Here is a 144,179-nt window from a genome sequence, read left to right on the forward strand (position 1 = left end):
AAAGGTAAAGGGGCTTCTGACCATTAGGTCCGTCCCTATTTTCATCGGAGAAACGCTGGAGGGCACGTGCGTTTAGGACTGCAGCCTCAGCCTACGGGGTTGGAAAGGGGACTCGGTCGTAGCTGAGGCTGGCAAAACCGCGCCTTGCTGCGCGTCACTAAGGAGAAATACGACTACCTCTGCCACGCGGAAGGCCGACTTGGCGTTTGACAGCGACGCGCTGTCGGGCCTCTGAGGGGACATCGGTTGAGGGGCGGGGCTAAGGAGGGGCGGCGTCTTCCGCGCGTGCGCGGGACGGCATTGATGGTTGTCTGCTGCCGGTGGTAGCCGTGGCCGGAGTCGGTAGCAGCCGGTGAGTGACTGTTCGCCGCGCGGCTTCGTGGCGAAGGAAGGCCTGGTCCCTCGAAGGCTCCGGCGGGGCGTGCCTGCCGTCAGCGCCTGCTTTTGTGAAGGGCCGGTGGCCCTCCCTGGAGCTGGGCTGCGGTTCCTCTGGGCGAAGCGGAGGGGAAGAAGAGCAGCAGGGTCAGGCTCGGGAGGCTGCGGCCCCTGCTTTAACGAATCCCCGTTGAACTCCTTGTTGAAATCCGGGCATTAACGCGCGCAGCTTTGGCTTTAACACCTTAGTCTTTCGCCCTGGCTTGAATTGCGTGTAAAAGGAACTTATCGTAGGATTGCGGAGCTGAAAAGGGACCCTGAGGATCATCTAGTCCAACCTCCCCCCCCCCCCACCCCGCGAGACAGGAATATGCAGTTACCCCATACGGGGATCGAACCTGCGACCTTCGTGTTTTCAGCACTAGGGCTCTAACCGACTGAGCTTTGAATGGGCAAGCAGCAGGTATCAGATAAAGCAGTGAGGGGTTGCTCCCAGGTGTCAGAAAAGGTTATTTATGTATGTTACTACTGCAGCCCGTCTTTTGTTAGCCCAAAAATGGAAAGCCAGCGAGGTCCCAACTAAAGAAGAATGGCAACTTAAGCTGACAGAATATGCACAGCTTGCAGATTTAACATGGAATAAGAGAACAAGAAGAACATAAAGTTTAAAGAAGATTGGAAAACGCTTATTGAATATATGGGAAATAACTGTGTCCAGCTGAAAATGCTGGCAGCATTAAGATAAATTCAACAGTGTAAATAAGTTTTGATGGATGCAATAATGGAATACTGAATGGTATAGTTTTTGTAAAATACACAGGGATTTATGATATGTAAAATGAACCATGGAAAGAGAATCAGGGAAGTCATTGATGTCTTAAGGATATAAAATGAGTACAGTATTTTAAATTGTAAAACAGAAAGTTTAATAAAAAATTATATGCGGGTGGGGGTGGGGAAACAGTGAGGGGTTGCAGGTCAGAACGGTGTGTGGGGTTGTAGCCTGCCCCACACCCCAAGCTAGCCTCTTCCCCCAAGTTAAGTAGAGGATGCTGTCCTATGGTCAGTGTTGAAGGTAAGATCCAGTCAGCTTCTGTATGTGGAATGGAAGCGTATCTCTTCACTATAGCCAGCAAAATGTTTTGGTTTGGCCCTGAAGAGTTAGAATCACCATTGTCTATAATTATAAACCTGGATGATATTGCTCATTTTTGTCCTGTAGGAAGAGGTCCATTTAGTGGCAGGACTAAAACAAAACAAAACCCTGCATCATAGGTTTGTGGCATAAATTATCACTTATTTTGTCAAGAAGCAAAAATACCATGAAAAAGACGGGATTAAAATAAGACTCTCTTGAAAATTCTCCATATGGCCTGGTATAATTGCTGAAATTTTCTTCCGTTACCTTGCCAGTAGTCATGTCCAACAAGGAAGTGAAAGCAGCATTGAAAAGTGCCAGAGATGCTATAAGGAATAAGGAGTACAAAGAAGCACTGAAACACTGCAAGGTAACTAGCACTCAAATGTACAATTAAGCTTTCGGCATGCGAAATTGTATGTTCTATTCATAGTACTCCTCTATGATATTTTAAAGTATTTCTTCATCGTCTTGGTGTTCCTTTCTGTATTTGTTTATCTGCTGCCAAACTAAAAGCTAAAGATGGGCTGCACAGCAGTGGTGTCATTTTCTGTTTCTGCCCTGTTGGTGGTGGTTTGGATGTTTTGTCAACCAGGCCATTGGTTCATTTCAGTCAGTACTGTCTTCTTTTGTTGGCAGAGGCAGTGTCTTAAACAGGTTTTTTGCTTTAGCTTTGCTGTTGAGAACTTTTGAGCTAGAAATGTTTGGGATTGAGCTTGGGACTTTGTACAGTGGTGCCTCGCAAGATGAAATTAATTCGTTCCGCGAGTTTTGTCGTCTTGCGATTTTTTTCGTCTTGCGAAGCACGGTGTCGGAAAAGTTTTGGAAAAGCTTCAAAAATCACCAAAGTCTTCAAAAACCTCAAAAAAGGCTACCACACCGCGTGCTATGAGTTGCTCCTCGAAGTCAAGTCACAACTGTATTAACGGTGTTAAGAAAAAGGAAACAAACTTGCAAGACGTTTCCGTCTTGCGAAGCAAGCCCATAGGGAAAATCGTCTTGCGAAGCAGCTCAAAAAACAAAAAACCCTTTCGTCTTGCGAGTTTTCCGTCTTGCGAGGCATTCGTCTTGCGAGGTACCACTGTACATGCAAAGCACTTAACTTTTGGCTCCTTCTGCAGCTTTAGAATCTTTTGATGATAACATCTGAGCATGCACCAGTTCTGCTTTCTTCTTCAGCTTTGAAATGATTTATTAATATTGCTTATTGTAAGTGTTTCAGTGTTTTTTCACTTGTTCTTGCAGGCAGTATTGAAACAGGAGAAGAATAACTACAATGCCTGGGTATTCATTGGTCTGGCAGCTGCGGAGCTAGAACAACCCGATCAAGCCCAAGGTGCCTACAGAAAAGCTGCTGAACTTGAACCAGGGCAGTTGCTAGCATGGCAAGTACGTAGAATAATAGAATTGTAGAATTGGAAGGGACCACAAGGTCATCTAGACCAACCCCCTGCAATGCAGGAATCTTTTGCCCAATGTGGGGCTTGAACCCACGACCCTGAGATTAAAAGCCTCATGCTCTACAGACTGAGCTATCCCAGTTGATGTTGTAATATGACTGGTTCCATTTCCCTATTCCATATGAGTAAAATGCAAATAGTATGCAAATAGTATGCAACATTAGATTCAAATTTAGGAGACTGTACATTGGCCTATCTTCTAGGCATCTTCCTGACTACATGTAACAAGTCTAGTATTTCTTGCTTAGAAGTTATAAATGATGTGGAGAATGTAGACAAATTACTCACTGCCTCTGCAGTGTTATCTTCACACAGTCAGTTTGATGAACCTTGAAATGCTATGCTTCAAAAACTATTAAACAGTAACATGGTTATATCTCAGGAATGGATATGAATATGGAGATGATAGTTGTGACCCAACAAGGATTTGCTTCAAAAGTTATATGCTTCACTTTCCCCTAGGGCTTAGCAAATTTATATGAAAAAACAAACCATGCAGATGTTGGAGAAGATTTGGTTAATGTGTATCAGAAACTCCTGGAACTCTATGAAAGGTAGGAAATCAACTATTTTACAGCATTTTGAAAAAATAAGCTAAACATTTACTTGAGGTGAATATTATGATACTAATTATTGAGGAAATGTTTATCACAATAGTATTCACAACATTCCCATGTCAAATTTATCTTATGTCTTCCAGCAGAATGTAAAATGCTTCCATCATTCTGAAAATAAATCATTGTTCCATGATATTTTTTTTACATTTAATCAACATGATAGAAAAGTTGTCCATGCAAAATGGTAAAATTCATTATAGTGTGAAATTTAGTTCAACTATTTGTTTTATGTTATTACTTTACCCATAAAACGTTTTGTGTGTTAGCATGCACCTATATTTTCCTGAACTTGGAGAGATCCTTCTCTTTTTGCTAGGAAATGCAATAAGGAAAAAAAAAAAAGGCTGTCTTAAATAGATAGGCTTCAGTGCCACGGTGATAGCTTCTGCTAGTAGATCAAGCTTTTGTCTACTCCAAAAACTTAATTAGAAACACATTTCTCACTGTGTAGGACTGAAGGGAAGGAGATGGAGAAGGCAGAAGACAAATAGAAGTGGGGTAGCCCTAAAGCAGGAAGCAGGTAGCCCTAAAATGAAGTGGTGGGGAAGCAGGGGCCAGAGAATGAGAGCCTGTGCCAAGACCACCAGGCGTTGGCAGGAAGAGCAAAGGGGAAGGTCCCCAGTACCTAAGGGAAAGGGGAAAGGAGACTGCAAGATGGCATAAGAAGAGGGGAGAGAGGACTGCAGGAAGCAAGATTCACAGGTTGAAGATGGAGTGGAAAAAGCCACAACTGAAAAAGAAAGAAGTACGAAAGAGCAGATTGTTAAACAAATATTTTAAATTGAAAAAGTATGTTAACTGAGGATTTCCTTAACAGGCAGAGACATATAAGAAGGGTGGGGAGGAAAAATACGTGGCAGTAGAACTGTCAAGTTTTGAGCCCTATGCGGTTCACCCCAGCCAGGGTTTAAAAGGGGGAAAGTCTGGAGGGGAAAGTAGTAGGCAGCTCCAGGGCTGGCAGATTCATCCAACCCCATCACATTCCTTCCCCCCTCCTATTGCCCTCAGAGGACTGATATAGAAAGAGGGACAGCCAGTGCAACAAAGGGTGGATTTCCTGCTCCAGCTGCAGGTCTACAAAATCTTATGTCTCCTGACACTGCCTTTCCAGGTACAATAGGATTGCACCCTTATATTGTAGACATTTTGTCTCCCCCCCACAGCACTGATAAACAGAAATGGTGTGAAGTATGTAGAAAGCTTGTGGAGCTGTATCAGCGAGAGAGAAAATACCTTCAGGTTAGTCACTGTCATGTTCGTTGTAACTTATTGTTATCAGTGTTAGTAGTCAATGTTTGTTTTGCCAAAAAAAAAAAAAAAAAACCAACAACCCCACACCAAATTTTCCTTTGCAGAAATATTTACTAGCTTTATGACTTCACCAGTCTTGGCTGTGCTTGCACCCTGTTGCTTTCAGATGAAATACCTTTTTTTTGTCCATTACATTGCCTCAGAGTCAACTTCTGTTTCCACACGCCTGCAGGAGGACTTTAATTACTTTTTTCTTCTCTCTCTCCCATTTTAAAATAATGGAATAGCAATATTTTGCTCTCTCTCTCTCTCTTTTTAAAAAAGAACAACCACGAGAGGAAGCCAGTGACTAAAGCTTCCCTTTTTGTGAAGTCAAACACTTCATTGCCCCAAATCTAAAGTTTGTTTGAGGGGCAGCTAGTAGGCTAATTCATCACTTTTCCACCACACACTATAAAATGAAAGCAAGGTGCAGTCAAATATGCTTATGTCTATGTTTAAATGAGAAAAGGAAGTGAGGAGCCCATAAAAGCCTCAATAGTGCTTTGCTGTTCATACTAGGTAAGGCTGGTGCTGTGATTGCATTTCATTACAATCTGTCAATCAATCAATCAATCAATCAATCAAGGCACACGATGTGGAAAACATTAGTGTGAAAGCAACTTGTATCAAGGTATTTGAAATGTCATGAGAGATACTGCCCACACCATACCACTAAAAGAATCTGTATAGCTGTGTGACTTGGTTGGCAGCAGTAAGCAGGAGGACTGCAAAATCATCTCATAACACTGACACCTTATTGCTTCTGACATCTCATTTACGTTAAAAGGCATACGCCTTGATCTCTGGAATTGGGAAATGTCTTCCAGTGCTCCAGTAGTCAGAGGCGATAAGTGTCTCAGATTTGAGAAGACATTGAGGCTTGACTGGTTTTCCTTTGACAGGTGGCTAGGACGTGGCAGAAGCTAATAAAAATACGACAGGAAGAAGGTGCAGAAAAAGCTGAGCTTCATCAGTTATGGAAGAGGTTGGTCCAGTTACTGGAAGAAGGCACACATCTCCAGGATAATGAGACACAGCAATTGGTAAGGGTTTGTCCCCTGATTCAGCTATATTTATTGTTTTTCAAACAATAAATCTATATAAAATTCAGCATAACAACTGTAGCTGATTCTTAGAACAGCTTGGAAGGAATAATTCCGAATTTCCATCTTACAGATGGGAAGTGATACAGTGATTTTCTGAGGACTGCCTGCTTGAGGCTATGACTAAATGGCATATGTCCAGCTCTTGGTTTATACAAACTGGAGGCTGTAAATCACAAAACCTATTAGGGTAGAAATCATATATGGCAGTGCAAAAGTATAAGCAGTAGTCCTGCTTATAACACATAACTACATTAGGGCATTGGGGTAATTTTTCTCAATCCATGCTTTATGTGCTTTGGTTTACCTGCTCGAGCTGAATTATTTCACTACATTGGTCCTTCCTGCATCTTCCCCTTAACGTGGTACATTATTTGCTTCTGTTCTGTTCTGTTCTTGAATCAGACTATCTAGATGAAGCGGTTTGTATAGAGTCATAGTTCTGAAAAAAAACCACCATTCTGTAAATCGACAGACAATCTTGCTGTGGATAGTGCCAATTGACCAATACTTGTGATGTCATGGAGACTTTCTAGCTTACACCCCAAGAGCAATTTTACAATTGTTTTTAAAATCTTGAAAATATGTATGACACGTAGGATGAACATAGAGAGAACAAACGTTTCTATCCCGTTTCTCCCACTAGTCTTGAATGTCACCAGCTCCACCTTGTGGTTGAAGGCAGGAAATGTTTTGGCTACCTTCACCCAAAGTCAAACAGGATCATAGTGAGATCCTTTTTATTTGCCTGTCCGTCTTTTATTCATTCTGGTGATTAAAATGAACTTCGGGCATGCTCCTGGCACTGGAAATTGTAGTATGGGAAAATAAGCTATGCTGCATGTTGGACAGAAATGGGCAAAATAGCAATTTTGGTAGCAATACACAGTATTCACAATTTTACCATATTAGTTTGGTAATCTTAGGACCAAACCATTGTGCCTACTGTGTGTAACTGTATGAACTGTGTGACAGTTGTTTATTTTTATTTTTTTAAAAAGGAAAATAAAAGTTGAGATCAGAGCACCAGTGTGAGCAGACTGTCTTGAAGGGAAGAGGGAATGCCCAGCACTTATGATGCTATTTATTCACTCTGTGTTCCCATTCATGGACATGGAGAAAAGATGAACTCTTATCTATTTTCCCCTTCCACTGCGGGTGGGAAAGCACTTTGTGGAAGGTGTGGGTCAATTTTGACAAATGGCTAACAAGTTCCTCCCTCTGACCCCCAATGGATACTCTTCGTTAAAAAAATCACCAGAAAGAACCACACAATTATGTGTAATGATAGCTTGGCTCTGATTTTGTGTAGAAAAGAAGTATTTGCTGGCATAGTAGTAGAACTGAATCTTTTCAAACTTCAGGTGCATTAATTATCCAGAGATCGCACCATCACTTGTTAAAAGCTTGCTGAATTTTGGGCTTTGTTGTTCCATATTGCAGTGCCTATACTATTTGTTTTTCAGCTCCTCAATGCATTTGAAGAGGCTGTGAATTCCTCAGACCCAATTCCAAGTGAAGAGCATCAAAAGACTTGCAGAGAGTTCATTCACTGTTTGTCAAAAGTAAGGATTATTTATTTTGCTGTAAGGTAAAACATCCTGCTTTGAAATTGACAGCTATCTACAGACAACTGCTTTGAAGGGAAGAGGGAATGTCCAGCTCTTATGATGCTATTTATTCACTCTGTGTTCCCATTCATGGACATGGAGAAAAGATGAACTCTTATCTATTTCCCCCTCCCACTGCGGGTGGGAAAGCACTTTGTGGAAGGTGTGGATCAATTTTGACAAATGGCTAACAAGTTCCTCCTTCTGACCCCCAATGGATATTGGCAATTACTAATTGCGGGGGCCCAATTAGTGCCATTGCCTTCCGTTAAGAGTTTGGGTGTAATCCTTGACGCCTCCCTTTCCATGGAGGTGCAAGTTACAGCAACAGCCAAGGAGACATTTTTCCACCTTCGCCGCATCAAGCAGTTGGTCCCTTACCTTTCCTGCCCCGACCTGGCCACAGTGATCCATGCGACGGTCATCTCCAGGCTTGACTACTGTAATTCGCTCTACGCGGGGCTGCCCTTGAAGCTGTCGCAGAAACTCCAGCGGGTGCAGACTGCTGCAGCGAGACTCCTCACGGGGTCTCTGCTATGGGAGCATATTCACCCAGTGCTTTTCAAGCTGCACTGGCTCCCGGTGGAGTACAGGATCAGATTTAAGGTGCTGCTTTTGACCTTTAAAGCCCTTCACGGCCTAGGACCCTCGTACCTACGGGACCACCTCCATGCCCCATGGAGAGCCTCAAGGTCCATAAATAGCAACACCCTTGTGGTCCCGGGCCCTAAGGGAGTTAGATTGGCTTCAACCAGAGCCAGGGCCTTTTCAACTCTGGCTTCGGTCTGGTGGAACGCTCTGCCTCACGAGACCAGGGCCCTGCAGGATCTGATTTCTTTCCGCAGGGCCTGTAAGACAGAGTTGTTCTGCCTGGCCTTTGGCTTGGAGCAAATTTGATTCCCTCCCTCCCTCTCTTTCTTTTTTCTTTTCCTTCTCCTTCTGCGATGAGGCTACATTTTAATATTTTAATGTTTCAATATTTTAATGTTGTATTTTTTAATTTTGTTTTTAAGTTGTAATCATTTAACTTGTTTTTATTATTGCTTGTAAGCCGCTCTGAGCCCGGCCTTGGCTGGAGAGGGCGGGGTATAAATAAAAATTATTATTATTATTATTATTATTATTATTATTATTATTACATTGCTAATTGCTTTTCTCCTCCTGAAATAAGTTTCCTCATGAGGATTTCAGGCTGAAGAAGGCCTGTGAAGATATGATGATTTTGTATCCGGCTGTGAGTTATCCTCTGGAAGTTCTTTGCTTGCGATTCATTCAATCAGGTAATTTCTGGTTTATTTGTTTTCTTTTTTTCTTTACTACAGTACTTTCTTTTATTTGACCACTGTATCTGCTGCCTTTCTGTACTTTTTTCATACATCTGAGTTGCTCTGAGATTATCTGGGAGATTTGAGTTTGTCACAGAAGAGGTTCTAAAAGGGAGGGGGAGCTAAAATAAAAAACTAAAATTTGTTGGTGGAATTCAGCGACTCATTAAGACAAATGTTGCATCTGCCCCTCCCCGTCTCTTGCACTTTGTTCACCTGCATTTTTGTATGCTGTTCCAAGAGCTTTAGCTGAAGAACAGCTAATAAGTATTTGAAATAAATGAAAACAATTCTGGTGGGCATAGAAATAAAGCTGCCTTAGTGGTCTTGAAATAATCTCCTTTTCCTGTATTGCTCCGATTACCATTAATGGCAGCATTCTTGACCTCAAAAGCTTTCAAATCCTTTGGCCTCTATGTGTGTGCCATATATGCTATTGCTTCCTTTCTTTTCCATTATGTACCATCACGTGTCACAAAATTGGTTGAAAGTGCGGTACTGAAAGCAGCTGGTTTTTATTTATATCCAGATTTAAATTCTGCCCCATTCTTAAAGCTCTGGGCAAGTAACAAATTAACAAGCAATGTAGCAAACATAGAACAAAAGGCTTGCCTAAACCTTATTAAAACAGAAAGAACTGCTAATGTAAGCATTTTTAACTTAAAGCAGCTTGCTTTTACTATCAATGACCACTAGCCATGATGGCTATTCTCAACCATTGCTGTTTGGAGGCTGCAATGCTTCTGAATGCCATAAGGGATTCAGTATTTGTTTTGGACAACTCAGAAAATAGTATGCGACACCAGAAAAATAATATAGCGATTATATAGAGAGATTTTCGTATTCTTCTCACCATCTAAACTGTGGCCAAATGGAAATTCCTCCATGTATTCTAGGCAGTTTCACTGATGAGGCCCTGAATTGTTGTCGGAAGCTGTTGGATATTGACTCAAGAAGTGGCCCAGCCCTTATTGGATTAGGGATTCAATCTCTCCAAGAAAGAAAATATGATGAAGGTGAAAAAAAGCTAACAGAAGGTGAGCGATATGGGAAGAGAACAATGGGTGTACATAATATATATTATAGGAATAATATGATTGACTTGGAGTGAAATGCTATTCTTGATTTTTAGGGAGGCATTATTGAGTCTGGCCAAACTATCTTTTTTTCTCCCAGTTTGGGCTCTGATATATTCTTGTATGCAATCAGTTTTCAGAGTTTATGCTGTCTTTAGGACTCTACACTAGACTGTAAATTATTATTAGACACTTTTTGAGGGAAGGAGTTCAAAGTTAGTTCTGAGTGACAATTTATGTCCAGTCTATATGAAATCTAATTTGTGTATTGTTGTAGGTTTGAGGTTGTTCATGTATATCCGATACTAAGATCAAATATACATAAGGCAAAACATAAACAGGTTACTTTTGGGGTGGGTTATTGTCTGGTATTCATGAATTGAAAAGTTAAATAGCATTAAGATTCTAGTAATTGCAAGTACCATCTGAACTCATGTGTTTAAATCATGTTAAACATGCAAAATCTTTCCTGTCAGGTTTGCAGCAGACCAGCCAGTGTCCGGAAGCATGGTGTTACTTAGGAAAGGCACAAGTGAAAATGCATAAATACAAAGAAGCTGTTCTTTCTTGCAATCAAGGTAATTGCAGAGCTAAAATACAACTTCTTCAGAAAAAAGGTAGTTCAACTTTTGATAAAATATCCCAAAGGCAGGCAACAACAATATAATAATAAAAAGTGAATAAAGCAATCAAATATAGAGGCAGTAGAACAGCAATTTCAAGCAGTAGTGGTAAGCTGGAATTGCAGCACTCCACTAACATGCTCAACAGTCAAAGGCTAATCTAATAAAGGTTTTCAAGGTCTGTTTAAAAAGAATGGGCTCTTGCATCTGGTGGATTTCTTGTGGAAGATTGGTTCCACAATCTTGATACTAATAACAGGGAAAAAGCCTTCTCTGCCACTGTAATTTTATAGTAGCAGGCACATGCAAGAAATTGGTACTACACCTCAGTGTTTAGTATATTTAATATTTTTTCATCAACGTTATTTCAGATTTCTATGACCCCCAATATAGTAACACAGTAACTGGGCATGCTGTATTGCTGGTTTTGTATTGTAACTCACCCTGGGATCATTTCAGTGAAAGGTGGGCTTATAAATTGGGGGTGGGGGGTGGAATACATGTTTTATATAGTGCTAATAAAATATAGGTTACAAACTGGTAGATCTTAATAGCCTTTTCTTGAAATTGCTTCATAGGATACAGATAATATGTTGAGATGTCAACCACTTCTCAAGCTAGTGGTTTATTTTACAATCCATAATTGATGGGTGGTGTATCGAAAGAGCAACGTTAAACTGTACGGGCAAATACAATGTCTTTTAAACCAAGTTTAAGTCAAACATAGAATTACAATTCTTTCTTTGGCAGCTTTAAAGATATTGGGACAGCTTAATGAATCCAGTTCCAATCTGCAGCAGAAAAACCTTGCCCATCGTTTCAAAGCCATGGCCTTGATTAAAATCCCAGGTGTCGACTCTGCAAAAGAAGCTATAAGTTCCCTTGAACAGGTATGTGAATAGCTTCTCCCTCCCCTCTTTAAACAACTTTGGTAAATGAAATCTGCCTTAGGCTTTCCAGTTTAAGATGCTGAGGGGTCCTTTGTGCCTTTATAGTTGTAAGGAGGGAGAATTTCATTGAGTCTAGGTTTCCCCTTCATAGTGTTGCGGTGATTGGGGAAAGCTGGTCTCTTTACTGAATACTCTGAAACTAATGTCTGTTTCTGGGCAGACAGACAGAGGAATCATTGTGTTCACAGAGTGGCAATATTATTCTACTATTTAGACTTCAATAAAGTTTGGTTTAATAAGTATTTCTCTCACAAGGTAGCTTCAGTTTTCTGAAGATTGACATTTCAAACATGCGTTTGGTTCCTAGGTTTTGGATAGAAACAATGATCCCACGCTTATAGCTCTTAAAGGAGAGGCTTGTCTCAATAAAGGGCTTGTTGATGAAGCTTTGAAGGTTAGTATGTGTGTCCCCACCCCCAATAATACAGCCTGTTGTTAAAAATATGACATTGCTCCATATGAAACTGTAGAATTTAACACTTTTTATACTATAGATTGCACAGGAGCTTAAACAGACCCACCCAGACTTAGCAGAAGCTGACTACCTTGAAGGTTTGATTCATTATCAGCAAAAGAACTATCACCAGGCAGAAACAAGGTAAACCATGCTCTTTTGGGGGAGAAAATTTGAAATAAACAAATATATATATATAAATATTCTTTTTTTAGTTTCCAGAGAGCTATTGAAAAAGAAGCTGAGATAGCTGACTTCCATTTCTGCCTGGGCCTCACTTATTGGTTTATGAGTGAAGAGACAAGAAAAAATAAATCCAAAGCTCTTACTCAGTTTCTGAAGGTAAACCATGAGGACAGAAATGGGTTACAGCTGAACATATTTCATAATGATTGTCCCTCTTCCAGACAGTGGTCAGCAACTTGATTACTAGCCTGTGGGAAAATCAAGGGCAGAGTGGAGGAACCAAGGAGCCAAATCTTTCTCCTTACGTGTTCCTCCCAGTTCTGGAATGTTCCAGATGAACACACAGTGGTTATCATGAGAAGGAAAGGGAATTGTGAGAGATGCAACCTATGTGTTTCAGGTTGTTCCTGCCACACCCATTAGAAGCTAGTGGTGCGGAAGTTAGCTGCTTCGAAAAGGTTCCTGTAAGACCCCTTGACGTGATAAATGAGGGGAACGAATACGAATCTCCATGCTGCTTATTAAGCCTCAGAAAAAATTCTTGACATTGTGCCAGTGGTATGCCCACTGTGTTATAAAACAACATCAAAAACAGGCCCCTGCCCCAAGGAGCTTACCATTTACTTTATTGGCCTGAAAGAAGCCTCACCTTTTCCCCAAATTCCAACTGTGAAAAGTTAAAGTGCGGCTTATATTTGCAACCTTATGGTATGCAGCCAGGAGCATGGGGCAAACAGTGCCAGGAGTGCGGCGAAGCGGCACCCGCCCTGTGCGTAGTCTCCCATCCTCTCCCCCAATGCCGGGAAGGGAGAGAGAGGGAGGAAGGGGAAAGTGACACCCCCCCCGCATGCAGCCAGGAGCAGAGAGGGAGTGGCTTATTTTCTGTATTCCAATATGTATAGGAAAAGGAGAGTACCCCTAAACATTTTTTAGAAAAAAAAGCACTGTTTGGGCCAATAAAGGTAAATATTGTGATGTGGACAAGAGAACCAAAAGTAGCAAAAGAGGAGTGGGGGGGAGGAGGAAAATATGGTTATTAGTTATATTATATTATAAAATATAGTTTATGTTTTGGATTAGAAATGAGGACAGAGTGTTGAGTTAATGGCTCCACAGAAAACACGAATTCTTAGTGATTTTAAGAGAGAGATTGAAATTTCATTATTTCCTTGCTTTTCTTCCTTCCTTCCTTCCCTTCATTAATGTATTTTAATTAAAAGATTATGAGTTTGCCACTCCAAGGGAGCCTCCAACTTTAGAAACATTAACAACAATAATAAAACATACCAGTAAAACAGTGGTGTACAAAGCTAGTAGGTTAGTAAAAAAAAACACCAACCCATTAAATCACAGCAGCATAATAAAACCTAGATGCTCAACCACATTTTAAAAAGGTCTGGTAAATAAAAAAAAAGACTTCATCTGCAGCTGAAGGTTGCTAGAAGGGAGGAGGACATTGCAGGTCTGGAATCCACAACAGAGATAGCCCTTTTCCCATTCACCACCCATCTTGCTCTTGATAGTGAGGGTACCCAGAGTAAGGTGCCAAATATTATTTTAAAGTGTGGACAGGATATTATGAGAGAAGGTGCTCTTTTGGTGTCCTTTTTGTTAGTTTTTTGTTTCCTCAGCTGAAAAGCCATGTGCCTGCATATGAAAATGATGGATTGAAATGTACCGTGTTGTTATTTTTCTTCACAGGCAGCAAAACTGGACAATTACCTGGGAAGTGCTTTCCACTACTTAGGTCAATACTACAGGGATATAGCTGGAGATAAAAACAGAGCACTTGGCTGCTATAAAAAGGCTTTTGAAAAAGATAAAACAGATGGAGAAGCTGGAGCAGCGGTAGTGGACTTAAGCACTGAGCTTGGAGACTTGGTACTGTAATAAGTTGGAGCATTTTAATGTACTGCACTGATCAGAATAGCTGTAAAATGCAAACATTTCATAAACATTTTCTCTTGAATGTTTTATCACCTATCACTGATGTTGCAAAGGGTCGCTTTACCTTATTTTGCATACATTCTCGCTCTAATTAAATTGTCACTGTTTGAATGTCTTCCATTTCATTCTGACCTCACTGCTTACAGCCCCTACATGTGAATAAATACCTACAGCTGACAGTTACACTTTATGCGGCTTAAGCTTATCTTTAAGATGCCCCAACTCAACGCCATAGCAAAGAGAACAAACACTGCTACCCCTCTGGATATAGTTCAGAAAAACTTCTTTGTGTTTGCTTGTTTCTGTTATAGTAGTAGGAATGTCTGTTCTTTGTAATTCCATATGCACACATAATAAACTATTCATAACCTTATATTTGTACATTAGCAAACTGCCCTTGCCATCTTGACGGAGGTAACAGAACGAGCAAGCGCTGGGAGAGCAAAATGGGCCTGGCTTCGTCGTGGACTTCACTACTTAAGAGCCGGTCAACATTCACAAGCAGTGGCAGAGTAAGAGAATAATTGCATTTCAATGTCTTCTGCAAAAGGCAATATAAACAGATGGTCTGATAATGCACATATACATTTTTTTTTTAAAAAAGGGCAAATCCTCTATGAATTTGACTGCTTGCTGCTGATATTAGGAACAGTTACAAACAACGTGCCTTTTATTCTGTCTATGCAAAACATTTTAGGTGCAATACTGCACTTTTTAGTTACAAAAGGCTCACACTGGACTGTATAAGCACCCCTAACCTCTCCCTAAGCAGTGCCTCTGTGCATGGGATGCTGCTGCTTATCCAAGCATGTTGCAGCTTGACAGGGTCATTCAGTTGCAGCTTTCTGCATCTTACCAACAGCATCTTATTGCGAGCTCATTGCCAGCCAGCCAGCCACAGCCCCAAGCTGCTTCAGCAGCAGCAGCAGCATGAACTCAGAAACCTTGAGGATGGAAGGATAACATGCAAAAAATAAAAAATAAAAAAAATTCTCTGGTATAATTGAATGGCCTCTGCAAATTGTGACAACTTTGGAGGCTGAAGGTGGGGTAGGGTTGTCATGGAGCTCCTAGGCAGCCTTGCTATACTCTGTGAATGCAGGGTGCAGGATTCTACCTTTGTACAGAAATTGGACATGGCCATCCAAACTTGGTTTTTCAAAAGTGTAAGTTACTTGGAGACTTTTTAGGTAACAAGTGACTGTTATATGTATAATGATGAAGAACCTGGCAGCTTCCATAGCATTCTTGCATGAGTCCCAGTGAACTGAATGCACTGCTTTTGTGAAGACTGGTGGTTTCCCCCCAAATTAACCATTGGTACATCTTAAAAACCAAAAACAAAACTAGTGTAAATTCTGTTTCAAATCGGTAGCCCCCAATAGTAGCCTGTTTTGTTTTACTTGGGGCTGTGATGGAGGATTGAACAAAAGCAGCCCGAACACTTCTGAATATAAACTACTATTCCAATGTGCCCAGTTTGCAGGCAGCTCTGCGAGCAGATCCAAAGGATCCCCACTGTTGGGAATCTCTAGGAGAGGCCTATCTGAGCAGAGGCGGCTACACAACTGCACTGAAGTCTTTCAGGAAGGCCAGAGAACTGAACCCCAAGTCTATATATAGCATCTATAAGGCGGCAGCAATTGAACAGATTCTAGGAAAATATAAAGATGCTATTGCAGAATATCAGCACATCTTGACGAAATCAAAGGACTATGTCCCTGCGCTGAAAGGTATTCATGTTGGGTACAAAGATATACGCTATATATTCACTACGCCTACAGAGTTAGGTTGGTGGGGAATCCCTGACCCTCCGGATATTGTTGGACTACAGTTCCCATAATTCCTGACTGTTCCCCATGCTGTCTGGAGCTGATGGGAACTGGGGTTCAACAATACCTGGGAGGGTCACAAGCGGCCCAGCACTGGTATAGGTGATTGGAAGTCAGTATAGCTAATTTAGAAGTGAGAGAAAGCGGTAGTCTGTTCTTGAGACATGAGGAAAGAGTATTTTGTAGGAATCTGCCTATTTTGGAGCTATGCATTGTTAAGCTCTGACATACCTTAAATATGTGGGAGATTAACAAATAGCTAGCAGGAGTACTTTCTTCTATGTATTCTAACAAAAATCAAGAGAAGAATTCATTCACTTGCTTAATTCTTCCATCATTCTACATCTTGAATGAGGAAGGAGGTAAAGATATCCCTTACACCTTAGTTCCTTGTATTCATTTAATTGGAAATAACTTGCATATATATGTGATCCTAATATCTTCATCACCCTTAGCTTATTGTTGTATTTCTGGTAATGTGCATTTTAAAATTATGCTAAATATGCATAGTGTTCATCAAATGGTTTTCCAGTATCGGCCATTGTATGAGACTTAGGAGCTTAGTTCATCCTTCTTGCAGTTTGACCACACATTAACAGGCTATTAGTTCTATTCAGGTCTGGGAGAGTGTTATCTCATGATGGCCAAGACTGCCCTTGCTGATTACCTGGATGGGAAAGCCCTGGACTACACAGAACAATCTCTTGGCTTTTTAGCAAGGTTAGTGTTCGTATATTAATCTCCATTAGTAGCTAAAGGGTTGCCTTATTTCAACAAACAACATCAATTTTAAATGGTAAGTAGTAGCAAACACACAAACGAGAGTTGAATCTTATAAATGATAAAGGTCAGTATATCCCAGCATGGCCAAACGTGGCCCTCCAGCTGTTTTGGGACTACAATTCCCATCATCCCTGACCACTGGTCCTGTTAGCTACGGATGATGGGAGTTGTAGTCCCAAAACAGCTGGAGGGCCAAGTTTGGCCATGCCTGAATATACAAACCATTTCCTGTTTGTTTCAGCATTGGAGGTAAAATGCATCCTCATGCCTGTTTTGAAAGAGGTTCCCAGCATTGATGGGGAATGACAAAGCCCATGTGCTCATTGGAACTCCCATAGATTTGGGGATCAGAAAGATGGGCAGAAATCCAGAAAGAGTTGCAATGCACCTAAGTCTCTAGCTCTGTAACTGGATGTTAAGAATTAACTGTAGAATGTGCTGAAGCATATAGAAGAAATCCAGCACCATTGGTTTTTCTTCACAAGTTGATACTTGGGGTGTTTTTAGGCGTGTAAGGAGAATGCTTTTTGGTCAGCTGAGAAGATTTTAGCTTTATCTTTTGTAAAAGGTAGCAGGTAAATTAGATGGACTCCACTTTTCTGATTTTTCTTCCCCCTTTCAGAGCAGCAAAGCATCGTCCTGAAGTATCTTGCCTTTGGAAACTGCTTGGAGATGCCTGCAGCAGTGTTTCTGTCATTTCGCCATCCAAAGTGAATGTGAAAGTTTTAGGATTCCTTATTGGTCAGAACACAGACAAATGTGTGCTAAAGAAAAGTGACCTGCTCAGTCTGGGAGGAAGGTAATGTATAGCGTGTGTTATAAAATATTCTACGGCCTATAAGTCCGGATGCCTTCACCTGAACTGCTTTGCCTAGCACAGACCAGAGAACTATAATCTCAAAGCTGAGGAGGAGAAATTAATAGACTGCTGTTTTGAAACTAATCCCCCCTCCTTCCCCTGGAAGTGCTTAACATTGCTTTCCTGTGCTTTGAGGAAATTTCACTGACTTTGGGTGGCAGCCATTGCTCTGATATCCACCTTACTTCAGACATATTTTCACATCTAGCAATCAGTATACCTTACATCAAAGAAAGGTGCAAAGACCTCCATGTTTAACAGGTCTGGAAGCAAATGGTAAAAAGACTGAATGTGGGCATACAGATGTGAGCCAGCAGCCTGCATAGCTACTGTGTGGAACCCCCAAATGTTAGATTACGCATGCCTTGGGAAAACGGAGAGGAGCAGATCCCAAGAGATGAAGTGTGTGAGATAACTTAGACCTTGGGTCTGGCACTCCACCTGCTCAGCTGCAGCCCAGGCAACGTATTTTGGCTCCTTTATTGCTTGCCTTTAGAATGTGTGGCTTTACAATTCTTCAGTACCAAATTTGCCCCCCAATTGATGGCATGTGGGCCAAGGTGTATTCAGATTTCTTGCTGTCTAACCATCACTACATTGGACAGCATTGCTCTCAAGTATGAAGCTTGTGTAATGTTCCGTTCTTTCCTTAAAGGCGTTTGTTTTCAGGAAGACAGGATAGAAACACAACAACCTTTGATAGCATCACTGAATTAATTTTTTTTAAAACTTTCTTTCCCATCTGTTTTGCTGATATAAATCACGTTCTTAATTTTGTGATTTATATTTCTGTAGGTGTTATGGTAGAGGATTAAAACTGATGTCTTCGCCAAATACGTGGTGTGATCTTGGGATAAACTACTATCATCAAGCACAGCATCTTACGGAAATGGGCAGTAACAAGAATGAGATTAGTGAGCTGCTAGAGAAATCTGTACAGGTAATTTTTTAAAACCTTCTTGTGTTCTTTAATACAGTTTACACTAATGGACCTATCACTGTTAGGAGTATTTCTAAGCTATGGCTATTAAAAAACAAAAACAAACCCTGTTGGGATAACACACAAAACGTTTGACATATTGAATTACAGCACTGCACTCTCAATCTCTTCCAGTGTCTTAAAAAATCTGTGAGGCTAGACAGTAACAACCATCTATACTGGAATGCTCTGGGCGTGGTGGCCTGTTGCAAAGGTACATTTCAAAGTAAAACTTCTAAAATATAGTCCTTCTCTTAATTGCTCAGAGCTCTGTTGAATATAGCAGAGGATGTTATAATTCGATCTGTCTTTCAGGTGTTGGAAACTATGTCCTTGCACAACATGCATTCATCAAATCTATTCAATCTGAACAAATTGTAAGTGTTCTACACAAGTGCACCTATTCCAAAGGAGATTCAGTAATGTTAAATTTAATTTTTGTAACCTTTGTTTTGTCTAGAATGTTGTTGCCTGGACCAATCTGGGAGTCTTGTACTTAACAACTGGAAACATAGAGGTAAATAAGTATGAGTGCACATGCTACCTGCTCCAAAGACAGAGTCATAAATGGAAGGACTTAAGGATGTGCCAACTGTAAAAAAATAGTTTCTATCTTCCTGTTTTATTGTGCTTATCAGACCATTTAAACACCAAAATTCCATTGTCATTGTCAACCAAGGTATATTTATTGGGATGAAGAACATACCCATTGAACATGCCTTGCCACAATTATCAATAGCTTGTCTGTCTCTCAAAGATGTCACAAAAGCCTTTCAGAGACTGTGGCAACAAAAACCTTAAGAACTTTAACACACTCTTTTAAATTGTATTTATTTTATTTATTGAATTTGTTAGTTGCTTTATCTTGCCCAGGGCAACCCAAACCAACCTACAAACCAACAAACAAAATTACACATAAATACATTAAAACCAAAAGGAAAAAGAGAAGCATTAAAAAAAATCCCACTGATAGGTAATGAAGCTGCCAGGCGAGCCTCATTGGGGAGAGCATTCCATGAACAGGGAGCCACCACAGAAAAGGCCCGTTCTCGTGTTGCCGCCCACTAGACCTCTTGTGGAGGGAAAAGTAGAGGGAGTTGAAGGATGCAGTATATTGAAATATAAACCAAAATAGGAAGAGAAGAAAATTGTGGTATCAAAAAGGGTGGTTCTCTGAAGGGAGGAGAAGAGCTAACAGACCAGGACTACGCTTGATAAGAAACAGAGAAATAAACTGTGAAGGTAAAAAGTCAGGCCTTGCTTGCCTTTAGTTCCTAAGAGAGTTCATGCTTCCCTCTCAATTTCCTAAGTTTTCAGAGTTATAAACTAGGCAAGCTAACTTTTGTTAATTGCTGCTGTTTTGCACAGAAAACAAGAATCTCTTCTTGGGAGAACTGATGCTAGTTTCTGGCCTCTATTTGAGACCTCTGTGTAATATTTCCGGGGGGGGGGGATATTATTTGAGGGCCAATTTTCTGCTTACTAGAGATACTGGCAAAGCTCACTGTATCCAGGCTCATATGCAAGCTTTTTCATTAGTTCATTGGGGGGCGAGGAATAGAAAGTGATAGTGATATTTTTAAAATATTTACAATATTCAGGTTGCCACAGATTATAGCATTACCTTACATTATTTGTAAGTCAAACATGAGAGGAAGGGATAATTTCACTTGTATCTTGTAAAAATACTTAGTGACATTCTCAGCCACTGCCAGGCTAATTTAACACTTCTCTATCAATTTTATATATTCTTCCAGCAAGCACATGAAGCCTTCAAAGTAGCTCAATCCTTAGAACCCTCCTATCTAACATGTTGGATTGGGCAGGTAAGATGTTAAGAAACTTCTTTCAGCCTTGCATATATATATGCCAGTTGTGTTCTGATTGGCATTATGATTATATTGAAACTGAATCTGATCGATCTCCCGCTAGTTAAGTTACTGCATATGAGTGCTGGCTTACCATAAAACCTGGCTTTCTAAAAAGACTTCCTCATTATTTCCTTTCTTTTTCATTCAAATTCTAGTTCGTTGTATTCTCCTACTTTTCTTGGTGTCACCTATTCTTTTATAGTGAAACTGGCAGAAATGGATTTTGTGGCATTTCCACACTGTGCCTCTGGTGGTTGTTCAGAGACTGTAGCAGCACTGTTGAGAACACAGTTGAGCTGGGAAGTACGGACCCTGAAATACAGGACAGGCTCCAGCACCATCAGTTTTCATTAGCTTGATGGTATAAAGATGGGTGTGCACCACTGCAGCTAAAATGGCCTCCTATACCCAGGCAACTAGGGCAGAGGACATTTCCTCTGTGCAAGGAATCCAATCACCCATGCATCGAAATCCTAGGTCAGGCATCCCCAAACTCTGCCCTCCAGATCTTTTTGGGACTACAATTCCCATCATCCCTGACCACTGGTCCTGTTAGCTAGGGATGATGGGAGTTGTAGTCCCAAAAATATCTGGAGGGCCAAGTTTGGGGATGCCTGTCCTAGGTGCTCAGAGTACTAGCCTACAGGATTGGGAGTGTTACTCCTGAGGACCTAACTAGAACTGGCTGCACTGAATTTTAGTTCTATCATAGATGAATTTAGCAACTGATGGTGAAAACCTGTGGTGAGGAAAAAGATAGGAATAAGCTATTTATAAAGAGGAACAAAGCTGGTGCGTGCTATGTCAAATCAATGAGCTATTTTCCCCCTTTCCTTTCCCCCTCAGGCGCTCATTGCAGAAACTGTAGGCAGCTATGAAACGATGGACCTCTTCAGGCATACCACTGAACTCCGCATGCATGTAAGCACTTGACCCTGTTTCAGGTTGCAGACCATTAAACAGGAAGCTGAGGGACTGTCCCAAGGCTGCCACTAGAATTTCCCATGTTCCTGGTGCACTTTGTTCAGGTGTATTCTGGAACATGGTGGCTGAGTTTGTTTCAGAGTGCTGTACATGGAAAACGTTTGGGGCTTTAGCCAAATGAACGAAACGACTGGCATTTGGCTCGAACAGTATTGATCCAGGTGCTTTGTATACATTTCAGAGGAGTATAAGCTTAAAACCAGGAGTAAAAGATTTAAGGCTTCCTAGTTGTGCAGTTATTAACTCCGCTTGTGTTTTCTGTTCAATCAGACTGAAGGCGCAAAAGGTTATGCCCACTGGGTGTGCTCAACCCTGCAAGACAAAACCAACCGAAACACTGAATTGTACAAGTACAATATTCTTCAAATGAATGCTATTCCAACAGCACAGATTGCTCTGACCAAATACACAGGTAAATTTCTCGTATGTTTTAAGGCAGCTGCCTAGTTTCTCTTTCCTTGTAATCAGGGATGTCACTTATTTAAACCTCAGTCAAGTCAGAATGGAACCCGGTGGTTTATTAAGTTATGCATTATTTAGCTTTCTCAGTGGCTGCTCCCAGACTTTGGAAAACCTTCCCTAGAGAAGCGAGACTGGCTCCCTCCTTGTTGTCCTTTGTCCGGCAGGTGTAGACTTCCTTGTTCCAACTGGCTTTTCATGAAAGGGCTCGTGCCGTGTTGTTTTTATTGTAATTATTGGTGTCGTTTAAACAGATTTTATATATGTATATAGTTTTAATTCTGTCAATATTTAATAGTTTTCAATTATTGTTTTTATTTTTATCTGTAATCTGCCTTGAGTCCCATTGGGGGGGAAAGGCGGGGTATAAATAAATATGTAATAATGATAATAATAAAAACGTGAAAGTGTGGAGGAGAGGACTGCTATTATGATGACTATTTTATTATTAGGCTGTGTGTCAGTATGCTTTTTATTATGTTTTTATCGTTGATGCTCTGTAATGTGTTTTTAATGTCGTACGCATTAAAGTGTGGTATATAAATTGAAATATAATAATAATAGTAATACTAATAATGGTTTTCTTCTTTTCATTTTGTTTGTGTGTACATCATTTGTTATTGCAGAAAGAATCCAAAATGATGCATGTGCCTTCATAATGCTTGGTTATTTGAATGAATATCTCCAGCTGAAAAAGCAAGCCGTAGATGCCTACCAAAGGTAAACTGCTGAACAACAAGAGATGCTCTCTGGCAGATCATAACAAAAGGGCAGGTCTATACAGGAGAAGGCGTTATTTTAGGTATTCCAGGTATAGATAGGCCTTTGTAAGTCATTGAAAGTACATTGAAGAGGAGTGGACTCAGTAGCATACAAGCAGCTGGTGCAGTTCTTTCAGAACTGGTGTTACATGTTCCCGGCTCATCCAAGATATAGGAATTAGATATGCTAAAAATGATCAAAATATAGACAAAATCAACACTTTAAAAAAACAATTAGATGTCATAAAGTTACATGTTTGCATAGGCTTGCCTAAACAGATAAGTTTTAGCATTGAAAACAATACAATGAATCTGCCTAATATTAATCTGCCTAATATTAATCGGCAGAGAGTTTCAGAGAATAGCTGCTGTCACACTAGAAGATTGATGATTTGCAAGTGTGAAACGAACATTATTTAAATATAATCTTCCTTGAGCACTGAAGATGAAACAGGATATATAAGATAATTGGAAAGATAAAGATACACCTCTGAAATAAAGGTTTTGTCAAAAAATGCAATAAAATAGTATCCCCCCCTTTCTACATGGGGCTTGCATACCTGAGAGTTTTTTTAAAAAATAATTTTAATTACTAGAATCAAGCCCTAGTTCTTAAAATTTGGATAGAGTGATCTTACTGAAATAAGTATGTAGAATTTTGAACCTCTTAATTTTTTTTTACATTCACTTTACAGGGCAGTTCTGCTGTTGAAAAATTCTGAAGATAAAGAGAAGTACTGTATAGCAATGAGAAATTATGGCAGAGCACTGTGGTAAGTCTGCTTATTTTTGGACAAATTGTTATTTTAATCTTCACCTAAAATTAAGAATTTTTATTGCCAAAAACCTTTTAATAATGAATATGACTCTTACTGCATTTGCACATTGTGCTTCTACTAGGATATGTTATTCCTGTGTCACTTGATATAATACGTTTTCATACTAATAATCCATTAAGACATAATTTAGCATATATCAAACCTGGGATCTCCATTGAGGTATGAAACTCACTAAGTGACCTTGGACCAGTTGTCCTCTCTCATTCCAACCTACTTTTCAGGGTTCTTGTGAGGCTAAAACAGAGAATGTACTCTGCCTTGAGATTCTTGGAGGAAAGGCAGGGTCTAAGTAGTAAATAATGAGGAATCCACCAGTATTTTAATTACTGAGATTTTCTGCTGTTTTCAAGGGGTGCAATGGACTGTCACATTGTAAATGGTTTGACTTGCATTAAGCAATTGCTCTTATTAGAAGATTGCTTCATCTGCTATATTAATTCCATAATTGATTCCAGACATTAATAGCCAAGATGCAAGCAGAACAAACAGCATTCTCCTTTGGATCCCAGCCTACACATAGAACTTAAATTGCTGAGTGTCAGTGTTTGGATATTAGTTTTTGACTAGATGGGTATATATTTTGTATCATGGGTGATTGATTTATACAGTGCCACCAGTGTGTATGGGAGGTCCCAGCCCCAGTTTAAAATTTGGCATGGGAAACAACAGAGAACGGGTAGGATAGGGGACGCAGAGAGGTAACATGTGGTTTTTTCAGTTGCATGTGCTTAGGCTTAATTGCAGTCTAGGTTAGAATAGGGTGTGGGAACTAGGCAGTTCTGCCCAAGGCTTCATGGAAAAGGTGGGCTTTGAAGAAGGATTTGAAGGAAGACTAAAGGTGTTGTTGTTTTACCTTGATTCCTTGTATTCTGATTGCATTTTAAATCTTATAAATAATACGTTTTCAAAGTTCATCAGTGGAGAAGCAATTTTTAAGGTAGCCAGAATTCAAACACATGGCCTTACAATTTAAGATCAGCACCTTAAATTATATTCCCATTCCCCTCTCTTTATAGCAGTATTCCATTTTGAAACAATTCTACATCATTTCTGGAGGTGAATTGACCTATGCACTAAGTGTTGCTCACAAATGAACTACTGCATCATGTCCAGTATAGTGGGTAGCATTTACTCCTTATAGTTTTTTATGGAGCTCGATTGCACCAAACCATTTGTTGTGAGCTCATAATTAGGCCTGAAATTGATATGAATGAGTTTTGTTCTTTTTCCTTCTTGAAAGTGCTCTAGGTCATTATGATGATGCCATCCAGGCTTACTTGTTGACTCGTCTCACAGAATTTGATGATATTTTAGGAATTGCCCAGGCTTACTTCAAGAAAGGACATTTCCAAGAAAGTCAGAAGGGTAAGTGTTGCACACACATAACATCTCTTCAGGATAATTAGTATGAATTTGCAACGTTAACTGGATTATACTGTGATGTAGAAACATGCATTAAGAGCCCAATGTTTGGGGGGGGGCGTTCTATAGATAATCTTCTCTCAAATACCTTTCTAATGCATACAAATGATACCTTTTCTCTTCATACAAATGAGATGCACTGTAGATTGGTCCATTCAGTTGACCCAAGTTATATTATGAGGGCCCATAAATTTTGGCCAGTCTTAGCACCCATCCAGAATTTGTGGTTGCCAGGATCCAGACCTCAGCAAGGCAGGGCAGAGTCTTGACTCCAGCATCACATCAAGCTTTTGCAAACCTCCTAAGCACAATAGTCGTACCTTGGAAGTCGAATGGAATCCGTTCTGGAAGTCCATTCGACTTCCAAAACATTTGGAAACCAAAGTGTGGCTTCTGATTGGCTGCAGGAAGCTCCTGCAGCCAATGGGAACATGTGGAAGCCACGTCAGACATCTGGCTTCTGAAAGAACGTTCGAAAACCAGAACACTCCCTTCCGTTTTTTTTATCGTTCAGGAGCCGGAACATTCGACTCCCAAAGCGTTTGGGAGCCGAGGTACGACTGTACATCATAGAATATTCCCAGCTCTCTTCCAGTATTGGAGCTGAAAAGTGGGAGCAGGAAATCATCACTGCAGTTGCTCTATGCTTAGGAGACACCTGTAGTGATCAGGGCAGAATAAATAATTCCCAGCTCTCTTCCTGAGCCCTTCCATCGTAAGATTCATGATGGGGGGGTCATCCTCACAGGCATGCTTCTGATGCACTCCAAGCATCTGCAAAATGCAACAGGGCACAAATCTGAGCTAGGAAAAATATGCTGGGTGTGTTTGTATCATTAGGCACACTGCATTTCCAAGCTCCTTGGAATGTCTTCCAAGTGCAGCACAACTTCAGGGATAACCATTACCTATCATCCTTTCAAGCTTAGGACAAGGCTAGTGTCATTATTTTGCCAGTGACACTTGCCAAGATAAGTATGGCAAATGTATATGTGGACCCCTGCCGTTGAAGAGTTTTGACTAAACAGCTTTTTCAGCTAGGTATTCTGTATTTGTTTGCAGTCAACTCAGATAGGGCAAAACTTGCTATTTCCAGTCATGCTCCCTCGGTCAAATTATGATTGTAAGCTTGAGAGTATGAGCCAAAGCTGAAAGTTGGATAATATGAGTACACATCCTCACTGGGCCACTTCAGATATTCCTTTGCCCTTGGGATCCTGCCTGTGAGATTAGGGCAAGTTAAAGGCTTCTGCTCTCTCCTACCTGAAAGAATAATAAGGTGGAAACAAAATACAAAACTCTGTTTTGATGCACTTAGAAATTCCCATTCTAACCACATGAGTGATAAACAAACAGCCCATTACAGAATATGTTTTTTAATGTATTGTGCTGCTTGTCTTTGGGGAAAACAAGGCAATAGTTGAGCATGGTTCCTTTTTTTGCTATTGTTTTGAATTTTTAAGCTTTGTTCCTATTTTATTACTAGCTTATGAGAGAGCACTCTCTGTTGCCGAATGTGAGCAAGACAAAGCCTATATCCTAACGGCCCTTGCAATAATGGAATACAAGCAGGATCAAGTGGATGATGCGAAAACCCTCTTATTTAAGTGGTATGTAATAGGTTCTTGCATTTACAGAGGTCAATAATTAAAGTGATTTTCTCGTACTGCAAAATATCTTCAGAAACACACGCACACACAAAGGAACAACCCCTCCACCTGCAAAAAACTCCCAACAACCTACAGTCCTGTTAGCACTGTATATGCCTTACTAGCTACCAAATGTAAAGTAACAGTTGAGAAAAAAAGAATGCAACTTGAGAGGGAGTAGAATGCCCTACTTGGGTGGAATGGCATGATAGAGCCCTAAAGAGAAGCACTCCTTTTAGGTGGAAAGGGTACATAGCAGCATTTTGTTGTAGACCCCGCAGTAAACTGAGTAGCTAAAATACCTCCTGATTGAAAGCAAGATGGGGATGCCCCAGAACAAGACAGCGGCTCTTCATGCTAAGAGGACTTTCTAGGTATGCAGAAACACATAACTTTGTGAATTCGAAGAGAGCCCTGTTTAAAAATATCCCCAAAATATCCCCCATAAGAAGGACCCCTTCACTTTCTGTTCTTACACACAGGGGAGGAGCTCATAAGGACTCCTGCTCTCAGGCTTCCCACAGGCATCTGGTTCGCCACTGTGAGAACAGGATGCTGGACTTGGTGGGCCGTTGGTCTGATCCAGCCGGGTCCTTTTTATGTTCTTAAGGAGCCAGAACTTGTAAAGATTGATTGACTCAAGCACTGAGAGGAGCTGAGAATGGAGAGTTAAGATGTCAATTGGAAAGTCATTTTCTCTGTGTGTGTGTCTCTCTTGCTGCTGCTCCTCTTTCCGTCCCACCTCCTGGGCAGTATTCAGAGGTCTGAACAATACTTGTAATGTTCCTTTTCCAGATTTACTAGAGCCAATATTCTGTTGCCGGTCCCACTTATATTCACCTATTTGGAATGTTTTGCATTAACTTCATTTTGCCCCCCCCTTTTTTTTTTAGTAAAATGTCTTGGAACAGTCTACAGTGGTACCTCTGGTTACGTACTTAATTCGTTCCGGAGGTCCGTTCTTAACCTGAAACTGTTCTTAACCTGAAGCACCACTTTAGCTAATGGGGCCTCCCACTGCCGAGAGATTTCTGTTCTCATCCTGAAGCAAAGTTCTTAACCCGAGGTACTATTTCTGTGTTAGCGGAGTCTGTAACCTGAAGGGTATGTAACCTGAAGCGTATGTAACCCAAGGTACCACTGTACTATGAAGCACTGATAACTGGAAGCAGAAAAGGGGTGCAGAGATTTGGGTTCAGTACTAAAATGCAACATTTGGGAGGAGGCAGACTTTGTTAACATGGATCAGAAATTCTTGCCTGTAGCCATTAGACCTCAGATTTCCTGAAATACCAAAGGATTCTGATCAACTATTCTTCAGGCCTGGAGCACTTGGTAACCTAATACAAGAAAATGTGAATGCTCACCACTGCAACACCATTCTTGTTTTAGCCATCTGTTGAATCACTAAGAGCATCCTACACAATATTAGTCATTTATCTTAGAGAGTAATGGTAAACATGCATCGTTTTATCAGGAAGGGCAAAGCAGTGCTGTAAAATGTAGACTTATTGCTCTAGAAGCTAAGTTTTATATTGCTTCAGTAAACCGGCTGTAATAAATGAAAATGAATGTAGTTTCCATCTCCTGTTAAAAAGAAGAAGAAAGGAACAGCAGTCTTGCCTGGAAATAGGGGAGAACAGCCAACGGTCATGGTTGTTTCACTGTATTTCTTCATATCAATTTTCAGTCCAGTTTTGATGAGTCATGATTTTTAGGTTGTCCCCCCCAGTTGCCAACAGGAGATGTTGTAAGAAGTATAATAAAGCTAGTCTTTGCATTGATTTTCCATTTGCAATCAAAACATTAGCTACAAAGGATATTGCCTCCAACTATGGAGGCAGAACAATAGTCACCATAGCTGGTAGCATTACACTGCCCCAGATGATCTCAAGGAGGTTGCATGTGAAAAGGTTTTTAGGGGAAAATATAATTCACAACTCAATAGGTTATGAGTTGTAGATTCAGGCAGCAGGCAAGGAGAGTAGTGTCATGAAAACTAAACTTGGCATTGCCAGTAATGTGAATCTTGTATATCTGCAAGATTCTGTATGAGTGCACTAAAAAGATGTAGTTACCGTACTTGTTAGTAGTAGAAATTCAGCTATCTTGATCTGAGGATGGACATATCAGGCTGACTTAAACAAAGTCAGACCATTGATTCATCTATCCCAGAACTATGTATTTAGGTAGAGGCCTGCATTCTTGACTTATCCAGTTAAAAGAAGCAATTGGTGATGGTAGGATCTAAACCTGGGGATCGTCTACATATGGAACACATACAGCACAACATTGCATTCTACTCCAAGTGAACTCTAGCCCATGTGAACAACAGATCCTTCATGTTTTACTTTATGGTAATAGTGCAGTGAGTAACCATTTATCTGTGTTGTACTTACAGTTCTATATTACAGGAACCTAATATAGGAAGTCTGCAAGCTCTGTGCGCTTTAGGGCTGATAAGGCAGGATGCTACACTTGCAACGGCAGCTCTGAAAGAATTATTAAAGCTAGCAGAAAGAAAGGATGATGTTTATGAGAGGTGCCTTCTTACATCAGCTGTCTATGCATTACAAGGCAGAAATCTGGCTGTTCAGAGACAAGTTTCAAAAGCTGTTCACAGGTATGTAATCTGTACTTTCCAAAATGAATTGTGTTGCATTTGTATCCCTCTGTTCCTCCAAGGAGTGCTCTTTTGACATAAAACCACCTTGCAAGGTAGGCTAGGCTGCAAAGAAGCTTGCCAAGACTGCCCTATGAGTTGCATACTTGAGTTGAGCTGAGTGGAGATTTGAACTTTTACACTGGGGTATGTTCATTTTTTTATTCAAAGTCAAACTTTTTCTTCGGGGTGTGTTTGTTCTCTATTTCATTTCATGGTGGTGCAGAGAGTTCTTATCAAGCCATTAAGTAGCCAAATTCTGTGAAGTGAACATTCCCAACTTAATGTGGATAACTGATTAAATTTCAAAAGCACTAGGCGCAATTGAAACAAATGAACCTGCTTGGAAACAGATTTTTCAAAACTCCTATGTCAGCCCTTCTTGTCCTCTCTGAAGGACCATTTCTCTGTTGCTTCAATAACTGATGGTTATCTAATTATTATTTATTAGCTTTTCATCTGATAAAGCTGGAGTGTGTTGCAACTACCTAATCTTCATACTCAGTTGATTGCTTTCCCCAGATTCCTGTTAAATATTTTATGCTAAAAATAGTAGCAGTGAAATTGTAACATTTCATGCTGCTCCTTTTGATAATATTTAATTTAGGAACAATCATCTTGTGTGTATAAAATCTCAGCACGGTATCTAATCAGATATCAACTAGTAATAACAAATTCACAACTGTGAGACTCATAGCTTAGTTCACCTCCAATGCATTATTATCTAAACCCAAAAACTAATAAACGTTTGCAGTGAGCTCTATTGCACTCCAGTTCTGTTATCAGGAGTACAGAAGTGTCCGAATTTCAAAATGGCAAGAAAAAAAAGTTACTTTCTGTTCTGGCTAAAAATAAATCCCAACTCACTTGATCAGATTCATCACTAATTGCAACTGATAAGAGAAATGTTTTTTGATCTTGAGTAACTTTTGCTCCCTTATTTGAAACCTTGACCTGTCAGTATAATTTTGAGATTTAAAACTTAATAACCTAATTTTTATGTACCTTGATCTTAGACTAATTCCTGCACTTGATTATGGTCCCGTCCCCCCAATTCTTAAACTACTAGCATTTTATAAATGAGGGCTTCCTTTTCTGCCTTGTAAGTTAGAAGTTGCTGACTTAGAAGCAATCAGTTAGAGAGCAAGTTGTATAACTTCAGTCCATGTTGATTGGTTCTGCTACCGCATAAGATGGCAATTTAAAACTGCTGTGCTCTTTTCTCTAGCAACCCAGATAATCCTGCCCTGTGGTCTCTCCTGTCCCAACTGGTACCTCGGTATACACCGCAAAATGCAAAGGTGAATATGCATAGGTTGAAATAGAATCAAGGCATTTATTTATATGCTGAACTATCATTAAATAAATAAGAACTTGGCACCAAGAACTGTGTGCACAACTGTTAATTGTTTAGACCATTGCCCTTCAAGATGATCTGCTTGCCAAATTGGCATTTAATGTTACACATTCCACTGTTTTACAAATAAGTTTATAACATCTCTATACATCAGTTGTGCCGTCAGGTTGTATTTACCAACCTGTGCAGAATTCCCTTCACCCTTTATTCCTCTTCTCAGAAGGGTAAGATGTAAGGATGAACGGTCGCTGCTACTGCAGAATCGTTCAGCACATGGAGTTCCCTGTCTCAGAGCCAAGCTGGATACGATGTTTGTCGCATAGCTTGCCTTTGCATAGCTGGTTTTTCTTCTACAAGTAGTTGGTGTGGAGGGGAAGCTAAATTGGGACCATGTCATGGTTGTGGTGGGCTTTTTAACCCCTTACTCCTGCCTCATTCCCAAAAGGAATTGCCCCATGCCTGCTGTTTGCAGCAGGAGAAGGGCTTTCCTTCCAACACAAATAGGGTGGAGAGTGCTTCTGCCTCTGCTTGTTCCCTCCATGGGATGGAACATTGCCAGCAAATATGTGGAAAAAAGGAGAGGTCCAAGGGAGCAACTTACAGCTTGATTCTCCCCCCCCCCCCATCATTTTAAGAAGTCAGAGTATTTAAACATACAAACTTATTTGACATTTCCACATGCGTACATCCAAAGGGCAGAAGAATTATCTGACTTAATTGATGCCTCAGACTTCTAATACTCTGTCATACCATAATCAGATCAATATTTTATCTTGCAGGGTGGGGCTGCTGCAGGAACTATTGCTCATATTCACGATTTAAACCACGGAAAGGTTAATATCTTCCCTTATCAAAATATTTTTCTACACTGAGAATTTAGAGTGATGCTTTTCATTAGACAAGGAATATATTTAAAGTTCTCTTTTGCTGTGCATGCACCCTTATTTAGAGAGCCTTGCTGAACACTGCAGTTAATCAGTTGGCGTTAGGATGCCACACAGCTGAAAGTAAAAAGAACAATCCATTGAAGAATATCCAAAAGGCAGTCCATCTTTCTCCAGGTAACTTTTACTTCTAAATCCTTAATTTTAAACCAGATTCAGGGCTGTAGCTGAGGAATGTAATAAGTTAGTTTTTCTGGGACACTAAAAAATCTTGGTTCTAAACGTTGATTCATAGAAAGTGAAGTTACAGTTAGCCCACCACTCTTAATGGGCAAAGGCAATAAACATTTTCATAATGAACTCCCCAATTTTATCTGTTTGCAAAATGAGCAGTTAACCTGATGGTGATGATGATTACTACTAATACTATTACTACTCCACTTTTTTCCAAGGCAGCTTACAGATAAAAAACAGAATTATTTAAAACCATAGAAATAATTACAGAATTAAACATTTATAGAATTGAAACTGAATGTCAGTTTTTTAGTACCTTGGGCATGCAAACTTCTGGGGATTTATTCATTTTACTTCTTTGGTTTTGCATCACTAAGTACACTCTCTTGTATAACTGCCTAGTGTGCCTTGAAAATGACAGTTCTCTCATCTTTATTTCAGATAGCCCTGCTTCTTGGGCTGTGCTCCTGGCTGCTTGTCATGCTGAAAACACCATTGTTTGCCTGCATAATACACAACCCAAGAGGACAGATTTGGAAAAAACGATTGTAGCTACAATCTCAGCTAAAAGTAAGGCCTTGCATTGTTACAAATAGTTACTTATGAGAGGAAACCTTTAGAAATTTTTCTTCTCATTTGAAATGATTAGTGAATGAGAGTACCACTTTTATCAATGTTGTTGATGTTTGATGTTTGTTGATTTATAAAAAATGTAATAATGAATACCACTTGATGTAGGTGCAGATTGGGGTTGACAAATAATGACCTTTACATGTTTTCTAGTCAAAGATAAGGATCTTCCAACTTCTTATGCCCAAGCTCTTGAAGAATGGTCTCTTTTCCAAGCTGTTACTAGCTTAAATGAGACAGGTAGAACTTCGGAAGCTGAAGCGCTCTGTACAAAGGTATGCATTAGTAATAACTCAGTTATCAGCATATAGGGTTGCCGCTTGTCCTGTATAATACAGGACTGTCCTGTATTTCAGTGTTAAATGCTATGTCCTGTATTGATACAGGTTTGTCCTGTAGTTCAGGTGGTCTCTCTCTCTCTCTCTCTCTCTCTCTCTCTCTCTCTCTCTCTCTCAAGTTAGGGATCCTCTTCAAATTCATGTGTGTGAAAGGGTGTTTGAAAGGTCATGCATTTAAGCTCTGAGTAGCCAAGCACGGACAGATTTAAGAATGCATGAGAGTAAAACTGTATCAAAAGAACAGCTGGATGCATGGCTGTAGTTATTACAGGTGTGAGAGTGATTTTAGTTTTCCTTAAACAGACAAGTTTCACTTCAGAATTGCTAATAAACGCATTAGCTTCAAATGGGCAAGCCTTTGCCAGTTTTCCATCTCTACCACAGTAAAAGAAATAAATGATGTGCTGACTCTTGTCCCTAGCCAATATTGCATAATAGCTGAGAAAAATTTTAAGAGACAAGGTCACAAAGGTGCAATGAGCTTTCCAAACTGTGTGTTGCGACATGTTAGTGTATCGGTTGTAGTGTGTAGGTGTGTCACACAAGCACTCCTCGCACTCTTCCTGGGGCTGGAAAGTGGGTAGTTTTACCTCTGGTTTGCTAGTAAAACTGAATTATTGTGTCACGAAATGATGTGTGTCCAAAAAGTGTGTCACCAACTTGAAAAGTTTGGAAAGCTCTGATTTAGTGAGTGATTTCTGACACATTTCAGTTGTCTTCTTTAGGGGGATTTATTCCAGGAGTTGGCCAGACACAAATGTTATTGCCTTCTGGGAGAATATGTTTGGAGTCACATCTCATCTGTGTAATGGTTGTGTCTGGGTTTGTTTGGCAGCACAGTTCTTTTGCCAAAAAGTACTGGGAATTATTAAATGTCATGGTGATTTTGGTTTCAGTGGGGAAAGTATTGACTAGCTTGTTGAAGAACTGTATCTTTTGAGCCTTCTCCTCTTGCTTCTTTCCTGTTGTTAGAGAAGCAACACTATCCCCCCCACCCCTTTTGCTTACGGATTGACAGATGAGCATGCCGTAGTTCCTCTGAGTCACTCCAAGTTACACTGTTCACATGAAGGCACTACTTTTCTTTGAAACTGCTTCGAATGATTTTCTGTGTTCAACTCAAAATGTTGTTTGTCTCTAGGGATTGAAAATTTTCCCTGAGCAGCCAACTTTATACTTGCTTTTAAGGCAAGTTCAGTGCAAACCACTTTGGCAGTCTCACAAAGAGCTTCCTGATGCAATCTTGGAAGAGCTCCGGAAGGCAGTGATGTCCAACTCTACTTCAGTTACAGCTTGGCATGTAAGTTTGGGTGTGCTTTTTTGCCCTGCGGTTTTGGGTCTCTTTATCGTATGATCACAATGTGGTATAACAGCAGCTGATAGTACGAAAGTTGAGAAACGCTGCACTTGAGAGCTGCACCTAAACACAACCTAGAAGTAACTTCCATTGAAATCTGTCTGGAAAGCAGACAAAATCAGCTCGAGCTTTTTTTGAATCACACAAAACTTGGAAAGTCTCAGCCCATGGGAGCTGTTCCGCCACCATCACCAGCCTCTCATGTGCCCTTCTCTACACTTTCCTGCGCTTACCAGATTGTGAGGTGAAGCCAGGAGGAAGGCAGACTCAATGAGCTTGAGAAAAGATGTGTGAGGGCTCTTTCCATGCAGTTAATGGGAACAATGAGGTGTAGTTTTGTATTCCTCCTGCTTCGTTTTATAGAAGAAACGTTTTTTTAAACCAGTTCTCTGAGTTCACATCATTAATGCATGTTCTGAGCATACTCAGAAAAGCTCTCATTGCAGAGATTCAGGAACTTAGACTCTTTGAGCTGCTGTTTCCTCTCGCCTCTCCCAGCTCTTAACTTAGCAAGCTGGGAAGTGATGTGAGAAGGAAAATTGGTACAATACTGAAGCTGCACTATTGTCAGCAGAAATAAAACGGTGAGGGGGAGGGCATTGGTATTGGCTTATAATAGCTTGGGCGTTTCTGAATGAGGAGAGTTGTTCACACAGGCAAACACATGTGTGAATGCTCCTCTGGTTTTCCTCCTGGCTTCTTAGTGCTTCTGATCCCTGTTTATATTCCAGTATATTGAAATATTGAGTTCTCTGATCCATGATTCCAAAAAGTTTCCCCTTTTGTAGTGCTGGATAACCAGTGATGCTTATTGGCTGCCATGCTGGAGTCATCCAGAAGAGGCCAGCTAGGGTCAATGCTTATTGGCTGCCATGCTGGAGTCATCCAGAAGAGGCCAGCTAGGGTCACATGACACAGATTTGATTGTCTTTCCCCCAGTTCTGTCCCTGCCTCACCTCTGCTTCAAGGCTTTTCACAGCAGCAATTCCTACCACCAATTATTGTTTCTTTCTTCATTCTGTATACTACTCAGCACTTAGCTTTAACTCAGCATTTTGTCCTTTTCTTACCATAGCTCCTGGTCTTAAAAAAAAGATCATTTCTTGTTTTACTTATTTTATCTTTCACCTTTTCTTCACTCTTGACTATGACATCCATTGGAAGAAGCATCTGGAGCTACCATTTGTTAAATGAAAGCCTTTAAAAATGGGGGGGGGGGGGGGAGCCAAGCCTGTAGTAGACAGACCTTGTGTGGCACAGGCCACCAATGCGGCTAGCTCAAGTCAGATTGCAAAGGGGATTGCAAGGCCGATGAAGGTTCATCCGTAATCGGGGGTTGTTTAAGTCCAATCATGAGAGAGACAAAGGTGCATCCGATTGTGACATGTTTTTTTTGCAACTGAAGCAAGCCTTACAACTGAGCTGTTTAGCCGTCGTGGCACCTTTGACATCACACTGCTTAAATCAATAGAAGTTGACATGACAGCCTGTAGAAGAACAGATACTGCAAATTAATCTTGTATCAGCACATTGGTCCTTGGAAGCTTCTTCAGCTGGTCGTTTAGAATTAAAGCCTTGAGATTTTCTCTTTGATGCCGTTTTTGTGCAGATAAATGCACTTGATACATTGCCCAGAGTAGATGGCTTTTTGCATTTTATTGTTGCAAGCAAAGATGTTTTAATGTCAGAGCCAAGAACTGAAAGAACAAAAAGTAGTTAAGCACTGAGCTGTTGTTTCACTCTTTCTTGACAACAAAAGCTTTAGATCACAGATCTGCACAGGGAAGTCATTTATGACTAAGAATTTTTCTGTTCTCCCAGGAATCCCCCCCCCCCATTCACGTACTTCCCCTTTCCTCCTTTGAAATTCCTCCAATATTACCACTACTAATGTGGGCCAATCGCCAAGTCATAAAAGGAGAATAGCTTGCTTGGGAAAGAGCTACATAGGGGCAACTGCCATTAGCCCAGCTTAATCTTCTTTGGCAGTCATGTTACGTAACAGAACTTTGCTTAACAATTTTGATTTTATCAATATAGGCACATCTAGTGCACCCAACATAACTGTGCACTCCCTCTTTCTGGTTCTCTCTCAGTTTGCTCTGACATAAAATAAGTTTCAACTTCTACAGTTCCTCGCCAGTATCGTTCTTTTTTTAAAAAAAAGTCATTCTAACAGTTGGACTATTATTGATTAGACTGGAAAAAATTATAGGAATTTCAGTACTCTGTGCCTGAACCACATTAATACTGAACAAGTGGAACTTGCAACAAGTCATTGCAGTGTGGACTGCTCCAACCCCTTGAACAGGCAAAGCTCAGTCAGATGCTCAGCAGGGGTATGTAAAGTGTAGGAGCACAAGGGGAATTGTGAAGAGATTAAAGGAACTCAGGCAGGCAGAGCAGTTGGTGAGTGACCAGCCCTTAAATCAGGCATGAGGAACCTTTGGCCCTCCAAATGCTGCTGAACTTGGCATCCCTGGCTGGTAGAAGCTGCAGTTTGCAATAACTGGAAGACCACAGATTGCACACACACCAGCCCTAAATAATTACTTACATGTCTGAATGAGTAGAGCAGAGGCAAAATTGCAATTATAGTGACTTAGACCTAAGTGTTGTGTGGGAAATGCAGAGGACAGATTATGATATAATGAAAAATGAAAATGCAGATGGATTTGGTGAAACCTTATTGTGGCAAGAGTTAAATTCTGTGGTTCTGTCATCAGACTGTGAGTTGGGTGTGCTGAGCAGACTTGCGAAAACTTTTCAGGGGGAGGATTTAGCTGTTCAGCACCATGATCAGCTCCTCTCGAGCCGTTTCCCAAATGTGTGTGCTGAGTTGGGATAGCTGGAGTGCCAGTATATCCCAGTTTAACGATGGCTGTGTGAGTGCCCACAAAAAAAAAAGAAGAGAGCACCAGAGTCAATTGTGTGGGAGTCATCTGCTTGCCTGGTAGCAGCTACCTGATTTTGCTAATCCGTTTTGGCTAGTACTAGGACCAGTACAGGCTCCTTGTGGCTAGCAGATGTTACACATGCTAATTCAAAACTTAATATACTTGCAGAAACCCTCTTGTCTGTGGGTATGTCTCATATGCAGCAGGTTAATAATCCTGTTTTATGCTATGCTCTGTGGCACTTAAAGGGAGAAGCTGTCTGTCATCTTTAGGTCCCTCCCTTCAGTCCCAAATTAGATTGCAAATTCAAACTATGTGCAAATTCATTTACCTTTTCCAGCTCTAAGATCCATTTTGCCCAAATCTAATAAGTCAGTCAGGAAAACTGTATATAGAATTGCAGATTATAGTTTGAAGAAATGGTATCTCTTTTCTGCAGATGCTTGTATTTTTACTCAAAAGTAATCTTCACCATTTGAGTGTTTTGTTTTTAAAAGAATATTTAATAGAATTATAAGACAAGGAATTTGATAGGCAGTAGTCGTAGAAAAATATGAAATTTGAACTTTGCTCCTCTGCTTTCAGTGGTTGGCTCAAGTGTACCAGTCACAGGGAATGATGGTTGCAGCAGAGATGTGTTACCGAAAAAGTCTGCAACTGGCATCTCAGCAGGGCCACTGGAGTGGAAAGCTCTCTAGTCTACTAAGGCTTGCTAAGCTTGCCCTGGAAATCTGCATGGTAAGAGAGCCAAGTTAATAAATATGTTGTATATGTGGGGCTGCCTTTGAAACCAGTTTGGAAACTACAGAAACAAGTTCAGAATTCAGCAGCCAGCTTATTCACCAGGACCAGAAGGTCTGAGCATATCACACCAAGTCTGGCCTGGCTGCATTAGCTACCAATTAGTTTACAGGTTCAATACCTCAATACCTCAAGGGCCTCTTGTCCCCATATGAACCAGCCTGGACCTTCTTGTCTTCATCAGAGGCCCAAATCCATGTGCCTCACCTGAGAAAGGTGCAAAGGATGACCACACAATAATGGCCTTTTTCAGTGTCCTTTCCCCCCAGGTTTCTGGAATGTTTTTCTAGGTAAACACTCCTGAAACTGTCATAGTCCAGTTTTAGGTGGCAGGCTTAAGACATTTTTATTTACCTAGTAGTTAAGTTAGTCTCTGCTGTAGTGCTCATCTTTGTCATTATTGTGTTGCACAGGAATTTTATATTGCACATTGCTTTAAATCATCTGGGTTTAAATTGATTTTATCTGTTTGTATTTTATCCTCGTAAGCTGCTTTGATTCTTTAAAAAAATAAAAGTAGTAGTAATAACAATATGATAAAATGAACTGATTGCATGTGAACTGAGTTTAAAACGTAATATGGTGCTTCTCATCTCACAATTGTGCGTAAGATAGTGTTCTAGCTTCCAGCAAAATAGATTACAGGCTATTTCAGTACTATATATGGATTCCTAACATTTGGATAGCTGGAATAATGAAAGTTCAAAATGTGCTTGTCCAACACTTTGGTGACAGCCAGAACAGTAACTCTGGCTTAAGCACTATTTGGAAAAGGCTTCATCTCGTCTGCATAGATTACCATTTCATCTGACAGTATGAAATACTGCTTTTACCCTTCCTTTCATAATTATAAGTGAAATCAAGCAGCTGGGGGAAGTGTTGCTATTTTCGTAATACATTTTCTCTGAAGGTTGATCAGCAGAAATACCCTTATGCAATTTGTATGGATGAACCATTTTGCCCGTACATTTTGATTCTGTTTGTGGATTCAAAAGTACTTCATCCAACATGTTGCATTAATTTAATTGAAGCTGGCAAGTGAGTTTTCTAGGAGTTGATCTATCACTGTCCAGGGATTTTTCTGCGATGAGAATGATAAGAGATCATAATCATCATGATTAAGATGCAGGTGAAACTTTCAAAATGATATTTATGCATTACGTCGCACTTCCCCTTGTCCAGGATAGTGTTTGAAACTGTCAGTTGAAAGCTGAAAATACATTTTTTTTAAAAAAAACAACCTCTAGGAAGATAGATTGGTAGTCCTGGTTGTTCTGTTACATCAGCAGTTCTAGGAAGCTGTTTTATTACATTATAATTCAAAGCTGCAGGTCATAATTATCTATGTGGTACACGGGTAAGCAATCTGTCATGCAACATCGCAATTAAAACCACTGACCATTATGACACAATGATATAAAACATTGTTTTTAAATTTGTTTTTGTTTAAAGGGTAATATTTCAAATGATCACTGGCCAGCCCTGGTTCAGGAAGCCACAACAGAAGCTTTGAAGCTTTCCTTCTGTCCGTTGGGTGTTCTGTTGCAGGCGCTTCTGCAGTACAACCGCAAAATGGGGTCAAGGTGTGCATTGATCTGTATGTTATGTGTTAACTGCCTATGCATTTTGTCAGCATTTTGGCTATAATTAAATTATACCTAATGTAACATGCCCATATGTTCTAATTCAGAAAATGTCCAGATGGTAAATTTTATAAAGCATAACCTTATTAAAATCCTGTTCTTTATAAGGAGGCTAAAGTGTAGAGGGAAACCACAGGTTTTCCACTGCAATAAGATACAAAATAGACGGATGGAAGATTTTTAAAAAACACCCATAATGGTAAAGATCCAGAGAAGCTCTCTGTTCATAATATGAAAATGAGGCTTGCAATTGTAGATTTTTGTGAAGTTTCCACTGACTTGCTTCCTCAAGAGCAGGAGCTACTAGAGGGAGAGCAAACAACATTTCTAGATGCACATTCAGTTATTTTACTCCAGGAAAGTCCTTGCAGAGCTTATCTGAAGCCCAGGGCTGGAGTCTTGTTCCTGGCATGACATCGTAAGTCTGGCAAGCCCCTGGCAGGGCCTCCTGGCTGGCTTAACCCTCTGAGGCCTGGCGCAAGTGTATCTAGCTGCCCCCCCCCATGGACCTGTTCTAGGGGGTGGCAAAGCTCTAGCCCATGGGTCTGATTATCTCATGAGGCTGCTTTCAAAGGAACATAGCTACAAAGGAACAATCAGGACCTTAAAGTTCCTGATTGTTCCTTTGTAAGTGGGGATCACTGACAATTGCACTGTGTCCCTTTGCAGGTGTGGTTTGAATTCAAACCATACCACTAAGCAGACTTCAAAGGGGCTCACTGTAGCCACTGGTCAGCTGGGCTCCTCTGCCTGCCTGCCGTCCAAGTTCACTCTCAGAGGGTTGTGAAATGAAGGTTTGTATCCAATAAAGTAATTTTCTTGCACAAGGACTTCCAACTGCACCATGGGATGTTCTTTTCCTACATATCTCCCCCAAATCTGTTCTGGAGCTTTCTGCAGCCCTTGGGAGCAGATTGGAGGACACAGGGAGAGGAGAGGAAGTCCCATTGTGCAGGTAGAAGTCCTTGTGCTAATAGGCTTGTCCCTAACGAAGTCGTCTTAAGGTTCCAGCCCATCAGCAGGATCCAGTTCTCCAGTTCTGGCGTGTAAATTATTTGTTGAATCACAACAAAGCAGCCTGACATAGTGATGATGAGTCTATGCAGTAGGAGATTAGTGACATGTAACAGGTTGTTCTAATGGAGTGGTTCACTATTTTCTTTTTGCTCCTGCAGTAGGTTTGCTCCCTGCTCTTTTGTTGCAAGTGCCCCAGATTTATGTAAGAACTTGCTGTACAGCTATAAATTTTGCTTTTTGAAAGCAAGTTTGAAACCTGAGCCCTTACAATTCTACAGACTCACTCTTCTAGTTTTCTCATCGCATTTTGCATCGTTTTCTGTTTCCTTTGTAGGGAAACTCGCCGCATGCTGGAAAGAGTGGTGTATCAACCTGGGTATCCAGAAACTGTTGCATCAGTTGCCCGGTGGTATCTCTTAAGACACTTGTATGCCAAAGATGATTATGAATTAATAGATGTGAGTAGTGCTTACCTTTTGAATTCTATATCTTAGGAATTAGATAAGGCCACATGGTTCTCCTAAGTACTAGAGACCAGGAGGGCTCGTGGGCTGCTCGCCTTGCTGCATCCCAAGTACGCTGGTGTCAGGAACAAAATGTCAGGTGTACTGATGCTTTAGCAGAGGGAGTGTGTTCATCTCCCTCTGGTCAGTAGAAGAATTACCATGGGGACATAGCTCAGAGGTAGAATTATATTAGGCCTTTGTAGCCTGGGATCAGCCACATGACCTCCTTTGCTTGTAACTTATATTGTAGTCTTGTTGCTGAGCAACAATGTGGAGTGGGAGACCAGCCCACCAGAAGAGTCTCTGAGGAGTACTTGCCTAGAGACAGAGTCAGCATCCAAAGTCAGGTCCAGTCCTAGGGTCAGGGAAACAGCAATCCACGTGCTTAGACGGTCCAGGGGTCAGGGAATCTGATGATCAAGGGTCAAGACGAGAAGGAAGCAGCAAGGTAGGGCCAGGGACTACAAGTGCTGTTTCCAGCATCTAACTGCTGGTGAAAGCTCTGCTTACGAAGGCTGAAGCCAGCTGGTTCTCATCAGCACCTTTCCCTCTATGACCCTGAAGGCTGATCAGCTGCAGGTGGAGTCACTGCCTTCTCCCCCTTCGGGCTGCTATTCAGCAGGCAAAGCCGACTCCTGGCCCTTGACAACCTTTATGGAACGCTAGTCCTTCTTGGTCATTGAAATGAATTAACATAACTAACTTAGGTTCCTTAATTTTAATATACCTACTCTGAGTTGGTCTAGCATTGGGTACAATAACTTTAATTCCTCCCCAACCAAGATATATTTCAGCATCAACATTATTATTTCCTCCATTTCTTCCGCAGGCTCTTGTAGCAAATGCCAAAGCTAATGGAGATGTTCGAGCTTTGGAGCTAGACAAGAAGCTCTCAGCCGCAGCAGCATCCTAGTGTCATTTTCACTGGGAGATTGACAGATGGAAGCTCATGGCAATAACATCCACTTAGCAATTGTTCTTTAAAAGTCAAGGTTCCTGTTTGTTAAACAATTAGGATCAATTTTCCAACAATTTTCCTTTTAAAAGGAGTCTGTCATTAAACCAGTTGAAAATCAGTGGAAGTTTGTTTTGTGCTCAACTGAATCTACCTTTTGCATGAAAGATTCCAGCAGATGTCTATGGACTTGGGAAGCACAGAGTAAAACATTGTTTCTGTCTGATGAAGAGCCTGATAAATATTTCCATGAATTAAGCAAATACGAGCTGAGAAATTACCAAACCCTATACTATATTGCACCAAAGCTTTTGCCAATTTGCATATGTATCAGTATCTCTTTTTTGCTATTTAGAGGTGAACCTTGGCGCACCTTCTCAGGCATAGGAAATAATATTAGTTTGGTGGTGTTGATGATTAAATGTGTATAATGTGTTGAAACACATGCAAAATGTTTGTTTTGGAATTTGCAATGCTGCTTCTACAGTTCAGGTCCATTTGATGATTGCAATAAGACATAACTTTGTTCCATTGCTAGCAATTTTCACATGAAATTTAAAATAATGCATTTACTCTTCTGTTGGCACTGAACTTCTGCATCAAGGATATCTTTCAGAATGTGATCAAGTACTGGAACAATCTGCAAATATCCATGTCCTAGCATATGTTGCTTGGTTTTGATTTCTGGGACAGAAATCAATTGCCACAAAGAAAAACTTCAGTTTTGTTCCTTAACTTCCTGCATAATAATCTTTTTTGTAAGAAATTGTTATTTGTATAAAATGTTTTTATGAATGGTGTGAAACTAGTAGAGACTTCTGGGGCACCAGGGACAAGTCTGTTCCAAGTCTGGTTGCCTAGGAATGTACCCCAAAGTGAGTGGAAACCTTCATCTAAGGCTGAATTTGTATGGGGGGGGGTTGAGAATGAAAAAAGATGTTATGCTCATTCTTTGATTCTATTTTCAGATGGCTGTTTTCTTTTGTTTGTTTTACAAATGTCAGGTTTCTTTAAAGCATGAAGTCAATGTCTTGAGGCTATAATTGGAAGTGAACTGACATGGGGCTGGGGAGAGGGGTTTTTCAGCATCTTGGTTCTCTAATGAAATTCTTCCTACAGCGGCTTCTATCCTCTGTAGAGAGAAAAAATTCAGGTACCTGCACTTTGTTCAAGCAAGACTAGACAGTAGCTGGAAGCTGTGTGTATGTATTTTCAGCAGAATGATGGCGCACAGGGGAAAGCTTAAGAAATTTCTGCCTCCATGCCAGTCTACCACTTCATGTTGCAATCTCAGAGATTGTGTTGGGGGTGTGTGTGTGGTTTTTTTAATATATATATATTAGAATTAAGCCTTTGTTTCAAATATTCTGGAGAATTCCATTTTTGACTCAGATGCATCAGATTCTACATGGTTTAGGCCTGTACTGATTGTGGGCTTTTATAATTAATATCAATGTTTTTGCTTATTATTTTACTGAAATCATTCTATGTGTTGGTTTATACGTCATTACGATGTGATGATAATTGCAGTAAATCTAAACACTTGGGATTTCTCAGTGCCTGAAAGAGTGTTTAATGCCTTGGGAGAGCTGTATTTTTTTTATTATTTCAGAAACTCATTATCTACATTGCCAGGTTTTATAAATGCCAGTTGTGAAAGCCATTTAAGTATTAGAAAGACATACAGAGTGTTGTTATGCCTGGAGCCTACCATTCTGCATCCTGTAAAAATTAAAGAACAAGTAGCAGGAGAACAGAGAAAGTGGCTTTTATCTTCGGACTGTAAGGTATGTTGCTAACATCTCCCCTCAAACAGTCACCAACATTGTTGAAGAGAGCAAGGTTAAAGGTAGTCAAAGTTTCCTCCCCCCGCCCCTGCCTCTATTCATTTCTATCACTCATAGATGGGAAGGTAAAATGCCACTATTTCAGAAGTTACTCCCTGAGTAAGTGCCCCATTTTCCCTCCAGTGCAAGAACACTAGCTTTCTGAAATGTCAGTAAGAGAAGTAATTATAATTCCTAAACTGCACAGTGCGAGACTGAGGAAGAAGAATGTAACTAATTCCCTCATGGCTTTAAATGAAGACAGTGACTGATACAGAAGAGCTATCTACAGTGCAGTCATGTTTTGTATCTGCTTGGCACTATATTTTCCTTTAAGCAGAACTGTAGCTCAGACACTGCAGAGGGTATCGGGATCTGAAAGAGCAGTGGTGCTTGGAATTTAGTCCTCCCAGGAGCCACCAATCTGTCAGTCCTCAGGCACCGCAGAGCACATGATGACACTGAGGAGGAAGGGGGCACCTTGACACTCTTGGCTACCACTGCTGTCCTGTATGAAGATAAGGAAATAAAAGGGCCAGCATAGTTCTTGGGAAACTAGTGGGGAAAGGGACATTCATTTCCCAAGCCTTTTGAATAGCCCAGGAAATAAGCAGTTTACTTTTTTTGGAAACAAAATTGGTGCACTTCCAGGTTGTTACCCATTGCAAAATAAATGAACAGCAATTTTTCGAGGTTAAGAAAATGGTGATGAATTGTATTTGCGATCTCTTAATGCGAGAGAAAGTACAGAAAGTTGGTCAAGGAACAGTAATGAGTTGCACAGCCTTCTTCATTCCAGCTTTGCAACCTTTCAGAATGCTTTTCATCCATTATGCCATGCTACCTTTGAGAGAGGTCCAACATTATGCCAATGGATACAACAGGACTTTCCCTTTCTCTCCTCCCAACCTGCACCCCACATCTACTCCACAGATCCCCCAACCCTCCAAAGTATATTTTAGGGGTGTGAGGGGAGGGCAAGAATGAGCCATTCCCTTATACAAGTAGTCATCCTTAGTCACATACCTGGATATCACTTAGATATCACTTTCTGCCTTTTTCCTATCCTAATTCTCTGTGCCAAAATAGAAACAGCAATAAAAAAACAAATCTGTAGGTAAAACGCTATGTAGGTAAGAATAATCATTTGAATTTTCAAGACTTATTACTGAAGGCATGAACTTACGGCATCTTCATAAAATTAGGTGGGTTTGAGGGGCAAATTATATGTAGGTGTCTGTTTATATGAATAGCACCTGTACCTGATTTTAAAAAATACACTGCAAAGATTTAGTAGGCCTGTTTATAATTTCTGTCTGAGGCTAGAAAACAGGCTTTTATGGCTTTGAGAATTTCAGAATGTAACAATTACTGGTTTAATAATCAATTACCAAAGTAGACCAAGCAATTGCTTATACAACAATTACTGACAGCCCGTATATTTTATTTTTTTCCAAAATATAAATTCTAATGTAGGAATATGATTCAGATTGATTTGACTTAAATCTATTATAGACATTGCAACATTAATATACAATACTAATCTCCTAGGGAGACATAAGAAAACAAGCTTGATATAGTAGAATTCTTGAGCTTATTTTTTGCAATCTCTTACACACTTTCCCAAGATGGACTAAATGCAAATGTTTTAAGAAGTGGGATCAGTCTTCTTGAATTTCAGTTATCTTCCGCCGTATCTTTTTCATGTCTTGCTTGAACTTTTCTTCTTCGAGTTTAAGCTTTGCTGTCTGTATTTGTTTAAGTGCGTTGAGTGAGTCACGGATTGACTGAAATCCTGGTAAATAGCAGGCATGGTTAGGGTGACAAAAACTCGTTTTAATAACACTTTTTTCTTTTTATAAAAGCTACTGAACAACCCTTTACCTACCTACTACCTGTGCTAAAGTTTGCTGAATTAAATCAGTTTTTTCTCTTCCCATGAAAGTGCAATAATAATTACTTTCAAACTCTTTTCTGGAGGATATCACCCTACTTAATTTTTCTTAGGTGCTATGAGCAAAATTGCAAATTTAGGGGAAGGAGTAGCCAATATGGTTCCCCACCTCAGATGTTTCAGATTCCCTTGGGAGGTTGTGGACTCTCCTTCATTGGAGTTTTAAAAGCAGCAGTTGGATGGTCATCTGTCATGGATGCTTCAGTTGAGATTCTTGCATTTCAGGGGGTTGGACTAGATAACCCTCCCTCCCAACTCTACAATTCTTTGAACTCCCATCAGCCCAGGCCAGCATAGCCAATAGCCAGGAATCATTGGGGGGGGGGGGGTGGAGTCCAAAGCATCTGGAAGGCAGCATGCCAAATACTGCTGTGTTATGTGATACCACACTTTGGAAAACCCCAAACTTTGAGAGAAGGCTTTTTGTGGGGTGTCAGGAGCTGTTCATTGAATAGGAGAGCCCTGGCCGCCATGGCAGGGTTGTATCACCTGATGTGTGTCAGGGTTGGCCCCCAGTCAGATTTAAGTCCCACCATACTTACCAACCAGCAGTTGGGCTGCTTGATTCTGGATACATGCCCAATGCCTTGGCCAAAACCTACTTACATCTGTAATCAATAAAGTTGTGGCCTAGTTCAACCCAGTACCAAGGCCCTGGGTCTTATTTATGGTTGGCCCCTCACTGGGTCACAGGCATCATGTGCCTGAGTATGCAAACATGGCATCTTACTAGGATGGAACCCAGGGAATTTGCTGTGGGCTTGTTGGTTTTCCTCCATTAACCAGAGGTGAGTTCATCTGATAAGATTTGGTTCTTGAAGTTGTTCCCCAAACGAGCAGGCTCGTAATTACAGGAGAACTCTTGTAACCCTTCCTGGTTATTCACAGGAATGCATTTTTGTGGGCAACCAAGGCTGCTGCTGCTGCTGCTGCTACAACAGCCCAATGGCCAATGTGCTCACAGCCATCATGAGATTGTTACTGGAAATAATGATCCACCCACAGATAAGGTCATTTACTACTTGCTTTGTCTCACAGTAAATGTGACGTCTAAAATGCACCTTATAGCCAATGGGTACCCCCTGACTGGTAAGTGTGACTTGGGGGGAAAGGACCAGAAATAGTTAGCAGATTTATGTTTCGTTATTGTGGATTTCAGTTATTGTCAGAACAATATGCAGTGGCTTGATTTTGACATTACTGACAGAAACATCCTTCACCGAGCTATGAGGGCGTTATGAACAGCACACAGAAATACAAAATTTCTGGTGTAGTTTGGTAAGTACACCTGATTGGAGTATAAGGCGAGGACTTAATAGGTTTCTCTATGCATTGCCTTAAAGAAACCCACCAAAAATCTTACCTGATCTATATTCACTTTGGATTTCCTCCAGCTCATGCCACATCAGTTTTTCAAATCTAGCAATCCTTGCATGAAGCTTATTTTGGTCATTTTTCACTTGGTTCAGCTCTGCGTTAAATTGCTCTGTTTTATCAGTGCTTTCTATTCTTTTGCAGAGGAAATAATAACTATCATCCGTTTTCTTTTCCACTGTGTCCTTTTAAAATAAAGATTTATGATAAATCAATATAATTATAGAATTTGGAACCGTTTTTACTGCCTCCCACAAAACTGCATCTGAGTTACCTATTCTTTCCCATAAAGACTATTTATAAATATTTTAAATTTTACAGGATTATGTTTGGGGTGTTAGGGGAAGGAATAGTACCTCTGGTGGGGGGGACACTGTGCTCATTCTGCGGTAGCTTATCCACTTTCAGTTTCCACCCTGCACTCGGCTCTCACCTGTGCCTCCTAGAAGCTATCAGCATGAGACAGCAGCCACATCCCAGGAATGGCTTCGACTGGTTGGCTAAACCAGGTGAGGGCAGCCGATAGCTCTTAAACCCTTGGTGAGTTAGGGGCTTCCCTTACATGCAAAGACAGACTCTGGTGGGATTGAGGAGATGAGACCAATATTGGGTCCAACAGTCAAGAAGGCAGTTTCTGCATGTGCTGTAGAGGGAAGTAAGGGGCAGATGGGATTCATCAACCTGGGAAGGTAGCCCATCTAGGACAGGCATAGGCAAACTCCGGCCCTCCAAATGTTTTTGGGACTACAATTCCCATCATCCCTGACCACTGGTCCTGTTAGCTAGGGATCATGGGAGTTGTAGTCCCAAAACATCTGGAGGGCCAAGTTTGCCTATGCCTGATCTAGAAGAAGGAAAACCTTGACCCTAAACATCTGCTTTGTAGGATATCTTTGGGAGAAGAAAAGGCTAAGGAGTGAATGCAGTCGCTAAGGCGGTTGAATGGCCCCTTGTACGCCTCCTCCTGGCAACACCTGCAGCCAAGCCTGTGCCAAATATATCACACTGCTTTCCTTTGGGCCACATCAGTGAGACTGGTCTTCTTGTCTGGGCAGCCCAGGACCTCCATACACACTGCCCAGGCATGCATTCCGGGGAGGGCACTTCAGTGTTGCTAATGCAGCAGTTTGACTTCACCCCACTACCCAGAGGCGCACTCTGTTGTCTCAAGACAGATGGATGCCAGTAGAGTTCTATCCAACATTATGGCAATAGAATTCTATTCAATATCAGTCCTACTTAGATAAGCTGTAAGCCGCCCAGAGTGGCTGGGGCAACCCAGCCAGGTGGACAGGGTATAAATAAAAAAATTATTAGAGTAGATCCATTTAAGTGAATGGATGTAAGTTAGCCATGTACATTAATTCCAGTGGGTACTAATGTTGGATACAACACATTGTTATTTCAGTTTTTAATCCTGGTAGAACAGGGTCTGTAGATTTTTTTTTACTGCACAAATTACTTTGATAAATTTTTCAGCTGGCTCAGCTCTGTGTTAGATTGCTGTGGTTTTTTGGTGCTTTTTGTCCTTTTGGTGAGAGGAATCTTCCATTTTATTTCCCTCCATTTCTGTTCCACCAATATGCCTTAGAACAAAACAAATAAACAGATAGGCACCTGCCTCAATTATATGGGGAAGTGTCACTTCCAGGCAGCAGCCAAGAACTTGTGTTGGGCTAAGATGAGACAGGGTGGCATAATAGTTATATAATGCTGTTCTAGGACTGGGGAGGCAGGTCCTTTAATTGCCATTATGCTCCCTGGGACAACCTTGGACCGCTCACTATCCTACAGCCTAACCTACCTCACAGGGCTCTTGTGAAAATAAAATTGACTTGAGGGGAGAAAGGACATGGAAACAATGTATGCCACCTTGAGCCTCTTGCAAGAAAGGTGAGATATAAATGCAAATTAAAAAATTTAAAACTGCATCGTGGAGCATGTTAAGGACACATTTTGAAATAGCAAGCAGCTGTACTTAGACAACGCTCAACCACTTAATGAGCATCTTGCTCATTTATATATTTCTTGTTGCCTTTGCTCAGTTAACAAATAGAAATGTGAATTGTTAATAGTGGTTGCAGCAATCCAAGAAAGTCTTTGAATATCTACTTGGGGCAGCTGAAATGAAAGATCCAGTCATCCTCGCATTGTGGTACTATATCTCCATTATCCTCTCCCATCAGCAATGAAATTAACTATGGCCAAAGGAATGTTCACCCTGTACTTGTTATTATGGCAATAATGATTATTAAGAGAATGAACCTCCCAAAACCTGCCCTGTTAAAGGAAGGAGACAGTTTTTTCCTTGAAAATTCAAAGCAATCCAGCACTTGATATTTTTGAGGTTACCAACATTGACCTTGATGTTTTAATATAGGAAATGTGACATTTTAAACTTGCTATGCAATGTCAATAATTTAGGCTTAGCAGTTACTTAGATTTCAGACTCTTGTATATAAGAACTGGATCTCTCCTGTGATGTGACTTAATGAAATGAATCTTTCCAGCTGCATCCAGAATTTTGTGTGAGACATTTAATTCAGATAAACACTGAGAGCCCTAATCCTGGAACAAGGATTTCCTGAAGCTAAACACTCAACTTAAGTGCTTGCATGGAGCCAGGAACTCTTCTACTGCCAAGAATCTAAACTAATTTAGAATGTCGCTCATTGAAAAGTAGGCACTTTGCCATCCATGGGAGGCTTATTGAAGCCACTGTGTTAAGATTTTGCTTGTGATGCAAAGTATGATACCCATAGTGGAAGGTAATTTTATTTTCTATGATGCATGCTTTCTGTATGTTCCATTTCATAAAAGTAGTATTTTACCACTTGACAGCACTATATTGAGCACAAGGGCTAAAATATTGCCGAATATCAGATCTCTGATAGTAATATTGGACCCCCTTAGATTCCTTTCATGTGCAATTGCTTTGCCTCTGTGCCCATTTTCCCTTCTCAGTTTATCCTAAGAGAACTCTCTCCCAATTTTCTCTTTGCCTGAGTTGTCCCTGCTCTCCCCAGTTCCCATTGCTTAAAGGGGCACTATTCCTCCTATGTGTGCCCTGAAAGTTTGTATTCCTTGTTGGAATCTCAGTTTTTTGTTGGAAAATCCTTAATTACGGTTACTTTCACAAGGTCTAGGTAAGTAAGTCTTCCTGGGGTCACTGTAACATCCATTAGAAGTAATAATTCTAAGGATACTTACCAGTCTTTCTTTCACTGAATAAAGACACTGATTTATGAGAGAGGCCTGCTCTTGCTCAGATCTCCTTAACTCATTTTCTATCCACTTCCTCTGGTTTTGGATTTGATCCTTAAAGTCATTTAAAACACCATTTATCCTAGCATTTAAAGATACCATTAGTGAATATTCATGCAACACAGTACAATAACTATATCCAGTTAAATTTGGAGACCTTCCTATCTCTGTCAAAAAAAACCCCACACTCAACATTTACCTTTTAATGTGGCTGAAACATTACTAAGCTTTATCTCACACAGGCCTTTTTATATTGTCTAATTTTGTGTCTGCTAAATATAACTTTCTCAAGGCAGCCAACTTTCATGTGTGGCAGCATCGATCAATCAAGTAAATATAGTCACCACAGAATCACATTTGAGATATATTTTGAATTCGTTCCATGTACTTCCAAGTTTTGTAAAGTTCTGTATGTGAGATGAAATTCCTGACTTTCTGCTCAAGGGTGTACAGTAGATATCAGCGTAATACTTGGACCCAAGAGTATTCCCAAATAAGAAGCAACTAAAAAAAACAAAAACCTGACACTTGAGCCATTTGATTCCACTCATTTTTCAGTATAATATGTTTGCTTATGAACACAATTTCTGAACTAGAAAACCTAAAGCCTTAAAAAGAAAAAATCCGAACCTAACATCCAGCTATGCAACAGGTGGGTGGGAGTATAAAAGGCCAGAATAATACTGAGAAACAGAACTGGTTGAGAATACGAAATCTCCAAAGCGTAGCCTGAGGATCTGAAACACAGGCCTAGTTAGACCATCCTGAAAGTAAGAGACGAGACGCCTTGATATGAACAACAGTGACAAAGCATGAGCCAGAGATGGGAGTCTCTCTGTGGGAGTGTGTACCTACATCCATAACATCAGCAATAATTGGTGAAGTGACTCAAGGCCATGTTTTACTCATAGCTCTGAACCTATGTGATTTTGTGGTTCATTTTAGCGTGACTCATGTAGTTAAGTTTTGAATTAGTTATATATAGAAAAAGAGTCACAGATAAATTAAGAAATTGGCAGAGAAAACCAGAAGCCCTGTGAAGAGAGACCTTAGTGTGGAGTGAAAAGTTGAAAGGGGTGGGTTGCAAAAAATAAACCTTGAGCCTCATAATCCGTCACCACCCCTCGTAAAAAGACTTTTGGCATTAATGTCTCCAGTAAGCAAAGTTATTGTTACTTTTCTGAATACTTCACCACATTAAAACAACACAAAGCAAAACAAAGAAAACACTTGCACACAAAAAAACTAAACCATCAAGAAGGGGCCTTGGCGGAATTCTTTCTCATGGATGTGCTAGATTTCTATACAAAAAGATTTATAAATGCAAGGAAACAAGGTGCAAACATCTTTGCACATGCATAATCTCTGGGCTATGGTTCATAATAAACGATTACAATAAAGGGGGAAAGTGCAATTCTTCCTTTGCTTTTTGAGGGGCAACAGTATCACTTTGGCAATTTACTCTGCGACCAATATTGTTAGGTTCCTATCGAAGTTTTCTCACCAGTTTGTCAGGATTCCCAAAAGCATGTAAATAAATGGTTCTGTTTTGCTCCCTCAAAAAAATTCCATTGGCCTAAACTAGGTGTGTTAATAAAGTTAAAAAGCTTTCACCACCTACTTGAGATCCAGGAGCTGCAATTCATGATGTTGATTTCCTTGTATTGCCTTCAAATTTGAGTTTTGCTCTGAGTTTGAAGTGTCTATCTTGCCTAAAAGCTGCATTACCTAATAAGAATTCAACAGGGAACACTATAAGGCAGAATTCCAGCACTTACATTAAACACACATTATTGCTGCAGTGAGTGGGAAAAGCCAGAATTTCTGACAGGCCCATTCTTAAAAGCTTTTCTCAGAATTAATTTAACTCAGTAATAAAGGCTTGCCATCAACTGGTACAAAATAATTTAGTATCCGCCAGAATTTCGCTGATTGAATTATGTGTATTGACAACTCTTAAAACCCAGTGAATTCAATGTGGCTTTCAGGAGCAGTTATAACTGACTAAAATGTTAGGGTCATGATAGAGTTGGAGAGTACATAAGGGTGCTTAGATAAGATTGAGGAAAAATCAGTTTTATATTTGGGAAATGTATCCTGAGGTACAACTGCACTACAATTGACCACAGGCCATCAATGAACAAAGCCAGTTTAGTACTCTTGAAGGGACAAAGTGGTATGAGATTTTTAGTGTTAGCTGTTGAAGTTCTGTTTTGTAATCCAGGGAGGGCTGTATCGTGATTATTTCTGGATATGTGGCTAAGCTCTGGACATTTCCCCCTGTCTGTCTCTCTCTGTGTGTGTCTTTTCCTGTTGAGCTTTTATTTGTCAATTTTCCCCTGCTTGATGTCTCTCCATAGGAAAAGACTAACTTTGTTTTTACATTCTTTGGTATTCTGGTATATGTGATTCATGACGTGCATTTATTCTATTTTACTTGGATTGCGGAAGCATCATTTTCTGCCAAGAGGAAGACAGGTTTGAAACATGCCTCTGACCACATTTTTCTGGTGAAATATTTCCACTCGCACCCTCTCAAGAATACCTGTCCTTTGAGAAAGACAGTAAACTGTCAGTAAGGAATACAGGAGATTGGGAAATAAAGTGTGGCTACTATCCTATGAAGAATGAAGGCATTACTGAAGCAAAAGAAAAGACCAGCCACCTAATGCCTGCTAAAGAATAGCTTTGGTTTTTAATAGAGCAGGGCTTAATCTCCAAAACTGAGAATATTATATGAATATTATACAGTATGTAGCAATGTACGTGGGTAGCTTATTTTCTATTATTACTGCAAACATCTGAACATTCATGTTAGATCAGATACCTTCAAAAAGTATGCAGTTTAAAAAGTTCTTGTAATGAAGATACATCAACAGTCTTTATCTTACATACTTGTCAAAAAACGACAGAATTATAGAGTTGAAAGGGACCTAGAGGGTCACTTAGTGCAACCCCCTGGAATGCAGGAATCTCAACTAAAGACAGATGGAACACCCAACCTCTGCTTAAAATCCTCTAGTGAAGGAGACGGATTCCAGGTGTAAGGGGGCTATTGGTAAAGTGCCCTCTATGGACACCCCCCACACACTACTATGTTGGGAGGCCACCATGAACGTGGGTTTACCCGGTAACAGCAGTGAATGGCTAAACCAACTACTATTAATTTCTCACAATTCCCTTGAGTGATACGATTGTTGATGCTTCAGGGCTCTGTGGGAAGATTTTGGCTGTCTATCACTCAGTAAGTTGGGTGGGTGGGTGGCTAGGAATCCAGGGGAGGCACCAGCAGTGGTGGGCCCTGTCTAATGCTGAAGAGTAAGTAACCAAACAAACCCCTGTGTTGCAAAGAGAACGTCAGCCATGTCTAGGCAACACGATGACCATGTACATACGCAATAAACAATCTTTTATAGAATTCCTTCAAACCATAACAAGTCCAAAATGAAATCTTTAGTCTCAAAGTCTCTGAAAATCTTTATTTATTTATTTATTTATTTATTTATTTATTTAGCTGAATACACAAAGATTCACCGCTTGTCTTTCATCATACAAAGTCTGGTACCTCGCTTCATTTAAAGATTATCAGAGACTTTGAGACTAAAGATTTCATTTTGGACTTGTTATGGTTTGAAGGAATTCTATAAAAGATTGTTTATTGTGTATGTACATGGTCATCGTGTTGCCTAGACATTGCTAATGCCTAAGGGTGCCTGGTGCTGACATGTTTTGGGGTTACAGGCCTATATATGTCAAGGTAGAGCTAGCAAGCAATAGCCAATCTCCTTATAGATATGAAAGTGTAATCCACTGTTGTCTATTACTGTAATAAGTCTGCACATGCTCAGTGGCAGAGTTGAGGCTGGCAGCAGTCACCTTTATGGGCAGCTGGCTCATTACCTCAGAACAGTTTGGATGCTGCCCTTTTGCCTCCTTTCTGTAAGGCCCTGAATGCCTAAGAGCAGGTTAGTAGTAAGGTTCCCTTTAAAGTTTTAAAATGAATTACGAATTTCCTCAGCAAGTTCCTTGCTTGTTGATGTTTTGTGTTGCAAAGGGCTGTAAATTTCAGTTCCTGAGTGCCAGCTTGTTTGCAAGAGAGCTGCTGTGGAACTGAAGTGAACAACAAAACGCTCTGTCTTCATCGCTTGCTAGCCGCACCCAGATTTCACATATCTGAGATTTACAGAGAGGCTTTCCAGACAGGCTTATGCAACTTTTCTTTTTTGGTATGATTCTTACATTCTTTTGTTTATCAAATGTCTTTATTAAGTGTCTCTGAAGAGATTCACACATAGGTAAATCAAAACACCAAACAGAAGTATATAAATAAGCTTTTTACATAATTTTAGGACACTTGTGTAAATTGTAGGATTAATAAAACAGAGCACTGTTCTCCCAAAGTTCTTTCTTTCAGCTTGTGTCGCCACAAAACCTTTTCCTAAAGCTTACTCTATATGCTGGGTGGAAGGGCAAATTGCCTCTTCTCTGTGCTCACAAACAGTTTTGTCCTCTTAATATAGACATTCCCAGACTGAGCTTTTGCCCTCAAGCATGAGCCTCAAATGCACAAAACACTAAAAATTGGGCTCCTGTAAGATTAAATCTAAAATTATTTTGGGATTTCAATCTTTTTAAAAAAAAAACAACCCGGAAAAAACTGTGTATTCTTACAACTCCATTCTATTAATGTTAATAATTTTACACACCTTTGTACAGTTTTTAGTTTTCAATACTGAAGAACTACTACCTCTCGCAATATTTAGTATTAACAATCCAATGGATTCTTTTAAACAAACCATAGGTAGCACTAACCGCAGTTTGTCTGTTTAGATGATACAAGCTGTCATTAAACAAAGATGGTAGTAATTGCTTCCAAACTGCTCAAAAGAAGAAGCAAAATGGGAGACCATGTAAGCCAAGGCTTTCTGTAACTCCTTCATGGTACATTAAATTATAGTTCAAACTCAGCCTCTGTCTTTCACTAAGGTCAGTCAGTAGTTTGGAATCAAATGGGGAACTGGGGCAATGTCTGACACGCCTTAAAGATTTGAATAACAAACATTCAGATTCACTCACCTTCAGCTCCAAATTATTAGCATAATTTTCTACAGTAGACTTGATTGCATGAATTTCTTTCTCTTGTTTTGAGATCTCATGCCTGATGATATTTATATCTCCAGAGAGTTTTGCAATGCTGGCATCACATCTGGAAGCAAAGGTAGATGACAGAATGCAAAGTAGTGTTAACAGTCCTCAAAAAATTCCCACAGCCCCATCAATACCTGACACCATCTCTCACCTAGAAGTGCATCGACCCAAACCTTTAACTTTCCTCCATAAGGCAGAATCCATACACCATGCACTTAGCTCTTTGACTCTTACCTAAAGACACCCCCTCCAATCAATTCATTCTATTTGAGGCTGTCTTTGAAGAGTATCTTGAAACTACACTGGTGCAACATGTTAACCAGAGCAGTTGCTGTAACATCTGTTCTGTACAGTAGCATTGGTTTCCATGGTCATGTTATTTTGTTAGGCAACTTCAAGGCTTGCAAATATGGGGGTCATCATTTGTGCTCCCGGGCACAGAACCAAAAGGCTGAGCTTTCTTTTTTAAGATAAAAAACAAGTCTATAGCCCTCTTAGAAAGTTGTGAAGCAAAACATGTAGATACCCTAAGAAATTTCTGTGAAATGAGGCAGCCTGGCTGCTCCTGCCTACTAGTGCTTTTAGCCAATGGGTGAATAATTGCTATGATTGAAAAGTGAGTTGTTTGGATACAAGGAAATAGGAATCCATGGGATCCTAAAGAGAATCCAACACGCCCATCCCTTATTGCACTGTTCCTAGTTTACTCTTATTTCCTAGTCCTTGGCAGCTTCATAGTTTCTCCTTCCGTTTTTCTTAGCAGCAAGGAGGCATTTTTCTGGTGGGTGTGTATTACTCTACAGGAGGGAAAGTACAGTCTTTTATTAAGAATTTATTGTATAATTAACTTACAGCGCAATGCTATACATGTCCACCCAGAAGACAGTCTCTTTGTGTTTAATGGGGCATATTCCCAGGTAAGTGGCTGCAGGATGGCAGCTTAGGTTTTAGTTTGGCACTGGGGGGAAACTGGGTTCTTCTGCCTTGCTGGATCGCAGGGGTGTAGTATGGGGTGGGGTGCCAGAGGGGCTATGGCCCTGAGCATGTATTTTTGAGGGGGCTTGAAGCAGCCGTCCCCATACAGCTGCCTAGCCCAGCACTTCTCTCCTGGGCGTCAGAAGAACCAACACCCACAGCGAGAAGCGTCAGGCTGGGCTGCACTGGGGGCATAAATTTTCCCCATCGCTCATGCTCTAGAAGGGCATATTCCCTGAACATGGAAAAGTAGCTTTCAGATGTGTAGAGGCGGGTCCTAAGCAAGCATAGTAACAGCTTTTGTACTAGAGGTTTTTCAGTATTTCAAATTAGGCTAGCTCAACATTTCTATAAGAGAGCACTAGTAACAAGCAATATGCAAAAAGTGCTCATAATGTGGTATCAATCATTCCCTTGTACTATAGCTTAATCTAAGAGCAATTACTCATTTAAAATTGACTGCTTAAATACAGCTACTAAAGCCAGCCTTTATTGCTGCAATGTCAGGAGGTTGTGCTGAGCCTAGAGATTTGTGCTCGCTCATCTCACTCTCACAAAAAAAGGTGGAATAAATTGGCCTTACTTTAATAAAATAACCCAGGGAACTAACACTAATTATTTAGATCACTACTTGCTCTGTTAATTATATAGGAAAGTGTCACATTTTAAATTGTTTATCCCCTGCAATTCCTAATACGGTGTTTCAGTGCCAACCTTAAGGCCAGAATATAATGCACACTCTGAGACACTATTAAATACGCAGGCCAAGTTCAATAACTACTCCAAAGGGGGTGATCTCATGGCAGATGGAATATCTGTGCAAAAGTATTGAATGGTAATTCAGTTTCATCGACCACACATTTTCCTATGTTGCTTAATATTTGTGTACTTGATCTACACCAATACCATTCCAAGGCCAATAAATAATTTCTTTTGTTTGACTCTTGTGACTAAGGAGTTTGTGAAATCAAGACAGCTTCTGTGATCCATGGATAAAAGCTTGAAAGTGCAATTCCTGTAGTTTCTGTCCAAAAGCCTCTTTCCAATTCCAGTCTATTTAAAACCCAGTAACCACCTGCAAAGCAGCACCATTGTAACTTACCCCATACCCCTGTTTCTAGTTTCAGCTCATGTTAAGAATCCTATTTTTATCAATCATCTCACTGTGTGGCAATATTAATGAGGCAATATTTATACCAAAATTTAACATAGTATTATAAGTTGGGGGTGGAGGAAATAGGCTCTGTGTGAGATCCTTCTGCATCCAGCAAATGTTAAAATATAAGCCAGGCTAGCTTCCTGTGTTGAGGTGATAGCATGGCCATTAAAGGGAACAAAGGAACGGGGCTCTGTGTGAGACAGCAAATGGGTGGGGCCCCTCCCCCAGATCACAGTTAGTTAGAAGATAGTGCCGCTGGAGTAGAGTTTGGCTGTGACGTAACCTAGAAGTAAAGCAGCAAGCTGGAGAGTCAGAGCAATGTTTGATTTCTATTTGAATCCAAGGCTGTAGCTGTGGGAGAACAATATGGTTTTTGGGTGTTCATGTTGTGAACCCTTCCATCATAGGCTCAGGTGGTATATATGTGTAAATAAACCATATATCATGAAGACTCCACAGTCTTCATTGTGTGCCACTTCCAAAAGGAAACATGAGCCCTGGGTAAGATCCTGGAAAGCCTGGAATTTCTCACTGCTCAGAAATTCGGGTGATGTACAACAACATGTACAGAACATTTCCTCCAGCTTTGAACTTAAGAGGCACCAGTTCAGCGTTCTACAAATGGGAGTCTTCAATTATAAAACCAAGGCATAAAACCAATATCACTTCAAAACTACACGATACATTAAATCACTTGTGTCCCCCTCTTAAAAAGAGGCCTACCGTGTTTCAGTACCATGGCAGTGGAATGGGATCTACACTTCCCCCAGATGCTGTGATACTGATCATTGCCACTGCATGCCGAAGCTGCTATTTGCCCCAGGAGAGAAAGTTCTTTTGGGCAAGTAGCAGCTTCCTGTTCAGAGCAAATAGTGCTGAGGGGAGCAATTTTCATCAGGCCCACAGCGCTGGTGAAATATAACTCCCTATGCCACCAGCACCAATTCTGATTTGGATCAGCCTCTATCCACCACCACACAGTTCATAGAGAGAAGGTGACAAACCACACATTTAATGTAACATGTAGTTTTGTTATTGTAATGTGCTTTGTTTAAGGACACTCCGTTTTAGGGTTGGGGTGTTTGTATGGAGAAGGTTCTTTCTTGTGTCGCCACACAATGCATCTGCCCCCACGGTGGAACACAGAGAAAGGCCTCTTCCAAAAATCTGAAGGTGCAGGTATGATGATAAAACTAGTGGTGCTCCTTCAGGTATTTGGGTCCCCAGCCCAGGATGTTGTAAATGGTGCAAATATTGTTGAGGTAAAAGGTAAAGGTAAAGGTACCCCTGCCCGTACGGGCCAGTCTTGACAGACTCTAGGGTTGTGCGCCCATCTCACTCAAGAGGCCGGGGGCCAGCGCTGTCTGGAGACACTTCCGGGTCATGTGGCCAGCGTGACATCGCTGCTCTGGCGAGTCAGAGCCGCACACGGAAACACCGTTTACCTTCCCGCTAGTAAGCGGTCCCTATTTACCTACTTGCACCCAGGGGTGCTTTCAAACTGCTAGGTTGGCAGGCGCTGGGACCGAGCAACGGGAGCGCACCCCGCCACGGGGATTTGAACCGCCAACCTTTCGATCGGCAAGCCCTAGGCGCTGAGGCTTTTACCCACAGCGCCACCTGCGTCCCCCATTGTTGAGGTAGGTTTCCCTTAATAGAGTATGTCAAACTTACCTAGCTACTCTTCCACGTAGATCTCCAACTCCCTGCAAGTGTTTATGGTCTAGACTCTGCATAGCAAAGTTAGTTCCTGATGTTGCATCATCTCTTGATTTTATTTGCCTCTCCAGAACCTATAATTTGAGCAGAATTGCAAAGGACTGTACAAATATGTGTTCAGTTTATTGTTTTATACAAATTATTGTTGTTGCTTTTATTATTATTTATTAAATTTGTATACCACCCATCATCTGAAGATTGCAGGGTGGTGGTTCACAACATAAGAACACGTGTTATACAAATACACAAACTGCTGTTATTACTTAAAATGGGGAGCCTTACATTGGAAGCTAAAGAGCAGCTGAGTGTACTGGTTTACATTTTTAATGGGCTAAGGCAATTCCTTTACCTTAGAGATTATCACATTCCTCAGACCTGGTGGTACCTTTGGTCCCACACTGTCGAAGCTTCCAATATCTGCCTGTCTTTGTGTATACAATTTTCATCCATATTGCCGACATTCAATATAGAATCTTGAGATATGGGGAAGGTTCCTAAGGCCCTAATCACATTATTTATATTTTCCCTGGCAAGTGAACTGGTCTCCAAACCAAACAATCCAATGGATGAATAAACTAGGTCTGACAGCATAGTGGCAGCTGAATAATGAAAGTGTAGAGCAGTTTGTACTGTGGAAATGGGGACTTTGCTGTGGTCCAAATGGAAAGAAGGGAGGCCGTGCATAACCTGAAAGCAGGAAGGCCAAAGCTAGGAGGAAAGTTCCTTGAAACCACACTACATTCCTCACACCCATCTCCCTAAAGGCAAGACATTTGGTCTGGTTCAGATGTAAGGGGAAATCATCATTTCCCACTATATGAATTGGAGTTGTATGCGCACTGAACAAGCCAGGCTCTGAAATTTATCCTGGCTTCTTTTAACAAATCAGCTTTAGACAAACCATTATTTCCATTCTCATGGTGAAAGGGGAGGGGGAGCATGTGAGTACAAGGCTCACCACAATTCATTCAGATATCAGGAAACCATGGCTTCTGTTATGCCTTAATTGGACCATAGTGCGTGCCTCTAGAGCTGCCCAGAAACTTAATTTTAAGAAATATATTGTTGTTAGCTATCAACAGGGAAGGCATGCATAGCCAGGCTGCAGGCTGCCTAAGAATATCACAAAACTGTGTTACTGATACTGTCTGTGCCACAAGTTCACCACCTAAGGACTAAATGCTAAATAGTGGGGTGGGAGAGCTGAAAATAATGCCAAAATATTTCACACCTGGCCATCAATGGGCCACTTTGGTTCCAGATACTACATGGGTCGACAAGTCTGAAAAGCCCGGGACACAATGTCTCCCCCTGTATTGTTCACACAGTACATTTGCTAATGTGGCTGATACTTCTGGCACTCAATTATATGTAACACTCAGGCCCAGATGAGACATTTTATTTATTTTCTTCAGTGACGGTGTGAATCATGAGAGCTATATACAGTGAGAGGGGTGTTTCTCTCTCTGAAACAGGAAGTGCACTCTCGTGACTATTGTATTTTCTTTAATGTTTGATGCTGTTAAATCAAATAAGGCTGGGGTGAAGGTTTTATGGTCATATTTGCGGGGCTTGGGCTAGATGACCTTTGGGGATACCTTCCAATTGTATAATTCTATGGTTCTATGATTTTTTTTGGGGGGGGGGGTAAACCTGGTGTTTATTTTGCTCTAGGAGGCTTAGTTTGGTCAGAATCTAGTAAAAACTTCCACAGTTGATGCAAAATACATTACTTCTGATAAACGAGCCACTATAGCTGCTAGAGGGCTGTGAAAATTTGTGTCCTGGGCTTTTTAGACTTGTCTACCCATGTACTATCTGAAACCAAAGGGAAACATTGGTTGCCAGATGTGATTTTTTCCCCAGCTGTCTCACTCCACTATAAAGCTGTTAATTCTGAGAATTCAGGAGAGTGTGGGAATAGAGAACATTCTCTCCTTGCCTGCCTTTAACTTTGTTCTAAGTGATTCATTATTATTTCATGAATATAACTGAAACAACAATGTTTAAGTACTCTTTTAAAACATTTTTAATTATGCTGAATCTCCCCATAATTTGAAATACTCTATTAGAATGTGTCTGTCCTCCTAATGATTTTGTTATTTTATATAACATGGAAGTGCTGATTGCTTAGCAAGTAGCAGGACAAACCAAAGAAATCCATCGTGGCTTTATGACTCTACTCAATTTACCTCCTCATGTGGAATATCATTAATGCTTCCATCAGTATAGTTGCTATGACTCTGAGAATAGGGTTGTTAGCTTACAGTCTCCCTGGTGGCCAACTCTGCCAGGATCCAAATTCATGGTTATTATGGCAGTCTCTTCTTCCAGTGCAAAAGAGGCTAATTAAAAACAACCTTTGTGCCAGGAAGTATTTCATTATTATGACAGTTTTTAAAATGCTAAGTTTGTGTGTGGGTAAAATAAATGTCTCGACTCAAGAGGGTGGGGTGGGGGATTGCAACTACCTGACCCCCAATTAACACCCAGTTTCATGCATGGAAGAAGAGAAAGCCACAATAATCTGTAAGCAAAACATAAGGTATGAGGGAAGCTGGCTGTAGAATCCTAAAAAAAAACTTGAGGTAGGTCCAGAAACATATAGTAGGGAGCTTTCTTCATCAATAGAGTATGGAGAAACATTCCCCACCTGCAATTTGAAAGGCTATAGTCCATAATTCGGTCACCTCGTAGTTGTAAATTTGTAAGCTCTGGGGATGGGGGTGTCTTGTTGGTGTTTCTCTAGTGTTTGAGCTGTACCAGGGAATGCTTCCTGAATTATTGTTATGGGGCAAAGACACAAGGGCCCTAAAATGTTTCAGGAAGGCTAGAGTCTAAGTCAGAGCTTTCCAAACTGTGTCACAACACGTTAGTGTGTTGGCTGCAGTGTGTAGGTGTGTCGCGTGAACTCTCCCAGCGCTCCTCCCAGGGCTGGAAAGGGGTTAGTTTAACCTCTGGTTTGCTAGTAAAACTGAATTACTGTGTCACATGAAACGATGCATGTCTGAAAAGTGTGTCACCAACATGAAAAGTCTGGAAAGCTCTGCTCTAGGTGCTTTGGAGAATCATCACCTATCACTTAAGAAAGAATCAGAACGATGGCACTGTCTCTGAATTCCAGGGGCCAAAGTGCAAAGAAAAGAGAGTCAAAATTACCTTTCTGGATACTCAGCTGAAAATGCCTTTGAAGATAAACTAGTACATCTTTTACCTTGGTGACTCGAACGCTTTGGCTCCCGAACGCCGCAAACCCAGAAGTGAGTGTTCTGGTTTGCAAATGTTTTTGGAAGCTGAATGTTCGACGCGGCTACGTGGCTTCCGATTGAGTGCAGGAAGCTCCTGCAGCCAATCGGAAGCCGCACCATGGTTTTTGACCACTTTCAGAAGTCGAACAGACTTCCAGAACGGATTCTGCTTGAGAACCAAGGTACGACTGTACATAGATCTTAAAGCCTGCATGTACTCTTTCTGAATATATAAGCAACACCCAAGTTCTGCGATGACTTATGGGGGAATGGGAATCAAAGTTCTTCTACCCAAATCCCTCTTTTCCCTAGTTTGGGCGTAAGAGATGTATCTGAGCAACAAGTCAGAATCTGTCCTTTGAGGCTTCCCCTGTCCTAATGGTGATCATCGCTCCCAGGTAATTTGCATTCAGAAGTCAGTGCAAAAAGCAGATGTTGGCAGCTAGCTGGCTAGACTTGCTGCCTCCTGGGGAGAACAAAGATATGCATATTTTATAAGTAACTTAATCTTAAGTAAACCCATCTGGAGCTGAACACAACATAGCTACTGAATAAACCAGAGCTTTAACAAATTGTCGGCAATGCCAAACACAACTGTGGGGGTGGTACCTCTATGTCGTGGCTCAGCTTTTTAACTATGCTTGTGATCGTCTGTATGTGGTTCTCCAGGAGCTGGCGTGCTGCTGTCTCCCCTTGCTGAACGCCTTTATTTCCATGAAGGTAAGAAACGAGGCCATCTTTGATCCGAAAGGCCTGATCCAGGAGGACAGCTGTGGTCCTCTCCTGGTTGGACAGCCGGTCTTCAAGGGAATGCACTCTGCTTCCAGAAACATGCGGAATCGTAGGCAGGAAAGGCTGGCTCTGACTCCTGTCCAACAAGAAACCGAATGAGTTAAAAGGTTATGGAGTTAAAGGTAAGGCATATATTAGAATGCCCAGCTATGACAGCAGTGTAAAATAAGAAAGGTAAAGTGTATTCAGGTTGTTGTAATCCCCCCCTCTCCCCGCCCTCACTTCATACCTATCTTTTTAACAAAATTTATACAATGTTTGAATCTAAATAAGCAGTTTACAGTAAAATAAAATGAAACATTAAAATTTTAAAGAACATAATGTTAAAAAACACATTTGAAATCATTCAGAAACTTAAATCAACAATAAGCTGAAAACATATTAAAACACACGTAACCTCTTCATGTTTGGATAGGCTTGCCTAAACTAGGGCTGCCATATGTCCAGACATTTTCCCTGGACATTACTGGGATTTCAAAGGCAGAATTGACATCTGGGGGGAATTTTCGAAAGGCGGCGCTTTGTCCTGGATCTTAGGCATTGGTTTTTTTTGGGATTTTTGTAAAAAAAAAAATTAAAAAATCCGGGGTGTCCTGGCTTTTACTTTTTGAAATATGTCAATCCCAGAGTCATCCACGACTGGACCTAACGGTCAGGGGTCCCTTTACTCTTTACCTTTTACAGAGTATAGGAACCAAATGTGCTTTTATTTCCTTACATACTGCACTAAACACATTCATTTACAAGGTATCTTCACCATGATAGAGACATAATATAAATTACTGTACTTTACCATGTACAGTGGTACCTCTAGATGTGAACGGGATCCGTTCCAGAGCCCCGTTCACATCTAGAAGCAAACGTAATCCGTGTCCACGCGTCTGCGCATGCCACATTTCGGTGCTTCTGTGCATGCGCATGACGTCATTTTGAGTGTCTGCGCATGCACAAGCGACAAAACCCGGAAGTAACACGCTCCGTTACTTCCGGGTTGCCGCGGAGCGCAACTCGAACGCACTCATCCCGAAGCACATTCAACCCGAGGTATGACTGTATAAGATGAGGTTTTTTTACTCAAAAATAATGTCAAAAGGGGGGTGTCATCTTATATACGGATAGTGCGTGGGGGGGATGGGTGATTGGTTGCAGCCGCGAGCAGTAGCTTGCAAGTGGTTTTTTGGGGGGTTATTGGGGGCTGTGTCAAGTGTTGTTTTGATTGGCTGCTGCTGTGGTAATTGGGTGGGTGATTGGTTGCTGTGTCAAGGGCTGCCGCTTTGGCAATACAGGTTGCGATTGCTGTCTGCCGTTGGTGAGCAGGCAGACACATGTTGGCTTCAGTGACGTGAGCAATTGTCAGTGTTTGTCAGTTGGGTTAGTGATTTTCAGCATTTCCCTTGAAAAAAGCTTAAGAACCCTGGGCAATCCTCCCTAAAAAAGCTCAACAACTTTTGGCAATCTCCCCCCATTTTCTTAAATTGGTGTCCCCAAAAATAGGGGGCGTGTTATACACAGAAAAATACGGTACTTTGAAGACACCCACCCTCCACTTTGGCCTGCCATCATCATAGGAATATAGGAAGCTGCCTCAATTGAAGTCAGAGCATTGTCAGTGTTCATGTTAGCTTAGGCTGGATCTACATCAATTGTAAAAATGCTGTGAAAAATAAAAATGTAAGAAAGCTGTCAATGCAATTTTCTATTGATGGTGGATCACTGCTCTACAGCAGCCTCTGGTGTCACATTTTTATAACACATTTTAAATGTTTTAACTGACCATTGTAGATTTGCCCTTAGTTTTGTCTATGTGGACTGTCAGTGCCTTTCCAGGATTTCAGACAGTGATGTCTCCCAGTTCTTCCTGGAGATGCCAGGGATTGAACCTGGGCCTCATCTGCATACGAAACAGATGCTCTACCACTAAGCTATAACGTTTCCTCATGTACCTCCTGGGGGTTATGTGTGTGGAGTCCCCTGACGTTGCCAACTATCAGAATAGAAGTGACACACAGTCTTGCTTTCTGGCTTCATAAACTAACCGGGCAAATTGTGGGCAAAACAGATCACAAATAAAAAGTGGTCTCGTTGCTAGTCAGATTTGTCCAGCAGATTTTGGAACAAGGACTGGCATATCTTATCTTGCCTCTAGCAAAGGATACCCTTAAAAGGGAGGGTCACACACTGGTGCTGGAAAGATCAAACCCTAACTTTGAATTTATTATTTAACAATTAAAAACAAGAGGTATTAGAAATTTCTTAAAGAAAATACTTGAAAATTAGAATAGAAAACTATTTTGAAAATGTCTACCAAAAAAAAAGAAAAGCATTTTTAAAAAGCTATTCCAGCAAGCAGTGTTACAAATTTTAGATCACCTGGGCTTGATACTTTGACAGCAGAATTGTGCATTATAAAACATCCATGACATTTGTGTTATGTCCAGATCTTGAGCTGAAACAATTAATGCTAGGAGCTGTAATAAAAATGCAGAGTCGGTCTGCTGGTGTGACTTCAAATTGACAGTAGCAGTGCCAAATCACATTAATTTTTCAGGGGATCAGTCCATATGGAATAGAGTATCCATCTCTGGCTCCAGCTCCAAAATCTTAATGGCTGAAGAATGAATGGCTCTAGCAGTTTCATTAGAGCATGTCCCAGTTGCCATAAGACAAATTATTTACACCCATATTTGTTAGAGGCAAGAGCTGAGTGCAGAGGGGGGCCAAAGGTGGTCAAACTACCCCCGAGGAAGCATGACATGCTCCCCACCAGAGGCACTGCCCCTCCCTGACATCTCATACACCTTTGGTCCCCACTCTACACTCAGCTGTCACCTGTGGCTCCTAGAAGCTGTCAGCATGTGCTAGCATCCACACCCTGGGAAAGTATTATTACTGGTCAGCTAAACCAGGTGTGGGCAGCTGATGGGATTAAACTCTCAGTGAGTTAGGGACTTGTTACCCCCTGCATGTGAAGAGAGGCTCCAGTGGATGGAGCGGACAAGATCAATCGTGCATCTGCACGTGCTGTAGAGGGAAATGAGGGGCAGATGGGGCTTGCTAACCTGGGAAGGTAGCCCACCCAGGAGGAAAACTCTGGCCTTAAACCTCCACTGCCTTTTGCCTATACTCATTTGTGAGAAAGGCTTTGGGAGTAACCTCTGAGAACTAATCTCTATCTGCTGCCATTCAGGATATCTTTGGGAAAAAGAAAGACAGAGGAGTAAACCCTACACAATTCCAGAGTGGAGTCCCTAAGGCGGTTGGATGGCATCTTTTGTGCCTCCTTCTGGCAACTCCTGCAGCTAAGTTGGTATAAAATGTACTATTTTGTTTTCTTTTGGATTACATCAGTGAGGCCTAGAAGGGGTCTTGTCGTCTGGGCAGCCCAGGACTTCCATATACACTGCCCAGGCTTGCTCCCTGGAGAGGTCGCTTCAGTGCTGCTAATGCAGCAAAAACAATGTGGGAGGCAGCAGCTACAAGTTATAAGCTCAACCAGACAGGCATAAGGTACCAGCGCTACAGGTTGCCTTTGTCAGTGGGAGAGAGATCCTTGTGTCTCACTGGTCAGCTACCGCCCATCTTAAGCCAGGCAGACCCCGGTCAATACGGTGCAGACCCGCCACTGTCCACCTGCTTCAATGGGCATGTGTAGCTTAGAGTATAACTTGACAAGCAGACTGAACCACTGCACCAGGCAACAGAGTAAAGAAAGAAACTATCTTGGGCCTAGCAAGCTGGAATGTCAGGACCATGTATCCTGGCTTGTCCACCAACCTGGTGCAGGTTAATGACTCATGGAAGTCAGCCACATTGAAGAGGCAACCTGCAATATAGCTAAGTCCTCTTTTGGCAAAAGTGAGCAACAGATCCCCAGCTGGTTTGAGGCCCAAATATGAAAAGTGGAATGAAAATAAGTTTGAATTCACCCCTATTGTCTCTCGAGACAGACGAATGCCAACAACTTTAGAGGCAACAAATATAAACAAAAAATAATTTGGACCTAGAAATGTGCATGTCATGAGCCTTACAACATGCAGCTAACTGCTTCATTCCCAGCAGATTCCATGGGCTCAAGGACATGATTTCAACAGCACTGAAATTCTGCCAAATAGTTGCATGTCTCTTTTCCAGCACTGCTTTCCTCCCAGAGCTGAAGTAAATAAATGCAGCTGAGTCTCCTCCAACACGGGCAAAGGGGTTCTGTTTTTCACAGATAGGAACCAAATCAGATTCTTGTATCATATAAACACAGTGAACCCAAACATAGCCAGACTAGCCAATACTTCATTCCTTTGGAAAATGCTGGTTACTCTTACTACCTGTGTTTGTACTAATTATATTTCTTATGAGAAATGTGACAGCAGGTGTCAGAGTGACTGGTTGCAGGAACCCATACATGAAACATGGATAAATTATTTATGCTTGTTGACCTTGTGAAATTTGTATCTGAGAAGAATGTAAATGATAACCTACTGCAATGACCTTGCTTCCTGAGAAACAGCAGCCTGTGGAAATGTGTGAGGTTTGTACCTTTAGCTCAGCTCAGCTTGTTTTTCTCTGGCTTTCACTACTTTTTATCAGGAACCATGCTATGATTTATTTCTAGCTGTGCCATCATGAATGCTTCAAGGTTGTTCTCAAAACCTGCAAAGAGGGTTTTCTTTGACTTCAAAAATTCAAATTTTAGTTCAGCTATACTGTACTTTAAAAAACGCTTTTTATTTCTACTATGGTATCTCAGATTGCCCAAAGAGTATCAGAACCTGCAGAGAGATTTATGGAACTTTTGTTTGCTTGCTTTTTAAGTGAGCCATTCTGAAAAGTGGGATATAAATAATTGTCTATAAAGAATTTGTACATCAACTAGTTAAAACACTTTGACAAAGTTGAGGAAAATATCTGCAATATGAACAAAAGACAGACTTTGCGTATTGAATGTTGTCAACAGCTCTTAGCAATGTCACATTCTTTAGTAATGATGAACATCATCACAAAGTCTTGTTTGCCTTAACAATTTATGTCAAATGAATGGTATCTTAAATGATGGAAATCCTAGATGACTAACTTACTTGTCAAGGTGTTTAATCGGCTCAGTTGTGTTCTCTGTTGACATCTTTATTTGAAGTATTATCTGTAAGACCTTTACAAGGGCAAGAAAACATTATTAATCATGAGCTTCAGATGAACTAATCAAACCAACTACAGCCCACTTATAGGGCAATATAACCTCCATTTACTAAACGGCTTGCAGAAATGCCAACAGTGTCAGTTAATCTAATGTCCACATAAACAAAGAGTTTGCTTTCATATATGGAGGATGCACTCAGTTATTCATTTAGCCTTTATTGGCATAATTTAGACAATAAAATCACAAAAGAGGGGGAAAAATCCATAAAACATTGGTAATCCAGACACAATGAAAACATAAAATCCTCAATAGCCACCATTAAATAACTGTTAAGTAGTTTAAAATTTGATTTTAAAAAATCTCGGCTAATTATCCTGACACATTCTCAATAGTCACCCGTCAACAGACATTGGATGACAAATTCTTTGCAAGTAGATACTTTAAGCTTTAAAGGAGTCACCAGTAGGTTTCTCCGAAGTGTGTTGAAGAGGGGGCAGTCCATAATTACATGGTATATTGTATCTTGTGTATTCATACCACAAGAGCAAAGTCTATTCTGGAAGGGTATTTTTTGGAACCTTCCAGACAGTACAAATGAGAGGAATGCATTTGAATGGGCTAACATAAAAACTCTATGATACAAAGGGGTATCTAAATTATAAAAATAGTTGGGCACAAACCTAAGTAAACAGATGGGCATACAGATGGGCTTAGTGTTACGCATTCAGTGGTCTGTGTTTGCCTGAGCTTGAGTCTGGATTAAGAATTATGAGTTCCTGTGTTCTGATTCAATACATGATATCCAATCACAGAACATTTCAGGATGTGGGCCTCTGCCATTGACCCTTAAACTCTGAGTCAAGATTCACAGCTTGGAAGTTTAGACAGCCAATCACGTTGGGAGTAGGAGTGGCCCAGGCCCTCAGAAATGTATATAAGCAGTTGCTTTGTCCCTGTTGTTCAGCTCTGTGGCTCAATAAAGGTTCTTGCTGTTATCACCTATGCTTCACTTAGTGCGGTAAAGTTTTTGAAATTTGTGATCTAACAGCCTCTGCTTAATGAGAGAGAATATGCGTAACTCATCCAAGTAAGAGGAGAGAATGTATTGCAATCTCTATTTGTTTGAGTTTAAAGGTAATTAGTATGCAAAATAGTAACGAAGTGACATCAAACAAAATCACCCCATCAGGCATGACAAATTAAGAAACAACAAATGGGAATGCTGGCAAAAATACAATAGACAGGATGCCAGTGACCATGGAAAATGAACAAGTGTAAACAGATAGGTCACATCAGCTCTTCCACCCACAGGCCATCTCACCCAAGCCTCTGAGGGATGACCAAGTACTGTAGTAGAGCATCTGCTTTGCATGCAGAAGGAGGTCCCTGGCTCAGTCTTCAGCATCTCTAGGTAGGGTTGGGAGATATCCTTGTCTGAAATCCTGGAGAGATGCTCCCACTCAATGTAGAAAGATGATACTGAGGTAGCTGGACCAGTTGGTCTGGCTCAGCATCATACAGCTTCCTGTGTTTCTATTCACTCCCATTCTGTCTGAATGTGGCATGTGATAATAGATTCCCCTGTACAAAACCTAGCTAATAAAAATATATTAGGAACCTGCACTTTAGAACTCCCCGCCTATTGCAACAAAGCACTTGCCTTTGCTAGACTCTTTTTGGGCACCTGCTAAAAGCATTCTTCTTTAGGCAAGCATACCTAGATGCTTAGAAAGTTGAAGTAATTTTAATCTTAATATTTAATCTTGATATTTTAGCTTTTGTATGTTTTAAAGTAGGATTGTTAATTTTTCTTGATTTTACTGCTGTGGTGGTGGTGTTTTTTGGTGTGTGTTTTTTGGTAAACCACTTTGCAGGTTTTTTAAAATAAATTTTATTAAATAAACAATAAATATAAATAAAATAACACAAGCCAAAACACAATCCATCCTGTAGATTTAAGTATCTGTCCATAGTCACCTACTTGTTATCAGAGGCCCAGAATCCACATTCCTTTGTAAGAAAATATGAAATAACGTAAAACCATTTTTGCAGACAAAAAACAAACAACCCCCCCCAATGTGTGTGTGTGGGGGGGGGGGTGACAAGAAATTTTCTGCACCAGGTACCACCTGATCTTCCTATGCCTCTGTTTACATGTATAAGGTCCTGAATTCAATCCCTGGAAGGTAGGACTCAAAACAATGGTTTCAAGTTACATGAAAGGAAATTCCGACTAAACATCAGGAAGAACTTCCTGACAGAGCTGTTCTCAGTGGAAAGGTCTTCCTTGGGAGGTGGTGGACTCTCCTTCCTTGGAAGTTTTTAAGCAGAGCTTGGATAACCACCTGCCACGGATGCTTTAGTTGAGATTTCTGCATTGCAGAGGGTTGAACTAGATGACCCTTGGAGTCCCATCCAACTGTGATTCTATGTCCAGTTCAAAGAGTCAGGTTGCAGGTGATGAGGAAGACCTCCACCTCAGACTAGTCTGGAGAGCCAATATTGTTTTGAGCAGGCAGAACTGGGAGAGATGAAATAATAGTCTGGCAGGTTCCTATTTTCCCAGAAGGAAAATTCTTGCGCAGCACTAAACTGTCCTATGAAATGGCTTTTCCCCTCCCCCAGCCTTCCTCTGTGCAATTTTGCTCAGTGATGCGGTACTGAAGTAATAGTTAATTCATTACCGTAATTCAGAATGCTTCTACTAAAAGCAGCTTTTCCCTCCTGCTGCTATGATCATACCACTCACACAGCTATGATCTCTATACCAGCTCCTAGCTTTCATGATCAACCCTATGCGCTCCCTCTTCACATTTAAAGCTCTCCGCCCCTGACTATATATCTGCGTACATCTCCCTGTATCCCCCATTGTTCTTTCCACTCCACATTAGCTCACTTCGCTTATGAAGCTCTGTAGGTCCCTTTCACATACTTCCATGCTGTTACCTATGGTTGGGGTAATCCCTTTGCCTTTGTATCCACTTAAGCTTGTCCCTCCATAAAACCCACTACCCTAAGCAAAGCCTTTTCTGAATTCTGCCATCATATCTAATGTCAGAAGGAGACTGGGGCTGTCCTATGCCAGCTCCCTTAGTGCGGAAATTTGTCCCCCATAGCTAGCTATCTATTTCCCATCCTCCTCACTTAAAAGTAATAACCAGGAAGCCTATCTCCCAGACACCTTTGGGTTTTCTACTTTGGTTAAGAAAAATCAAATGCTTCTATGGCACTTTAACTGACATAATTTTATCATATTATGTTAAAGTAAAATATATTGCTCCGTCAAACCCCAGCACTGTCGACTAGGGGTTTGGATCGCAGCCTAAAATAGCAAGTTATCTTGTCTATGTTCTAAACCCAACTGCAGTGCCTAGCGTGCTGTATTTAATAACTGCTAATATTTCTATTATCAGACATTCTGTTCTTTATTTGGTAGTATTCCTAGCAGTGATACATAAAAAGATTTGATGATAGAGAACAAAAACATAATTCAGTTATATCTGAATGATATTTATGGAAGAAACCTAAACTAATGAACACAACAGCACCTAAAATTAATTAAACAGCATGACGATTACAAATATCACAAAGATTTCAAGAAGCAGAAAACACCTTAAATGGATTACCTGAGGCTTAAGATGGCATAACTCTCTTCACTGCACAGTAGGTGCTCAGCAGCTTTTTGCTTAGGCGATTTGACTGTTGTTCAACTCTGAAAGATGCTTAGAACCAGCATTGCTGTTTCCCCGGTGATGCCTTGAGGTCAACATTCCATTTCCATGACTCATGACAGAACTTGGAAACCTGTATTAGTAAAAAATAGTGCTACAGTAATCTTTAACTTACAAAACAGTATGTGAATTAGTATGTACGATAATGGCTGCATGGGGTTGAGCAGAGAATCAAAAATGCCCTTTAGTACTATTAGATATGTCTACCCAGGTTCCTTGTTTATCCATACAGAAATGAACTATGATACTGGCGTGAAGTTTCTCTCTTGGGCTTAGCTATATTCCAAAAGATTATTTAATACCCTCTCAATAAGATTTAATGTCCTTTGGATTTTCCACATGGTAGCTCTTTTTAAAGAATTGGCACCGCTCTTCCCAATAAATGCATGCAAATTGCTTCATGGGGCTTCTATTAGCATGCTTGTTTGCATTTTCAGGGAGAAAGGCTGTACTTCAGTTGATTGTTCATTTCCACAGGTTCTGTGTTCTCAAAAACTCATATCACTGTCCCATTGGAGAGGCAGAATAGCTTTTATTAGGCAGAAAAATTGTATCATGAGCGCTCTTCAAATGACCATGTGGTTTGATTTCACCCCCGGAGGCACAATCCAATGTCTCTCAAGGCAGACGGGTGTCAACACAAGCAACAAAATACACCAGCAATATAATTCATAAATATTATTCAGAGTACATTAAATTGTAGTTAATGCTTATTGTACATTCATTTCTGCTTTAACTTGATTCTAATAATCAGTGTATTTTCCTGCCTCATAAATATCTGAAGCATGTTAACTTGTTCCTTATGGCTATCTGCCAAATTTTCTCAGTCACTCAGAAAAAATAGATGGGATATTTTGCTAATAATGCTCTGGCTTTCAATCATAAGTTGCTGACAGGTTCATGTTTTCTTCTTGCATTTCTTTTTAAATAACCCATAAGAATGACTAACTGTCATAAAAGACACTTATTCATAATCCTGAAGTTTTTTTGTTTGTTTTTGTTTTACCAATATAGTTTCACTCTCCATCATATGTGAAAAAAGGATTGGCAACTCCGTAAATTTCCCAAGCAATTTGCACACACTTTCTGCAATACAAAATGTTGTAGATGTGATCTTTCTTTGAGATGCTCGAAGCACATCAAATATATAATTCCACCATTCTTCAGTAACAAGCATATTCAAATCCCTTGGGAGAAGTAATCCAATTTCTTAGGAATGCAGAACTGGAAGAAAATCAGGGAAATTGCTCCACTTATAATTTTATTATATTACGCAAAGAGCAAAAGTAAACATACACAATTAATATCATGGCATTGGGGGCTGGTTCATAAGGGTAAATGGGGCACTGTCCCCACCAACCCCAGCATCTCCCTACTTGCCTGCTTTCTTTCTTACAACCAGCCAGGTGGTAGCTCTGCCTGTCATTGGCTGTGACTTCACCTACGGTTGCCTTCTGTCTCATCATTCCCAATGGGCACCACCAAACAATCCTGTATAATGGCATGGTATGATTTCTTTACGTACCACATTTTGGCCCAAAGGCCGCCTAGGAGCTAAGCTGCATATTAATAATAATAAAAAAGACATGTACAGAATACAGTCAACAAAATAAAAGAAATCACAATATAAAGTCACAAAATACCCACCAGTCACTAGGATATGTGTTCCTGAGCTGCATTCGTCCTCTTGCCAACATATACAGAATATAGGTATTTTAATAAATCAATAATAAATACAGGTTTGGTTTTTCAGGCAGTGGATTATAATTATAAGCTCTTCTGAACACCACTGCAACCTTTAAAGGCCTGCAAGTGCACCCCATCTTTGATCATCAGAACAGAGCTGTAAAACTAGCATTTTATCCCAAGTCTGACAGGTTCTGCCTTTAACCAGCCCTATTAGTAGTCTCAATCCCACAGCACCTGACTCCAAGTAACAATCCCAGAGAAAACGCTGCTTCTAACCCAAACCCAGAACTCATTACTGTTGTAGTCATTTGTTCCTTGTTTGCCTAGCAGCTTGCTAAAAATGTCAAAAAGATCAACTATCAGTACCTGGTGGGAAACTTCTTGGAGGAGCTACTGTGCTTCATTTTGGGTGAAAATCAAAAGACAAAAGCCCTAGAAGATGGATTTCTCCCCCTTCATTTCTCATGAAGAGCAGCAGCAGGCAGCTCCAGGAAACTTCGCACTCTTGTCACCAAGATACTTTTGTTTACTTCTGTCTCCAGGCAACTAGAACGCCAACTTTCAGACAGGGAAATGTGCAGCAAAGCTTTGGGCTGTGCGCTTTACACTGAAAGCTGGATTTAACATTTAAATCTGCTTGTTTTAATTTCTGTACTTTACCTTTTGATCTGAAGGGCTGTCGTTTACCTCTTGCAAAGTGGAAATAGCCTCCTTAGTCCTAGGCCAGAGTAATCATCAAAATAGCCACCCACCTATTACCGCAGCTGGTCTAAAGCAGTGATTTTTTTATTTTTACAGGATTAAAGCAGGTGAATATTTAGAATTAGCCAAATTGACAGATACAATAAGACAAAAACCAAAAAGTGAAGTGAAAAAGGAATGTGAGTGCCTAAATGAATACCTTAAAAGCCAAGGTTTGAGGACAGAAATCTGGCTGAGTCTGGAATAACCTTGTGAAGTGAAAGGATAAGAAAGAGGGATTTATATCTAGATGCTAGGATAGAGATGATAAGGAAAACAGGAAGACATAATGAGAGGTAAAGGAGGTGCTGCGGGATTGGTGGAAGTCAATGTTTGTTTTTCTTTTTAGTGCTTATATTATTAACTTGTAAGATATGGATTTGGGGTTTTTTTGTATGCTGGTTTTTGTGTTTTGTGTATTGTTAGTTTTTGATATTTTTTGTGTTGTTGTGTGGAAAATACTAATAAAATTTATTATAAAAAAGCAGGTGATGTAAATTCAGAGAAAGAAATGGCACACATTTAAAAACAAACAAGCAAACCACCTCTTTAGCACCGTTATGTTCCCTGACAGGACTCCCCAAACTTTAACAGTTGTGCAACAGGCAGAAATTCAATAGGTGCAGATTTTCCCACTTTGGATATACAGTGGTACCTTGGGCTACATACACTTCAGGTTACATATGCTTCAGGTTACAGACTCCGCTAACCCAGAAATAGTACCTCAGGTTAAGAACTTTGCTTCAGGATGAGAACAGAAATTGTGCTCCGGCGGCAGCAGCAGGAGGCCCCATTAGCTAAAGTGGTGCTTCAGGTTAAGAACAGTTTCAGGTTAAGAATGAACCTCCAGAACGAATTAAGTACTTAACCTGAGGTACCACTGTATAGTGATGGGGAAAACTACAGCCGTTAAATTTGTGCATGATGATGACACAAAAGGTCTGTCAGAACAAAAGGTGACCAAGACCGCATACAAACCACACATCTAAAGGACATTTCCGCTTCAGGAAACCTGGGAGCTGTCGTTTACCTCTAACACAGCTGCAATTTCCAGTACCCTAAACAAGCTACTGTTCCCAGGATTCTCTGGGGCAAAAAAAAAAAAGGGGTTTTCAGTGTACTGTGTATGCAGTCTAGGTTTCAGCCTCTTTATGTTTTTGCACCCTGCTCTTCCTTCAAGTATCTCAGAGCAGCATTTAGGCTGAAAGTAACACAGACTGCCCCAAATCTTCCATGGAGTTTTACAGGCCCCATGTGAGCCGGATGAGGATTCTCACACAGGACATTTCAGGCATGGAGACAGTGGACTCAGCTATACAGTTGCAAATAAAACATTTTGAGTGTGTTTTAAGTGCAATATACAATGTGACACTAGATGGCGCTGGTGAGCCTTATGGAAAATTCAATGTATTTTTAAAACTGCTTTTAAAAAAGCATTTTCAGAACGTTTTTTATATGTGTGTAGATTCCATCAGTCTCCATTTTGAAGTAAGCCAGCTGAGAGCCGTCTAGCCCTCTCCTGGGCCTAAAAAGGAAAATGTGGTAAATTACACTTTTTTATGTAATATGGTAACTATCGATTGTTGGGTTATTTTATGTCTAATGTATTACTTATATTTATGTATACCAATTATAAAATCATTTAAAAATATATTGGCTATTTCTTTCATACTTGTCAAAAATGACAATAGGAAAAATATACCACAGTATTTAAGGTCCACTTGCTAAGAGCTAGACAGATGGACTCCTGTGTACCATTGTACCCAAGGAAAGTCACTAGAGGCTTGGCTTTGGTTTGAAAGAGTCACATACTGTTCCTCTTGAGCCTTGTACTTTGAAATCTGATGTGATATATTTAGTCTAGAAATGAACAGATGGGCTGTTTGTACTTGGTACTTTAAATTCCCACAATATTAAAAATGATTGTATAGGTTTTTGACATGGTTTAAATGAATGATTTCTCATTATATAACAAGAGTGGGATTTTGCCTTTCCACTATTAAGATCTTTTAAATTTTTGGTTAGGAGTTGCTTTTCAGATTGGTTTCCCCCCCCCCAATTAACTTACATAGCCACTGCTAAACATTGTGATAATAAACTTATTATCTTATTAAATAAATATGGTGCTCAAGTGTTGCCCTTATAACCCCCCTCTCTTTTTCCAGGCAAGAAGGGAAAACATCAATTTCAACTGCATATGCCAAAATCGAATCCTGTTTTGAGTACTCAGCTTTGTGGTTATGTTTGGCTTTCGGTCACTTTGGAAATATCACAAAATATGCATCGTATTGCATAGATGGGGAGCCTGTGGTCCTCCGGATGTTGCTAGACTTCCATCATCCCTGACCAATGGCCATATTGGGTGTCCTAACAACTCCCAGCATCCTTAACAAAGTAGGATTATTTGGGGGACGTCATAACTGTTAAAGTGGTATAAGAATGCTTTAAATGTAATGGTGTGGATGCTGCCTGTCTCATCTGCTTTGGGGGGGGGGGCAGATCCCTTCCACTCTTCCAGTCCTCTTCTTCAGCATTACTACATTTTCAGAAATGTGCAGAGCGTTATCAAGCAAACCAGCCAATACAAGGAAGAAAAGTGTGCAGGCAGCTGGAACAAACATTGAGAAAAGAGCTGGAAGGTATTTCATTAGTCATGCAGCCCTACTAATCTATACCTAAAGCACTTCTAAAACATACATTTCTAGCTTTTGCTCCAAGATCTCCCCATAAGGCTACAAAAAAGCACCTTTAGGGAATTTATTACGTTAATGATATTTTATGAAGAATAGGTTTAAGATCCAAGCCAATAGTTAGCAATATCCATGCACAGAGCAATGTGTTGCAGTTCCAATAAATTAAATGTATTTCTTGGAACCACAACACATTGCTCTGTGCATGGATATTGCTATTAGCTCATATTCCTCCTTTGAATGGAACAGAGTTCACCTTCAGGGAACAGGGATTTCCTGCCTCCCCATTCCCTTCCCCTGGAAGTCAGCTACTAATGGTTGGTGGGACCATTGGAAATAATGTGTGAAGAGTCAACAGAAATCAACTGCTGAATGGAGGAACAGCTTAGGATCTGAGCCATTCCCCTGACATCCCTTTTGCCATTGCTTGGACAGCCAATGTGGTGTTCGTACTATGACTGGGGAGACCCAGCTTCTAATTCCCACTCCCTCATGAAGCTCACTCATTGGCCTAGGGGCAGTCCCCATCTCCCAGCCTAATCTGTCTCAGAGACTTGATGATAAAGTATGTGTGTATACCGAGAGAAAACAATGCATGGCAACTTGAGCAAATGGGACAAAAGGAATAAAGGCTTGCATTTCGGTTCCAATTTGGTATGTAAGTGGAATTTCTTCGGCTCCCTTTATTGCTGTTTTCATGTAGCTCATAGAAAGCAAATATGCTTATTGTACGCAGTGTATCATTCTGAACAATATATCCTCAAAAGGCTTATTGCTAACAGCAGTAATGCTGATGGAACATTACTTCCAAGCTAGGTTAATCCTAAGAAGATGAGAGCATCCTTTCCCCAATTATTGAGATTATATTCCTGTATTAGGGGAGGATATGTGTAGCAGCAAAATCACAATGGAACTTACAAGAGAATAATCCAAAATGCTGAAAAAATAAGTGCTCTGCAGCACAATAACTCAGTTATGGAACTCTGAAGAACGCATTAGGGATAAAAATGCAATCCTGTAGTTCTGAAAGCTAATGGAATTTTAAACAAAAATGTTTTTCCATGCCCCCAAAACCTGTTAGGTATTCTTTTGAATAAGATCCCATTAGTAAATAAATTATAGATGCTTTGATGAATGTTTAATCCAATTTGAACACATACACCCCCAATGTCATAGCCTTTGTATATGTCTTCTAACCATTTGTATCATTTCTCCTACAGGTTCTGGAACATATACTTTGTCCAGGGAGAAGTAAGGTCAAATCCCTCCTCAGCTGTATAGCTCACTGGGTGTCTGTGGGGCAGTCACTTTATGACGATAAAATGGGGTAAACTCTATCCATGAATGCCGCCCTGAATGCTTTGGAAGATGGGTGAGATATATTAGTAGCAGCAGTAATAATAAATAATAAGCACTTTTCTAAGGATTGTTACCTGTTGGGGAATGAAATGTGAGAATTGTGGATATTCTGCAATTTCTGTGTTATTTTTCCATGGCAGTTTCCAAAAAGTTCGGGTAAACAGATAAAAAATCATATTTTAAAGCAGCATTTTCAAAGTGCTTCTCAATTTATTTTAACATTAGCTCTACAGGACTGAGAAACAGACTGACTGCATGAGCAATCCAAGTTGTTGCCGGAGAGACTGCAATATTTCTATAGGCATCAATAAAAGGACCTTATAATCACAGGATCCTTTTGCAGTGTTGCAAGGTGGTAGAACATAGCATGAGACCATGGGGTGCAGCTCTCTGTATAGTACAGCCAGTTTGGCGTGTCAATATAGTTTTCAGCAGCACCTCTAGATGACATGAAGAGCAAAGCTTCCTTTGTTCTGAGCTGGAAGAAGGAACATTTGTGAACTCAGCCTACTGGGCCCTGACTGAGGTGGGGAAACACTGCATGCTGAAGTAACCCACATACTGTATCTGGAACAGGATGGACAACAATGACTGCAGAAATCAAATCTGTTTAGAGGTGCTCTAACCATTGTTTCAAGATGCTATTGTGCTTATGTCCTGCTTCCAGGCTTCTTACAGGAATCTGGTTAGCTACTGAGAGACAGGATGCTAAACTAGATGGGATTTGTTTTTTTGTGGTTTTTTTGGTCTGCTTTAGAATAGCTCTTCTTTTGCGGAGATTGCTTACGAAGTGAAGGATTAAAAGTCAAATTATCTGCGGCTCATCTTCTGCCAGCTACTACTAGGAAGGAGGATAAAGTCTATGGTTGAACCCTTTGTGGCCTATTACATGTCATTCTAAACCTTCAGTGCTGGAAACTGTAGAAAATGTTTCTGCATTTATCTTTCTTTGATGTGGTGTGAAGCGTACATCCATTCTACCCCATGACAGAGCCAGTGATGGGGGAGCAGGTTTGTGGTACCAAGCACTCTGCAAAGGTAACATATGAAGTTGCCCTAATTATCCTGCATAGAAAATGAACACCAACAATCAGCAGGTGGCACAATTGCTGTCTCCTTCATTAACTCATTTCTGCCAACCTAACCAGGAGGCAAAGGATAGTGTCACATGAGGTTTAAAGTAGCTCTACTGTTCTTGGTATGTTAACAACTACTGTGGGTGTTAACATAAATTGCCTGTGAGAGACTCCAAGGCAATTTAAGTCCAATGTGTGAAAATACCCAAAGCTTTTTTTAAAGCTCTGTTTTCTTCTTCTGCTCTTAAAAGAAAGGGCTGCTGACTCTTGAACTAGAACATCATGCAATTCTTTCGTCACTCCTCTCTCCAACTTAAAATCAAGAGTGAAAGTCTTTTCGAAAACTGTTTTAACTGCATCAGGATTGGTTTCTTTCAATATACTTCCATTTATAGTTCTAGCTTGAATCTCTATAGAGTATCTGTTACTTGAAAATCATTATATGTAAAAAGTGTGAAATGTTATCTGAATTAGAAATATGAAAATTATGTGCTAGACAATCTCTTATCTGAATGCTTAAAATTATGTGGTTGTATTTTAAATGATGAACAGTATGGCCCATGATTCACTTACCAACTACTGTAAACCAAGAACTAGCAATGTAGGAGGCAACTTTAACATATTAGAACTCTTGTCTACCACTTAATTAAATTATGCAATCAGGAAACAGGTACGATATTGCAGCTTGGGGAGATTTGGAAGGAAATTAGCATAGGCAGCAGCTCCTAACCAAAGTGGCACTCCGTTAATTGTATCACACCAGGGACTTCAATTGCACTGAAACCCTGCTGTAACAAGTCAGTGTGATGGGTGCATTGTGGAAGTTGTTAGGATACCTTTGCTGCTTTTGTCCAGTTCTGAACTTCTTGCCTTGCTCTTGAACTCCTGAACCATGGCTCTGGAGGCTCGTGTCTGCTTCCGCTAAGCCTAAGTAAATATCTCTTGCTCACTTATAAGTAAGAGACTCTACTTGTGTCTATTGGGGTGGGAGCCAGGACACCCTGAACAATTTAGCACTGTCAGCAAACATAGCCAACTCACTGCTCATCCCTAACTACTGAAAGTTGATGAACAAGTTTTAAAAGCACAGGCCCAAAAACCAATCCTTGGGGGATTCCACTTCCTACATCTCTCCAGAGAACAGTCCATATATTCCTATTCCCTGCTTCCGGATACAGTACTTAACCAATTCCAGGTCCACAAGAGCACCTCTCCTTTTATTTCATGACTGCTAAGCTTGCTCAGGGAACTCGTTTCTAACTGAACTGTCCATTTATCCATTTTAATCTGTTTCACTATCTTAACTTTTGTATGTTTTAAAGTATGGTTGTGCTCTGATGAAGATAAAAACTTAGCCCTAAATTTAAAAAGAATTTCTAGCTTGCCTTAGCTAAGGTTGCCATATGTCCGGGATTTAACCAGCGAAAATAGCATCTGGGGGGAATTTTGGAAAATCGGCAAAATGTCCGGGATTTTGAAGTTGATTGCTCAACAACCTTGATTTTCATTTTCAAAAGAAAAGGGGGGGGGGGAAGGCTCAACAACTTTTCCTGAATTTCACTTCTAGAACTATGGCAACCCCACCTTAAGCAAAACAGCAGCAGTCCAGACACTTGCCTGGATACCTCCTCAGAATGCCTCACTCTGAGGCGGGACCCCTCTTGTCCCTTCCTCAGTGTGAGGTGGACAGCCCCATAGATTCCTCAAAACCTTTATGATGGCATCAAGGCTGCCGCAGGAGGTGAGACAACAAGCAAGCTTGCCTCAAGAGGGGCAATTTCCCACTCTTGCCACCTGAGGCAAGTGTCTCAGCTTGCCTCATTATACCACCGGTCCTGTCTTTGGGCATGCTAGCTCATCATAAAAGTAGGGAAACACATTTCTCTTATATTGTGGGGAGGCATTTGGGTGAGTAAAGCGCTTTTCTTCTTCCCATTCCCTGCCGTCACACAAACTAGCACGTTCTGATCCTATAGCTACATGCAAAGCTAATATTGATTTCTGCCTTTTGGCTACCCAATTTGTATTATAGTTCTGCCTCCATTTTGCTATTCAACATGGAACAGCACAAAAAGTCAGTTGGAAAGTGAGCAGCGCATTCAAAATGGCTAATAAGCTATGCTTTGCTAAACCACCTATCCTGAATCAAATCAGGAGGGATAAGCTCTGTAGATACACCACCCCTGCTTCTCTATCTCCACTAATTGAGTTGGTGTTTCACTTTAACGGCGGGTGGGCTCTCTGAGGTGCAGTTAGCTGTCCTCTTAGTTCCTATTAATAGGGAATGCTTTCAGAGACTCGCAGCTTCAGTTGGGAAGAGCACATCAGATGAGCATACTGCTGGAGGCAGAGAATGTGAGTCAAAAGCTCCCGGAGAAGCAGCACGCGTAGCAGAAAAGTCCACAGTTCTGGGGATTTCAGTCAAATTAGTTTTACAAGAAGTCGCTTGCCTGAAATTTCCGAGCCTTTCCTTTCATGCAGTAGAATCCATTTGCAAAATCCTAGTATTTCTTGCGAGAAAAAAAACCTCTCAGGCGGCCTGAGGCCCTTGTAAAAAAACAAACACACAAACACACACACAGCTGGAGAGGGCTTTGCATTGCAGCGGCTCAAGGCAGTCATGCGGAACAGGTTGGAGATCCAAGACTGGGCACATTTCTGTGCAATGAAAGAGAATATGACATTTGCGCTACTATAAATAGAACATGCCTTTTTGGTCTAAATTAAAATGCTGAGCATCCATTTCTTCCCAACCTCCAGATGAAAAGGCAAACATAATCTCAGTAGAATCTGGTATCTACAAGTTGAGGATAAAAAAGTATAGTCTTTTCATTATGGCTCATTGTTCCTAAATGTGATTGCAGCAGGAGGGGGGGGGGCGCTGAGGGCAGAATAGCATGATGTAACATTTGATAAGTCATATGGGAATCGTATAACCCGTTTGCATCATCGGACAAGAGAAAGTAGGCTTTGGATGTGACGGAGGGCCTGGCCTGAAACATGAACTTGCCTCTTCTTTGTCTCTCTCTTCACTCCGTTCTCAAAACACCACTGGCTGCATTGACAGATGGCTGGAACTGCAGCTGCTGAACCAGCAGAAGAGCTTCCTTCGTTTTCCATTGCAGGCAGCTTCTGCATAGGAAACTAGAGCTCTCAGGTTGAAACAGTGATGAGGGACCGACTGCACGCTATTTCAATATTGAGATTGGAAACCATATCTATCTATCTATCTATCTATCTATCTATCTATCTATCTATCTAGATATAGATATAGATATTAAAAAATACAAAGTGGGGGTGGGGCAATTATCAGAATTCCATCCCGTTTCCCCATTGAATTGGGCTTTTAAAAATCTGCATGATTTGATCTCTGATTTCTGCAGTAATAGTCCAATGCTCTGTCTAGGATGCCCAACTTTTCTCTTGGTCAGAGTACTGAAATAAACTGTGCCTGCTATCCAATATGGGATCCAGAGGGCAGCTTTTGCTCAGTTGCTTCAGCCAAGGTTGTTGAAAATTACCTGGTTCCAGTGGACCTGCTTTGGGTTGTCAAAACACCACTTGCAGAGCAATGTTTCTGAGGACTGGCCCTATCATTAGGCAGAGTGAAATGCATATGTTGGGTCACAGAGACAGAGGGGTGTTGATTCCCCTGGCCATTCCTCTTGAGCTGTTCCCTTCCTCCCAACTTGGTGCCCCAGCAGTGCTGGTTCTTGCATCTTGCTATCCTTTGCAGCCTGTCTAATCACCTTTTACCAATGCATTACAGTGAGTGCCATTGGGGAACACTCCCAACTAAGTAAGCAAGCAGACTGGTAAACCTGCTCAGGCCATGTGCTCTGGCATGCATCATGTGTGCGCACATGTTGCTATACTCATGCGATGCACACTGTTGCTGTTGCATAGGAGCAGCTGTTTGAGTGGGTAAAGAGCGCAGGAACCAGGTGGAGTGGCAAATGAATGGCAACAAAATGTTGGTGGCCAGAGCAGCTGCGTTTGCAACATATTATTATTATTTGATATTAAATTTATATGTTGCCCTTCATCCAAAGATCTCAGGGCAGTTCACGACATAAAACATAGTGTGCCCTGACCCTCTCAGCTAGCTTACTGCCCTAAGAAGGGCATGTTCACATTACCGCTTACTCTGCATCCAGTGTGCTCCTACTGCTAGTTTTTGAAGCCACATTCACACAACTTTAGCCACAATCCATACCAGTCCTGTCGTTTATTGACAAGTACTGTTGCTTGGTGTGTTTCCCCTTCAAACCAATTCTAATAGAAATGAGGATGTGGAGTAAGCGATGTGAACATTTGAGACAGCCATTGCACAAGTGAAGATGAGTGTCCATGTGTAGATCACAGCATCACAAACAGGATTTGGGAGGGGTGGGGCAACCAAAAGGGTCATGTGGGTCAAATGAAGACATCACAAAGGCCCCTCTCTCAGGTGAACTGCACTGTGCAAATGTGCCATGAAATGCGGGGCAGGGGGAGAATGGCCTTGCTGTGTTTTAAGTTGTTAATGTGAACATAAAAAGGTAAAGGGACCCCTGACCATTAGGCCCAGTTGTGGCTGACTCTGGGGTTGCAGCGCTCATCTCGCTTTATTGGCCGAGGGAGCCGGCGTACAGCTTCCGGGTCATGTGGCCAGCATGACTAAGGCGCTTCTGGCGAACCAGAGCAGGCGCACGGAAACGCCGTTTACCTTCCCGCCGGAGCGGTACCTATTTATCTACTTGCACTTTGACATGCTTTCGAACTGCTAGGTTGGCAGGAGCAGGGACCGAGCAATGGGAGCTCACCCCGTCGCAGGGATTCAAACCGCCGACCTTCTGATCGGCAAGTCCTAGGCTCTGTGGTTTAACCCACAGCGCCACCCACATCCCAATGTGAACATACCCTAAGGTTAATCAGGCAACCTGGTTGGCTGTGTTTGTGTGTACATATGTATATATATGAGAGCGAGAGAGGGACAGAATATTGTCCTTCACATCCAGCAGAAAAGAAAGTTGGGCCAGACCTGTGTACTGGTATTGTGCAGGGCAGTGGCGTAGCGTGGGTTGTCAGCACCCGGGGCAAGGCAAGTAATTTGCGCCCCCTAACCCGTGGATTTGCGACCCCTAACCCGTGGATTTGCGCCCCCTAACCTGTGGATTTGCCCTAACCCCAGATGTTGCGCCTGGTGCGGCCGGCCCCCCCTGCACCCCCCACGCTACGCCACTGGTGCAGGGTTCTGGTTTGTAGGATCTACTTTAAAAAAAAAACTAAAAAAAAACTAGCAAATCCCTTACAGATCAGCCAGAGATCTAGTACCAGTAGACCCCAACCCACCTTCTCGTCCCCACCTTTCTTTTGCAGGGTACCGTGTCCAATGCCTCCAGTGGAGCTTCTGGGAGCCAATGAAAGTGTCAAAGAGACAGGATCAAAAGGAAATGCCTCTTCACCTGGAGGCGATATTCACGCTCCACTTTTCACACACACCCCAACCTCAAACTTGGCTTGTGGGCTAGCATGAGTTGCGTGTGTCTGCCTTGTCTCCCGGTTATCTCATTCTATATGCATCCTTCCTCTACGGGCCAGTACAAACCAGCGTCTCTCGTTCCCCTTCTCTGCACCCAGCACCTCTTGGTCCCGCCCTGGAGCCTTCCTCCTCTTCTTCTTGCATCTCCGTGAAGGCTGAGCTCTGCAGATCTTCCATGCTGACCCATCGCCGCGATCCTCCTCCTCCCCGCCTCCTCCCCCCCCCCGCACTTTTTGGCCAGCTGCCTCCAGCGAGCGCGCACGTGTCTGTCATTAATCTAATCACCCTCCCCCACCCCCGCCCCGTCAGTCAGCCGGCACGAGCCTGCGCGCTGCGTGTGACTTAGCAGCTGCGAGGAGGGCGAGGAAAGTCCGGCGCGCGAGACACAAAGTTCGGTGGAGGCGCGTTCCTTGCTCGCTTGCGACGCCTCACGCGACGACGACGACGGCTGCTGCTTCCTTCTCCTCCTCCTCCTCTTTCGCGCCCACTCGCGGCTGCCACCCTGCGGGTGGTGCACCCAGCCTGAGCCGCAGCCGGGGCACGCCGCTGAGGTAGCTGCCTATCGCGGGGCTGAGGCGGCCAGCGCGCAGCCTCTTCCTTCGGCCGGCCTGGATTGAAGCCTCCAGGCTCCACCGGGCTCTGCTGCTGTTGCCTCCGCAGCAGTAGACGCCGGCGGTGGTGGCGTTTGTGGAGAAGCGGGAGGAGGCGGCGGCCAAGAGACGAGGAGGAGGCGGCGGCGGTTATGGAGCCTGAGGCAGCAGCGGCGGACAAGCCCAGCGACCCCGAGCCGGCGTCCTCCTCCTCCTTCCAGGCCCGGCTGTGGAGAAACCTGCAGCTGGGCGGCAAGAGCAAAGGCGGCAAAGCGGCAGCCGCCGAGCGCCGCAGTGCGGAGACCTCGCCGTCGCTTCCTCGCGCTCGAGCCGAGCAGCAGCAGCCGCTTGAACAGCCGGCGGCGGCCAAGGGGGAGTTGCTGAGCGGCGGCGCCGTCAAGTGGAGCGGCTTCAGGCGCAGGAAGCACGTGCTGGACCGCGTCTTCTCGTCGTCCCAGCCCAACCTCTGCTGCTCCTCGGCGGAGCCCCTGGAGGCCGTGAGCAGCGAGGCCGGCTCGGCGTTGCGCCGCCTGCGGGAGCACATCCTGCACCACCACCACCAGGGCAGGGGGCAGCCGCCGTCGCCTCAGGCCCGCCGCCCCGACGACGCGCGCGCCGCCTCTTCCTCGGCGTCGTCTTCGCTCTGCCCGTCGCCGGCCGCCCCCGCCCGAGCCGACAGGGGGCGCGGCGGGGATGGCCCCCCGCAAGCCGAGAAGGGGGAGGAGCTTCCCCCGCCGTCGCCGCTGCCCCGGCCGGGGGCTCACCTGTCCCACCAGAAGAGCTCCTCCCTGCCGGGCACCGCATGCTTGGAGCAGCTGCTGCAGGAGTCGCCCACCAAGGGCAAGGCCAGAGCCAGGGAGGGCAGCGGCAGCCCCGCGGTGAGTCCCGGGAGGGGAGGGGGCGGTGTTTGGCTCCCCGGTGCTTGCGTGGATGCTGGGGGTTTCCCCCTTCGGTTTGGGAGGCAGATGGTTTTGTTTTGGCAACTTTCCCCCGACTCGTGAGGGTCAGGAAAGGGTTAAAAGGTTCACGTGCTTCGCGTCTGAACTCGGATTTGTGTTTCGCTTTAAATGTGATGGGGAAAGGACAAAGAATTCAGTTATTGCTCCATGCATGCATAGGCCCGGAGTACCTGACTGGGGACTTCCACGACAGTACTAGATGGAGCACAGGAAACTTTGGCCTAAGTTGGCCATGGATTGGTATCCATACTCAAGGGTGTGCAGATAGTTGTATTTTTGTATTACATAACCATACAAAGTAGGCAAATTCGGGGCCAGTGTGTGTGAATGTGGCAAGGTTTGGCAAGGACCACAAGAGTCAATTTTTTTCTTTTTTGAGGAGAGGAGTGCATTGGTGGCTGTTGCTCCAGCCACAATTTCTCGGTGTATCCTTGGCCCAAGGACTAGATGTTAACTTGGGAACAACTCACCTTGACATATTTGGGTAGCTTGCTGGATGTTCAGCTTTTTCTGAAAAAACCCCGCACACATTTGCCCTGTAAAATAGCAACTTTGAGCACTAGTTTGCTCCCCCCCCCCAGTAGTTCTGTGGTATCTTCACCAAGATCACTTGGCAACATTTTCTTTGCAAACATTTTTCATTTGGGGAGGGGGGGGAGTGGAGGAGTTTTGGTTCAGGTGTTCTTTAATTCTGGAGAAAATGTTTTACACTTGGTTATGTAGGAAGGTCCAGGCAGGTGAAAGGTGTTAACACCTGTACACATAAGAATGTGCGGTTGGCTCGTTTTCTTAAACAGCAGGTTTGAACACTGGAAACTGGTCTTGACGTTGAAATAATCTACATGTGTGTTTACTGGAGTGCAGTTAGCTTGGATGTATAACGTCTGACACTAGAGAGATACAGAGTGTAAATTAGAGTTGGGAATATTTGCAGTGGTTGCAGCATTTGGATTTTCCCACCCTATATGATGTCAGAGCCTTTGTCAGCAAATAAGCTCTGAATAAGATTGATGTCTAAATCTGAATGAAGAAATGATGGCTCAGGCAGGACACATGCAGAGAACCAATGCTGCTTCTGTGCAGGTAACTTATTTCATTCACGCTTACTGTGAGATTGGTGTGAGATATTGAGTGCATATAGACTTACTCTGATATTCGCAGGCAACTACATTAACAGCATGATGTGCAAAGTAATTTGTAGTGTCAGTATTTTGAGACAGCTGCAAGGCTACTTGTTCCATCCACTTGTACAATCAATCCCCTTTTAGAAACAACATATATAAATATTTTGAAGATGAGATGATTTCTTTTAAAAGGAGATATTTGTACTCCATAGGTTAAATATTCCTTAGCTAAACAGAAAATGTGCACAAACCAGAAGGAGTACTACCTTCAGTACCTCCCCCCCTCCCAATTTGGATTATACTCACTTAAATGCCCACTTAAATGCCAACAATATTCTTAACCTTCATAAAGCAAAAAAATGACAGTCGTATTTGGGTAATTTCCCCCCCAAACTGACTTTCATTGTATCTTATTTTATTTATAAATACAAGTATTTATAAACTGTCAGGTCATGAAAAAATATTGTGGCAGTGATACATGTGCGCTTTAGGAGTAAGACCTTCTGAACTCAATAGGATTTACTTCTGAGTAGACATGCCATTAACCTGCTTCCCTGGATCACTTTTTGCTTGAAAAAGCATGAGTCAAATTTAGATGTATTCTGGGTGGGTAAAATGTCCTGAAATAAACCAATGACTGGTGTGTTAGAAGAAAGACAGATCTGTTTCTTTGGGTTGGCTTTTGTTGGAAAAATCACATGGAACATTTTTACTCCAATATGCTAACTTACATGGATTTTTAAAAAAACGCCACCTTATCCCCCTCCATTTTTAAGATTAATTTGGTTGCCTTGTAATGTCTTTTGCCCCATGTGATTCTTTACAGAAAGAAAACTGTCAGTAGTAAGTGGCTGAAATATGGGGACGTTGTTTATTACTATGCAGGTGAAAATAGATTAAAAGGACCGTGATATTTTTTTTGCAATGAAAACTACATCCCGGAGTGGATTTCAACCCTGTGTTTCCTATAAAGAATTAATAAAAATAAACGTTGGAAATCCTGGTCTAGGACCTGATTAATTGGTCACAATGCCTTGGAAATTAAGTGTATTGTTAACCTTATGTGCACAGTAACATGTACAAATAACACTAAAATCTGTGATATTTCCTTTTTAGACTATTTGCTGTAGTTGTCACCTAATTTGTATACTATTCATCCATTCAAATTCTCTAAAAGCAAGATAAAATAAACCAGAACAGCATAAAGCTCAGCCACTCCCCTAAAAATATGTATAATAAACTCTATGTTTCTGAAGTATAGACTTAATCCATTAACTCTTGATGTCAACAAGATTCTCATGGTCAGTTAGAATGCTTCAAGTAGCAATTGGAGGGCTGCTGTCTGAAAGCATTATTACTCATGCTCTAATTCTTAGCACATTAACTTGGAAGTTAGCTCTGTTGATTGAAATGGAGCATGCTTCTAGGCAAGTGTGCATAAGACAAGATCCTTTACTTTGCTACATCATATTATCTATGCTGCAGAGTTGGTTTCTTTATTAACTGTACATATACATTTAACGCTTCTCTTTAGATTTTAGAAATTCCACTCTAAACACAAGATTAAAGATGAAACAGTTGTAAAAAATAGGTGGTGTTTCTATGTTTCTGTTCATTTAATTTAGTTTGTCCTGGAAGCATAATAGCAGTGGGAAGGCATATAATGGTAGGTTTGTATGATGGAAAAGCTGAAGCTCATTAGAAGGATTATGAGAGATCAATGTTCTTTTTGCAGCCTATGGGATAGTTGTCTTTGGGGGGGGGGGATCCTTTGTACACCTTGCTTGACATAATTATGCCCTGATAAAGGGTACAGTTCTGAACAAATGGCACTAGTTGCATAATCTGTCTTCTGGAATCCACTCTTGCTGTTTTCTTGAGCATAATTTATTACTACTTTTGTTTACTCTTAATGCCTATGTGGTTACAAAAATCAATTATACTAGCTCCATCTGTGCACATACTTTTTTTTTCTTGGAGAAAACTTGATAGCTGAATGCATAAAATCCTTGCTAAGCATTGTGTCTTGGAAGCTCTTTAGGGCACTGTCAAAACAATGGGAGTTGATCTTCAAGAAGCAAGATTCCGAGGTCTCTAGACTCTAAAATAGAAAAAGTGAGAGATAATCTTAGGCAACAACTTTGTATACATTTGTGTTTTTCCCTTGGCTTCAGTAGACCTTCAATTTGCCGATCGAAGGTCGGCAGTTCGAATCCCCACAACGGGGTGAGCTCCCGTTGCTCGGTCCCTGCTCCTGCCAACCTAGCAGTTTGAAAGCATGTCAAAGTGCAAGTAGATAAATAGGTACTGCTCCGGCGGGAAGGTAAACGGCGTTTCCATGCGCTGCTCTGGTTCGCCAGAAGTAGCTTAGTCATGCTGGCCACATGACCTGGAAGCTGTACATCGGCTCGCTCAGCCAATAAAGCGAGATGAGCGCCGCAACCCCAGAGTCGTCTGCGACTGGACCTAATGGTCAGGGGTCCCTTTACCTTTACCTACAGCTATACAAATCAAATAGGTTTGGCTGCTAGTAGTCATGGACATGGGTGAGGCAGGGGCAAGAACTCTGCACGTGCTCAATTCTTGATTTTGAACTGTGTGTGGCAAAATAGCTGAAGAACATGGCTTGGTTCAACACCTGATTTTTCTCCCCAGAATTCAATAATTTGATCTAGGCATTGAAAGTGAGTGGGGCAGCGAAGAAGAAAAAAAATGCATTGGTCAGGAATAGAACATATCTATGTAGCACTATTTCTGGAAGTTGCATTTGCAACCTTAGGATTGTACATCATCATCTGAAGACCCCACCTGCACGCTTCCTTCATTATAAGTCTGCATTTGAAGTTAGTTGTATAGCCTGGGAGAGAATAAGTTTGTAGCTCAGGGTGATAGGTTGTTCCACTTCCCCTGAGGTGTACCATTCCTGTGGCAGAGAATCTTTTGCTGGCAGACTTGCTTTTGAGTATTATCCTTCACTTTCTTCTTGTTGGTACTGTTCTACAAAAAGGGGAGGAATGCAGAGGTGTCTATTTTTGTTACTACTCTTGGCACTAAATTATCTCCACCCAGGAAGCATAGCGGATGAATTTTGAATATCATTGTTATACGCCTATCTAATTTGAGCTCCTTACAGAAAAAGTAGCTTACATGAGCTTTTTGGCATCCCTAATTGTGTGTGCACTCAGACCATTCCCTACTTAAACATTACTGTGTGTGTGTGTGAATGTAACGGAAAATGACTGACTTAAGGAGAGAATTGGAATCCTAGCATATGCAGAAGGGCAAATCTCTCAGATGTGTTTTGGCATTTCCCCCCCTCCTGTTGCCTCAGTTCAGTATCTTAATAATGCTAAAAGAGCCTTACTGGTTCAGAGCAAAGGTCCACCCAGTTCCACATTCTAGACTCACAGTGACTAACCAGATGTTCTGCAGGCGGGACTTCTACGGCCATGAGAGGAACATTGTTCTCCCCATTTGTGCTCCCCAGCAACTGGTATTCAGATGCACACATCTGTTCTGCTCCGTGCTCCATTTAGAAGAAGAGCTGGATGTAAATATAATACCACCTTCAGTATCACAAGGGGAAATCAGCCTACTTATGAGTTAATGGCTTGCTTCCTGGGAGGAGAAAGTGGGATAATGTACACCGAGGTCTAATACTTACTGGGAACCAATCTTCTGAGTTGTGGGTGCTGAACAAATTAATCTCATGTAGTGCCTTGGAAGGAATATTCCCACCCATCCCCTACGAGAGAAATCCTTTATTTACAGAGTGTGTGTGTGTGGCAAGGATGGGAAACTGATGACTTAGCAAGGATCTCTTAAGCCCCTACCTGACCTTCCAATCCTAAAGAGTCTTTACCACCCATCCTTAATGATGCATGCCTGGCTTTCCCCCTCAGGGACTTGTGCAAAGAAATCAAAACAGTTTCCTCTCCAATGTAAATTGCTATAGAGGCTCCAGAGTTTGCTTCTTCAGCACTCTGAGATTAAGAGTATCATGCTCTACCAACTGGGCTATTAGGGGGCAGTCTTCATTTTCTGTTGCTGTGATTTTAAAACACACACACACACACACACGCACACAAGTCTCTCTATATGTATGTATTTTTGGCCTTTGAGTCTTCATTCAATTTGTCGCTATTGTTAGTGTTGTCTCTTAGGACCTTAATGTAGCCCACGGCAGAAAATTACATAATACCCTTGCCATGTGCTCAAGGTTGACATGCTATGATCGACGCATTCAGTGGAATGAGACAGAAGATTTCTGAGTTGGCAGTGTGGATTGCACCACCAGAGTGAGGCTGAGTTATGCATTCCTTCAAATGTGGATCCTGTGGCATTCATGATGCTACCACTCTTGTAATCCCTGACTATTGGTCATGCTGACTGGAGCTTATAGGACATGGGAGTCCATCAACTTCTGCAGGTTTCGCATTCCTGATGTAGAATATTAGCATTGCCAATAGATGTTTTTGTGCCATATAAAAGGCAGAAAGGTTGATTTTATATGGGGTGCATGTTTAAACTTTTGTGTATTTTGGTACTTGTATGAACTTTAATTTGTAGTAAGTGGTTGTATACTAGCTCTCTGTTTATTGTGGTAGTTGACTATTTGTATGGAATTTCTTCTTTGTACAGGAGAATTTAAGAGTATAAACCTTCACCTGCACTTGGAAGGGATGCAGTTTAATCCATCACCTCAGAATTTCACTTCACCATATTGTTGCATGTGTTGACATGACCTAAGATATTAGATAACACAAAGGAGGTAATCAGTTGCATGGAAAAGGAGAGTTAAGTAGCGTATTTCATATGGCAGTCAAGGGAACTGCTAGGAGGTAGAGCTCCAGTAACAGGAGACCGTAAGCTGAAAGATCTTGAATCTGAGCATGTTGCACATCAAATTTTCATTTTTGCACATGCATATTTTTGTCAAACTAAGAATTTGCCAAGAGGTTTTTTGTTTTTTTAAAGTAAAAGCCCACCCAACATGATTAACCTACCATAGGAAATTCAGTCTTAATGAAACACTTGGAGAGTGAATTCTGAAACAAATTGTGAACATGATGGTATTTTTCAGGATGTTCTTCAGGGATCCTTGTCAGTGTGGTGAAATGTTGCATACAAAATGTTACAGCTATAAATAGATTTTCTCACGAACACTCATTTCATTGCAAGTAGATGTGCCTTTCTAGCTCATTTAAAATCAGCACGTAGTTCTGAAACTGACAGCCTGCCAATCAGCGGATACAGTGCAGTCCTCTACTCAGAAGTCCCATTGAGTTCAGTGTAGTTTACTTCCAGATATAGGACTGCAGTACAAAACTTGCTGTGTTCTGTACATGACTAATGTGTTTGACTAATATATATATATATATATATGCTTTCGTAGATTTTCACGGGTACAGGAATGCAGGTTTTGGTGTCCTCGGGTATCTTCCCGTGTAAAAGTTGGGGTGTCTAGGCGACGTTTCGACGAGGTCTCACTCGTCATCTTCAGGCTGGTGCTTTCGGCTTCTTGTTACTGGAACAGAGCAGGATCTCAGTGTTTGAGTTCCTATAAATACTGTTGAGGAGGTGTGGCCTCCAATGTTCTGGGCAGAGAGGAGGTTCCCAGGCTAGTGTGCCTTTTCTTCTTTTGTTCCTTAATTGCTTGAGGGATATCTTGAGTGATTTCTTGAGTGATATCCTGAGTACCACTTAGGTGGGTCATTAGGTGTGGATTAGTTGCTAAAGCCTTTGTGTCTTGACCTCTTGAACTTTGTGAAGAGTTTTTCTGAGAAGATGGGTGTACTACATTTAGTTGTGCTCTGGCTTGGCTTCGTGTATAGGGGCGAGCTGTGGTTTTGTGGCCTGTGCCAGCCAGATCTGTGTAGGGATTGCAGGGGGGTGCAGCATCCGGAGGTGCCACCATGGTTTGGCTACTGGATGGTGTCTGTAATTTATCTGTGGAGAGGGTCTGGGTTTGGGTCTGGTGTGGTTGATTGGTGATGGCGTTCTGTGTGCCTCTGGATCTGGTGTCAGTTTTTGTGGGGAGGGCTAATTTCCAGATGTCTGGCAAGCGGGATGTGTCGTCACGCTTGTTCATGTTGTGAGGGTGTTTCTCTATCTCGATGGCTTCCATGATTATTCTCTTGTGGTGATGTTCCATGTTAGAGAGCAATTTGGAATCTGCAAAATTAATTTCGTGTCCTGTTTCTTTCATGTGTTGGAAGAGAGAGGAAGTTTTTTCTTCTTTTTTGACGGCATTCTTGTGTTCTGCGATACGTGCATTTAAATGCACGTATCGCAGAACACAAGAATGCCGTCAAAAAAGAAGAAAAAACTTCCTCTCTCTTCCAACACATGAAAGAAACAGGACACGAAATTAATTTTGCAGATTCCAAATTGCTCTCTAACATGGAACATCACCACAAGAGAATAATCATGGAAGCCATCGAGATAGAGAAACACCCTCACAACATGAACAAGCGTGACGACACATCCCGCTTGCCAGACATCTGGAAATTAGCCCTCCCCACAAAAACTGACACCAGATCCAGAGGCACACAGAACGCCATCACCAATCAACCACACCAGACCCAAACCCAGACCCTCTCCACAGATAAATTACAGACACCATCCAGTAGCCAAACCATGGTGGCACCTCCGGATGCTGCACCCCCCTGCAATCCCTACACAGATCTGGCTGGCACAGGCCACAAAACCACAGCTCGCCCCTATACACGAAGCCAAGCCAGAGCACAACTAAATGTAGTACACCCATCTTCTCAGAAAAACTCTTCACAAAGTTCAAGAGGTCAAGACACAAAGGCTTTAGCAACTAATCCACACCTAATGACCCACCTAAGTGGTACTCAGGATATCACTCAAGAAATCACTCAAGATATCCCTCAAGCAATTAAGGAACAAAAGAAGAAAAGGCACACTAGCCTGGGAACCTCCTCTCTGCCCAGAACATTGGAGGCCACACCTCCTCAACAGTATTTATAGGAACTCAAACACTGAGATCCTGCTCTGTTCCAGTAACAAGAAGCCGAAAGCACCAGCCTGAAGATGACGAGTGAGACCTCGTCGAAACGTCGCCTAGACACCCCAACTTTTACACGGGAAGATACCCGAGGACACCAAAACCTGCATATATATATATATATATATATATATATATATATATATATATATACACATATACATATGTGTGTGTGTGTGCGCGCGCGCGCGCGTGTGTGTAACGTTCTTTCCAGGAATATTCTCTTACATGGCAGAAACAAAGATTGGTGGGGAGGGGCAGTTAAGCTAAATGGCATAGGATTTACGGTAGTTAGGAAAAATCGTGGGGAAGTAAACAGCCTCCCTCAACACTGCTTCACTAGTCAGATTCTGTGCCCCCTGTGACTAATTTTGAGGGGTTTGTTTTTGGAGGCTTAAATGAGATATCTTTCTTGCTTCAGTGTGACTCTATCTCTATTTTGTGGGAAGCTTGCAAGCAGGACGTGAACACAACAGCAGTCTGCCCACCTTCGATTACTGCCTTTTGACAGTGAATGTAGAGCATAGCCATTGTTGGCCATGCTCTCTTCTGAGATGCTAAAAGTCAGGTGTGGGAAGCCTTCACTTTATGGGGCTGATCTGGCCTGTTAAGCCTTTCCAAGTGGCCCGCCAACCCTGATCAATTGTGTTGGTATCATTGCCTTTGGCAGCAATGCTCTTCCCATGTCACCTTTGAAACTAATGATTGCTCTTTTCCTGGGTTGTCATTGGAGAGAAGAAGCATAGAGGAGTAGAAACAAGGGGAAACAAGTAATTTTTATGTTGGGTGGGGGGAGTAGTTGTGCCCATTTTTGTTTTGTCCATGGCCACCACTGACCTGCAGCCTCATATGGTCAGCCAAGAAACAATGCAGCCCCTGGGATGAAAAGGTTCCTCAGCCCTTGTTATATAAGCTGTAAAGAGCTCAGACCCAGATTTCCAGTATTCTTTTCCAACTGATGTTTGACAATCTGTGACTGCTGAGGATGTTCAAGCCTCGCTGGAATGTTTTTGGATGGACATTCTCCTTAGATGCTGAAACATATTTTTTTAGTATGTTTGCATACATGGTTTCCCTGATCATGCTGATATCTTCCTCTTGTTTCACAATGACCCTGTATTTTTGGCTCGGTTCCTATTGGCACTCAATCACCTGTTTTGGTTATTAGAGAGAGTGATAGCTGCAGTTCTGAACAGATTGCTTTAACTAATTATGTTATGCTGCATTATAAAAAGTCCTGTCTACAGGTTCCTTTTTATTCTGTCCATACCATTATTTTACAAAATGATCCAATTATAGTGCCACATTGGAAACGTAATATTCAATTTAGTTCTTTGTGATAATATGTTGGGTGGGGGGGAATTAAGATAAAAAAAATCCCTGTGCCAAATGTTTGTTCTTAAAATATATTTCTTTCTTGGCTGCGTTTTGCTTTAGGGCATTTATTCATTTAAAATGTTTCCTTTGCTTAAATTTTACAGGAAATCAATTAATAAATAGCTTTCATTTTACTTATGGAAGACCTGTCTAACTGCATCTGTCTGAAGCAGGGTTATTAACTGTAATGACACAGGACAAAAGAACAATGAATAGCAATAACCAGAGCAGTGATTTTTGTAACTTTCGTATTGGATTTCATCTAGAAGGTGCCTGCTTCATTTTGCAGGATATAAATTTGTGAAATTGCTAAAGCATCATACTAAGTCTGAGGTATCCATTTCCCTCTGAAATCAATAGGACTTGTTGGGGGGGGGGTGATATAAGAGAACAGGGGAGCAAAATGTATTGCTCCACTTGCTCCTGCACTGCAGAAGAGCGATCTGACATGCTTTCACAAGGATTCTGTGGTAGACTACAGTTACCCTTTGGCCACACTCTGGCTAATATTTGTATAATCCACTGTGCTGTCATTGTTGTTTCTCTAGAAAATCTTCTGGATGCAGGTTCTTGATTCTCCTTGAGGCATTTCTCAGATGTTGCAAGTGAATCTGTGGTACAGCGGTGCCCCGCAAGACGAATGCCTCACAAGACGAAAAACTCGCTAGACGAAAGGGTTTTCCGTTTTTTGAGTCGTTCCGCAAGACGAATTTCCCTATGGGCTTGCTTCGCAAGACGAAATGTCTTGCGAGTTCTTGCGAGTTTGTTTCCTTTTTCTTAAAGCCGCTAAGCCGCTAATAGCCGTGCTTCGCAAGACGAAAAAACCGCAAGACGAAGAGACTCGCGGAACGGATTAATTTCGTCTTGCGAGGCACCACTGTATATGGAAATGGGAGCAATGAACAACTGCCTAGGTGTAATTCCTTGCAGTGGAGAGAGAGCTTGTGAACTTAAAGCACACAACTGCTTTCCATCATTCAGGTTGGGCTAGAATTATCCCTGGGGAGCCTTCCAGCTCTACGATTCTGTGATTCCAGTTGTGCTTTATGCTTCTGGCCCAGTGTGAGCCACAAAAGTGGTGTGTCTGATGCAAATAGAAAGCTGTTGATGGGGGGGGGGGGAATACACTGGGGTGGCCTGATCTTTTTCCTATCTTAAATTTATTCTGCCTTCCCAACTTTCATTGTGGCATTTGGTTGAATCTAGAGCATAAAACCAATTTACTTTGGCTCCTAGCACACATTGTTTCCCATAATCATCAGTCCTTTGTAAGGTGCAAAGAGAAGCTAATCTTTTTACTTTCAATATTGTTTCTCCTTTGGGACCATTTTTATTGGATTTTGTTTTCAGTATATTGCAAGCTTTCATCCTCTTCGATGGTAGGTCAGTGATGATGTATAATTTTATGTGAAAAGTTCGGTGTATTTGGTTCCTTTTATAAAGGATTTCTTTCTTTCTTTTTTTGCTGAGAGCTGCTCTGGCTTCAGGGGTGGAGAAGGAAGTCCATATAAGAACCCTGCAGTATTCTCCCGTCTAAAGGGTAACACATATTATATTCAGCTTACATCGTGCATATCTGATCTGTAGATAATCAGGACCGAAGAAACTTGGGTCTTAATTACCTCTTACTAGTGAGCCACGAGAGGGACACGGGTAGCGCTGTGGTCTAAACCACTGAGCCTTGGGCTTGCCGATCGGAAGGTTGGCGGTTTGAATCCCTGCGACGGGGTGAGCTCCCATTGCTCGGTCCCTGCTCCTGCCAACCTAGCATTTTGAAAGCACGTCAAAGTGCAAGTAGATAAATAGGTACCGCTCCGGCGGGAAGGTAAATGGCATTTCTGTGTGCTGCTCTGGTTCGCCAGAAGCGGCTTAGTCATGCTGGCCACATGACCCGGAAGCTGTCTGTGGACAAACGCTGGCTCCCTCGGCCTATAGAGCGAGATGAACATGCAACCCCCGAGTCGTCTGTGACTGGACCTAGCGATCAGGGGTACCTTTACCAAGTGAGCCCTGAAATGTCAATAATAGATACATAGCTTCCTCTCTCCCTGACTTCTTGGAGAATCGGAGGAGGATGTGTAGAAGTCTGCCCCAGGAGTGGGTTGGGGAAGAACTTTCTCTCACATTGCTTTCAGTAGTTGGGTGCAGAGAATGAGGTGAGCTGCTGCCTGTAAAACACGAGAATAATGAACTGTGAAGGTGACTTCATTCATCTTTTGGAATTTAGAAAGAAAAAGCAGTGCCTGTTTTCTAGGCAAAACAAAAAAAATTCCTTCCAGTAGCACCTTAAAGACCAACTAAGTTAATTCTTGGTATGAGCTTTCGTGTGCATGCACACTTCTTCAGATACACAGAAGAACTAACTTAGTTGGTCTTTAAGGTGCTACTGGAAGGATTTTGTTTTGTTTTGACTATGGCAGACCAACACGGCTACCTATCTGTAATTGTTTTCTAGGCAGTTGCTGTTGTGGTTTCTGTTTTGAAGCTGCATCCCTTGCTGTGGAATTGTCACCCCTGGTGTTCGTTGGACATTGAGGTGGCTCTGTAATGACAGTTGCTCTGAAGATCTTGCAGTCTTTTATTATGCTTCGCGGATTTACAGTGTAACCCTATGCATGTTACATTGAGGAATGTGCTTGTGTTTGCAGCCTTAGATTTCTTTTCAAAATAATAAGTGTCAATATTTAAGATAGAAATTCTTTAGCGAAACTCTAACTGTTGGACTAGCAGCCTCATATAACCAACATGCTTACAGTTAATTAATGCAAGAAGGGGTTAAGACCATAGAGTAAGCTGTGCTGCCAGGTCATTCCACCTCACCTTGAGAAGGATGGTTATCAAGCCTTTGTTCTTCTCAATCCACCATGTGAACTCTACCAATAAGGAGGTCTTAAGATGGTCACTCCAAACTAAGACCCTATGGCTTAAGCAAGCTATCTTTGTGTTTCTATACAAATAATTTTGAAACATTTATCACTTTTGGAACCTGTGTTTTACTGACTATGCGTTCTTAACTGCTGTATGGAAATCTGACCTTGGTTTGTAAGTAAACCAATTTTAACTTACCAGTGTATGGTCTCTTTCTATGTTAAGGGAAGAGGGGAACTTTGGAAGGAACTTAGAAGGGGATATTTTAAAGGTTAAACAGCCTATATTTTTGCATTTGACTTTGCTGCATGTTTGTGATTTTAAATCTCTGCTTGGGTTCTCTCACAAAAGAGCACTTGTCCCAAACCTGGATCTTGCCATCCAGATAACTCACCTATTTATACTCGGTTTTTATCTTTAACCAAGCAAACACCAGCACTAACTGAGACAGTACAAGCCTTAGCCTTATTTGCGGTGCCCCATGCTGGGGGGATGTAACAAACAAGTCAGAGGCTCAAGTTGTTATCCAGTCCAGCCACTCCTGGGTGTCAGGATGAGATCCTCATAGTATATGCAGTAAATATATTGTCCATGTTTTCTGACACTTGGTTTATAATTACTTGATTATAAAAACACAGGTTTTTCACACTGCAGATAACCTTATTTTAGGAGTGGTCTCTTTTTGGTACTGCCATCCTTCTGAACACTGACTTCTAACTGCAATATAGGTATTTGCCTCCCCAAGGAAATTAGTCTAGCCAGATGCTACTGCAGAGACTCTCTCTCCCTGCCCCCATCCTGTGTATCAGTGAGTTGCACTTGAGATCTTATCTTCTGCTTGTTTAGCAATTTCCACTTCAAGCTCCTTATCCATTTTCTTGGATTGAGACCAGCAAGGAAAGCATATGGTATTATTTTCAACAGGAAAAAAACCAACCCCAGCCACTTTCCATATATAGATCAAAAGAAATACTGCATGCCTTTTTAACTGAATTACATATGAGAGAGTTAGTTACAGTTATGGCTTTGCTGCTCACATTTGCAGCAGTAGAATTACTGGGCGAATGTACCTTTGACAGTGTAAGATGTTCATGTACAGGTAGATCTATAATAATTACTTTGGCTGCTGAGTGCAGCAAGATGTACTGAATTCCTGGACTAGTGATTCATGGTAATTTGTTTGGTGCTTTTTGGAAAGAAACTCAGGTGCGATCATTTAGAAGACAAGCCAAGAAAAGTAAATATATAGATATAGATATATACATGTGTGCTAATTTATCTCTGCTTTCTTCTTCAGTGATTCCATTTTATGGGGTTGTGACGGAGCATTCTTAAAGCACATACCATTCTTTAGCAGATGCTGCATATCTTGCTGATTTAATCTGCACTGGATTTGTTTTAAATGAAGAGTGGCATATAAACTATCAAAAATGTGTTGAGGGGGGAAAGCCTTGGCTTGGGGAAGCTTTTGGGACTGACATGTATTCTGAAAATGGTGTGTTGGTACTATTGACAAGATGTTCAGAGGCCAGCCTTCTGCTTTCTCAAAAATAAAAATTTTAAGCTGCTTAGGTACATTGGTCCACGAGGGCTATCCATTATTTCCCCATAAAATTGTGCTTGATACTTGAAGAGGGCGTATGCTGGTACTGATGCATTACAAGTAATACCTAGTTTGCTTTTAGTTAGCCAATCCCTCTCTTAAAACTGGTTTATCAGTCACTTGGCTGACTCATTTTTGTACAGGGTATTTTACTGCTTATATAGAGCCACTATTCAAAAAGGCCTTCAACAACATTACATGTCTGGATTTCAGAGGCTTTCTAAATCTGAAATACACAGTCAGCAGTTTATTAATAGGCTTGCTATGTGTCAAGAACAATGTTCATTGAGAATACAAATGTCAGTGGTACCAGCAACCTGTGGTCTATTTTTATTTATAGGTGAAATGTTAGCAGCAAGTGAGTTAACTCTGCAGTAGCTGGCCAAGTGAAAAGCGTATGTAAAGTCACTGAATTTATTCAGTGCTGAAGAGACCAGAGGTTCAGCAGGAGTTGGTTTAGGCTGCTCAGCCTCCCTCTTGCTAAGCCTCCCCACATAACAGCTGACTTGCGGGTAGCGCAGCCTCCACAGCCGCTTTCCTGTATGACCTCCAGCCTGCAGCTGGCCCTGTAGCTTCAACTCTGGATATTTTGGTCTGCATTGGAGAGAGTGCAGGGGAGATAGTTGAAGAGCAGGTAAAACCAGGCGTTTAGAGGCTATTCCCCACTTACACAAATTTCACTTATGCACACGGGGGCCTGGAATGTAACCCCCACGTAACTGGGGAGTCACCTGTATTGATAGGATTTGCCTTAGGGAACCATAATATTATCAGACAAGCCCTTGAGTGTCTGTGTCGCTACTATATTAACCTTCTCTGCTTTATTCTAGCCTTCATTTAGGGATAGAAATTGCCTCTTTGAAGAATTAAGAAACTGCTGATTGTAGATAAAATCTCTCAATCCTTGCTCCTACATATGTGCTATACACACGTTCTGCAGGCCATGGGATCGGTGTTCATGTATAGGAAAGGGTTCATTGCATTTGGAGATTATCTTCCCTTATAAGAACACTGCTATTGCTAATTCCAAACAAGCAGTGCAATTTAAAAGGAAAAAGAAAACTTGGAGTGAACTTGCTTGGGGGGTGGGAGAAAACCGTGGATGAGAAGGGGTCAGAAATAAAATAAAATTCTGCCACAAAGCACAAGATCTGAAATATTTTCTTTAAATGAAACAGGCAGGCTAAAGACTGCCTCCCACTTTGTTACAGGTTTGCTCAGTTGGAACAGATTTACAGGGGACCCAATGATTCTTCACAGTACAACTCTTAATAGTGCTCTGCGTCGAATTCTACACAGGAGACCCTGGGGCTTTTTTTACTTTGAAATTTGTCTTCACAGCTGAATAAATAGCTATAGAGGTGGCAATTGTATTGTACCAGCCCAGCACTGCAGGGTGTGATTTCTTGTGAAAGAGAGCAAATGCAGTTAGTATAACCGCAATGTTTCAGTATTTATGTGTGTCTGTATTTGCAAGGAATATATTTTGGGAATAGAATTTCAATGGGGGGGGGGGATACAAAGGGAAGCTAACAGTTGGGCCTTAACCAAACTAAATCCCAAGGTGCCCTCTGTAGTTGACTAGCCATATGGCAGTTTGCTTTCGCAACTGCAGAAGCTGTCAAGCAGCCTGCACATAACGCACACATGGAATTGCAGCAAAGATGACAAATGAGGGACTTGTTCCCATCATGTTTGTGCCTTTGCCACAGGAAATTTTAAAAGAAATATAAGTGCTATCTTCTCACGTTTAGTCTCCTAAAATACAAAGTCTGCTGAAAAAATTCTGTTTCAAGTACTAGAGCTTAAGGCAATGCAAAAATATACTGTATGGACCTTTCAATGCCACATTAGATCCCTGGATATAGAGAGAGCACAAGGAATACAATAAGTAGGGGAAACACAGCGGTGTGTTCTAAGTTACTGTGTGTCTGGTGCTGTTTTGTTTTGAATCTGAATTATGGAATTGAAGTAAACAGCCTCTCCTGCCCCTCCACCTCTTCTGCCACAAATCTTTCCTGCATTTTTGTGTTAGTGTGCAGCTAGCTATGCTTCTAGGGATGCTGTGTCAGAAGGGAAATAGGGGAGACTCAAGGCACTTCCAGATGGCCCAATCTGCCAGCTATATACTCATGTTCCAGTTTTCAAGTGAGGAGGGGGAGCAGAGTGTACTGAAGCACACCATCCTCCCCTTCTTCTACTGTGCTAATTAGAGGTTTATAACCAGTGCCCAGATTAAGGCAGGGAAAATAGGGGAAACTTATCAAAAGGAGCTTTCCTGAGTAGAACTTCACCACTTCCTTCTCCCCCAAACTCATGGAGAGCTGTAGATGGGATAAAGGAGATGGGGTTTGGCAGCTTTTCCTTGACCCCCTCGTACGTTTACATGTAATTAAATGAATACCTAAACACAGCTCTGCAAAGGCTCTTGTCAGTTTCAAGTCAGATACGGCAGTGTTTCCCAACCACTGTTCCGCGGCACTCTAGTGTGCCGCGAGATGTTGCCTGGTGTGCCGCGGGAAAAATTAAAAAATTGAAAGATTTTTTTTTTTTAAAGTCAAATTTTCGATTGGGGCGCCGTCACTAGATGACCCCTGGGGTTCCCTCCCTCCCTCCCGCTCTGCGCCTCCCTCCTCCTCTTCCTCCTCCGGGGAGGCCCTTCCTGGCTCTCGGCCAAGGCTTGGCGGCTGCCACTCACTCACTCGCTCGCCCACCCACCCGTCCCTCCATCCCTGCACCCGGCCTCTCCCCCTCCGTCCCCGGCGCGGGGGCTGCCGGGATCCGTAGTCCCCTCGCCCTTGGGCTCCGCGCCCGCGCGGGGTGCGCAAACTACGTTTCCCAGCGTGGCCTGGCGGGCCGGGCGTTTTGTTTGAAGCGCTCTTCTCCCGGCCATGGAATGAGCGCGGCGGCGGCGGCCGGGCGGGCAGGGGCTCTTCCGCGCAGACCCCGCGCAGCCTGCCTGCGCCCCCGCGGAGATCGGGCGGCAGGATGGAGGCCGGGGATCCCCGCGGAGGCGGAGCGGCGGAGGCGGAGGCTGCCCTCCAGGTAGGGCTGCGTCGGGGGGGGGGGTTATTTTTGCAATGCTGCATCCGCGCCGGAGGGGACGCATCGGACCGCGGGGAGACCCCTTGGCGGGCGTGCAAGGCAATGCATGCGTGCAGGCGTTGCATGGAGTGCAGTGCAATGCAATGGCAACGCGGCGCCCTGCATGCATGCATGCAATTTCCACCGGCGCTCTGGACTTGGCAGGTGAGGGGGGTCCCCAGTGGGCGGCAGAGAGAGCCGGGAGGACGAAGGGGAGCCGGGGGGGAGCAGCGCTGCTCCCCGAGCCGAGCCCGGGGGGAAACTTCGGCGTCGTTGCGCCGGGTGTTGGAAGCGGAGGCTGGCGGGGGCCCCTCACCTGCAAAACCTGGTCGCCTCTCATATATTTCGTGCATTGCATTCATCGCCCGCTTTCTCCTCCAAGGAGCTCCTGGGGGCGCGCGTGGTTCTCCCTGTGTTATCCTCGCAACAACAGCCCTGCGAGGTGGGTCAGGCGAGTGGCCCAAGGGAGACCCAGGGATTGTCCTGGCCAGGTGGGGTGATTTGAACCCTGCTCTCTGCCCGGTCTTCGTCCTCATTTAGCCCCCACATGTGCATGACTGTGCATGACTGAGGTTTTCCCCCCTCGTCTTGGCTATGGTGTGAGTCTGTGCTGTTAATTAATGGGGTTCTGCCTTCGGAGAAGATGAGCCAGCCCTCAAGGAGGTGATTATGTAATTTGCTAGCAATTCATGTCCCTCCCGGCGTGACGCTGCGCGCTGACGTCACAGGGCTGTAATGGTGGTGTGCCTCGAGATTTTTTTCATGAAACAAGTGTGCCTTTGCCCAAAAAAGGTTGGGAAACACTGAGATACGGTACTTAGTTGGGACAAGGGCCTTCTCCATGGCCACATCCAAACTTTGCAACTTCATGTCTAAGGAGGTTCCTCTTACCATCTTCTTGTTGGCCTTTCACCGCAGTCTCAAGACTTTCACATTTAATACTTTCTTGGTCCTTTAGAGACTACTATAATTATGCAGTCTTTTTAGGACTTTCATTTTCGTTTTTCACTCCAGATTATTATTATTATTATTTACTAGTTAAACTTCTGGCTTTAGTCTGTCTTTCCCAGTATATTGCTGCTTTCAGCGCTCCACACATTGCAGGCATTGTGAATTTAAGGCATTGTTCCTCCTGACCTCCATATCTCTTTTGATTGTTCTATTTATGTTGCCCATATCATGGTTCTGACTACAGAAGGAAGCATCAAAATTAGGAATTTAAAGTGTTTTCCCCTCCTATCAGTATATGAATTTAAATTTCCTAGTCCGAGGATTCTCTGTTTTCAGCGGCTGTAATAAATACCTGTCAGGGAACTGCCATCAGTGCCGGAGGGAGAGAGCAAGCTCCAAGGGGATCCCAGAGAGCGCCTGGGGAGTGGGAGAGGCAGCCCATCTTCTGGGGAGGTAATCAGCGTAGCTCCAGTGGAGAAGGGGGGCAGATGGGGGAATTGCCGAGGCGGTCCCATGACTCCTTGCCGGGGACCAGCGGAGAGAGGAAGGGTCCTCCACTGCCTACGCCCTCCTTGCGCAGAAGGCTTCCGCACAGGGAGAGTAGGAGGAGACTGGGCGTCAAAGAGCTTCTTTGCTGGAAGAAGTTTAAGAAACGCCCACTGACAGATTCTGCCAGCGATTGAGACAGCCACGGGTGAGTGGCTGTCCGGACAGGAAAGGTTCACTCAGGCAACCCACCCAGGTGTTGGGACAGGTTTACGCACGAGCAACCCCTAGAACCATTACAATACCGTATTTTTCACTCTATAAGACGTATTTTTCGCTCTATAAGACGCACCAGACCAAAAGACGCACCTAGTTTTTGGAGGAGGAAAACAAGAAAAAAAAACATTCTGAATCTCAGAAGCCAGAACAGCAAGAGGGATCGCTGCACAGTGAAAGCAGCAATCCCTCTTGCTGTTCTGGCTTCTGTGATAGCTGCACAGCCTTTATTCGCTCCATAAGACGCACACACTTTTCCCCTTACTTTTTAGGAGGGAAAAAGTGAGTCGTCTTATAGAGCAAAAAATACGGTAAATAAGAAAGTTGCTCGATGGGAGCAATTGGACTGTAATCTAAAAAGAAGTTTTGTGCATTTGCAAAGCAAGAACTCTGTGCACAATTGGTTTTGACTGTTTCTGCTGTAGCAGTTCCTGTTGCTGAAAAGACAAAACCACATTGTGAAAATTACTGTGGCAGAGGAAGCTGCGTTTGCATACCTTCACTTCTCCTTTTTTACATATGTATATTGCTACTGTTGTGTTGCACATCTGTAATCTTGTTCCTTCTGTGATCATCTTTTCTGCAGTATCTTACTGTTTCCGTTAAGATATTTGAAAGTGTCTGTTGCATTCTAAAGGCATTGACACTAATCTTTCCAAACACTGATGCTGGAACTTTGCCCTCAACTTTTAGCCTTTGCTATTTCCGTTCTGTTCTCAGTGTTTATTTACTGCTGAAGTCCTAGATGCTGTGTGGAAGTGTAGAAGATGCATGCTCTGGTAAGTGGGTCATCCTTTCTTAGTAGTTGCACTAAGCTTTAATAATTCACACTCTTAATGGCATTTGCTCCTCTCTCTAATAACACTAAGTGGATTACTGAAAGTGTGTGTTAAGTGTCAACACAAACGTTAACTGGTTGGAAGAGTATGTATGAATTAGAATAAAAACAGATATGGTTTTTGTGGGGTATTCAACTATAAAAGAATCCATGGCAGCAGTGCTGCTTGTTTTGATAGCTCTCCTCTAAAAATAACATCTTATATTAATGTAGGCAATAACAGTAACCTACCTAACAATATCTAAGTGTGAGAAATTTGTTATCTGTCAACACTGGTGCATTCTGACCTCCTGAACTAATTTGTGAACCAAAACACCATTATCGTTCAGATTTCATACTTCTTCAATTTTTTGTTATACTATTCTTGGCTAAAAAATGTATGAAAATGCACAATATATATTTTAGGTCAAAATGTTTTTTAAATGATTACAATGAGAGAAAATATGTGTTTTATTATAAAATGCTATTTAAAATGGCTTAAATAATGTTTCTGTTAAAAAACCCTCAGATTTAATTTAGAAACAGGAACACGGCAACCAGATTATAAATGAAACTTACAAATGAACATGCAAAATTGATATAGGCGGGAAATAGTCTGATCTCTTCACTCCTAGTGAAATGCTTGGGACTTCCTTTCAATGCTGGATGTCCAGGTCTTGGTTCTGTCCCATTAAGCTCTTTAGTTTCCAAAACTCTGGCAATTTTCAACAGAAAAAAGCCTCAGTATTTTTCACTCAAACATTGAGTGCAGCTATGTTTCTGAACTTTTGTAGTGAACTTACCTAGGGTGCACCTCTATGTCTTATGTCACAATAATAAAAAGTACACACAAAGTCACAGAGAGGGTAAGGTATCCCTTGTGGATTTAAAAATGGAAAACAAGCAAACTTGGAAGCCTCATTGCACAAAACCCCTCTACTTATTTGCCTGTAATTTGGCAGCTCTCATCCCTTCAGAAGGGGTTACTACTCGTTGTTGTTGTTGTTGACATCTAGCAAACAACAAATAAACAAGACATATAAATAAAACATTTTAAACGCAAGAACATTTGAAAATAGCCACGTTAGTACAGCTAATAATTTCAAGGCTGCCAGGAACAATATATTACAGCCATTGAATGCCTGGGTGAACATGAATGTTTTTAAATTCCTCCTGAATGCTGTTAATGGCATAATAAAAATGTCATCCCATCCTGCAAAAAAAACACAAAACACAAGACACACACACACACACACACACACACACACACACACAAAAGTTATGTGGTTTTCAGATTGCAGGCATTGGAGAAGGCCTCTGAAATCAATGGAGTTGTGTGTGTTCCCTCCTGTGGACACTCATTCTTTGGGATATGGTTCTCTATAAACTAATATAAATTACAGAATGCAAACATTAAATGAACTGGTAAGAGTTCCAAACTCTGAGTGCTTAAAAGGGTTATCTATCAGTATTAAGTGTGAATTAGCCTCTCAAGGCTGTATAATTGGCCTGAATCTTTATTCATCACCCGCCTTGAACTGCAACTACTTACCTATTGGTCAGTTAGGAATCTATCTCCAGATTCTTATCTCAGAAATACTTGTGGTTGCATAGACTCCAACAAAATGTCGGCTCAAATGGTCTTTCTGCTTTAAAGTTCCAATACTTTGCTACTTCAGAGTGAGTCCCAAATATCTGGATACTGTTTTTACCTTCCTCTGGTAGGTGCATGATGTGAAGGGCAGCAGATGAAATTAGGTCAAATCTTCATTGACTGGCAGCCAGCAAGATAGGGGTTGGCATGGCTGTAGGGCCAGGATCAGTTCATCATTCAACTACCCAATGCTGGTGGAATAGAATCCACTGGGTTGGACTGAGACAAACCCATTCCATGGGAATCAGCCCATGCTGAAACTTGTTGTGGTGCAAGTCAAGCTGGCTAGGTCTTACTGGGTGACTGGGATGAGAATTTCAGCCAGGCAGAGACCCCAACCCGAGCTTGGGGGTTCCATGGCCAATTCCCCCTCAGGCTCCTTAAGGGCTCCCCTTTTACTATGTTGATCCAGCCCAATGCCATTTTTGCCCCCTCAAAAGTCTTCCACCTAACAAATAAATCCATAATTTTTACTGAGGGAAAGGTGGGGAAAAAACCCAATCACGGGCCAGTCAGGTTGGGAGAGAAAAATAATTTCCGGCCCTGTCAACCAGCTACCCAAATTGCACAGTGAAGGGTCTAACCCGAGGGTGGGCAGGTGGGAATCCTGTGGGGCAAAATGTCCCTGAACTCCAGAATGGGGAGGTCTTGTAAAGGCTTCTACCTCCTCTGTCTCCTATTGCACCCATAGTACAGTGGTATCTCAGGTTAAGTACTTAATTCGTTCTGGAGGTCCGTACTTAACCTGAAACTGTTCTTAACTTGAAGCACCACTTTAGCTAATGGGGCCTTCTGCTGCTGCCGCGCCGCCGGAGCACAATTTCTGTTCTCACCCTGAAGCAAAGTTCTTAACCTGAAGCACTATTTCTGGGTTAGCGGAGTCTGTAACCTGAAGCGTCTGTAACCCAAGGTACCACTGTATTCTCCTGCAGGCCCAAGCAGAGATCATGGTATAGGTAAATCTGTTCCTATTTGCTTCTCATTGGCCCACACACCACGGGGCAGAGGGGGGCCAGGACCTAATTAGGCCTGAAATGAGGCTTAAATCCTTATGGTACACTCCTAATAATAAGAGCATGGTGTAGTTGTTAGAGTTGAGCTAGAACTGGGGAGCCCCAGGTCTCTATGTAGGCATGTGGCTCAGATGACCTTGGGGTGGTCTCTTTGTCTCAGCCTAAGCTCGCAATGACCCTGAGCAGAATACATAGCAGGTGGGAGAACCATTTAAGGCACTTCAACTTTTCCCCAGAGAAACTATGGGATATAAATGTTTCAGTGTGCCACTAGCGAGGGTAGTCCTATTCCAGCTAATCACAAGGTTTACATTTCCTCGAACTGGCAAAGGGATGATGGAAAGCTAATGACTATTGGAGATAGACAAGTTTTGAAAGGATTTTGGATGGCATTAGCCTGAAATGTCAAACCTTTTTGAAGTTCATTGATCCATGTGACATTTTCTTTTGGTCTTCCTTAGATGGTGTATTGCAGTAAAAATGTACTTCAGAAATAGATAGATTTTTATGGGACGGAAAATGATAGAGAGAATCGGTGTGTCTAAAGCTGACTTTGGAAGGCAGCAAAAGGATTAAAATAGCAACATTTTAAGCAGTGGGGGGGGGGGGGAGAAGGAAGTTCAAGGCAAGTATTTCCAAGACAAGGCATCCTCTCTCTCCTCTCTGAATTTTTCCAGAAATTTTGTGAAGGTACGTGTTGCTGTTTGCAATTGACAGTCCTTCAAAGTCTGCTTGGTTACCTTTTAATAGTGACAGGACTTTTGATCCTGTAGTCTAGTCATTGCAGAAAGGGATTAGTGGTCCTGTGTTCACAGCACAGTATTCTGTAGAAGTAAACATGTTTTGTGTACTTTAGTCTGCCTAACTAGTGTTGCAGATTAGTAATAATGTGGGTACTTAAAAGTGCGTGAAAAGAAACTGTTCTAGATTTCTAATTATTGGACTCTTTTGCATTGCTCTTGCAGTAGTTGCTCCTAGACAGTTTAATATTATATCTCAATATGGTAACTCCTTGAGGCCCATTCTGCTGAGTATCCCAGTTTTGTGTGGCATCCACTAAATATGAATTTTTTTATGTCAGATTTGATTTATTATTAAAGTGTGCTTAAGTAATGACAATGGATTTCTGCAGGACAAAGGTGCATGCCAGTACTGGCACGGGATGTTTTAAATTATTTTTAATGTTTTAATGCTGTAACCTGCCCTGGAACCTTACAGTAAAGGGTGGGTAATAAATAAAAATAAAAATAATAATACTGAGTTCAGTTGTCATGGCTATTCAGTAAATTACAGTGTGTGTGTGTGTGTGTGTGTGTGTGTGTGTTTAATTGCATTTGTAGCCCATCTTTCCTCTAAAGAGTCCAAGGTAGTGCACATAGCCTCCCCTCTTTTATCCTCACAACAACCCTGTGAGGTAGGTTAGGCTGAGAATGAGTGACTGGCCCAAGATCACCCAGTGAGCTTCATGGCTGAATGGGGGATTTGAACCCTGGTCTCCCAGCTGTCTTTGCTTTATCTTGATGCAATTTGCACCTGATTCCTTAACATTTTTAATATCCTGACCTACAGGCTTAAGTGCAGTCTTCACATGCTTTATTGTGATATGCTCTGATTTATTAATGGGTTTTGAAGAAATGCATTTTTAAAAATCATTCACTCTTTTAAAAAAGTTAGTTAAGCCCTTAAGAGATTTTCATACTTAGATGTTTTGTGCATGCTTAACAGAACAGTAAGTCCTCTAATTTAAGAACAGATATTAATTTAAACACTGATGGATGTCTTGGTGGCAAACTGTTAATCATACTTAGTTGTGCTCAGCTGCAAATCACCATGCTATTCTTATTCACTTAACTTCAGCATTTGTTTTCCTTTCAGTGGATTCTATTTTTAACAAAGGAAACAATACTACTGAGTAAAGAAAACAATTTTGAGTTTTGTATTTTGCAGTTGTCACAAATGAACAAATTGCTTAGAAACTTTGTATATAGTTAATCCTTGACGAACATTCTGTGATTACACAAAGTAATTAGTCATCTTCTAAAATAACCCACGGCTTGAAACTCATGAATTGAGTAGCATGTCATTTGAATGTCTTTGGTCACAGTTCTGAAACTTGATATTTTGATTAGTCATTTGCAGCAAATACATAAAATTTGAGATGCAGACATTAAGAAATGCCAAGCAAACTAGGTTAAAGATGGCCAATCCACTAATGGTAAAACTAGGCATGCTTTGAGAGCCTCTCTTGAATATAAAATGGAAGTTAGGTATTCTGAATAAATAAAAACATAATTAATAATTGTGTGAATAGCTTTTAAAAAGAAAATAAAAAGTATGATTATCAGGACAGATAGTAACTTTGGTTAGTACTAAATTCAATGTGTAAGGGACCTGAATGTCCTGGAATAGTTCTTGCTACTTATACCATTGCCTATCTACAAAGTGATTTTCCTCCATTCATTGTGAATACTACATTGTATTCTCTCTGGGGCCAAGCAAATTGTAACCTTCCATTATGATGATAGTCTATCCCTGGATATTTTAAATTGGAGGGCAGAAAACCGAAAGCAGGTCAATCAAATGGGGACCCACAATCACATGCTGCAGAATATTTTGTTGATGACTACTGCCCATTCCTGTTGGTGGAAAATGAAGCATTATACTGGGGAGACAACAAATGTTGAGAAGTAAACCTATTCACCATTGGAGATGCTGAGTGGCCTTGGCACCGCTAGCAGAAACTTGACTGGTTGCTGGAGGCGGTGGCTATCTCTTCTTCCAGTATTGAAAATCTCTCAGAGGACCAGTGTTCCCTCTTACCTTAATGTCCAAGCAGGAGCCAAGTTTTGGCAGGATGAGGGTGGGATTTGAGGGGCAATGAAAAGCACCAAAGACTAGATTGTACAAAGGTGAGGTGCAAGTATTGTACCGTTTGTAAAATTGCAATTGTACAAATAGCTTCAATAAATAGAGTTTATGGTGGGGGAAAAATTTCTGAGCTTGTGTGGTCTATGCACTGGTAACCTCCTAGTTCGATGACTGCAATGCACTGTACATGGGCTGCCTTTGAGAATAGTCCAGAAACTTCAGCTGGTGCAGAATATGGCAGCTAAGCTGTTAACAGGAACTGTGCGCTCTGATTGCATTATGCTATTCCTTGCCCATCTGCATTGCCTGCTGATTCTTTTCTGGGCCCAGTTCAAGGTGCTATATTAACCCTATAAAGCCCTGCCTGACATGAGGCCCAAGTACCTGGCAGAACATCTCTTTCGCATATGCATCTACCCAGGCCTTAAGGTTGCTGTCAGAGACTCTCCTCTACGTGCCAGTGCCTTCTGAGGTGTGAAAGCTGGCAACAGGAGAGAAAGCCTTCTCAGTGATTGCCCCCCATCTGTGTAATATTCTCTCCAAAGAAACTTGTCTTGGTGCTCATCTAATGTCATTTCAGTGTCAGCAAAGACTTTTCTCATTTCTCTTAAGGAGTGCTTTGGAACATTAATTTTTTAAAAGAAATTATTGCATAGAACGTTATGTTTTGCTGATCAGCTATATGATTATGCTGTTCTGTTAGGTTCTGTAATAAGTTGTACATTACCTAGAGACTGTAGCAGTAGGTAACTTCTAAATCTGTTAAAAAGTAACTTTAGGTTCCCTTATCAAAGTACATGTATACTGTGTGTACATCGTGAGACAAAGCGCTATATTCTGATATACCCTAGGTGTCTGGGATTTGGAATCCCTACTCAGGAAGCAGAATTTTGGGTTTGGTCTCCAATACACTTTGCCAGTTTGATCATATTTCTACCATAGGCTTGCTGGTCTAACGTGACTTTTTCTTCAAATGGAAGTTCTGAGCCACTCTAAGCCACTCTAAGACATGGGTAGGCAAACTAAAGCCCAGGGGGCGGATCCGGCCCAATCGCCTTCTAAATCCAGCCTGCGGACAGTCCGGGAATCAGTGTGTTTTAACATGAGTAGCATGTGTCCTTTTATTTAAAATGCACCTCTGGGTTATTTGTGGGGCATAGGAATTCGTTCATATTTTTTTTCAAAATATAGTCTGGCCCCCCACAAGATGTGAGAGACAGCGGACCGGCCCCTGCATTAGGCAAAAAAGTTTACTGACTTAGGAAAAAGTTTGCTGACCCCTGCTCTAAGAGACTGGTCTCAGATTTCCATAAATATGTGAGGCTGCTTCTTGCTTCCTTTGACTCTTCAGAACCATCCCAAAATGCAACATGATTAAAGCTTCTAACTTGATAAGCTAGGATAGCATTATAAAGTTGATGATCACTGTTTATCCGTTAGTTTACCAAAAACTAACTGTTTTGCCTGGCCATAAACTTTACAAGATTCTAGTGGAGGCTGTTTACATGTAAAAAAAGAAGAAAGGCTCTTGCATGTATCCTTCATCATTAGAATTCAATATACAAAAGTACTCCACATGTAGGGGCCAAATTGAGATTGGGAAATGGCTGGGCTAGCTCAAGACACCTTGCACCAGGCTACTTCCAACACTTCAGCATGGCTTGCTCATGGCTGGGCCTGACAACAGCATGCTCTTCCACTAAAAACACACTTGACAATGTTGGAGTAACGGGACAGTGGCGATGGTGGCACCTGCATACATTATAGGAGCAGAACAACACATGCACACTTGCTGGAATGCATCGTCTGGCTACCTCTATCTATTCACTTGCCCAGGGGCCTTTCCCAGTGCTGCTGCCAGTGTTGAATGAGAGAATATGACTAGGCCAAGTGGACAAGGCAGGCTAGGCCAGCGACAAGCAAAGACTCAGTCAGGTGAGAATGTCCTGAGGACTTGGGAGAACAGCTCAGGGACTCCCCATGCTTCCCACAGGCATTAGTTGCCTGTGGCAACTTTCCAATTCTGTCTAATGATAGGACTGGTTCTGTGAGCACACAAAACCCACCTAATGGCAAGGGATATCGGTGACTAATCCCTTCAGCAGGTAATTTCCAGAGTTAAAGCTGCACTGCTGTGTTGGATTTCTGTTGGGTGTGATCAAGGCAACCTGTTCCTGCCAACTGCAGTTGAGAACGTTGGGCATGTATAAAAATAAACCATGTTGTATGTTCAGGAACATTTGCCATTGTAATGTTGAACCATCAGGCAGGGTAATATTTACATCTTAGGAAAATAACATGTGTTTTTCCATCACATATAACATCATTAAATCCCCAGTCACTCCTTATCTGGCTATACGTATGCCAAATCTTGGTATCACAGGTTTTAGATCTAGAAGAACTTTTCTTGTTCAACATACCTTTTGTTTATAAAATGTGACTTCCTTTCATTAAATATCGGGGTGGTGTGCAGTATGTATACAGTATAATGTAAAAGCATAGGCAGAAACTGCTTTCCTCTTTATTTGAGGCTGCCTGGAATAAACCACTTTTTGCACTTTGTTAACATTTGTCATGTTCCTGAAAAACAAATTTGTTGAACCTCTAATAATGAGAATGGAATCAACCTGTGAACCAAACAGGTATTCTTGCTCCCTTAACTCTACAGACTGGATTGTTGTCCTTCCATTTCCCCACAGTTAGGTTTTTTCAAGTTCTTTTATTCCGATGTATCAGCAAATTTTAAACAAATGATTGACTCGTTCTGAGTTATAGGTATGTTTTTTTCCTGATTGTAAAACATTTCGGACTATCAGAAAGAAAATGCATCCCTTTATTCCAGTAGGAGGTGTAAGTAACTTGAAAGAGCTAAGCCGGGTTGTACACCTGTGCTATTTTTTGATGACTATTTGCATTAACTGCAAGAAAAACATGCAAAGTATTGCAAATCTTCCTTGCTGACAGCACAGTAAGTCTCATGTTCTGAAATCTAAGGCTACTTCATGTAATTTGACAAGATAAACACTTAACACACTCCTCATTTTGTGTTTTCTACAGTTTGTTCATCTGTTGATTTTATCTATTTTACTATTCCCTCTTGGTGTTGTTTTTTCTAAGCTGTTGATGTTATCAGTAATCTTTTAAGATTATTTTATGTAAATCACTTAGAGGCCTTTTTATTATTAAACAGTGTATAGTCTGGTTAAATAAACAAGAATTCAGCAGAAGATCCTGAGGCCCAAGTGGCCCAAAGGAGGACCTGCGTGGCTTGACGGTTCAGGGCAGTAACTGCATAATCCAAATGTCATGGAGGTGCCTCTTTAGTTAAGGTGTGTTGCAACAACGACAGAAGTTACACCATTTAAAGCCTAAAATTCTATATCTTACAAAATGATGCCTGTTGAGCTTATATCTTGAAAATTCATCAAAACAATCTGCCTGATTAGGTCTTATTAACGTCATTAAATTTCAAACTGAGCAAATTACCACAGGTTCAACAAGTTTAAAAGGTCTAAAAATTGACATGTTGATCTTTTTCATTGCTGTTTATACTGGCTGATATAGTATATATTTCTTTCCCATTTTGGTGGAAACTACTGATGTACAGTACTTCCTTCAGGGTCGTCAAGGAAGATACTCTTTCATTGGTTTGGTGAAGTTCTGAGCTCAAAGTTACTGAGGGCATGTTTGCATTAACATCTCAGAGAGCAGTGAAATGGGTTTCTTATCCCCCCAGGTTGCTTCACAGGGCTCCCCCCTCCTGCTATTCAAATAAGCCTGGCATTACTAATGTCAGATGCATTTCTGTTTATGTCTTGAGTTTGTTGTTTAACATTCTTTGAAATTTCTCCTTTGCTAGGTATGGAAAAAGAGAACCTTTCTAAATCCTAACACTTTCTTTGCTTCACTTCATTCTGTCAGTCTCTGATGTATGCCTTCTTGCTGAAGCCTTGCAGATTTGATTGTTCTAGCAGTATACTGATTTTTCTCAGTCCCTAATCAATGCTGAACTTCAAGTCAAGTGATTAGTGCCAGTCTTGAGAAAGGAAATAAGTTTGCCAATTAAATGTTAAAGTTTTGTTTGAGATGGGTATTGTCTACCCGGAATTAAGAAGCAGATGTTCAGAGAAAATATTTGTGGTGCGTGGAGAAATCACCAAAGGAATATCTTTAGGAAAACAAGGCTTACTGTGGTTTAGAATTCTTTTTTAGAAAACAAATCCTTCAGTAATTTCCCACACTAACTATGAGTAAAGGAATTAGTAAATGACTAGGTGAAGTTTGTTAACTATTTAGTACAGTGGTACCTCAGGTTACATACACTTCAGGTTACAGACGCTTCAGGTTACAGACGCTTCAGGTTACAGACTCCACTAACCCAGAAATAGTACCTCGGGTTAAGAACTTTGCTTCAGGATGAATAGAAATTGTGCCCATTAGCTAAAGTGGTGCTTCAGGATAAGAACAGTTTCAGGTTAAGAACGGACCTCCGGAACAAATTAAGTACTTAACCCAAGGTACCACTGTACTGGGTTCTCTTCTCCCTTTTCTTGTGGGAAATGTGTTTTATGCAGTTGCTTCCAGTACTCTTATGTGGTTAAAAAAATTATATCTTATTTACAGTACTTAGAAATTGCTTTTCACAGGAGCTCAAATCAGGTAATGTAAAATCAGCAAAGCAGAAACCGCCTTCAACATAATTAAAATGTAATATTGGGAACCAAAGGCAACAATTAATTGTGGCATTTCCAGCTGAGATGTCCAATGCATCATTTCCCTCTGTCTTGTGGGATGATTGTCATTTTTGGCAGCCTGATGATGTGGACAGGATAGGTGTAGCTTTGGATCCAACCACGTGCTCTCTGGATCCCTGCCCATCTTAGCTGTGTGGCTAGTTGGGTTCTGGGTGTGGTAAGTGGATCACATTGAGAAGGCATTTTATTTTACTCTTATTAGTTTATTAAGTTTGTATACCATCCTTCATTCGAAGATCTCAGGGTGGTTCACAATGTAAAATTACAGAATAAAAACACAACATGCATCATAAAAACAAGAACAAAACAAACCCATAGCCCTGCCTCCCACAAACACATTTAAATTGACATAGAATGTTGATCGTGGTGCCTGCCATCTTGGAGGGAAGCAGCTGTGTGTCTATTCTGTAAAAGCTTTGGATCTGATAGCATGTAACAAGTACTGTCCAGTTGCTAATACTCAAGTTTGGGATAAGGTGGTAATGAGGGTCATGGTGGTAAAACTATTGATGTTTCTTGAACCTGACCGTGCCTAGTGTTTCTGATTACAATTCTATGATTCTATTCCTTTAAGAAAGGCAGAGTTGGAAGGGACCATGAGGACCATCTAGTGCAGCTCAGGAATATTTTGCCCAACATGGGGCAAATAGTTTGCCCCAACCGTGAACTTAAGAGTCTCGTGCCCAAGTGAGCTATCCCTCAGGACTTTCTAACAGTCTAAGCAGGTGCAGTGAGGATTTAGAAACATTTCGATAACACAGGAATCTGCTTGGTTCTGCAGATTCTCCTTTTGAGCTGTAAAGTTTCCATTTTACTTGCTGCATTTGAAGCTCCTTTTCAGGTTGTGCTACCATGTTTACTTTTCAACCTAATTTCCCCCATTTAAAGAGTCGATTAACTCGTTTTACATGTATGTGAAAGTAAGCAATGTGTCTTCCCATAACATAGGTGTACGTGGATACAAGCCATTGTGGTTCCCCCAAAGCAAGGAATTGCATAGATGGAGAGCAGAGGTAGATAATGTTTGAGCATTTTTCTTGTTTTTAACTTGATTTCCAGATGATAAATTTAGGATTGCACTCTTGGGGGGGCCCTGTAACAAGACATAGTACCGTAGGCAGTTTCTAAAGCATGTTCAGTACTAGCCGATAGCTAGATGAGTTTAAACTTCTTTTTTTAAAAAAACAACTTTATAAATTATTATTATTATTTTATTAATGTTTTTAGAGTTAAAACCATTCTTATAGTAGCAGACTCTCCTGAGCCTGCAAACAGCACTGCAAACATTTTGCAGCTTTACAGGGATAAATAATAGTTCATTCCTTTTACTTTTTGAAGAAGTTCTACCCATGCCTAGAGCAGTGACACATAAACTGGAATATCTAACTTTTGAAATTTATAATCCTGTGAGAAGTACAGTTTGTTCAATTCTCAACTTGCTGTTTAAGCAGTGACTAAGATAACATTTAGAATTTATTCAGTTTATGACTACTTCTCTCTGATTGTAGGATGTCCAATTCTACAGGAAGTTCAACTGGACTAGAACAGGATTCTTTTAAGGTCATTGAATCCAAACCATTTTAATAAGTTTTGACTAATGTGTGCACCCACCCAAAGTGTAATTAATCACAGAAACCTAAAGCAAATATCTAGTGTGTTTATACACTTATAGGCTTCTAAAGGCTTTAGCCAGCCACCTCTGTTGTATGGGGAGCAGTTGACAGAATCTTTGTCCTTTGCTTTTAGGGCTACGTTATTTCTTTTTAATAATAATAATAGTTTTTATTAAATATGTTCTTTGTTTACAAAAGTATGTGCATTGTCTCTTGTTTCAGGTTGTGTTTTCTTCAGACCAGTTACATTTGTTATAAAACATAAGTGTTGCATGCAGTATACCAAACACTCCCTAGGCCACCCCCAACCTCCCTCACTTAACAAGGAAATATAACAAGCAAATAGAAAGAGAACCTACCCAAGTGATGTTGACTCTAACCCTGCTCCACCAAAGTAAAAGAATATAAACTTTTAAGGCTACATTCTACTGTCAAGCGCAGGCTGTGAAGATAAACACCGGCAGCAAAACTGAGAAGGGAGATATCATTTCTGTGCACTGTAAAGTGCCTCTTATAGCTGTTAACAGCTCCAAAAGTTTGACCTGAAGACCAGCATTACACATAACACAGTTAGTAATGCTGTGTTCTCTTGCCTTTTGTGGTGGGTAGGCTTGCCAAGTTCCAGGCAGTCTCATTGCCCAGGCACCGATGTAGGAAGGGAATATGGGTACGTGAGTGCATAATTTTTGAGTAAGCAAAGGATTGCATGGCTCTTCTGTTGTAAACTGCTGTTGCCTTAAATGTGTCAATAGCCACATAAGGGCAACATGTTCCTTATGGTTGCTCCTACCATGTTCCAAGTACAGTCATACCTCGGGTTGAATGTGCTTCAGGTTGAGCGCTTTCGGGTTGCGCTCTGCGGCAACCTCGGAAGTAACAGAGTGCGTTACTTCCAGGTTTAGCCGCAGGCGCTCAAAACGACGTCACGCATGGAAGCAGCAAAACGCAACCCGCGCACACGCAGACGTGCCATCGAGTCTTACGTTCCATTCAGGATGCAAACGGCTCCGGAATGGATCCTGTTCGCATCCCAAGGTACCGCTGTACTTGTATGAGTTGAAGCCTTTCTGACGTTATTAGAGTGGCTTACAAAAATCAGTATCAAAGGTAGTCTCTGTTCTCATGCTGGCAATCTAAAATGACATGACACATGAAAAAGGAATGGGAGGGAGAATGATATATTTAAGTTTAACAGTTTAGATGTATATTATGTGATAAGATGCTAGCAGTATGTTCGGGAAAAGGACAATAGGGATTTTGAAAAAGAGTGGGAACCTTTTATATTATACTTGCAGAAACAAAGAAATAATACTGACCTGATGGTAGGATTTAAATAAACATTCACAACTTTATGGATAGGGAACAAATAATGTAATAAAAGGAAAAATATGATATTTGTAGAAAATAGAAGAATATACTAACGAGGTTAAGAAATCAGAAATGGAAGTTGAGGGAAGTCCAAAAGGGGGGAGGCAGAGATGTTATGTAAATTGTATGTTATATTTGTCATGAGAGAAAAGAAAATTAATAAAAAAAAATTAAAAAGATGATTGCAGCATGAAATGAATTATATTCAACTGCACATCATAATATGAATTGCATTTTAAAAAATAGCACATGAAACAAACTTGATTCTGGTTTATCAGACCAGACACAGCTGAAAAAAATGGTAAATAATTCTTTAAAAGGAAAAACAAGGCCTAGAAACTACTGAACCAAGCAAATGCCTGCCGATATTAGTCTCGTAACCCTTATGAGAAACACTCAGATATGGGTTCTAATGTGTTTTGGTCTACAAATATAAATAATGGTATGAGGACTAGCAATAAAACACAGCTTTAATCTACAGAATGACAGTGTGTATAGCAGTTTCAAGCCTTCCTCTGCTGTAAAAGCCCATGTGACCTTAGGACATCTCCGCAAGTTATTTTTAAAATATTAGTACCCCTTGGAAAAGAATGGTTATGTCTCTAAATTATCAACCACTATGGCAAGCTGTTTCTCATGTATAAGGCCTGTTGTTGCAAAGCCTAGTACCCACTGTAGTTAAAGAATCATGGTTTTAATTGCTTGAACTGAAGTACAGTGGTACCTTGGTTCCCAAACTTAATCCGTTCTGGAAGTCTGTTCCAAAACCAAAGCGTTCTAAAACCAAGGTGTGCTTTCCCATAGAAAGTAATGCAAAATGGATCAATCCGTTCCAGACTTTTAAAAACAACTCCTAAAACTGCAATTTAACATGAATTTTATTATCTTATGAGATCATTGATCCATAAAATGAAAGCAATAATCAGTGTACTGTACTATAAAAAAGACCGTATTGTAGATGATAAAAATTAAATTTTTTATTTTTTCTTAGGTGCACTGATAGTCATTTTTTGGATGGGGGGCTTTTATCCATTTCTGCAGTCACACAATCAATCAGTAGCTGAACTGGGTTCCACACAGTCACAAAAACAAAGTCACAAGCCACAGTCACAAGTCAGTCTCATAAAACAAAGAACAAGTCGCAGTCAAAAAAATGAAAAAGCCACAAAAACGCAAAAAAATAGCGGAAACAAAAGCTCCAAATATCACCTCTGTGTTCCGTGGGAGCTCGGGACTCAACAGCCAACAGACTCAACAGGAAGCCTCTGATTAGCAGCGGGGGACTCAATTTACAAACTGAATACACTCAGCAGGAAACAGAACATGTTCAGCTTCCAAGGCAAAGTTCACAAACTGGAACACCTACGTCCACGTTTGCAGCTTTCTATTTCCAAGTTGTTCATAAACTAAGCTGTTCTAAAACCAGCTTTCTTCTCTTTCCTTCTCTGGATCAGAGATCTACCATTGTAGTAGTACAACTACCATTGTAGTAGTACAACTACCATTGTAGTAAATCATTGCACAGCAAATGCTACACTGGCTGATACAGAGAAATGTGTTCCCTCAGGTTCTAGAAATCTATAACCCATCCATCTGCTTGCTGCGATGAACTGTTGGAGTCAGTATAAAGCACACAAAATTATGCCCACGCTTATATTGTTACTAATGCACATTTTTGGAAATGTCATAATTGCACAGGAGTGGAATATTTTATTGTGTTAACCTTAACTACAGTACTTAAACACACTGCTTTATGTTGTAGTAGCCAAGAAAGGAACACAATGGTTTGATTTTTAATGACCTTGATTTGAAATAACTAGCCAGATTGTTTGTGTCAGGCAGTCCCAACAAGTTTTGTTTTGTAATTCCTTAAATACTTAGTTCCAATAAGGTTATTAAAATACAATACTTGGTATTGGGTGGTGTGTTTTTTTGGGGGGGAGGGGTGCAATTTAATAATGCAATCCTATTCATGTCTCAGAAGTAAGTTCTATTTAGTTCAGTGCTTCTTCCTTCCTGGAATGAGTGTACAGCATTGTATTATAAAACCATATTTTGAAACAGTAGGCAATTTTATTTCCATCAAAAATATATATTCTTGCTGTTCTGTTTTTGAAGGCTGGGGGGGGGCACACTGTGTTTTATTATTAAGCCTCTTGCACACAAACCCCAGTATATCACTATGTGTTGATTTTCCTTGTGGTCTTATCATTGGATTCATTCAGCATTACATTAAACAAGTAACTACTTGTTTCCAAACTTTAAAAAGGTTAAGTCGCATTTAATTCTAGATGTTTACATGCTTATAACCTCTGACATGAAGGTTAGGACTCTTCCCTAGTGCTTCAGCATTGCCAGTCATCAGATTAATTATGGTTCACATCCCAGAATTAAGTACATGCAAGAACAATGAATGTTATTAATTTTAAAGAGAAAAAAATAAGCTTCTCTATGAATATTTGTAAATACTCATATTTAAGCTTTGTTTATCTTAAAAATGGATTTTATCTTCTGTTGTTGTTTAATTTATATTCTGAACTAATTCTTGTAAAAACAGCAGGAGGACTCCAAACTATGGGTGATTTTATTTCATAGATGATTTTTAAAGGCTAGAGGTAAATGACAATATGCATGCAAAACAAAAGAACCTGCAAGGTAGTTTTATTAGCCATTCTAGGAACAAGACTTGAGATGTTACAGCTCTTTCCATTTACTCACATTTAATGCAATATTCAGTACCTGGAGAGCTGCATCAATAAATCTGTATTTAAGATCTGTCAAGGTTTAACTTAATTGTGCACTCTGTCTTTTAGTGAAGCTTTTACTACCTGTGTATGTTCAGCCCTCTGTATGTTGAGCCTGAGCCTGATCCCCCCCACAGTAATTTCCTTGTGCATGTGGTTGCAACCAATTTAACCATGCAAATCCCCAAAGTTTAAAGCTTTTGTTTCTTAATTACATTAACAGGCTTTTGACAGCTCAACTGTTTAGATACTCACGGAGTTAAATCGGCTTGAATTTTGACTCAGTTGGGTATAGAATTTCAGCCTTAACTTCAGCCCAGTTATGCTTTAAAGTGAACTGGTTATGCTCACCCACTTCGTCATGAGCACCTCAAATTCAAAAAGTGGTGGTTTCCAAGTTACAACACCTTTAAAACGAAACAATAATCTGGAACTCACATGCGAGTTAAATACCTTTTTCTGTGTAGCAGTACAGAGAGCATGGTTCACCAAGGGTACCGGTCCTATCCCCTCCCCTGCCACCAGGCTTGGTTTTTATTGGTTGATTCATACTGATCAAATAGCAAGATGTTCCTTACCTTGCAGCATCAACTTTAGCTTTATGTTTAAGTGAGGAAACCCTTGTGGTGTGGCCATTAATGCGTTTACCCCAGCAAGAATCCTAACACAAAATCTTTCTGCCAAGAAATAACCTTTCATAGCAATCTATATACAGTGTCTCTGATGTCCTGTTCCCCTCAGTACATATACTGTAGGACAGCTGAGGGTTTTCTTTTGTTTTTGTTTTGTTTTGAACCTTGAAACTGAATGGAAAATTTATATTTGATTAAAAATTTATTAAGGATGTGTGCTGACTTGTTCTTACTGTTAGATACCCTTCTGTGTGAGGACAACATTGTGGCTTTCATCTTGCGTCTATAGATAGATCGAAAGGGAAATAAGTTGCATCCAGGCTGAAGTGAAGCCTTTGATGTCATGGGAAGGCTGCCATTCTATTAACAATGAAAAAACAAAACTAAGATTGAGACCTCCTATAGAAGGCAGTTCTCCTAAGGCACTTTCACTCAGCATAAAGATCTATCCCAGTGTTTCCCAAACTTGGGTCTCCAGCTGTTCTTGGACTACAACTCCCATCATCCCTAGCTAGCAGGTGATGGAAACTATAGTCCCAAAACAGCTGGAGACCCAACTTTGAGAATCCCTGATCTATCCAAACAAGTTGGATCTAGGGGCAGATGCACACCCTTGAAGTACAGGTGTAAGGAAGCTGTGATTCTCCATGTACTTGCATCTCAGTTCCCATCATTCCTAACCAGCATGGTCAGTAGGCAGAGTTGTAGTTGAGGAACATCTGGATGTCAGCAGGTTCCTCACCAATGCTGTAATAGATCAAGGAGAGTTCAGAACCAGAGCACTTCATATCTCAGGAACACTTTGGATCTCTTCCTAACAAGGTGCCACCTTGTTTCATGATCACATTGTCTCTTTTCTTACCTTTCCCTGGCCCTCACTCAATTATGTATATTTGGGTCATGAGTGGCTAGCTTTCAGTTTGCCCCAATTAGGACTGTTCAACACATTGTGTGATGTTACAGTAGCTCCAGGTTGCATTACAGCTATAGTATAGTAACACTTGCTTAGAAAAGAAATTAGTGTAACTATGTGGAGCACTCAAAGCAGGCGACAGTAAAATGCATAGGTCATGAAAAAAGAAACTGGTGGAAGGTTTCTTTTTCCGTTGAGGATCTTTCTGAACTTCTTACCAAATGCATATTAGATGTTGACTGAACAGAAGATCTCAAAACATGGCGTTTTACAAATGGCATTTTGTATGCCATTTAATGGCATTTTACAAACCATAACTAGCACTGTGAATAGCACCTGGGGATGTATTGGCCACCAGTATAACTGCTGTAACCTTGGATGTGTGCGCTCCCTGTCACAAGCCACATTCAGCAGCTAGTTTGCAGTGTTCTGAAGCAGCTGACATTTCTGAACACTATTCAAAGGCAGCCTGTTGAACATGAGCATGTTGCACTAATCTGACCCTGAAGGAACTAAGGCACATGTTAGTATGGGCAGATCTGACACCTCCAGTAACAAGCATAGCTGGCACATCAGCCTCAGCTATGCAGAAATGTTCCTGAGTGCAAATCCATCTAAAATGGGTTGTGCCTCTGTTTCCTGAAGTGCCTTCTACCAACCGGAAACATATCTATATTGTTAATAATAATAATAATAATAATAATAATAATAATAATAATAATAATTTATTATTTATACCCCGCCCATCTGGCTGGGCCTCCCCAGCCACTCTGGGCGGCTTCCATAAAAACCACAAATACAGTAAAGTTTGGGTTTGGCTTCAGTTTAATTGTTCTCATTCCAGTCCAGTACAGACACAGGGCATGGATTCAGGACATAAATAGCAAATTTGGATTAAGATGGAAAGGAGAGTTATAGTTTGGTGTCATGTGCATATTAGTAGTACAGAACTCCAATACTTTGGGCAAGCTCAGACCAGTGGTATCTTGTACACGTGAAATACTATTTTAAACCACTAACAGAGAATAGCTTCGTAGGTGGTTATTGGAGGAGAAGTGATACACTAGTATTTGGTTTTTAGACAGCCAAGAACTAATCAACATAGCCACATCCTAGACCTCGTCACATAATAGAAAAGCAAAGAGGGTGTATGTTGACTTCTTTGAGTATGATGGAAAAATATAATTGTCCCATAATGTTATTCTACTTAAGAGTTTAGAATGAGCCTCACCATTGACAACATATGAAAATGTAAACCCAACAGGGGACAGTGATATGTAGGAACAGGTACTAGGAAATATGGACAGCTGCGGCATATGACAGACTCACCTCAAAAGTCTGACTCATGAGTAATTCCCATTGAAATTAGTAATTGCCTTATATGAAGTCTGTTTGCCTGATACAAGTTTACCTGAAAAAAGTTTGAAAATGCTTTATTCAGCCAAAACTTTAGAGCTGAGGCACAATCATGACTATAATTTAGTTCAGAAGTCTTGGGAGTAATTATACTACTGGCAGAATGAAAAATGTCTGCAAGTGGAGAAATTATAGAACACAGTTTTCTTTTTCCTATTTGAGCAGAGGTTCATTAAAATACAGCATTTTATCAGAAAGGAGGAAAGAATAAACTGAATAATAGATCCTAATGCAAGCTTCGTCCTTATTTTGGAAGCCCAGGTTATTGCAAATGTAGGAGTCAAATATTTCTATTCTCCAATTTATTTAAAAATATTCAATATTTTGCAGGAATCTCAGTGCCACAGAAATATTAAAATTGTGTGTAAATTCTTCAGAAAAGTTCAAAAGTATTCAGTGCTAGTCATACTCATTGTACACCAATTTAAATTAATTAGTGTGTTCAACTTCAGTTCATTAATTTCAGTGTATCTACTCTGAGTAGAATTTAGTTGGATATAATCCTCAGTTGGCAAACGTAATCTCCTCTTCTTCTTTTTAACAGTCTGCAGGCGTGTAGTTCTTACTTGGGTCCACTTCTGCTGTATTCCATCCTTGGCACACGAAACAGAGAAGTGACTGTTCTGGTTTGAAGCATTCACATAAGTGGCATATTGGGCATGTTGCCATGTTGCCACAGTCTTTCTGATTCTCTGTTCTCTTCCTGTCCCCACCCCTTTCTCTTCATACTAGACTTAACCGCCTAATGGCACAACTCGTTCTTGGCTAAAGCAGTTGCCTTAATAATAGATGGAATGTCATTGTTTCATTTTAAAATGATAAACAGTCTTTTGAGAGAAGATTAAGCACTGAAGCTGATTTATATGATTTACATTGCCCTTTTTCATGTCTGTGAAGCCTAGCATTTGGGTCATACTTGACTTGATAGTACATCCTTTTTTTTCTTTCTGATGCAATGACATAGACACGCATGTCAAAACAGTGAGCCATCATTAAGCCACCATTTCCGTCCCATAAATGTGGAGTACTGCAGTGGGGCAGGGTGGATGGAGAAAGTATATTTCAGCAATTGTTCAGGTGACAGAAGTTCTGAGTGCAGAGTAGAATTCTAATTAATAATTCAGTTTTGCAAATAATTTAGCTTTTTCGGGATGGAAGTACCACTATAGGAAAAATCATATTGGGCCATGTTCAGCTAAATCATTGTGCTAGCAGAAGCTAGTGCAGCTATTCCCAGTAGTGCAATGGGACTACAGTGCCCTCCCCAAATCCCTCTGGAAGGGATTTGGGTTGGGAGAAACCCTAGAACCTTGTTCAGGGAAGGAAAGGAGAAATTGTTTGCACTGATGAAACAGTGTTCTCAGTGCTATGAATATAAACCACAGAGGTTTTTTTTGTGTGTGTGAGTGTTTCAACACCAGAGTTGGATTAAAGTTAGGCTTTTTCAGATTGGTGCGTTTCTCTCTCTCTCTCTCTCTCTCTCTCCCCTCCCCCTCTCTCTCCCTCCCCCCCAAAAAAGATTGCTGTCTCTTTGCATGTTGTTGTCTAGACTTCCATGCACAAGACAGGGCCTTCTCAACTGTGGAAGTCTTTCCCAGCAAGATTCCTTCTTTGCAGGCCTTTAAGTCAACAGCAAAGGCTTATTTATTTCAAGTGCCTTGTGGGTGGGGTTTAAAATATTATTTTGCCCCAAAAGATTTTTTTGTAGTGTAGTTGAAACATAATGTCAGGCAACTGGTAACAGGAACAGTCTTTATTATCTCATTACAGAATGACATTTTGTGTGTGTAGCCAGGGTTTTTTTCAGTCAGAACTTATGAGAATTCTCATTGCCATTATAAAAGAACAAGGGAGGCGTTCCTGGTGAGTTTTGGCACCTCTTTATCTAGAAAAAATAGCACTATGTGTAACTTTTGCTGGTTCACTAAGCAAGCCTCTACAGAAGCTCAAGAGGGACAAGGTACAGTGGTACCTTGGTTTGCATACGTCTTGGTTTGCATATGTTTTGGATTACAAACACGTCAAAAGTGCGTGTCCCAGTTTGCAACCTTTTTTTGGATCGCAACCCAATTTTTTTGGATTACGAACAATTTTTTTTGGGAGGCCCCATTGCGAAAGCTTGCCTTGGGTTACAACCTGTTTTGGTTTACAAATGGACCTCTTGAATGGATTATGGTTGTAAACCAAGGAACCACTGTAGAACTGAAAATTACAGAAACCCTACTAGTGGTTGTTTTCATCATGGCACCTCACATACGTATAGTTAAAGCAATGGTTTAATACGTATAGTTAAAGCAATTTACGTATAGTTAAAGCAATGGTTTTCCCAGTAGTGATGTATGGAAGTGTGAGCTGGACCATAAAGAAGGCTGATCGCCGAAGAATTGATGCTTTTTAATTATGGTGCTGGAGGAGACTCTTGAGAGTCCCATGGACTGCAAGAAGATCAAACCTATCTATTCTTAAGGATATCAGCCCTGAGTGCTCACTGGAAGGACAGATCGTGAAGCTGAGGCTCCAATACTTTGGCCACCTCATGAGAAGAGAAGACTGCCTGGAAAAGACCCTGATGTTGGGAAAGATGGAGGGCACAAGGAGAAGGGGACGACAGAGGACGAGATGGTTGGATAGTGTTCTCGAAGCTACCAGCATGAGTTTGACCAAACTGCGGGAGGCAGTGGAAGACAGGAGTGCCTGGCGTGCTCTGGTCCATGGGGTCATGAAGAGTCAGACACGACTAAACAACTAAACAGCAACAACAAATCATTTTCATGATAGTTGGGTTTATGACTTATGTGTTTTTGTATTGTATCCTGTGTGCAATTTGTTTATTTTTTGTGTTTTAAATATCTATTGGGAAGGTAGTCAACCTAACAAGTTGCTTTATGAATCTTAAGCATTCATACCCTTATTTGTACCGAAAGCAGCCTGGTGCACTTTTATCACGTCGTCAATCAACAATTCTACTGGTGCTGTTTTAGAAGACTGAAATCAAGAACTAGCATTGCCTGTAATGGGTGGTCAGTCTGTGGAGTGGGTGCCACAAATGGTAGGTGTTGGTCAGTGGATTTTTTCTTGGTGTACTCAAGGGTACAGCAACTTATTCCCCCCCCCAAAAAAAAATGTTTAAAGTGTGGCACTTACTGTAACAACCTCATGCTGAGTACCAGTACCTTTTTTATTTTTTATTTTAAAAAACACTGGTGTTGGTGCAGACATAGGTTTATGCAGACTTAAAAGAGAGAGTTCCATGACAGAGGAGCAGAAGTAGGAAGATGTCTGCTTTCACTATTACCATAGTTGATAGGAATATTACACCTGCACCAGGTCTGAAAGATGGAAAGGTGGCGAAAGCTTTTAATGGAGAAACCTTAGATTGCCTTGCATTCCTCTAATAAGAGATCCATTCGTGAACTTTTTTCTGGAATGTATATAATTTTACCTTGCTCTTCAACCTTAAAATGGGTAGTTCATACAGTTTTCTTTATCACTACCATTCTGGTAATTACCGGTTGGCAACTTAACACTGCCAGAAAAGGGAACACAGATTTGCATAAAACTTGCATATGTTAACTTGCATGTATAGCTGCAAATTTAGAAATCACTGTAATTTAAATACGTACTATATTTCTGCCACCATACTGTGGAAGTCTGAGGGCCAGGTGACCTGGGGATCTATGTGCCTGTATGGACTGCAATCTTGGTGCTAATTGTGGATGGGTAACTTCAAGACACCTGCTCTCCCTTTTTATTGGGTCTTTAAACCAGACTTGAATTGGATGACGCTTCAAATAGGGGGGCAGTCCTCTGTAAATTAGAACACAGGGATTTCCTGGGTAATTAGTCTGCAGTGGTAATTAGCTTGCCATAGTAAGCATGGAAGTGAAGTGACATCTTTTGGATCAGATCCTCTGTGTTTTAGCCATATAATTTTAGTGCATGTTAGGAATAAACCAGTGTGCTGTTACTCACCATGAAGTTGTTATAGTAAGTGCCATACTTTTAACAACTGGGGGGGGGGGAGCCTCTTGGGCTTGCTGATCGGAAGGTCAGCGGTTCAAATCCACTCGACGGTGGCAAGCTCCCTTTGCTCTGTCCTAGCTTCTGCCAACCTAGCAGTTTGAAAACACACTAGTGCAAGTAGATAAATAGGTACCGCTGTGGCGGGAAGGTAAACAGCATTTCCATGTGCTCTGGCTTCCATCACGGTGTTCTGTTGTGCCAAAAGCGGTTTAGTCAAGCTGTCTGTGGACAAACACCGGCTCCCTATGCCTGGAAAGCAAGACGAGTGCCGCAAAGTCACCTTTGCCTGGGCTGTCCCCAGAAAAAAGCACTGGCTTAAACCATTACTTTTGAGATCTAATAACATAAGTAAGGTAACAGGCTATATGTGTTAATGGTAGGATATGCTGTGTCTTGTGACTTCTGCCTGTTGAATATTTATGTGAATATTAAGCATTTTGAAAAGTAATATTGTGTTTTTGCCCACTTGTTGAAAACATCCAACAAAACTGGTCAGCATCTCATGTTCAGTGTTTGGAGACGCTAAAAGATGTAGTACAGTGAGATGGGAGATTAGATTCGTGAGTCATATCCTTTTAAAGCTGTGAAGCAATTGTATTCGCACTCTATGGTTTCCTTTTACAGTCCCTCCCAGTGACTGCAGTTCAGAGCAGCAAGCTGTGTGCTAAGAAGTCACTGCTGCTAGATGGAGGCAAACAGTATCGTTGGGGGATAGCCCATTTATAGGAGTAATTTTAAGTGTTGATGGATGGATGTTGAAGCCCAAACATCATTGTTTGATTCTCCAAACTGAAAACAGGGAACATGCTGTCATTTGAGAACAATAAGGTATTTTTTCCTTTCCCTCCCTCTTACTTTAATCTGTTGCTAGTGATTCTAACAAGGCTATATTTAGGGATTAAATGGGTACATTTTATGTGTTCTTGGTTGTTGTTTTTTAAAAAGTAATTATAAGAACAAAAGACTTAAAGGTGCTACATCTGTGGAAAAATTATAACAATGTAAATGTTTTCATAGTTATTAAGCCTCTTAAGAGAACCACGTGAAACCTATTTTCTACTATATACGTTTTTTAGAGCTTTTCAGTACTGCGTCTGGCTTCAAATGTATTGATTTAAAAGATTGTCAGTTTAGATTATTTGCACAGAGATGTAAGAGTTCTTGCTGCTATAAAATAGTGATACTTCAAATCATATCTCATCTGTATTTGCTGAGAGTTGAAATCACTAGGATGATTATTATTTAAATGCATCTAAGGCTGCAGTCCTATATCACACTTAGCCTGGAAATAAGCCCTGTTGGTGTGGCTTTCTTCTGAATAGACATGTGCAGGATATATGAAGTTGCTAGCAGGTATCGTTAGTATGCATTTAAGATACTAAGCCTTTTATTGAGCGGATTACTAGCAGTGCTGAAACAAAACAAGCTTCTCAGATGTCTACAGTTTACTTGCAAAATCTAAACATATGCTACTGACTACTGAATAGGCAACAGGAGAATTCGAGTTTTTTTTAAGGTGTATACAAACTTAGCTGCTGGATGTTTTTAAAATATTTTTGCTAGTTTGACTTTCTAATACCGTTGACCTAAGATTACTAAGATTTTTGGTTTTGGAAGATATTAGTAGAATTCAGCTAAGCATGCCTGCAAAAAGCACTAGAGCATATAAGTAGGTTTGAAGAAGAGAAGGATGCACCCCTTTAATGAAGCTTTATTCTGAAATGTAGCATTGACAGAATAATCATACTAATTTTCTAGATGAATCAGATATAGTGAATTTACAGCTCTGACTGCTTGCCTTTTAAAAAATCATTGCCAATTAAAAAATAATGGTTCTGAATTTATCTTGACTTGATCAGTAACCTAGAAGTAGCTGTCAGATTGGGGTAATAATTCTGAGACTGTTCTAAACTCAGCTTTGTTTGGGCATTCAGGATTCCTTTATGGCTCTGATGCCGTTAAACACATGCAAAGGATTTTGTATATGGCCAAATTCTGTTTTCTCGTGTTGAAGTGTGATTAAAGTATGGGGTGGGTGTGAATTAAACAGCTCATTGCTTTGACAAAGCTCATCAAGAGCTCAGCTGTTCACGTGGATCATGCATCATTGGTTTGGGGCTTGGGTGCCATTGAACTGATAATGTGATAATATCATCTGTACAGTAGTAAGAGGATTGCTGTGATAACAGCCTCAGTTGCTACATTTTGTACATCCTACTGGCATGGGAACTTCTTGTTGTATATTGTTTTTTGACCCAAGTCACCCTCATTGTAAGATTATCAAATGAACTATCAAACAATACAACTTAAGGAAGAGCAGAATGTATCAGGAAACAAAGAGTGAGCAACAGCAAAGGGAGAAGTAATGTCTTCCCACATATTAGTTTCTAATAATAATATCCATAGTGGATTTAGGAAATAATTAGTGAAACTTTATACAATGGGTACTGACTGTGCTTTATAGACCTTTGATCTCCTTCATGTTAGTTGCTGCTAGAATGGAAGTCACTAGGAAGTGGAGGACAGCAAAGACTTAAACTTATGAATCTTGGTTTTCACAGCTATGACATTTTACCATGGCAGGGGGGGGAAAGACTTTTAAAATAAACTTAGTGAAGGGCACAGCAAAGGCAACAGACTATCATACTGTTTGGAACATGTTTGTAATGTATGTTTCAGGATAATCATGCTTCAATATCCATGTCAGCCTCATTTATTAAACTTTGGGATTGTGATTAATATTTTCCAGTAAGTGATAACAACTGAAAGAGATGCTGATTAAGTGTTATTTTAATTCTGAAGTCTTCCCATTTGAATGGTGATAGTCCTCCCTGCTCGCCAGTCTATCTAGGTGAACTCGAGGTGGGGGAATGTATGTTACTATTGTTAGTTTCTGCTTATCAATATTGAACTAATGTCTCATTTTTGCATCATTTACCTATGTATGCTCACTGCATTACCCACCTTGGACAATCAGCAGGCACTTCTGCATCTCCACTTAACACTCTGCTTTTATACTTCTAATTAAAACAAGTATTACAAATATTTGATAAAGTGATGCCTCTGAAATTTCTCAGTACTGGGAACACACAACATAGATGAGGATATGATGGAGTAGAAGGACAGGTCCCTGCAATCTGGGGGCCTGGCATCAATTTTTATATTAGCCGCCTTGGTTGTCTGCTTCACAGAAGGGGCAAATGGGGAACAGAAGTTCTTAAAACCTGACGAAAAGGGGCTTAATCACTAAAGCCTTCTGTAACCCATTCTGAGCCCCTGGAATAGAATATACCAGGGGTGGGGAATCCTTGGTCCTCTAGATGTTTTTGTACCACAACTTCCACCCTCCCTGATTATTCAGGGTTCGGCCACACTTCCGCTTGCCTAGAAGGTATAGGTCCAAGAAGTTTCCCACTTGCCATGTGCTTTATAGGCACAGATCCAAGTGGTATTTTGTTTGCCTCCGGGAAAACCTACTGTTTACTGCCAAATCGAAACAAATGCCAATCGACGTTTGTTCTGATTCAGCAGTAAACAGCAGATTTTCCCTAGGTGAAAGTGTCGGGACAAGCAGAAGTGTAGACGAACACTCACAGTTGGAGTCCAGTAACATCTGAGAGCCACAAATCACTGGCATTGCTCCCCCCCCCCCCAATTTTTCAAACTTCTATCCAGAACTGTGACTGTGTAGCTGAAGTGCAAATGTTGCTGAACTGTTTATGCAAGTTGCATCCATGAGTCAAGTATGGTAAGAGATCGCTTTATGTTGCTGCTACAAGGCCCCAGCAAACAATACCAGGAAGTGCCATACCACTGCATGTTTGTCAAGTAGCAGTCTGCAACAGATGTCCAGGCCAGCATGACAATATTATCAGATTGAATGCTCACATTTCTGCTGTAGCTGATAAGTCTTTGGTTATGCATCTGTTTCTGATCAGTTGACCCAGCAGAACTGTGCCTCTGGTGAGCTCGAATTTAACTCCACTTCCAGTCAAACTAGGAGGAAAAATAAAATATGGTTTCAGAGCCCTGTGTAACATGTGCTGGTCTGACTGGCCCTGCAATGTGCTATGGTTTTGCTAAGTGGTTGAGCTCATTTTTAATTTTTTAAAAAAAGATTCCTGCACTGGTAAAGAAAAAATAATTAAACTGATATTGGAAGATTGTAATAGCGGCTGGAATAGCACAGCCATTTGCTGCAAGCCTGTTTTCAAATGCACAAATTTTGTGAATGAGGGAAAAACAGCAGTCCAACTATAATCTTAATCCCCTTGATGTTGATGACTGGAGGAGGTTGAGATGACATGTTGGTGCTACTCTGCTGGCCACTACAAGTGGAGAGGAGCAATATCTTGGTGAATACCCAGCTCCACCCAGGTGTCTAGAAGACTAAAAGGCCCACCACTTTGTGTTGTGTTGAATCAACCATTTTCTTCTTTCCCAACCTTCTCCACTCCTCGCCTAATTAATGTTGAACTTGAATGTGCCCTTAATTGTAATAGACACTGTTTATTTTCTATGATCAAGCAGTTTAGATCAGGGATGGCTAGTCCGTGGCTCTCTCAACTACCACGAGCCCAGCTAGCATGGCTGGTTATCAGGGATGATGGGGATTATAGTCCAACAACACCTGCAGGACCTGAACTACTTAAGTTGCTTTCCACATCACATGACATAATATAATTTTTGCTTGGCCAGAATTTTTGAACTGGCCAAATGTTATTTTTGACTGCTCCTCACCCCCCCTTTTTAAAAAAGAGCCCTACTGACTTGTTCATGCATATTGTGAGGGATGCGGACCATGTGGATAACCAAGATATGGTTAATGCATCCTTGTGTGAGAGAATAATCCACTGCCTTGAATGAGTCCCATGTTTATCATTTTAGTTTGGTACTGTGGTGTGTATAGTTCAAACCTCATACCTCTGTAATAAATTTTAATTTGAATGTATTTTTGAAATTATATTTTTAATAAGAATTAAAAATTTCAAGAAGTATTTTTAGATCATTGAAATGAGTGGGAGGAATAGCATCACCATGTTTGGAAAATGATATTGAAAACTGGACCTAGCCAGTCTGTGCTGTAAGTATACATGATACCTTGTTGAACTATTAATGGACAGCCTGAACAAAATACAGGAATTCAACGTTTAAACCAGTAGAAAATGTGACATAAACCTTGGTTATCAATCAAGTGTAGAATTGCTTAATAATCCTTAAAATTCATTTTATAAAAATATATATAATTTATAGCAAGACTATAACAAAGTAAAGTTGCTTCTGAATGTGAATCCAGAAATTATATTCAAGTAATCAAAGTAGTCTTATAAACTCTGGTATTGTGAATTTTTAAAAAATCCATGCAAAATACATTTGTAGCTTCCTGGATCTGAAGACCCTGCTAGGTGTGACTTGAGTAATTTGTACATTACACCTAATTTGCTTGACTGGGAGTTAATTCTTCTTCTTGTTGGATATTTTGTGCTACCCCTCACTTCCCATCCCAGCCTTAGGCCTGGAGCTGGAGAGGGAAGCCAAGGGTTTTGTCCTCACTTTGCTCTAGGTTTAGGAAGTTCAGTGTGGGATCAAAATCAGGGCTCCACCCTTTGGAAGAAGGATATTGTCCTGGTAATCACACATTTTGGTTGGCTGCTAAAGCCAGCTAAAGTCAATGTACCCTCTATAAGAGACCTTAAATGGTACAATTAATATTTGTATAGAATTTTGGAGTGCTCAGAGTACTTGCTGAAATGGTTTATAAACTTCAGCAGATGTTTCAGTGGATTCTTTTTATTGTTGATCTGCTGCAAAACTGCAATATAATGTTGAATATGTCTAATGATATGTTGGCTGTGTACCATTACTACTTTTGATATTGCAATTTATATAGTAATTCTCACAATGCTATGAAACAAAAAAGTCAAGACTACCTTATGTCGTTTTATATTACAATGTTGTTTCTAATTCCCTCCTGTAATGATAACAACTTGTAAACAACAGCATTTATTACTGCAAGGTACATAGCTAGCAGGCAGTGGATCAGACATACGTTTCCTGGCTAGCATGTTGATTGCTGTTGTCACCAAGGTAGTCATGCTTATATATAAACTTGGCACATCATTTGAAAGCTGGATGGTGAACAGAAATCAGAGTTTTAGTACATACAGTATTAAAAAATATATATCTACTTTTATCTTGTCTAACCAGATTTTTATAAATATATACATATAGAAGTTCAATGAAGTAGTGTTTTAATTTTAAATGCCATTTTCATCTAATGAGTACTGACCAACTGAATAGCCTGGTCGAGACATAATGTTAAACTTTGGTTTAGTGTTTCTGATACTGGCCTTGGGTTTGCAAGCTCCCCTCCTCTCTGGCATAGCTGACAGAAGGAACTGGGAGCGCTTGTTTTAAAATTAAATTGAGTTTTTTCATGTCCAATCCAAAGTAACTCTAATTGGTTTAGCCTATGACTGGTGAGGAAGCCGAGGTAATTTTAACCTGGGTTCTTTCCCCTTTGCAAAGTTAGCAGATGAATTAACTTGCTGTGCCGAGTGGTAGTATATCTGACCATGCTTTGTTGTCCCCATACGAAAACTGTGATTGCATTCAGATGTAAACCATACTTTGTTGTTATGAGAAAAAACTTAGAGCTCACACACTTCAATCCACCTCTCCTCTGGTGCAGCCATGGAAATTTCTGCTTCAGTTTTTTAGATTAATTGCTGTTGCCTGAACCCTAATATGTGGTTCAGATAACTACTGTAGTGGAAACAAACCAGCCTCACAGATTATGTTCTGAAGTTGGTTGGCTTCCATTAAACATAGCTAACCACAGCTTTTCAGAGGTTGCGTGACAAAGTAAACTTTAGTTACTTTAAGACGGAAGTGAATGATTCTGCACTGGAGAAGAAGGGCGGAGGAGCAAACGTCTAAGCTCAAGACACTCTCTGTGGCTTCTTCATGTAATGTCTAATCAGTAGTTTGGTATAACAACCAAATCAGCCCACATTGTACTGAAGCAGCAAACTTAAGGTCAGAGGCTTAGAGTTCTATACTTTTTCAGGGTGTCTTAATGCGTGCAAAAAAGTATGTTGCTACTATGTTCTACTTCTACTATGTTCCACAACCTAGACTTTTTTTTTACTGCTGTTTGTCCAAGCGCTCCAGCAGACTACAGGCTTAGTGGTGTTACGGAAAAATCTAGGTGCGAGGCTGCTCAGTCACCCAGCTCGTTGGGCAGAGCCCACGGGTCTCTGCAGAATAAAGGAAAGAGTCCAGCCACCAGCTGGAGCAAATAACTGTAGACCAAAGTTTACTGTGCAACAGGTTCAAAGAGGAATTTTGAACCCCGAGGATGGGGTGACAAGGACTTTTAAAAGTTCCTGTCTTATCCCAGCATACAGTTCATTAAGCATCATTGTTACATCGTTGCTACATCAGAAAAGCGGAGGGTTATACATTATTAACATAGGACTAATGTGTTGGGGCAACAGGATATGTATTGGGAAGTACATTCTAAGCACCTACTACAAAGGGACAATAGAACTTTGGTTTGCAAGTCCAGAGGAAGAGTGCAAGTCTGGAGGAGTGCCTTTGCCCAGCGATTGATACCTATGAGTACCTTCCTGTGAGTACGTGACCTCCTGCTGGAGGGATTATGGCGGGGACCTAGTGGTTTCCAAGTCCTTGGCCAATGAAGCAAATTGGCAGTGGAATGAAGGAGACTGGCAAAGGAGTTGATTTTATATGATTTTTAAAACTAGAGAACTTTCCTGAGCTGTCAAGTTGAAAGGATACATTTATCCATAATATTTGTAACATGTAACAACTTTAAAGATGTCTCCCCCCCCCCCCCCCATAATTTCCATAACAGTGGAGATTCTACTAGATCAGGTATCGTCAGCCTTTTCAGATTCAGGACCTATTTTTATCCCAAACATGCATTTGGGGAACCATTTCTTAATATTTTAACATATATTTGCATATGGTGTTCCTGTTGCAATCTACCTTGGATCAGGCAGCAATCACTAGTAGGTTCTGTTCCAATCTTAAAGATTAGTGTGAGCAACAGTGTTGTTAAACTACTCAGATATGAACAACAGAATAAAATAACTAAATATAGGAAATAGCTGGTTGGGGGACTCCTGTAACTCTTTCATTCTTTGCTTTGAAAATAAAGGAGGTGTTGCAAAAAGGGATAAACATAATTACTTAAATCTACCCACATCACAAAATTCTTCAGGTCTTAAATTAATGATTTGGCTCCTTAGGTGTATTGCTAACTTTAAGTAGAAGTATTTATGAATATGAAACATCCATGACATATTAAGAGCAGGAGTAACCAAAATGGTGCCCCCAAGACAATGTTGCACTCTTATCAAGCAATGGTCAGGGATGATGGAAGTTGTAGTCCTGCAACATCTGGAGGAAGCCATATTGGCTGCCTCTGTCTTTGAGTTTGAACCTTGGGAAGAGGAAAGCACTTCAGGTGGGTGGTTTCTGTGTCTGGAAGTTTGGTCAGTTAGTTGCCAGTTCTGGACTCCCTCTGAAAAAGCCAGTTAGTAGTTTGGGGGTGCTCCTGGGCCCATTTTTATCTCTAGAGGTTCAGGTTGCTTCAGCGGCTAGGAGTACCTTTTGCCACCTATGTTTGGTATGCCATCTACAGGCATTCAGGACAGGGATAAGCCTGTCCATGGTAATTCATGCGTTAGTAATCTCAATACTAGATTATTGCAATGCACGTGTAAGTGAAGCAGCCCCTGGGCCTTGTTTGAAAGCTACAGCTGGTACAAAATGCTGAAACTAGAGCACTGGTAGGAGCAGTCTATCATCAGCACATAGTGCCAGTGTTTAAAAGTTTGCACTGGCAGCCATACACTATAGGGCTAAGTTAAAGGTTCTCGTATTCATTTACAAGGGTCCATGATACCCTAAGGACCACTCAATGCTTTATATCACTTCCTAGTCATTTTTAGTGGCCCCCCATGGCTCAGACACATGGCTCATATTCACCAGGATGTGTGTGTTCAGTATTGTGGACCTAATTCTGTGGAACTCCTTCTTGATTGGGCTCAGCCAGGCCCTCTTCCTGTTGACCTTCCGGTGCTTGGTGAAGATCTTTTTTTAGTTCAGCAGGCATCTTATGAGGGTTCCCCCTCCCTGATCTTATGTTTCATTTTAACTGACTTTATGGTGTATGAGAAATCCCTTTTGTACACTGCTTAGAAACTGCAGTTTTGGTACATAACTTATTAAGATGAATAATAAATAGTTACATGAATACATAACTTTGCAAAACGGCAAATCGGATTAATAACGTTGGGCATCACGTATGTATTTTCTTTGTTCTTTAGAGAGCCAATCCTACTGGAACTAGTAATGCAGAATTGCCTCTGGCTGAACCCGGAATGTACCAGTTGGACATTACGTTAAAAAGAGGTCATAATCTAGCAGCTCGTGATCGAAGAGGTAAGAATATGTTGATCAAACACTGTTTTTACATAAAACACTCTGCAGAGGCTGGAAAGGTTAACCTACCTTGGTTAAATTTTATACATTTTTATTTTAATATTTGTGCACTGAACATGCTACGCTTGTAACAATCTCCAGCGGAGAAGCTTTGTTGGTCTGTTGTACCAAAACGAACAAAAAGCATTGTAATATCTTAAAGCGCACCTTAGCCTATGATGAAGCAGCTCCTTATTTATTTATTTCATACAATTTCCATTTGAGTGTAAAAAAATTCCCTGGAAGCAGTTTACAAAAAAAGATAAAACGATAAAACTATCAATAAGAAGAATTAGCAACAACAGTTTACAACTTTCAAAAAGTTAAAATAACAATAGACTACAAACAGATTAAAACTTGCATTCAAACTAATTAGGTTGAATCAAAAGTGCCTCATTTTCTGACAAATGGAGGGCATTTTTGAATCCAACCTTGTATGTTGAAGGCTCTGTGATGATGGAAACCTTTGGTTATATGAAACAACGAAAAGAAATATAAAGGTTAATAATCAAGATGGCTCCCTGTTGAAATTTAAATATGAACTAAATTTAAATTCTGGAATTCATAGGAAGATTTGATACTGTACTTTCAGATATAGGCTGAATAGGCGCCGGGAAGAAGCTAGCTCACCACAGAAAATATTAGCTCCTTTTAGATGGTCCTGAGTAGTATTTATTTTGCTGCGTCAATTTATTACTTGAATTTAGGCCAAAAAGGTTAGGCATCCCTGCATTTACCACTTCAGGATTTTTTAATGTTTTCCCCCCCCATTTGATTATGTATAGTAATATGACTCTTGCATTGCTATCTTACTTTGTAATCATCTTTCTTTGGAATAACATCCCCCTTCTGTCTTGACTCTACACCAGCCTGAGCTATCTCTTCCTCTTCCTACACCTTTTCTTCATTCTCCAATCCTGCAGCTTCTCCTGCCTCTGACTTTCATTTCCTGGCTGTTAAAGGCTACCCCAGATCACTGATCCCTTCTTCCCAGTCAGACTCCAAATCTGCCTGTCCTGGTGCCCAGTTATCAGCATCCAGTATCCTCAGCCCAGGGGTGTCTAACCTAAGGTCTGTGGGCCGGATGCGGCCTAATCGCCTTCTCAATCCGGCCTGCGGACAGTCCGGGAATCAGCGTGTTTTTACATGAGTAGAATGTGTCCTTTTATTTAAAATGCATCTCTGGGTTATTTGTGGGTCATAGGAATTCGTTCATCCCCCCCCCCCCCAAATATATAGTCCAGCCCACCACATGGTCTGAGGGACGGTAGACCAGCCCATGGCTGAAAAAGGTTGCTTACGCCTGGTCTAGCCAGACCCTGATGCCCTGAAGCTTGTTTGCTAGCTATTCTGCCACCATCACCACCTGGAGTAAGTTAAAAGTGCTCCTCACCTGGGTGCCTGAAATGTAACTGGAAAGTGATGGAGTGAGGTGGTGTGCCAAGACTGAAAGCTTCAAATGGTATTTGCTTAACTCTCCTACTTGGGATTGAGTACCACTGTGAAGTCAGGAAGAAATTGCTGCTTTGAGTCTTACTTCTGGATTTTTTTTGTTAATAAATCACAGTAGCCCTCTGAATTGCTATTAGAATGGAAAAAGCTATTAATGTTTGTCTCTGTAGCCTTGAATTTTCCGAATGTCACAGGCATGCAAAACATTACTTGTGAATATGTAAAATCTTATGTAAAGAACTCCTTGAACAAAAACAGTAAATCTCCTTTGAGTGGTAGTTAGATAATCCTGGTGCTCTAGGTTTCATTTGCTTCAGAGATAATGCTTTGGGCATATAATGAGGAATAATTCAGTGTTATAGTCTAGTCATCGTAATAAGCTTAACACATTCTGAATCACTTTTTATCTGTATTGCAGCAAATAACAAATTACCTCAAATAGATTTATTGCTGACCCTCGTTGAGTGGCACTGAAAGCATTATTTTGTGAATGCTGAAAAGGCAGTGCTTTGCTCTTTTTAATGCATAACCACAGAACAGGGCCTGCCAGACTGCCTAGTAAATGAAAACACTTTTATACTATGCAGTGTGTGTGTGTGTGTGTGTGTGTGTGTGTGTGTGTATAAATAAAAGCAGTGTTTAGATCTGAGCTGTGGGACTGAGTGTTAATTTTAGAGTGGTTCCCCACTCCAGCACCAACTCTGTAGGGTAGTTTCATAGCCCTAGGGAACCCAGTGCCATCCTTTCTCTTTGCTGCCACCACCAGCGTATGGGTCACCTAGGGACAGGGGTGTGGGACTCCGAGTGTCTCCTCAATAATGCAGGAACAGCCAGCTGAATTTCCAGGTCTCTGGCATGGCAACTCCCACTGCCTCCTTTCTGCTTTCCCAGGCCCTTTAACAATCCGTAACATGGTACCAGCAGCCTAAGCCATGCGGAGAGTTAACAAGCCTTTGAGCGTATTCAGAAACTGCTATAGTCCAATTAAGCATTTTATTTAAAAGGAGCATATGGAAAAGGGATGTGGGGCAGGGAATGGCAGGTAGGCAGTTCAGCATCGAACTAAAACACTACACAACAATATTGGTCTAACTAATTCTACACTTAATCCAAACTAACTGCAAGAATTTACACACTGTGGTTGTCTCTGGCACAGGCAGCTTCAAACATCAGTTGCAGGTTGGGAATTTGAGAGGGACAAAGTAATATGGCCACCATTTTAAAGGATTTATTAACCATATTGGTTTGGAAAGGCAGCTGCTTGATTCCTGCCAGATGCCAAGTCAGGTAGAAGGGAACTGACACCATTTGAGGAGTGGGAATTGGTAGACCTCCCCCCCCCCAAGAGCAGAGGAAGATAAGGAAGATGGTTATCGTGCATGGAAATTACCACCAGTTTTCCCCATCTACCTGCTAAACAGACTTAATCAATAACCAGCGGGTGTGACTTTCCTTACCCATAATGGAAGCTGGATATCCTTAAAATGACAGAGTAGGGGACATCAGAAGTACTTAAGAGGCACTGGAGATACCTAGCATTGGTGTGAGATGAGAGATGCAGTAGTAAGGCTTGGCTAGGTGGTTAGAAGACAAGAAGGAAGAAAACGTGGATTCATAATGGGCAGTCAGCGAACTCTCATGTTCTCCTGAATCATTTGGCTATATAATAGGAGGGGGGAAAGGTACTGAATGGAGGCATTCAGTACTGATACTTAATGTGCTAGGGAGGTGGGTGGGAGAGACAAATACCGTATTAGAAGAGCAAGGTAGACTTGTAAATATTTTTGATGATAGGGATGAACTGATTTGCAAACAGTGATTTCGTATGATAAATGATTTCTACACTTGTTGGTTTTGATTTCTTCTTACCCCTCTGGAGTCTCTAGTGCGTTTTGTGCCATTACAGAGGTTCGTGCTTCTGCAGTTGTGTCACGTTTTATTACAGTGTGCCTTTGAAGTGGCTTCATGCTTATCCTAGGTGATGTCATTCCAGCAAAATTACTATCCTGCAAGTAGTAGTTTTCTCTGTGATAAGTTAGGATTAAAATATGAACAAGTGTCTGGGGACCCATCAATTTCTGTCAATTGGAACCTGCAGTTTCCCTTCCTATTCTTCTGAACCAATTGCCACTGGAAGTCGGCCCATATAATTGAGACGAGACCTGGATTTTATTCAATGGTTTCTATTTGACAACTTGAAACGATTGCTCTGAGAGTAATAAACCACTGCATATTTGAAGTATAAAAATTGGCATGAAATCTGAGAGCTCAGGTGTATGTTAAAGGAATTGTACCAGTCATAAAAAGGATGGTGGCACTTAACAAACCTTCGATGAGAAGGTCTTGTAGAAGTTGATAGAGTAAGGTAGAATAATTTTTTTCTTTGAAAACTGAGTTGAATAACAAAGGGATGCATAATGTCAGGTGGCAAATGCGTTATTCTTATTACAGGTTAAGAGCTTATTTGCATGAAAAAATCCATACTGCAAGATACTTCAGTTTCTCTTCTGTATGATTTTTGTAAGCAGATATGTTCAGTGGAACTTGCAGATCATAATTTGGTAGGCATTATAGAGTATAGGGATGCGGGTGGCGCTGTGGTCTAGACCACTGAGCCTAGGGCTTGCCGATCAGAAGGTCTGCTGTTCGAATCCCCACGACAGAGTGAGCTTCTGTTGCTCGGTCCCTGCTCCTGCCAACCTAGCAGTTCGAAATCATGTCAAAGTGCAAGTAGATAAATAGGTACCCTTCCGGCAGGAAGTTAAACGGTGTTTCTGTGCGCTTCTCTGGTTTTGCCAGAAGCGGCTGAGTCATGCTGGCCACATGACCCGGAAAAACTGTCTGCGGACAAACGTTTGCTTCCTTGGCCAGTAAAGCGAGATGAGCGCTCAAACCCCAGTCGTTTGTGACTGGACTTAACTATCAGGTGTCCTTTACCTTTACCTTTTTTATAGAATCGTAGAGTTAGGAGGGGTCCCAAGGATCATCTAGTCCAACCCCCTGCAGTGCAGGAATCTCAGCTAAAGCATGCAGGCAAAAGGATATAAGAGTGGCAATTGACATTATATTAGCATGCGTGACCCACCCTATTTGCTAGTACAAATGGAATAACAGGTTGTGGCAGGCATGGTAATTTTCATGCAAAGCAGCTGGTCTAATGTTGACTATAGATTTGTCTTTATTTTAATGCAATGTTGTATTAAGAAACCCCCATCTCCTTTGTACAAGATTGTAGTCTGTAACTGAGGTATCTGTTATAACGGGAAAATACTGCCACCATGTGCCTAGACCTGTTGTTGCTGCTGTAACTATTGTAGCAAGCTGAAAAAGACTTGCACTATTTAAAAACAGCAGTGTGTTAGAAAGCTAGACCTTTTCTGTGTGCATTCAAGTTAGTATACTTAGTTCACTGATTCTGCTTATGTGCACTCTGAATTAGTATGGAAATGTGTTTCAGGTAATTTAATTCATAGGGTATACTTGTTAAATGTCTCTTAGGTGCAAGTCCTTTAATCTAGAATTTAGCATTTTATGGACAAAGTCATACAGCGAAAGCCATACACTTAATATGTAGTTTTACTGAGGTCTAGATTCTGGCAGTTCCCTCATTGTGAGAAGTGAGGTTCCTGGAAGCCAGGCAGAGGGCTTGCCCTGTAAAACGCCCTCCTGTCAGATGTCAAGGGAATAAACAACTATCTGACTTTTAGGAGATATCTAAAGGCAACCCTCTTTAGGGAAGTTTTTAATGATTGATGCTTTACTGTGGTTTTAAATA

General features: G+C 41.2%; 3 protein-coding genes across 16 annotated transcripts in view; 2 read left to right on the forward strand and 1 right to left on the reverse strand.

The window, feature by feature from the left end:
• Window positions 1-223: 223 nt before the first annotated feature.
• SKIC3 (SKI3 subunit of superkiller complex) lies at window positions 224-43,429 on the forward strand. 5 transcript variants are annotated; one of them, XM_028748011.2, is made up of 41 exons: window positions 224-352; window positions 1,789-1,883; window positions 2,759-2,902; window positions 3,436-3,527; window positions 4,754-4,829; window positions 5,786-5,926; window positions 7,453-7,551; window positions 8,768-8,876; window positions 9,818-9,958; window positions 10,474-10,575; window positions 11,371-11,510; window positions 11,878-11,964; window positions 12,065-12,168; window positions 12,240-12,366; window positions 13,912-14,091; window positions 14,545-14,669; window positions 15,637-15,890; window positions 16,607-16,709; window positions 17,395-17,571; window positions 18,427-18,571; window positions 18,746-18,824; window positions 18,926-18,987; window positions 19,071-19,127; window positions 20,368-20,436; window positions 21,328-21,402; window positions 21,736-21,877; window positions 22,551-22,644; window positions 23,381-23,458; window positions 24,765-24,889; window positions 26,433-26,556; window positions 28,997-29,218; window positions 30,486-30,558; window positions 31,394-31,447; window positions 31,564-31,675; window positions 32,174-32,302; window positions 32,516-32,637; window positions 33,842-34,000; window positions 37,540-37,692; window positions 39,208-39,338; window positions 40,750-40,873; window positions 41,751-43,429. In XM_028748011.2, exons 2-41 carry the CDS (start codon window positions 1,794-1,796, stop codon window positions 41,832-41,834), a joined length of 4,704 nt encoding a protein of 1,567 aa, XP_028603844.2. In that variant the 5' UTR covers window positions 224-352; window positions 1,789-1,793; the 3' UTR covers window positions 41,835-43,429. The 5 variants fall into 5 exon arrangements, with proteins under 5 accessions (XP_028603844.2, XP_028603847.2, XP_028603848.2 ...); XM_028748014.2 differs by having other exon boundaries at window positions 286-352; window positions 1,792-1,883; XM_028748015.2 differs by lacking the exon at window positions 224-352 and adding an exon at window positions 359-522.
• Window positions 43,430-45,125: 1,696 nt separating this feature from the next.
• FAM81B (family with sequence similarity 81 member B) lies at window positions 45,126-75,054 on the reverse strand. 3 transcript variants are annotated; one of them, XM_077936209.1, is made up of 12 exons: window positions 74,250-75,054; window positions 73,842-73,880; window positions 72,090-72,267; window positions 68,405-68,475; window positions 64,876-64,989; window positions 63,153-63,411; window positions 59,251-59,369; window positions 55,371-55,500; window positions 51,916-52,022; window positions 50,241-50,376; window positions 47,020-47,215; window positions 45,126-45,497 (listed from the first exon to the last, which is right to left on the reverse strand). In XM_077936209.1, exons 5-12 carry the CDS (start codon window positions 64,950-64,952, stop codon window positions 45,364-45,366), a joined length of 1,158 nt encoding a protein of 385 aa, XP_077792335.1. In that variant the 5' UTR covers window positions 64,953-64,989; window positions 68,405-68,475; window positions 72,090-72,267; window positions 73,842-73,880; window positions 74,250-75,054; the 3' UTR covers window positions 45,126-45,363. The 3 variants fall into 3 exon arrangements, with proteins under 3 accessions (XP_077792335.1, XP_077792336.1, XP_028603854.2); XM_077936210.1 differs by lacking the exon at window positions 73,842-73,880; XM_028748021.2 differs by lacking the exons at window positions 64,876-64,989; window positions 74,250-75,054 and having other exon boundaries at window positions 73,842-74,243.
• A 10,485-nt stretch (window positions 75,055-85,539) lies between these two features.
• MCTP1 (multiple C2 and transmembrane domain containing 1) overlaps window positions 85,540-144,179 on the forward strand; it is a 173,285-nt gene continuing 114,645 nt past the window's right edge. For 2 of the 8 annotated variants that reach the window (XM_077936211.1, XM_077936215.1), the window contains exons 1-2: window positions 85,540-86,741; window positions 138,799-138,913. In XM_077936211.1, the coding sequence (XP_077792337.1) occupies window positions 86,016-86,741; window positions 138,799-138,913 (841 nt within the window). In that variant the 5' untranslated portion in view covers window positions 85,540-86,015. Of the gene's footprint in view, window positions 86,742-106,199; window positions 106,404-130,079; window positions 130,268-138,798; window positions 138,914-144,179 lie in introns of those variants that run through there. The other 6 variants (XM_077936213.1, XM_028748508.2, XM_077936212.1 and 3 more) reach the window with 5 other exon arrangements.

The sequence above is a fragment of the Podarcis muralis genome, chromosome 11, assembly GCF_964188315.1.
Source record: "Podarcis muralis chromosome 11, rPodMur119.hap1.1, whole genome shotgun sequence".
Taxonomy (NCBI): domain Eukaryota; kingdom Metazoa; phylum Chordata; class Lepidosauria; order Squamata; family Lacertidae; genus Podarcis; species Podarcis muralis.

What these genes read in the sequence shown, in the direction of transcription:
- FAM81B (XM_077936210.1), bottom strand. Translation starts at nt 64,952, where the DNA reads ATGAACACTGACAATGCTCTGACTTCAATTGAGGCAGCTTCCTATATT. An exon ending in AGCTGAGCCACGACATAGAG is followed by an intron (nt 59,370 to 63,152) that starts GTACCACCCCCA and finishes CTCAAATTATAG; the next exon opens with GTTCTGGAGAGGCAAATAAA. An exon ending in CTAATAATTTGGAGCTGAAG is followed by an intron (nt 52,023 to 55,370) that starts GTGAGTGAATCT and finishes AATTCTTATTAG; the next exon opens with GTAATGCAGCTTTTAGGCAA.
- SKIC3 (XM_028748011.2), top strand. Translation starts at nt 1,794, where the DNA reads ATGTCCAACAAGGAAGTGAAAGCAGCATTGAAAAGTGCCAGAGATGCT. An exon ending in CTCCTGGAACTCTATGAAAG is followed by an intron (nt 3,528 to 4,753) that starts GTAGGAAATCAA and finishes TCCCCCCCACAG; the next exon opens with CACTGATAAACAGAAATGGT. An exon ending in ACGATTTAAACCACGGAAAG is followed by an intron (nt 31,448 to 31,563) that starts GTTAATATCTTC and finishes ACCCTTATTTAG; the next exon opens with AGAGCCTTGCTGAACACTGC.